This window comes from Acomys russatus, chromosome 10 (assembly GCF_903995435.1).
Source record: "Acomys russatus chromosome 10, mAcoRus1.1, whole genome shotgun sequence".
NCBI classification, from domain to species: Eukaryota; Metazoa; Chordata; class Mammalia; order Rodentia; family Muridae; genus Acomys; species Acomys russatus.
The window spans coordinates 23739449-23883627 of record NC_067146.1 but is presented as its reverse complement, the minus strand read 5'-3'; the positions used below and the strand labels follow the sequence as shown (position 1 = coordinate 23883627).

General features: G+C 41.9%; 1 protein-coding gene across 1 annotated transcript; it reads left to right on the top strand.

Annotated features, from left to right (window-relative positions):
* The first annotated feature begins 35205 nt into the window (after positions 1–35205).
* Met (MET proto-oncogene, receptor tyrosine kinase) lies at positions 35206–143671 on the top strand. Its single transcript, XM_051151900.1, has 22 exons — positions 35206–35659; positions 59062–59110; positions 62518–63734; positions 84024–84215; positions 98365–98502; positions 99375–99548; positions 104022–104182; positions 105641–105743; positions 105851–105987; positions 106686–106847; positions 107848–107947; positions 112390–112608; positions 119233–119379; positions 120958–121111; positions 121267–121407; positions 125329–125559; positions 127322–127402; positions 130523–130704; positions 133740–133849; positions 135031–135196; positions 142867–143003; positions 143108–143671. The coding sequence occupies exons 3-22, from the start codon at positions 62532–62534 to the stop codon at positions 143316–143318; spliced, it is 4149 nt and encodes a 1382-aa protein (XP_051007857.1). The 5' UTR covers positions 35206–35659; positions 59062–59110; positions 62518–62531; the 3' UTR covers positions 143319–143671.
* The last annotated feature ends 508 nt before the right edge of the window (positions 143672–144179 follow it).

Sequence of the window (144179 nt, the reverse complement as noted above, 5' to 3'; positions counted from 1 at the left end):
CTACATGTGTTATTTAGCTCTAATCTTACCACCACCTCAGATGTTATTTTTGTAAACTTATACCTCCTGGTTCATTCTATAGGATGCAATTAAATGGATGGCTGCAAATGGGTGTGGAGCAGTCATGTATTTCAACACGGTCATTTGATTTAAAGCCATTGACTGTTGATTCAAAAGCCTTAAGACTGGGCACTACATGAGGCAGTTAAAAAGCATGAGGGTGCCATAGATGGGATTATAAAAAGTACAGTGCTGACTACCTGTACCAAAGCTCGGCCTTACTAGCACTTTGTAGGGCTAAAATAACATACTGAAGCCTCGTATTTATTTTCCCACAAAGTAAAAACAACTGTACCTCTGGTTAGCATTGAAAGCACAGTACTGGAGAAGAAACACTAGGATGAGTATTTAATTTTAAAAATATACCCAAAACTCATAGAAATAGAATATTTCAAAGGCCTTGGGGAAAATATGCAGTGAATAAATGAACAAATTCCGTAAGACATTTCAGCTGCTTCATTGGTGTTATTCCGTTTCCCCCTAAATTCATGTGAGTATCAAATAATTTAGAAAGATGCAAATCTTCCTTACAGTTTTTCCCCTTATAAATCACCTTAGTAGTCTTCGTATGTTAATTGCCTGTGAATCTCCGAGAATGGAATATGGCACGTAGCATTTCCTAACATGCTTGATATAAAATCAATTGTTCATAGACTATCTTGGAAGATTCGAGTTCCACCGAAATCATTTGGAGACTTTTGAATCAGAAACAAGGGATTCTTTCCATAAATACATGTGTTGGCTTCTATGCTGAGATGGCTCCAAGTTCTTCAGACACTCTTTTCTCACCAATTTTCACTTGGTGCTCAAGTGGAAATTTAAAGATAGGGACAGTGTCCCTCACTTGACTCCTCAGTCTAGCACACTGCTTAATATGTATGAAGCAATTTGCTTCCAAACAACTGTTTGATGCATAATGAAGGCTAAATAAATATTTGTTACATTTCTCTGAGATCTTCATACTAAGTTCCCATCTTTTCCCTTCCTTTCCCCCGTGCATCTCCTTTATACTAAATTTACTAATTGATCTTTTTAGTCTAGACCATTCTATTTTCTGATTCAACATTTCCAGAGCCAAACTATGATTGGAAGAACAAATATAACTGCTTGTTACTCGTAATCTTCTTTAACCAGACCATGATTTTAGCAGCCAGATGAGAACATTAGTTCTGACATTTCAATTTCTTTCCACATTGGCCCAGCCCAGAAATATGGTCCTCTTCCTTGTATTTTCCTTCTTTCTGTTGTGTAGCTCTTTCATCAAAATTGGAGCATGTCCTTCCCTAGAGGACACGCCTTAGGACTCAGGAAGTAAAGAAAATTTACAGGTTTCAATAAGAAACAAAATTAACAAGTCCCAAAATGTTCCTGATACTTAGAAGATTCACCAGGACCCTGACAAGGCTTCTATAAGAAGTAACAATGGCCATCTACAAGCAGTACAAAGGCTTCCGGAATGCAGTTTCCTGAGTCATTGCCCGTGCTCATATGACAATTTTGGTGATGTCGTGCCTTTGAGTCATCCATACTCCTGAAAGTGACCCTAATAAACTCATTTGTTAACCAAGTTGGTCTTTGATAAAAATTATTACTGTGTTCTGTTTCAATCAAACAAACCTTCTTTTACATAAGGAATTCAAATATTTAAGAAAACGTTAGGAATGATTTTTAAAAATTAGACTAAATTTACTAAAAACATTTTAGTAAAGTGAATGAAATTAAGAGATAACACCCAAATCTTTATTTGTATACTTCCTGATTCTCTTCCCATTCATCAGTTCTAAAAGTAACCACGCTCCCAAGGAAGTCAGTATGAACCTGCATTTTAACGTCTTACTTGCATACTATGCAACCCGTATAAGGTACGTCTTCTTTCGCTGTGTTTCTAATATGCCCAAGTGAAAGCACGAGTACTTACCTTTCTTCAGGTTGCTTTCACTCAAAATTATACTTTGAATTTATATCAATTCAAGACGTGTAGGTCTAGTTCATATTAACTATGGAGAATCTCATTGTGCCTGTGTGCATCCATTTTCAACCCTGCCTTCTATTAATAAACATGGAGCGCTGTTTTTTATATACAGTACGGGAGTTAGAGAATCCCATTCCAATCTCTTTTACTCAGACAGCATTGTCTGCCAACATCCACGTTGAATGCTGGAATCCTAAACTTTGCACCTGCCTTACCCAGGTGGGTCCATCACCACCCCAAATGTATGCCCAGGTCACTTACTACTGGCTTTGAGTGATTGACATAATAAGACTCTTTGTGTTAAGGGAAGAACCGTTCCTATATGATTTATATTTAAACACCCCTCATAAACTAACTCCAAACTAGAGGGTTTTTAAAAAGATTTATTTATTTATTATGTATACAGTGTGCCAGAAGAGGGCACCAGATCTCATCACAGATGGTTGTGAGCCATCTTGTGACTGCTGGGAATTGAACTCATGACCTTTGGAAGAGCAGCCAGTGCTCTTAACCTCTGAGCCATCTCTCCAGCCCCAAACTAGTTTGCTTTTTTTTTTTTTTTTTTTTTTTTTTTTTTTTTACTTGATTCTATACCCACAGCTTTCCTCACAGGATACATCCAGGGCTTTACTGAAGAGCACTTCTTTTTTTTTTTTTTTTTTTAATTTTTAAATTTTTTATAACTTATTCACATTACATCCCGACTGTTACTAGCTCTCTCGTATCTTCCAGTTCCCACCTTCCCTCCCTCTTCTGCCTGACTACAGCCTATCAGGTCTCATCTGGATAGCCTGCTTCCCCTTCCTCTGTGTGTCCACAAGGCTGCCCTGCCAAGGGGAAGTGATGAAATCGAGGGCACTAGAGCTCATGTTAAAGTCAGTTCCCTCTCCCCACCCAGTACATGTGGAAAATGAACTGTCCATCAGCTACATCTGAGCAGGAGGTCTAGACTCTCTGATGCATTGTCCTTGGCTGGTGCGTCAGTTTGTGCAGGCCTACACCATACTCTTGGCTATGGGCTCTGCTCCTCAGGAAGCTAATCTGTGACACTGGCATTGTTCTATGACTTTTACCACATGTGGATTTCCCCTCCAGTTCTTTGGCGCCTTCTAGCGTACATGGAAAAGTAGGATTATCTTCAAGTAATAAAACATTTTCAAATTTCTATAGACGTCAATATCATTTGCACAACTCTCCCAACAGTATGTGAATTACCATTTCCCAACATTTGTCAGCATTTATCAGATATTTTAAATGTTACTGAGAAATTAAGAAGCCCATCTTTTATCTTAGATTTGTTCCTTTTATTTTATCATTTAAAGTAAGCATAAATATATTTAAAATATGACAAAAATATAAAGTTAATAGAATAAATATCATATAAATGTCCTAAAATAAAATAGACTTTATTGTTTATGACATAGCCCTAACTTGTGCCTTATTAATGTTGTAAGAATTTAGCTGACATTAACTCATTTCCTGCTCATGCGAAGTACATGTGGCATATGCAATTATGACTAAATCTATTTTACATATAAGGAAGCAGGTCACAAAAAGGTAAGTGACTTGATCGATGCCACATAGAAAGACCAGAATATATACTTAAAGCAAGTACATCAAGCTGAAAAAAAATCTATGTGCTTAATTACTCACTAATGCCATACATTAACTATATCATTTCATATCCTTTGCAATATTGATCATTGATCTGTGCCCAGTAAGTCTCCTAGGATTTTATTTGCTACATTTTTTCTTAAATAAATAAAACCTTATCTAATAATCATGATAAGCTAAATCATGCCCCCTTCCAAGAATAGCCTCATTCAACCCTCTAGTCTGCCCTCTGCCCTCTACCCTCTACCCTCTGCCCTCTGCCCTCTGCCCTCTGCCCTCTACCCTCTACCCTCTACCCTCTATCCTCTATCCTCTACCCTCTACCCTCTACCCTCTACCCTCTACCCTCTACCCTCTACCCTCTACAGTGCATGTTTCTTTCACATGGAAGAGGAGTTCTGAAAATACAATTAAGCTAGAAGCCTCGGGTTGTAAAGAGTACTCTGGAGTATCCAGGTAGGTCCTAAATCTATTCACAAGTCTCCGCTGAAGAGGGAAGTAGACAGATGTGACCATAGCCAAACTTTGAAAGTGAAACCAAAATATAGGAGTGAAACAAGGACGAACTCTCCAATCAGAGAATGTAGCTTGTCCCCAGAGTCAGCAATACCAGTGGAAGGATTCCTCTCCTGTTGCTCCAGAAACAAACACCCTGCTGATGCCTCTGTCTGATTTCCAACTTCTGGTCTGCAAGACTGTAAGAGAGTGTGCTAGTGTTTAAATCACTGAATTTGTGATGATTTACTCCACTAGTAATAGAAAACAAGTATCATAATCCATCCCCAAACTCAAGGACTTGAAAATAAAAATATAACATGGCAGAATTAATAATGATTGTCACCAGCCTTCTGGGACCAGTGAAATGGCCTGGTGTTCTAGTTTCCTTCCTGTTCAAGTGACCAAAAGCAACATGGAAAAGGAAATTATCTACTTGGCTTATACTCTAAGGCCATAATACATCATTAAGGAACTCAAGCAAGAATTTAAACCAGGAACCACAGAAGGATGCTTGCTTTCTCCTTGTTTATGCTTAGCTAGCTTTCTTATATAGTATAGGACCACCTGCCTAGGAATGGTACCGCCCACAGTGGGCTGGGCCCTTCTGCATCTATTAGCAGCCCTCGGTTATGGTGATTTGAAGTTAAAGCTAAGTAGTAAAGCCAGGCATTTGTCCCATGGTAGCAGCATCAATATGTTAAAGCAGGCAAAAACCTCCAGCTGATTTCTGGGTTTGAAACTAGCTCATTGTCGCATTGTTGCATTGTCGTTGCTGCTTCATTCAATGGACTAGAATTGATTGTCGCCAGGCAAAGACCTACACTCCTCTTTTGTGGAGCTGCTGCACCTGACTTTGCAATGCTCTCTCAACGAAGGTAGAGGTTTGGGGAGGTGGTGGAAACTTTTAAATGTAAGGCATACTTTACAGGAGAAGGCTACTGGAAGCTGGGTATACTAGCACAAGCCTTTAATCCCAGCAGAGGCAGGTAAATCTCTGAGTCAGAGACCAGCCTGCTCTACATAGTGAGTTCTAGGCCAACAGAGCTACATAGTGAGACCCCGCCTGGGGAGGGGGTGCGGGAGGGAGGAGAAGACCAGTGAAACATGCCTTCCGATGTTGTTGCTGCCAGCTCATCCATCTCTCATGCTTTGCTTCGCTCCTACCATCCACGGCTCCTGCCGGCCTCTGGTGCTCGACTCAACACACGGGGCCAAGAGACCATGGGTTGAATCCTCTGAAACCAAGAGCCAGCCCAACAGTGTTTCTTCCGCTAAGTTATTCGCACAGGTATTTGGTCACAGGGACACATAAGTACCTAAAACAGGGCACACTACGTTCTAATACATGTTTGCACTGTATAGTGACTTAGCTGGGATAATAAACAAGGCTAATGCTCTGCATACATAACATTTGTTGTTGTGAAAACATTTAAAACCCGCTCCTCTAACAGCGTCTCTTGAGCTGTAATTATTTGGCCATAGAAATTTAAATTGACTGATATTTACACTTGGATGTTTAAAAATACAGCCTATCATTTCCTGATATCCAGCTCTTCCGTGAGAAAATCTATCTGAGAAAATCTCAATCTATCTGTCATTCTTTCGTTAATCAATTTCACCCTGACAGATAATATAATGTTTGTTTTTGAGGAGCCTGCATTTGGAATTGTTTCTATTTGTCTTACCCACATCTTAGTATATGCTATCAAACTAAAGTTCTTTTGAAATTTCTTTTTACAATGTATTTTGCACACACGTGTGCATGCATGCATGTGTGCATACATGTGTGTCTGTGTTTCTGTGTGTGTGTGTGTGTGTTCTGTACATGACACAATGTGCATGGGAAAAATCAGAGGACAGTTTGAAGCCTTTACTGGCTGAGCCATGTCACCAGCCCACAAAAGACTCACGTCTTTCTTCAAGCATAGCAAGGTTATTATAGTGTGTATGTGAGTGTGTGCGTGAGTAGTGTGTGGTCGTCAGAGGACACAACTTGCAGTAATCAGTTCTTTCCTACCACTCTGTGGTTCCTGGAGGTGGCACTCGGGTTGTCAGGCTCGGTGGCAAGTGTCTTCACTTACCATGCTGCCTTGCCAGGCCTCTGTGTTTTGTGTTTTGATTACTCCTTTCCCAATAGGTCCCAACTCACTTACCTGCTCTCGCACTGAGCATGATCTGGTATTTAACATTGGTTGAATTTTTTACTTCACTTATTGTGTGCTGTATGATTATGCCTTTTCTCTTTTCATTGCACTCAATTTTTTATCATGCTTTTATTGTTTCTTGTTATCTCTTTGTAAGATTTTTAAATATGCCTATTATGTTTCAGATTACTCTATAATCTCCAAACCTCTGGATCTAATTTCTCCTGGTTGCTGCAGCTGCTTTCTCTCCCACGTGCAGTTTTGTTTTCTAAGTGTTTATTTACTTTTACTCTACTGTGATCTGTGTTGTGGGACAATCCTTTCAGAGCTGTTCTACTCCTGTTTCCTGCAGAAGCCTGAAGGGCAGGGCGTCCCAGTGCAGTGCTGGTGTGAATTTCTCGGCATGGGATTCCTGCACCCCAGGAGTGGTGTAAATTCAGAACCCACACCTGCTGTATGCCAACTCAGGTTTCCAATTCCTTACAGATTTCTTCATGGACCTACCTCGGGCCGGCTCTGGAGGGTAGAGTTTCTGTAGTACTATTTCACGCAGGACTCCTGTTAATGTGGCAAACTGTGTCCCAACATCTGCTTCACAGTGCTCCGCGGTTCCGCCTGTCGTCCTGCTCCCCAGGCTCTGTCTGATTGGGAGCCCCACTCAGACTCATGTCTTCCCTTCCACCAGTTTCATTCTCTTGACTTTAATGGCCAGGAGCTTTTACTTCCCCCCTCCCCCATGTGTAGTATGGATGTATTTCCCAGTCTTTATATATTGTAGAAGAGACATACTTTTGCAGTCATCTCTGTTTACCACGTTGGCAGACGTTCCTGCCTTGGTTATACCGGGTAGATTATGTCTTCCTTGGGGTTCTGTATAGCTCCCCTTCTCTACATTTTATCCAGCCAGTGGCCATGAGCCCCACTGTGTCTTGATAGCCTGTCTCCTTCAGGCTGGATGCTCCAATCAAATGAACCTTTGCTGTTTTTTGTTTGTTTGTTTGTTTGTTTTCCCCAAATCAAAGAAACCTCTGACCACCTAGTGGGTCCTTGATTCTCATAACCTTGTCATATTTCAACTCTCTTCTAATCTTATTTCTGTTACTGTGATTAAAATACTCCAACCAAAAATAGAGCAATTTTGGGGAGAAGGGGGGCTTATTTCAGCTTACCTTTCCAGATCACAGTGCATCATTATGGGAAAGCCAACACATTCACAGACAAGAGGAGAGAGAAGTGAATGCATCACTTGTCCACTTGACTACGCTTATGTGTTTTTACAGGTCTTTTTCTCCACTCTCACAGAATTCAGCAGCCACTGCGTAGGGAATAGGGCCACCTACAGTGGGCTGAGCCTTCCCACATCAATTAACCTGATTAATACTGTCACTCACAGACATGCTCATGGGCCAATTTAATGTTGCCAACCCTTGACTGAATTACTGGTAATTCTAGGTTGTCAGATTGACAATTAAAATTAACTATCATAGACACCTATTTCCAAAGCCAAGCTAGACTGTGACCATGTTGAGATGCTAAACATAAAAGGCCTGACTCCAGGCCATCCCTCCCTGCTGATGCCCTTCTATCCATCCTGGATCATGAGCAATGCCCTCTGAAACGAATCGCTCGGAGTTAACATTGGTCAGGCCTCAGAAGTCTATCACCTGAACTCACCAAATATCTCCTGAGAATAGAGCAGGATCACATCTTAAGTCTAACTCAGCGTTCTGAATATACATTTCTAATCCTAGGCCCTTCCTGGAACTCTATTTTGAGGAAATGAAAACAGAAGCACATCTTAAGAGAGGAATCTTCTGTCAGGATTTGCTCCGATAGTCAATCCCCTCGTTATGCGCTGAAGTCACATCCATCCGTCCCAAGCTCTGACTGCACAGTCATTATCGACATTCAGGAAGATTGATCTCGTGGGCACTGGCAATGTTCATTGGCCAAGGGAAGATTAATGCACTTTTTGTATTTACTGTGACAGGAAAGACTCTGAATATATTTTTAAAGGATTTTCAGTAAGAATTGGAATGAAATGTTTTAGGATTAAAAAAAAACAATAATAATTAAATCAAAATCTAGATTATTATCCAAGTATTTCTGTAAGCTGAAGCTTCTCCTGATAAGATCTCTATTAAGGACCAGAATCATTTGATAGAATTTTTCAGTTTTCTGAAACTGGTTTCAAGGGGTGTTTTAAAAGCCCACTGTAAATTGAATTTGCCTCATAAAAACTTGCAGTAAATATTATCTTTTGATGTGTTAAAAATCAATAATGCAATTTTTAATCTGACTTTTTAAGAATATTGTGACCTACATCAGAATAGGTACTCTTGGAAAATGAAGATTTTTATTTTGAGTTGTACAAAAGAAAGAAGAATATAAATAAGTTGCAGTGTGAATGTGATTTTCTTGGACAGAAAGAAAAAACACACAGTAGCACACTGAATAACCCACATTATTGATCTCCGTTAAATGTCTTGGAAGTCTTTACTTACTTGTGTGTTCTATTCCTCTCAGCTTTCTCATTTCTGGGATGTTTTAAGAAGAAATCCCCTAAGTAAATCCAGAACAAAGAAGCCCTTTTTAAAAAAAGTCTCCCCCTCCTCACAGAAATTTTAGCAATGTTTTCCTGGAACATTTCCTATTATTACAACTAAGCTAAACTATTGCTGATATGATATATAAATCCTCTTTTCCTTGTTATAGCTGATTTGTGTGATACCAAGTATTTCTACATAGAGTTTGATGTGGTAAAGACAGGATTTGATACAATTAAACTGCGGGGCAGACTCCATGCTAAAAATAGAGGCCTCTCTCACTTTTAAAGATATAGGAAGGAGAATGTTTTCTGCATATGAGTAATTAATGAGGCACCTGTTATGCCTAACCTCATTAAGATTCAGCAATCTAACTATTCTAATTCCCAGGATCTCTGAATTGGAAAGCATTATTATAATTCGCTCCTGCGGTGTAATAGACTAACTGTAATATATTTGCAGGCCATTGGCATTAATGGAGCAGAAAGAATGCTGCAAAAAAAAGTATTTAGATAGGCTTTGCCTACGCTGGGACACTCCTTATGCTAGAGTGGGATAGATCTGCTTAGGAGGATTGGGGGTTAACTTGGCCGCCACCTCTTCAAGGGCAGTTTGTCCTGGGACATTACAAACACAGTTTTCGTGGTAAGAGGGCCTGGCTGGGCCTAAATGAAGTTATTTGCAGTGATGGGATTTTTCAGGCCACTAGTTTGTTAAGATTTTATAGTTCTCCCCTTCAGTTTGACACATATTTTCCCATTCTTTATCCTATTCTAATGAGCATTCCCACTGTATAAAGAGACATTTCTTTAGCTAGCCTTTGCAGTTCTTAATGTGACTTTCTGTCAAAATCAAATTCATTTAAATAATGGGCTTTGTCTTTTTTTTTTTTTTTTTTTTTTTAAAGACAGGATTTCTCTGTGTAGCCCTGGCTGTCCTGGGACTCACTCTAGACCAGGCTGGCCTTGAACTCAGAGACCTACCTGACTCTGTCTCCCAAAATCTATGTGCCACTACTGCCCCCATTCCAGTTTTTTTGGTTTTTTTTTTTTTGTTTGTTTTTTGTTTTTTGTTTTTTTATAAGCAAACAGCATTCATGGTGTTGGTCCTAAACAACTGAAAACACTCACTAATGCAGACAACTTAGTTTTTCAGTGTTTGTGAATTTCTAAGTGAAGTATCTATTTATTTTAATAATGGTAATAATAAGAGTTTTCCAACCATGGAGGGTCTCTGGTCAACTATGAGTCAAAAGCCTACAAAAATAATCAAGAAATTTGATAATGTGGCCCAGCTCAGGTGTTAGGAACCATACAGGCCTGCCTTCAAATCCATACCTAACTCACTCTCTGACACATCTTTTCCATATCTGTCAGACGAGGCAATAATTATGAGCTCCTATAATTAAAGGAGACACGATATCAACATGGCCTTCTGTTCCTTTGTCACCTAAGATCCGAGGGTGCCCCATACCTTTCGGTCCTGACAAGAATTAAAAATGGACTTACTATATATGATCAGTCTATCTCCTAAAACAGTGGCTTGCCTCTTATTTATTCTGGCAAGTTACTTCCTAGCAACAGTAGTCAGGGACAGATGGAGGTGCTTCGTGATGTCAACCAAGAGGAAAAGCAGCTCTTTAACCTCACCTTAAATTAGTTTATGTCCATCAACAAAGCACTAAGCAGTTTCACAGGACCATGTGTGGTTCTTCAGAGAGGTATCAGCACATCAAAATATCAGAAATAAAATACAGATCCCAGAAAGCCCACTCTAAGAGAAGAAGACTCAGAAGAGCCATGCCTTCTCAAACTCCACATTATCGTCTCTTTCGCCAGGGCTGTATGAGAGACTTCCTGTATCTCAAATAAATCTAGTCACCTCAGTGGAGGAACACAGCACAGTCCAAAGTAATGGTTCTCTCGACGTCCAGCTGTGTGAACTAATAGGTTTTAATTGGGTTAACTGACAGAAGCAGGAGCTGAGACAACAAAGGCAGCTGCTTCCCTGGGAAGTTCACCCCAACACAGGTAGGGGCTTGCAGGAGCTGCATCCCTCCTGGAGCAATCTGGATAAAGTGCAGGCATCTGGGCAGCTCAGAATCTCCTCTTGGCTGTTCAGCCAGCCAGTCGCTGCCCTATAGTTCTTTGCTGCTTCTATAGCCTGAGAAAGGAGTCCTTATGAACCTTTAAGTTTCAGGTTTCCCAGACTTGTGAGGTTGGCTTAATTCCTGAGTCTCATGAGCACCTCCAAACCCTTAGTTCTGGAAGGAATATTTCAAATCAGAGGGAAGTACTAAACAACAGAAATCTACTCTGAATTGTTGAGATGTTTCCAGAATGTAATGAAACCCTTTACCTTTAGCACTCCTGGCTTTCCTAGAGGAAGGACCGTCTGTCCCTCTTATCTTTAAGCCTTACACTGCAGGTCACCAACTCCTTAGAAGTCTACAGAGATGCAGAAAGCATGCATAAAAGACTGGCCTATCCTAGATCGTCATGCCTCAGTTTCCAACTGTCCAGGATTAAGCCTTTACCCTTAGCCCATGTTTGACCAGCAGGATCAACAAAGCCTGTCCTGCTGTGTGCCCTGCTGGCTTCCCAGCCCTGCCTGCCTGCCTTCCAAATGCTCCCTGGCTCTGACAGCTGGGCTCACCTCAAAGCCTGTGTGTGCTATGCTCTCCCCAAAGTTTCATTTATTTCTTAATTCTGACCATTGCCTGAAGGCTCATTCTTAGTCCTGCCTTAACTAATCCTACTGTCATTCCAAATGCCAGGGTACACTCGCTCCCCAGGAACAATTGTCCAGGAACCATCTGCCTTGTGAGGATCTCCAGGAACATTAGACAACTTAGGCATCATGCTCAAACACTCATGGAGGTATTGCCTAGCAGCACAGCTCTAGCCCATCAAGAGCAAGGCCTTTATCTGAGCCACAGCAACAGGAGAAAAGGAAAAGATAAAATGAATAAATTACCCGGATTCCAGCCCTGGAGGTCCTCCATGATGCAAAGCGATCACAGCTGCTATGGTGGGGCAGTCAGCCTCCTACCACTCCCATTCTCAGGGAGAAGCCCCAGGGTAAACAGTAAACAACACAGCAAGAGGGAGGATGCTGTGACCTTGTGCTTCCTTGAAATCTGTTGGAGCCCTCATCAGTTTGGTCACCATAGTGACAGAGTGAAGCAAGTGACCAAAGATTCTTGGAGACATTGTACATGACTCAACAGGCAAGGGTTTGGGGCATTTTTTGTTTGTTTGTTTGTTTTTGCTTTTTAAGTTTTCAATCTTACCCAAGAAGTAACAGTTCAGGGTTAGAGGTATAGTTCAGTGGCAAAGAACTTGCCTAGCACTTTGACTCAATTTCCAGCATCAGAAAAAGAAATAAAATGTAAAATGCCAGTTTTCTGAGTTACCCTCCTCATCCCACCCCACCACCCCTACTGCAGGAAGTGGCCTTATTTAGAGTGAGTGCTCTAATATCTCTGGTGGGGTTCTAAAATGCTGCAGGGTGATTTATTTGCCTTTTATTTTTCTTTTTGAGTTAAGTCTGGCCTTGATTGCCTGACCTCAAGCAGTCACCCTGTGTAGCTGGGAATACAGGCACACACCATTGCAGGCAGCTACGTTGAATATTTTTTTTCCCAAAAGATTTGAAATAGCTTATAAGAAAAAAATTCAAGTCAGTATGATAGACATAAAAAAATGACCAAAGCAAATGGAGAAAATATTAACATGGTAAATGTGTGTTTAACATAACTGCAATGGCAGGGCTGCAAGACTGGCTTTGAGTTGCATGGTTCAAAAAGCATGTGGAATTGTAAAATTCTTGTTATCAGAAAGAGGAAGCATGCTGTAGGAGAAGCAAAGTTTTTCCTGGCACTGAAATCTGAAAGAACTTTCTGGTGTGGAGCTTTCTAGAAAGGAAATGGAGTGATGTAATGGGCAGTGTCCTCGACAACATTTTTACAACAAATGCAAGCGCTGATTTCATTTTCTAATGAGGTGAGGACATTTGTTATTTCAGCAGCTGGTCACAGAGCCCCTTCTAGGAAGTAAACCACTTAGGGTACAAGCAGAAATCTCTGTGGATCTGGTGGAGCTTCAAAAGCTTAAGAACAAGAGAGTGGCTTGGCTAAATGGAGGGAAAAACAAGCTTGAAGGGCAACGGGTAACTTGGTTGTGAGTGGGAGAAGAGCTAACAGGAGAATGGAAGTGCCAAGGAGCTGAAACCAGGGAGAAGGGGTCCTTTGTCACTCCCAACAACCCTGATCTTCAGTACAGTTTAACCATGCCCTTGCTCTGAGTGTCTCATTTGCATATCAAAAGTTAAGGACAATCATTCAAGAGGGCCATTGAGATGAGGAGCATGCAGGGATGACTCAGTTAGTAAAGCACTTGTTTTGCAAGCGGAAGGATCAGAGTTCAACCCCTAGAATTGCCATGAAAATGTCAGGCATGGTGGCAAGTGACTGGGGCCCAACTTTGGGGAGATAGAGACAAGTTGAATCCAAGGGTTCACTGGCCGGCTAGCCTCGCAGAGTTGGTTGCCCCCAGGTTGGTGAGGGACTTCGCCTCACCACACACACACACACACACACACACACACACACACACACACAGAGACACATACACACACATGCACACACACACACACATACACACACACATGCACACAGACACACGCACGCATGCACACAGGCACATATATACACACAGACACAGACACACACATGCACACAGACATGCACACATACACACATGCACACAAGCACATGCACACACACACATGCACACACACACATATGCACACACACACACACAGACACACACATGCACACACACATGCACACACGTGCACACACACGTGCACACACACTAGCAGGTATACAGATTCACTGAAATGAGCATGAGAGGATAACAGGACATGAGAAGCCGAGGAAAGCAGAAAGGAAGCCAAGAGATCAAATCCATCTGCAGTAAAGAAGAGCTGTGGAGCTAAAGCCCCTGCTGCCAGGAGCTGACCCATATGCTTGCAGTACCACAGGAACAAATGTCCACTCTGACATCCTTTTTTTAAATCTAAGAATCATATTATCATCAGCCTGAAATATGGTTTATCCTCTGCAGATAGACAAGATACTCATAAGAGAGGTAGCCATTTGTCACCCAGTACCCAGTTTCTTCTCCTTTTGAATGAGACAGGCTCCTATCACCTGATCCATCCAGGCTGTTTCTGACTGCCCGTTCAGCTGGTGTGGCTTATGGGCGCGACTGGTGAGTTCTGAGAAGAGGATATGAACAGCTTCAGGGCCACATTCTTTTCCTGTTTTCAAAGATTTATTTATTTATTATGTAACAGTGCTCTGCCTGCTTGTACCCCTGCAGGCCAGAAGAGGGCATCAGATCACATTACAAACGGCTGTGAACCACCATGTTGTTGCTGGGAATTGAACTCAGGACCTTTGGAAGAGCAGTCAGTGCTCTTAATCACTGAGCCAGTTCTCCAGCTCCCCTGGACTACATTCTTATAAGAGGCTATTAACCTTTGATTATTTTCACACTTCCAAATTCTAGACTAGAGACACTATGGAAGTAAGACATCTCTTGGCCACGAAGATTAAGACAACATTCTAGTCTGTGTAATGACCCAGCAATGACACAGAAATATGCTGAACTTCCTAGTAAACACAGCTGCATAGCTGTATCTAGCCACCTTACTCCATCCCCAAGCACTTCCCAACTGTGACTTTCACAAAAGAGAAAAACAAATCCCCCATCATGTGTAGTCCACTGTTATACAGCCAAGCCTATACCACCTATTAGAGTACATTCCTATGTATTGGGTTGACACGACTCTTTCAGTATGATCCTTGAAGTCATTTAGGTTATATGGTATAAAGTATTTTCCAAACTTAGTTCATATTATGACCCATAGGTTGCAGCAATGCCTGCGTCACTGATTTACTGTAAGTAGTTCATCAATGAACTGTCCTACTTCTGTTTTCCCAGTAGCCACGTAGGTAAGCACTGCATGTTAGATGAAAGGTTGAGCAGAGTAGATAGTGTTGACCATGACAAGGCAGGGTTCAGTAAGCTTCAAATAGGAAGCTTATTTGGTTCTTTTTGCTTTACTTTGCTTTGTTTTTCGGACACCGAGAACTTGTGAACATGACAAAAAGCTGCCTTACAAATATAAGAAAAGAAAGGGGCAGTCCAACTAATGCCAGCTCCATTTTTTTTTTTTTTTCAGAAATACCTTGAGCACAGGAGAAATCTGCTGATGGCTTTCTAAATGCTATGACAGATTCTTAATCCCCAGTGATTACAGCTACTGCTGACTTCTCTACTGTACTAATTCAGTTAGGAACTAAATTAGACTCTATGGGACAGAAACCCAATTTCTGTGGGTTTGCCACAGAGCATTATTTGTACCATGTTTTAGGTAGTTCATAGTGGGTGCGTGCTGGCACCTCATGATCATCAAGATGTCAGCCTTCCACTTCTTCTCCTTGACATAACGCCTTCTTCCATGTAATCACATCTGCAAAAGCCAGTCATCATAATCCACACAGGGAAGGAGGGAAGAAGGCCCTCCAAAAGCACCTTCCTAAAATTATAGATCCAGTGGGTTCTGTTAATAATGCATTGGGCAGAACTGTCACTCTGGACAAGGGAACCATGGGATGGTTAGCATTTTTACCTTGGTATATTACTAAATAAATTCATAGACCACTAAGCAAGGAATAGAGAGTATGGTGACTACTAAACAGAGAACCTTCAGTGTCTACCATATACTGTCAATAAAAATTCTATTACACTGTACTATGAACCCAAAAAAGCTTCACACTATTGCAATCCAAGCTACTAAACTGAAATAAAGGATTCCAAACATTTGATGTTTTATGTTTGTTGTTGCTGTTGTTGTTTGACACAGAACTTTGTGCAAACCACACTTGAACTCTCTATATAGCTAAGGATCACCTTGAATTTTTGATTGGCCTGCCTCCACTTCCAAGATCTGAGATTACAAGTGTGCCACAAAAGTGTAGGGACCCATGGCTGACCCACTCACTAAGACAATGTATTTCTTCCTCTGGAAAGACAACAATGTTCTGTAACTTTTTCTTATGAAAAGTAACTGTTGTAGTTTATTTTCTAAACTGCATTTCTTTCCATTATTGTGTTTTAATATGTGCTGAAGGGGCTAGAGAAGTGGCTTAATTAATTTTAAAACAACGCTTTCTGAACAAGCAGGAGGGCCTGAGTTCAGTTCCCCAGTACCCACATACAAGCCAGTTACAGTGAAATGCAGCATATAATGTGGGTGCTGGATGAGGTGGAAATAAATGGATTCCAGGAGCTTGCTGGCCTGCCAGTCTAGCAGTGAGTTCAGAGCTCAGAGGGACTATCTTAGTTAGGGTTTCTATTGACACGAAGAGACACCATGACCCGGCAACTCTTATAAAGGAAAACATTTAGGGCTGGCTTACTGTTTCAGAGGTTTAGTCCATTATCTTTATGGCAGAAAGCACAGCAGGCATCACGCTGGAGAATAAGCTGAGATTTCTACAGCAGTATCCTCAGGCTGCAGGAAAAGACAGTGAGCCACTAGGTCTGGCTTGAGCTTCTGAACAAAGCCAACCCCCTAATGACACACTTGCTCCAAGAAAGCCACACCTACTCCAACAAAGCCACACCTACTCCAACAAGGCCACACCTATTCCAACAAGGCCACACCTCCATAGTACCATGCCTATGGACCTATGGGGCCATTTTTATTCAAACCAACACAGAGACTTTGATTCAATAGAAAAATATATCCAACATAGACCTCTGGCTTCCAGATGTTCATCCACACACATGCACCCACACATCCTACACTCATGTGCACTGCATATACAACAATAACAATAACAAAAAATATTAGTTGGAAAGTGTTTAATATTGATGTAAAGATGTTTTACACTGATACAAACAAGAGGTGAAGTTCATCTTCTTTTTTCTTTTGTCTTGATGACTTTTTGACTACTTAACTAATAGGATGTTCTAGAAATGATGGTCTGTCAGTTGTTTGAGCCAGGTCAAAAAACTGACAGCGTTCTCTTCCTGTGTCTTCAAATGCTTACTCTTGGAAATGAACTACCATGTTGGAAATAAGTTCAACCAATATGTAAGGGGAATAAACAAGGGAACTATTAGAACTGTCCTTCTGCACAGCTATGGCCTAAATACCTGAAAGAACAACTCGCAGGGGGATGGATTTATCGGGGCTCCTGATTTGCGATGTCTCACTGCATCATGAGGGTAGGCAGTTGCCAGAACAGAGCCCTTGATGGCCTTCTTCCTCCAGTTAGAGCCTGCCTTCTATCATTTACAGAACAAGACAGTACTACCAGTTGAGATCAATACATATGCTTATGGTGTACACTTCATAGTCAAAACACAATGCAAAGTGACCAAAGCCCCAGCTTATTGCATTTTCCTACCTCTCAGAAAGGAGCTGGGGCAGAACACCACACGTTGTTAAGGGCTGCTTTAGAAGCAGAGTTTCAAGCCTTGGTGGAATAGTCACAGTTGCCTTACAAAATAGAACAAAGCCCCTTATGGTTGCTCCCTCTGAATAATGATCAAACTTCAGACTTGTGAGTAAAATAAATAATTGCTGTAGCTGTAAACCATTAAGAGCTGAGGTAGTTTGCGCCACAGCAATAGATAATAAAAACAATTGCTTTCAAGAGAAAAAATTAATTACACCAATGCAGTGTGAATCCAGATGAGTTTATCACAATCAAAAATTGTTAACAATGACTGGGAATGTCGTTCAGCTAGTAGAATGCTTGCCTGTCATGCAAGAAGGCCCAGATTTGATAACCAGTGCTTCGTTGCAGCACTCTTAATGGGGGATGCAGAAAGCTCAGGAGGTCTTCCTTAGCTGCATAGTGAATGTGAGGCCAATCTGAGTTACCTGAGATAGTATCTACAAAATGTAATGAATATAAGCATCATCATGAATGTGTCACATCCTTATTTAATATAATAATCCCAAGCCACCCATATTTGTAGTATTCCTAGCTTTATTCAAAGACTTATAAGCCCACATATTTGAACAAAATTATAGTCTATTCCCCTATTAACATGTAAGAAAAGTATTTCAGAAGCAAATAACAACTATACATGGAAAGTAGCTATTACAATATTAGCACCTTTCTGAGCTCTGAATATGTATGCTTAAAGAATATAGAACAGAGATAAGCTTTAAAATCTGAATCAAAATAAAGTTAGCTCTGTAGAGAAATGAGATACTGTCACTAGACAATATAAACAGCATAAAAATGAGTTAAAGCAGGCTACGAAACAATGGCCACTTATGATTATGTCCAATATATTAGAATTTAATCATTTTAATCTTTAGAGTTTATTTTAAGTTTTAATATTTTCAAACTTTTGAGGCTTTTCAGAGGGCAAGTTCATGTGAAACAGAGGTCTACGAGCTGCTTAAAGGCGTAGCTACAGAAAACTGTCGGTATCCATTTGGGGGAGATTAATCACATGCTCAGATGAAAAGGTTTTAACATGCCTAGAAGATAAATAAAAGTTACAGTGGGTTTTCAATGTATCCCTGATCCAGGAGTGGCTAATTTATGTAAGATCTGGACATCAAATCACTGCCTATTTCCTGTAGAAACAGGTGTAAGTTCATATATAGAGGGTTGTTTATAACCAAGACTCAATAACATTTGAAACACATTTATAGTGAGGCCATGTAAGGCTGGCATGATGGCTTGTGGCTGTGAGTTTTAGGATCCTTGTCTTGTCACTTCTTTATCTCTAGGTTGTTTTTGTCACTCACATATATAATACAGCTTGTTACATCTACAATCCAAACAGTGAAAGAAGGGGGAAATGGGTATACCGTCCCTTAAAGAATATGACATATATACTCCACAAATGAATTGTGTACACATGCATCCTATTGGCCAGAACTGTAGGCACACCCAGCTATAAGAAAGGCAAGCAAGGTAGAACTTCATTCAGGATTACCCTGTGCTCAGAAAAATAAATAAATAAATAAAGCACTCTATTGCTGAAAGAGAAAAATGGATAGATGGATAGTGTGCCTGCCACAAAGTATACGCACTCAGGAGCAAGAATAAATCTTCCATCTAATATTTTACCTTTTATGAGATCTGTAATTTGAATGTTGTGCCTGGATGAACACCAGACAAATGCTCTATGTAAACCTCTCCGACCACAATTTTATAAAGACTTCTGCACTATGAAAAGAGAGGGTGCACCTTTAAGTCAGCCTTATTCACCAGCCATAAAATACCTTAGTAAATTAAAGAAGGCGGAAGCCATTGATTTGGAGATGGCTAATAGGGCAGTTTATCTCTCCTAAGCAACAATTTTTAGAGTGCCCTACATGTTTGCTTTTTATACAAATTTAACTCATGCAATATCTTTCAGTAGACAATCTCAAGAAGCTTTTATAAGCATTAATTAACTAAACTTCACAACACACTTGAAAAGTGTATATTAATACATCCATTTACATGGCAGGAAGCCAGATGAAGATTACAACCAGGCAATATGAGCTGACTGGGCTTCTGCCATGTAAGGACATCAGACAGCAACACTCAAGGTTCAGTGGCACTCTGATAATTGCCTTTATAGTTACCCCTAAGCTAGTGTTGTTCGGTGTCCAACACAAGCAAACCATGTCACTAAAACAAAGAGAAAAAGGAAGCCTTTATTTTGAAATGCAACTTCAGCTGAAAAGAAAGTGGCATGTAATCTGTGTATAAATCAAAGGATAATAATAAAATTGGAAAGATTTTCATCAAAGAGATATTTAGCTTGCAGTTTGTCTCTAGATTAAATGTGAAAAGGTGACTGTTAAATATTAGTTATTCAATTCATGAGTCAGGAAGGGATAGCGGATATCTGATTTATTTAAATGAAATAATAAACTATGTATGAATATGCATTGCATGTTTTCTGAACCTTAGGGATTATGTTGAATAAATAATAAAAATGATAGTAAAATGCATGCATATTTATACATTCACTATCTTTGGTATGATATTTCTTGACAATATTTAAAATCCCAAAGTTTATAATCATTTCATGTGTTTAAAAGATTTATTTTTTTAAACACAAGAGTTATAATCATGGGCCCTTATGGGTCAGATAATGCCATTTCAGACACTAAGGGAACATTTAAACATTTTGCTTATTTCTAGAAGTCTGGTCTATGTCTAAAAGACTGATATCTGTGCCTCCTTTTAACATTCAAACACAGTAGGAAAATCAAGTTACTTTCATAGGAATATACAAGTGTCTAGTCCAGGACATCCAGCAGTAACTACCATGAGTAGATTGAATGGGAACTTATCACACAGTCTCATTAGAAACCTTTTACAAAGCCTCTTTCCGTAGACCTTTTTCATGACCCTCAAAAAAGAGTGAAGTCCCAAGGTTCCCTCAGCAGTGCTGGTTTCTCAAATCACAGGAACATGATAGATATTGGACATTTCTCCTAGCATACTTACCCCAGCTAGGCTAGCAAGCAGAGCACTGGGCTACAGTTCCTTTCTACTTGGTTCCCACTTTCTTATGGGTTGACATGGTCAAAATAGTAGCAAGTCTTTAAAACAAGTTCAAAGCCACTTCAAAGCCAAATGTCTAAAGGTATAGATTACTGTTGTTTGGCTCCAGTAGGTAGAGGGGTACTTTTTGAAAGGAAACTGTACCTTGAATGACTTAACCCTAAAAAAAATTCTAGTCATCAAAACCTAAAAGCTGTGGGAAGTCTCTTTGACAAGAAGAGAGAGGAACAGAAAAGTTGACGGTCACTATGGCAGCGTAGGAGATCGCTTTGTCTCTTATGAACTGAACCCTTTCATTCAGGAGTTTCATCTTTCAGGGATGAAATTCTTGTTAAGAAGGACTCACACATGCTTTCCTAAATACAGGAAACAACCTTGTTAAATAAAGTGATGAGCCTTTGCATACAGGTTTGTTATGTAAAATTTAACAAATCGTTGACAATAGACAGGATTCTGATGTGTAATAAGTAGACACAAAGAAAATAGATAGTTCTTGACTTCAAGGAGCTCATAACCTAAAAGGAAGATCAAATGTTGCTTTTCCAAGCAGGATAAAGTGAATATAGGGGTGGGGCCAGAAAGCCCGTGAGCATAGGCATAGGAAAATGCCTTTCTGGCTTCCGTGACACTAGCTATATGGTTCCAATATGCCGTCCGGCATACAAAGGCTTGATGCTCTGAAATTGTAAGCCAAAATTACTTTTTGAGTCACAGACAAAGCTAACACAATAATTTACTAAGTCAAAAACACCCTACTGGAGAGATGGCTCAGCGATTAAGAGCACAAAGTCCAGAGGCAGGCAGATCAATGTGAGTTCGAGGCCAGCCTGGTCTACAAAGTGAGTCCAGGACAGCCAATGCTACACAAAGAAACCATGTCTCAGAGAAAACAAAAACAAAACAAACAAACAAACAAACAAACAAAACAAAACCGAAAATGCCAATATCACAAAGTCCTTCTCAGAAGAAGAAATAGAAATGGATAAGAAATAGGAGTGTTCACTATCTTAAATTGTCAAGGAAATACAGATTAAAACTACTTTAAGATTTCATCTTACCCAAGTCATAATGGCTAAGATTAAGAAAATAAAAGCAACAAATACTGATAAGGGTATGGGCCTTGGAACCCCTCATACTCTGTTGGTGGGAGTGAAAACTGGTATAGCCACTATGTAAATCATCACGGCAGTTCCTCAAAAAGCTGGAAATAGATCCACCATATGACCCTGCTATCCCACTCCTGGCCTTATACCCAAAGGACTATTTTGTGCTACGGAGACACATGCTCATCCATGTTCATTGCTGCTCTGTTCTCAACAGACAGGACATGGAAACAGTTTCGATGACCATCAACTGATAAATGGATAACAAAGATGAAATATTGATACACAATGGAATTTTACTCAGCTGTGAAGAAATGAAAATTGTGAGTTTCCAAGTCAGTGAGTAAAAAGGAAAAATATTGTACTACGTGAGGTAACCCAGACCCAGAAAGATAAAAATCACATGTTCTCACTCATATGTAGATTTAATAATCAAATATTTATATTTGTGTGTTTGAGTTAGAGTACCTATTGAATCCAGAAAACCAGAAAGGAGCCATTGGAGTGGAGGAGGAAGAGAAATCTTTTTTTTTTCTTTTTCATTTTTTTAATTAATTTATTCATATTACATCTAAATTGTTAGCCCTTCCCTTGTATCCTCCTATTCCTCCCTCCCTCCCACTTCCCCCCTTCTCCCCTCCCCTATGTCTGTGATTGAGGGAGACTTCCTCCCCCTATATATGCTTTTAGAGTATCGAGTCTCTTCTTGGTAACTTGCTATCCTTCCTCTGAGTGCCGCCAGGCCTCCCCATCCAGGGGACGTGGTCAGAAAAGGGGCACCAGAGTTCATGTGAGAGTCAGATCTCACTCTCCACTCAACGGTGGAGAATATCCTGTTCATCTGCTAGGACTGGGTAGGGGTTCGAAGTTTACTGCCTATGGGAGATAGCCAAACACAGGTAATATGAAGGAAAAAAGAGAAAATAACAGAGAAGGTGGCACTGATTTAGAAGAGAGATGAGAGGGTAGGGTGAAAGAAAGGGCTGGGTGGAAGGGATAACTAATGCTGAGGATGCTTGAAGAATCCATAGGAAAACCTACTGTTTTATGACGTGTGTGTGTGTGTGTGTGTGTGTGTGTGTGTGTGTGTGTGTGTGTGGGTGTGCGTGCTCACGCACAGGTATGTACCTGTGTGTGCATGCGCATGCGTTTATATATGTGGATGCTGCTCTTCCATGAAGCCATAGGTTGCCAAATAAAACTCCTGGTGCCAGGATTCGGATGCTTCACCTATAGTTGCTGGTTGGTTACATCACAGAGATGCCCCCCCCCCCCGACCTGACACACACACATACAATACAGCTTCCCCCACACTGACTAGTTTTCGTATTACTGGAGGGTGCTGTGAAGGCTGCGAGGAGAGAAAAATCCACAACGATCTTATGGAGCTGGTAACCCTGAGATATATAATAATGACAAGCATAGCAAGATATGCCTGTGTGCAATAGTGGCATGGATGTAAGGGAGTAATCAAATAGTCGTTATTGGATTTAAGACTCACTTCACTGGAAAAAAAAAATATATATATACATGGTGCTATTAATTTGCCCAAGAACTTATATTTAAAGAGCTCGCAGGTCCCAGTGATGAAATCTACTACTATTAATCTGCTAAATATGCACAATATTAAACCGTTCTCTGAATTCTGAATTCTCTGAATTCTGTTCTCACAGTTTTGAACCTCTCTCAGACTCCATCAGAGAAGCTTCCTCGTGCAGTAAACTGTGGTGAATTAGAACTCAGTGCTTACGCGCAAACGAGACATGTGTCAGATGTAAAGGGCATCAAAGAACTGCCACCTTATATCCTCTTTTAAAAGACAAGTAATTAATTGGCTAATTAATAAAGCTTTACTTTATCCCACAAAACAGAATAAACGAAAGAAAAAGCCTCAGGTCCCCGGAAACACATAGAAATGCCAATCACCTTATTTATTTTGTTAAAGACATGTATCTTTACTTATTTATTTGTCCATTTATTTTATGTGTATGTGTGCATACATTGTCAACCATGTACATGCAGGTAGCCACAGAGGCCAGAAGAGGGCAATGGATCCTCTGGAACAGAAGGTATAGGTGGTTGGAAACTATCTGATGTAGATACAGGGAACCGAATCCTGGTTCATCGCAAGATCAACAAGTGTGTTAACTGAGTCATCTCTCCAGCTCCAATCGTCTCACAACAATGGAGACCTTGCTATAAATTTTAGAATTTTGACAAAATTGGGCATCCTCGTAGTTCAGGTTTTATTTCACTATTGTTGATTGTCACATGCAAGGAATTACAGACTCCTAAAAGACAAATAGGCACGTGTGAAGTCCCATCTGCTGAGCAGCCAAGAGCCCTAACAGTGGCGAGTTGATCTCAGAATAGCCAGAGTTCTTCCCACACCTCAGCAATAGGCCATGGGAATCACCCACAAATGTTTCCAAGGGGAGCAGCATGTGAGGACTGGGGTAACATCAGGCACAACCCTTTTGCTTAAAACCCATGAAATGTGTTTTTGTCAAACCATCCCATACCTCACTTTGACATGTTTAATGGGGCCATCCAATCTCAGTTTCTTACCTCATATAGAGCACTAAGCATGAACTACTACTACTCTTTGCCTAGCCAACAAACCATATCTAGCATTCATGTTATCTTAACAAAGACAAATTTATCACAAGAATTCTGCACACATTGTATGTCTCTCCCTTTGTGTAATGTGTACATGTCCTTTGGAAAGGAGATACCAATCTCAGTGTGACTTCCTTAAGAATAATAGACACTGTCACAGTTTGTTAATCTCATTTGTCTCTCAGGAGAAGGAAAAGATTATTAATTACCCACTGTAGGTCAGGGGGTCATTAGGCCCATAAAGGCCATTTACCCAAGACTCCCTCTGGACACGAACTAGTTGGAAGCTGGACAGGCCTATATACCCTGCATATGCTAGTTTTGTTCTCAGAATAGGATATCAAACTTTTATTATGTCTACAGAGTGTGTGTAGGGGATACAACCCAATTTCCAGAATTGTTAGTGAGTTTCAAATTTTGTACATACATAGAGATGATGGATTTTTAAGAAATCTTATGGACAGTGTTATTTCTGGCTCCTTCCTAACAAAGCATATATAGAGCTTGGTCAGCCTGAATTTGCAGTAAGGCATATACACTAGATATACAATACTCTTAAAAGATACAGGTTCTATTTCCCCTTAACCCTGCTGGCAGATTGTCTTATTTTCTTTGCCTTAGCACTGTCTGATCCATAAAGTAGAAGTTATAGACCATCACACAAATTAATATATCATTGGGTTATGCTGTCACACACAAAAAAACAGCTAATTGTAATACAGTGTGAGATATGCTAAATTAGGAGCATGAAATGCCAATGGAAAAATAGACAAAGCCACCTGGCAGCCTGCCCAGAGATAGGACCAGTCAAAGAAGCCTTCCAATATTAGGTTCAGACTTTGAAGGATAAGTCAGAAACTGCCATGTAAAAGAGACAGATGCCATTGTAGTATGGTTGGGACATCCTCCCTTCTTGAGGGAAGAAATCCCACGCTCTCCTTTGAAGACTTTGCAAGGAAGGCAAAAAGCAAAGGCAAGTACAACATTCAAGGACAACCTTTACTTTCCAATTCTCACAAGGCTGATGGTGTTTCTGTTACCAGCCTTGGACTTAAAATTCACCCTCTCCCCAGGGAAGATGCAGAACAAATGGAATGTGTTGGCTTTTCATTGTCACAACAAATGACTAGGGAAAGTCAACTTATAAAAAGAAAGGTTTCTTTTGGTTTGCAGTTTTAGGTGTTTCCATCAAGATCCATTGGCCTCACTGCTTGGGTATAGCACATTGCAGTGAGGACTGTAGCAGACCGAAGTTTCTCAGCTCATCGCGTAGTTTAGATACTGTCTTAGTTAGGGTTTCTACTACTATGAAGAGACATCATACCATGGCAACTCTTATATAGGAAACCATTTCATTGGGGCTGCCTTATATAGTCTGTTGTTGTCTTGGCAGAAAACATGGCGGCATGCAGACAGACATGGTGCTGGAGAAGGAACCGAGAGGTCTACATCCTGATCTCCAGGCAGCAAGAGCAGAGAATGGCATTGGGCCTGGCTTGAGCATCTAAAACCTCAAAGTCCACCCTCAGTGATGTACTTCCTTCACCAAAGCTACATCTACTCCAACAAGGCCACATCTCCTGCAAGTGCCACTCCCTTTGGACCTATGGGGGCCACTTTCATTCACATGACCAATGATATTAAGAGGAAAAAAAAACATAGGTTCTCATCTGTCTCAAGAACAAACCCAAAGTGACCTATGACTTCAACTAGATTCCATTGCTGAAGGTTTCTATCACCTGCTGATAGCATCACAACTTGAGAACCAAATCTTTCCCATGTGGGCCTTTGTGGTACTTAGACAAGCTATTCTAATAAGCAACCTTTCTACTTATTCTAGAATCTGGGCAGTATATCCTGTTCATTCTGTGCTGATCTGTGCATGAGGGACACCATCAGGATTCTGATCCTAGCTCCCACATTTGATGGTTCCATGCTGCCACAGGAGAAAATTTTCTAGTCCTATGTCACTCAGTTCCGTCATTTCCCACAGCCCATCTCTAAAATATCAAAGATGTTTTTATGACTTGTTCTCTATGATCTTGAAAGTTCTGGAACACCATATTATATTAAAATGTTCACATAAACACGCACTATAAAATCATTTTTTTTCAACAACATAAGAACTTAATGTTGAATTCCCTTGACATTCCTCAACTAGCCTAACAATGTCTCCCATATGAACACATTAAGACCATCATGTTGCTGCCATTCACTGTCAGAGACACAGGGCTCTGACTCAAATCCAAGCAGTTTCAAGTAGTAGGATTTGTGAATGTAAAATATGACAGTTTATGATGTTTTGGTTGAACCGCAGTTACAGCTTTTAAAACATTCGGTCAAGGAAGCAAACTGCCATGAGTGATAGAGAAGACAGAATGTATTGCGTGGGCACCAGCTCCGTGGATGAAAGCACTTGCCGTAAAGCCCTGATGATGTGAATTCACACCCTGGAACTCACAGGCTAGGAGTGAACCAACCCTCCCAGGTCATCTTCTGACTTTCACACATGTGCAGTGGCACACACATGGGTGTGTACATGCACACAAATTTATTCTAAATAGATAAGTAAAAATAAAACATTCATTGTAGTAATTGGATCTTACACAATTGTGGGCAAAGCATGGGGTGGTGGACCTTACACATGGAGAAGAAACAAAGAGAATCCCAAAGGACTCAGACCCAGCAGAGGTTCTGAGTGCCTTCTCTCCCTGCTGTGTGATGGAATCTCAGAGCCCCTGGAAAGAGAGGGACTCTCGTCTTGTTCTCTGTGAGTTCTCAACAGCATCTGACAGAGCACAAGTGGCATTTTTTAGTGACAAAGCCACTGTGAGGACAGAGCAAAGATGAACTGGAATCTGTGGATGTCATACTCACCACATGTCCCTCATCACAAAGAGGTGACAAGGATCATCAGGGAATATGACAGTTGCTTATCTCCCGCCTCCTAGAATGATGTACCTTCCCCATTGATCAACTCCAATCTAGAACTTTGTGAAAATAGGCAGTCTGGAAGCTGTAAGTCTGAACATAACCAAGCACATAGTAGCTGCACTGGTTGGTGTAATGCTGAGACTTCCAGTAGTCCATTATGTCGGTGAAAGTAAGTGTTCCTCCTCAAACTGAGGAAGTCCCAAATGAATGCAAGCTTGCATACCACTTAAAGAAAAAAAAATGATAAAACAATGAACATTCCACCCTCAAAATTTAAAAATATAATTAATTTATAAAATTATATCTATTTACAGTTTACAATACGATGTTTAGGTAAGAGAGGAAAGGGGCCTTTCTGTTCAATGTCTGTGGTTTTGTGCATTCTACACCCTAAGCATCCAGCCAACTTTCCTCCTGTCCCAGTATCCCAGCAAGCTTTCATCATTGCTCCTTTAAATAATAATAATAATAATAATAATAATAATAATAATAATAATAATAATAATAATAATAATCCTTGTCTCTAGGAAATTGCCTCAGTCTTTCATGTTCCAAATGTCCCATTGAAATAGAATGTCCCACTGAAAGACAGCACTCCAACACCAAAGCACTGGATATCACGGAGAACTGGGCCCTACACCTTCCCTGTCATCCAGAATCAAAGGTGCTCAAGTCCCTTCTTTGTTACAAAGCAGCGTAGTAGTTGCATGTAACCTAGCTAAGTTCTCGATATGTAAGCTCATGTCATGGAGCTTGTAATACCTAACATGGTGTAAATGTCCTACAAACAGTTGACACGCAGACTACATAACCAGCAAGTCTGTGTGCCTACCCCCTCTTCTAAGATTTAATTCCTTCACCCATTTTCCTTGTAAATGCAGTCACCTGGCAAAATATGCCTCATTCAACACAATGGGGACATGCGTGGTCTTCCTTACAGTGTCTTCTAGAGCACATGGCCACAAAGTTCTCCTAAAGGTGAGGAGTGCTTGCCAAGTTGTGTCACATATACTAACTTACATGTCTGTCTTCATGCCAGACATCCTTAGTGTTAAGAGCACAACCGATTCATCTTCATAGCCCCAGGCACTAACAAATATCTCTGGCACATAGACAGGCTCAATAAAGCTTTAGATAAAAACCTACTTGATGTATTTCAAGACTTGGTATGTCTAAATGTTTTATTCCATATTCACGGTTGCTTCAATACAAGCTAGGATTCCTATATAATGCATGTTTATGTTATAAAAATTGATTTGGGGGCAATTCAATAAAAGCAAATGAACAAATATTGAAAGTCAATATAAATCACATGATTTCATTGATCAGATTAATAAAAGTACTTCTAAATTTCAATCTCACTGGTGCTATGTAAACTTTTGGTCTGTCATCATGATGTAGGAGAGTATGGCTCTCAAGATGGCTCTGTAGGTAAAAATATCCCTTCTGTCATGATGACCCGAGTGCAACCTCCAGGACCCACATAATGGAAGGAGAGGGCTCCTGCAAGTTGTATTCTGACCCTTACACAAACTGTGGCACACACTCACAAATAAGTGTTTACAAAAAGTGTTTAGAATGTGTGGCAACAGAAAAAAATGTGGTTTTCTTAACTTTAGATTGACAAATCCATTTGTTGCCAGTAGCAGTGAAAGAGCTGACAGGCCTTGATAACAGCTCTCGCGTGGGGAGCTCAGACCACAGCAGATGGACCCGACACTTGGGGAAAGCTTTAACAAGATGTCTTTGCTAATTCAGGTTATACACTCCTTGAAAGTTCCTGCAGCATAAACTTAAAAGTTTGCGGATGATTTCGATCAGATCTGACAGTTTTGTCTAGAGATTGGTTTGCGATTGCCTCTCATGTGCAGTTTGGTTGGGATTTGCTGACTTTCCTTGGAAAGGCAAGGATGTTTACAATAGGCCAGTGAGTGAAATGTACTGTGTCATTGCCAACTTTCTGCTCCTGACCCTTGCTTGTGTGCTTATTTCTTTAATTTATCATTGGCAACCCAAGGTTAATCCAGAGGTACCACCATTTCTCTTGTGTGTTTGAGTGTATATTAACAGTAATTATGTTTAGACTCTACAGCTGTTAAACAAAAGGCCAAACTTGCCAATGTAAAAGTGTTGGAAAGGCTTTTTAATACAACCATGTTTATTATAGTTCAGAACATATCAATCATGTATATTAGCTTCAGTAATCTTAACCAAACCCTTCAAACATTCTATCATTTTTCAATTCCATAAGACTTACATAATTCTCCTTAAACTGTCCAATTTTGTAGCCATTTTCAAATTGCCTAATTTATTTTTGGACTCATCAAATATATTCTCCCCAAATCCATTATTTAATTATTTGCATTGGAAGGAGAAAGGAACTTTATCATATTTGGACTGGGGAGCAGTTAACAAGAACCATACATTGAAGTGTTTTCTTTCTCAAAAGAGCCTCGTTTTACTCAATAGAATGTGTATATGAATTTGTCTATTTGCTCCACATGAAGTGATTTCTATAAAATTTTGGTTGAAGCTTAGTGTTTTAAAAAATCATTCTCATCAGGTTTTCAGATCATGTTTATAGCTGAAGAAACTAATCCTTGGGGATTTAACTGCCCAAACGCTCATTGCTTTAGCAATAACATCTAGAACTGTTCTAATTATGCAAAGACACACATAGACACATTTTTAAGAGACTAGCCATAAATCAATGCTAATCTAAAAATTAAGTATGTGTATTTGTGTGTGCATGTGTGTGTGTGTGTGTGTGTGTGTGTGTGTGTGTGTGTGTGTACAGTGTGTGTAGAGGGCAGAGGTTAATTCCAGACTTCTTTTTCAATTGTTTTTCACTTTATTTTTTAAGACACAGAGCCCCATTAGCTTTCAAGCTCATTTATTCAGTTAGACTGAGTGGCCAGCACGCCAAGTATCTGCCTTTCTCCACCTTCTCAGGAGGAGGATTATAAGCGTATGCTGCCACCATCCAGCTTTTTACATGGATCTAACCTCAGTTCCTCAAAGTCACACAGGAAGCGCTTTACTATCTCTCCAGCCTTCATAATGGTATCTACTTTTATTAATACTTTATTCCCTGAGATTGACTAAGTCCTTTATATAAGTACTGAGATTTTTAAGAGATCGTTTCTTTTTGAAAATATCTGAGAATTTCGTGCATACAATGTATGTTAATATCTAACTCCTACTCTCTACCTCCAACTCCTCCCAATCTGCCCGCGTGGATGTTGCAGTCCCAATTCAATGTTCTTTTCATAAAAATAAAATAAAATAGCCCACCGAGTCCAAGTAACGCTGCTTATATGTGTATTGTGTAAGGCCACAATCTAGAGCATTGGCCACCAGAAGCTACATTCCTGAAGAAAGCTGACTCTCCACCCTTACTCCCAACCCCACTTCCAATAGCTTCTTAGCTTGGAACGGGACTTCATTAGTCTCTCCATATTGGCACTGGAATAATGACTTATGGAACACATAGACTGATTAGGAAATGACCATTCTAGCATACTGCATTAGATTAAGACACGGTCTTTTCCAAAAATACTTTCACCAATTCACCACAATGCTTCACCACAATGCCAATGAAAAAAAGAAAAAGGAGTGTCTGTGACTGTGAGATGGGAATTACTGACAGGAGGAAAGATTGTGGGAGCCTCTCTGCAGAGCTCATTCCAAGTCTTGGTATTCATTTCTAGTCTTCTGAGGGCCAGATCTCCAAAGACTTCCATAAGGCTCCCTACTCTGCCACTGGTGCTTCCTTTCCTGTCCCAAATTTCTTGTGTTTGGTCTGGGGCTTAGTGGTTGTAGTCTATCACTCAGAGAGTCCTGAACTGGAAACTTGGTGTCAGTGTTGTTGTGTTAACTGTGGAGCCTCTGCAAAGCACAGCTTCATGCAGGCACTTAGTTACTGGGCCACTAGTTCCAGAAAGGATGGATGCTGGTGCTACGGAGTCACTCCATCCTCCCGAGAGTAGGTTGTTATAAACCAGGCCATGCCATGCATGCGAGGCACCTTTGGCATGATGTCTGATCCTGTGAATTTCTCTGGCATGCTGTGTGGTAAATAGTCTATGGGTTCTGTTTTTTTCAAGAAGTCAAACAGTGGAGACCACCCAGTCTTGAAGTTTTAGGTTCCTAAACTTTGATAAGAGAGCTGTTGTTGTCTTTATAAAGTAGAAAGCCTCGGATATTTACACAGCAACAGAAAATATACTAATACAGCCCCCAGAGGAGAACTCAGAGGTTGTGGGGGAAAGGGCATGGGAGACAAACACTCACCATTTTTTTCACATTCAAAGAGTCCCTGGCCCCTGCCCGTGTGCCCGGGACCTTTGCTCCAGCCCGTGAAGGGTTGTTCAGATGGACAGCACAGAGGAAGCCAAATTTTTATTCCTCACTGCAACTTCAGTCCGGTTGGACCAGGCAGGGGGAAGAGAAACTGTCTTGTCCTGAATTGCAGCTGACTCCGTGGCCAGAGAAGAAAGGAAGTTAACTAGCAGCAGGAGGCTCTGCTGCTGCTAGTTAAAAGACTGATTGCCTTATCCACCATATTCATTACAGTGGGAGACACAGTCATGCAAAGAGCAGCCTTAGGCCAATTGCGTAACCTTGGATAAGCTACAGGATCTCTCTGAGGCTTGATTTCCTAAGAGTAAGGCCAGGATGATACTTGGTCTGGAGTTTAGCATGAGGACAGAAGAAAAAAAATTCAAGTATGTGACAGATGTGTTGAGGACAATTAGGAAAGTAAGCCTCTGCCTGAGAAAAGCAGACATTTTATGTGAAAATGAAGAAATCAAACTACTAACAAAAGGTGAGCAACGTGTTGGAAGTTCCCACTCTGAATTTTTCTACCTATAATTTGCTCAGCCCTGGGTTACTTACTGTCACACCTCCTCCTTTTGCCCTCCATATTGAACAGGCTCTGTCACATCTTTAGTGACTTAATAAAGAATGCATCGAGAGATGCAGACATCAGTGAATGGCCAACGCAAAACCACTCCAAAGCATTTCATCGTGAAAGGGCCCAGTTCTCACCATCGCCCACAACTGAAGGCATAGCCTTCCTCTGCTTACCTGAAATGACCTTTTCTTTAAAGTTGGGCTCCCCAAAACATGTTATCCAGTGAATTAATTTTATGGGAAATTGCCACTACGGATATTAAGAGCACAGGAAGCATTCTGCGGGGAACTAGGCCTGGAACTGGAGGGGGAAGTGAAGCTAGGAAGGATCTTCTCTTTGTGCTGTTCTCTTATCTCCCATGTGGATCTTCAGAACACCAATGTTCTAATATGTACAGGGTGTGTCCCAAAAGGTAATAGAAACCCCACGTCCCCAAATTTCATTTACTCTCAGTAATAGCACAAGGAGCCATCATCTGAACCTTCTATTGGTTTTGGTGTCAATGGTTTGTTTTTTGTTTTGTTATTTAGACACACACAGTGACAGAAATGATGTGGCAGGGGAGGCATAGAACACCAGAAGCAGGAATGCTCGAGTAAACACACGGAGGCCAGCGCCATGGATTCTACTGCGGCACTAGAGCATGGCGCCCAGAGCCGAAATCTGCATGCAAAACAGGAGATGATTATAGTTTGGTGAAAAACTGAGGAACCCATAGTTTTTCTACCATGATTTTGAGTTCTCTAAAGACTATAGGTGACAAAACAACAACAACAACAACAAAAACCCTGGCTAGTAGTGCTGGTTGAAGTGCTTTCCCCACAAACATGAAATCTGAGAGCAAACATTGATGAATCACTGTCAGCATCGACTTAATCTATGGTAACAGAACGGCTAGTTCTCCTTAAAAACACTTCTGAACTCAGGAGAACAAGGAAAAGAGGTGGCATTAGCTTGTTTTTTCCATTTGATCTAGAAACTGAACTCTTTTCCAAAGACACCATCAGATTTTACCTTGCAGGAGTGACAAACATCATGTGATCAGGCTGCAAAGGATTCTGGGAGGGTTTTTTGTTTTTTTGTTTTTTTTTAACAAGCCTGAGAAGGGAAGGCAGTAAAAGGAAATCTGCTTGGGAACAGGTGCTGGCTTAGCCAGCCAACTGTATTGGCTACAGTGGTTTGCTCTGGTTAGGAAAATACCAGTAGAACTTCATCATACAGTGTGTCACCCATGTCACAGACCATAAGAGAGTCAAAGCACAACTGAAGTTGGCTGGGGGGGAAAAAGAATTGGAGAAGTGCTGCCATCTTTACCAACGATCTGCTTCTATCATTCCAAAGATCTGAAATATTTTTTCTCACAGACCAGTCAAGGTAGCATTAAAAGTTACACAATGCTCGCAGAGATTCTCTTAGTTATGTTATTCTGAGCTAGCTTTATAAACTATTATCTCCTGGTTTACATACACTAATATATCAAAATAATAATTTTGAGTCCATTTTTAAAATGAAACTGAAATTTGTCCTTGAGCAGAAACCAGGAAAGTCCAATTCTAAAAACATGTAATAGATTATTTGCACATATAATCTACTTTTCAATTTGTTTGTACTGTACTGCCTTTTCTGAGTCTTTATACAACTTCAATTGTTTATGTTGTTGTTGTCCTGTTTTTCTATTTTTACCGTAGCACTCAAACTTAGAAAACCTGTTAAGAAGACTACATGTGATGTAAAAAATCCAGTTAACATATTGCTATGGAAACCAGGAAATAGAAACAGCACTCTGATCATTCATTTAGACAGCTATGGCTTGTGTGTGTGTGTGTGTGTGTGTGTGTGTGTGTGTGTGTGTAAAATTTACCTATTTACCTTCTATTAAAAGATGTTATAAACTTTAAAGTTAATCAAGATTTTTTTTTCAAGGCCCAGTAGCCTAAAACCAGAGTTTTAGAATGAGCTTCAGCCTTCATTAATGACACGCTATTTGGAAGGGCTGTGTTGGATCAAGCTTGCCTGGCTGGGAGCCACTAACATAGTGTAGACCCTTGAATGGGGATTTAAGAACTGAGTTCTAACTCTGGCTGTCTTACTCCCAGCTATGTGGCCTTCTTAGGAATTTGTAGGGACTGTTTTATTCATCTGCAAAATGATTCCATGCAGGACTCCAAAAATGTAATAGGAACTTCCCCCTCTCCCGCCCCCCCCCCCCATCAAACTGAAGAGCTGTGAGGTAAACAGCTCTGGGGACTGAAATAGCTCTGTCTAGTGTCTGGTAGTGTACTGAGCACATAGTGCAGTAATGGGAAAAGTATGAGGCCCGTATGTGATACTTTCTCAGTCTCTATTCTGTATAGTACGTGACACCTGTATAGTGGCTCTCAGTAACTCACAGATCCATACCTATGTTTCCATTATCAAACCAGCTTTTATCACAGTTGCAAAGAACTCGAGTTCTAAAAGGCAGTGGGCTCCTTAGAGTCTTTCACCTCTTTGTATCCTTGTAGGTAAGTGTGAAATTTTAGAAACGATTCTAGCAAATAAATCTTCCTAAGTTAACTATTGTGCCAGAGTCTTTTCAAAAATCTCAGTTTTTTAATATTCGAGACTTGAACTTCCATGGTTTTGTTAATTGCTATTTGTCTTTTTATTTAATTAGCTTGTGTCCATTTGTTTATTTAATCACCCTGCATCTGGCTATGAGAAAAAGTGAAAGTTAAACAAGGGAAGCCTCTGGTGGGTTAAACTCCTGGGGGTACTTGCAGAAATCTGAGTTCTTATAATAGGGGATAATGGTTGCAAAATGAAATCCCTGGGACCATCCGTCCATGCACTCCCACCGGCGTCTGTGACAATAAGCCCCTTGTTTTCGGCGGTGACCAGATCTCTGTCCACGCGGGTGAGTGCGGGGCCGCCACCGCAGGCGTGGGAGAGGCTGAAGCGCCCTGGTGCGCCAGGGGTGCGTGCGCGCGGGTGACATTCGCCGCGGGAGCACCAGGAGGGGGAGACTCGGGGCCGCTGATCTCTCTCTCTCTTTCTCTCTCTCTCTCTCCTCTCTGCGCCTGCTTCAGACTCCAGAGCTGGGAAGGAGGAGAAAGCGCGTAGCCCAAGAGAGGGAAACTTCGCCACCTAGAAAGTTTCACCTTGTCTTGGGCGGGAGGGTAGGCGGGGCTTGAGAAAGTGCGACCCCCCCGCCAGGGCTAAGCCTACGGGTTGCTGGAAAGGCGGGGACTCCGCTCTCTTCATCAACCTTCCAAGGGTGGTGAGAGTCCCCACCTCGGCCCCTGGAGGGACCGGTAGGACAGACCTAGAGCGACAGGAACCAGCAGGCACGTGCTGGGGCGGGTGCCTAGGTCTCTTCGCCTCCAGCCGGGACGCGCCCCGGCGCCGCCGATGCCCAGCTGAGTCACAGGCCGGGCAGGGCGCGTGTGGGAAGGGGCGGAGCAGTCCGAGGGCGCTCGGCAGGGGTTCGGCCCGCGGGCCGCAGGTGACCCGGACGGCCTCGCCGCCGGCAGCTCCGGAGCCCTGGGTGACCTGGTGCAGAGCCAGAAGCGGGGCGGCCGCTGACTCGTCGGAGAAGGGCGGAGCGCGCGGGTGGTCCCGGCCCTCTGACTTCGCCGTCGCGCGCTCCGGGCACCTCAAGGTACTAACTCCAGCCGCGTCAATCCCGCACCCACCCTCTCCCGGCACCTCTGCTTTCTTTGTTCCACTGAGGGAACTGGCTGCGGCTCCGGAGGGTAAGACCACCGAGGTGGGTGCGAGCTCCGGGGCTTTGGAAACTGTGAAGGGATGGGGTCGGGGGTGGTGCAAATTAGGATTGAGCTCGTCGCTTTAGGAGAGCGTTGTTGATGGCCACCTGTGTGACTCGGGCGCTGGGAGCATTGGGTGTTTCTAGGGCTGTTGTGGCTCTGCAAGTTTTACCTCTGTGATCTGACTCAGCCCTTACAAAAGGGATTGGTCACCCTGTCCAGGGTGATGCAGCCGGCAAGGTTTGAGCCCGGCTATTTCCTTGTTCTCAGCCCTGCTTTTTCTGCTGGGGGAGGGGGGTTCCCAAGGGCAGGTGTTTCTGGGATCTGAATTTTTTATTCCTGGCAAACACGCAGAGCGTGTGATCCATCAATTTCGATCCTACTTTATCTTTTTGCTGGGACTCAGTGGAGGTGAAACACATTATAACCAGAGGTCAGGCGGTCTGGCTAGTACCAATATAATTATTAAAACACCAATGAAAGTACAATGCAGAATTTACTCCAAACTGCGGTTTCCCATTTCCTACCTTTTATGTTTAGAAGAGCCATTTGCTAATTTGGCAGTTGGCAAGGGTTTCAGGGGCTCACGCATGAATGCATGTCCAGTGGCTTTTTCCTTATCACAGTCTTGTGTTCAAAGCAGCTCTGGGGCAGAATGAAATATTGTCAACTTTCTTAGGCAAAATAATCAGGAGGCTCTAATTGCCGAGCTAAAACAGTCCGTGACTATGAGAAGATTGAGAGAATATAGACAGAATTTTAAGAAGACTTCGCATTTTGTAGCACTGGGTGGAGGTTTATTCTGTCGCTTCCAACAGCCAGACACACACACATTGCCATGCAAATGGATTTGGAAGAGCATTATTTTCCTTTACAGCTTAACTATTATAGCTGACTAATGAATTTCTTCTGCATGAAGATGATTTGGAAATGATGTGCATGGTATTTCCCTTTGCTACTGGGACATAAATTGTGCTTTTATGGGGACAGTGTTGCTGTCGCCTGGGTTATTTACAGGTATATAGCTTTCCTCTCCAGCTGGAAGCTCATTTGGTTTTGTTCTCAAGTGTAAACTTCCATTGTGGGGCAGAAATGAGGTGCTGTGGACTCAGCCGTTGCAAGTTGTGATATAGCCAATGTTTGTTTCATCTGAAGAGATGAATAACACGTGGGATATGTACATCTCCACTAGGAAAATTTTATGGTACCCAAAATGTGTTCCTACAAAGTGTAGTAGGCGCTTTAAATTTTGTGGTCAGTTCTCAAACTCAGCCACGCATCAGTCAATAGTTATTAACTTAGCCATGTTCTGCTGTAAATAAGATGGATTTATAGCATGTCGAGGACCATCAGGCAGCTACTGCCTTTTGTTCTTGATTGTTTGCAACAGGAGATGCTCTGCGTTGGCTCACCAGCAGCACTATGGGCTTTGAGAATCTGAGGGCAAGCTCCATCTGCAAAATAGAAAAGTAAAAATACCCCACATGCAGTAAATATGAAAATTTTAATTTGTGTTACTTTTAAGTCTAGAATGGGAGGAAAACACCAATTTTCTCAAGAACGTAAATTCCTACAATGTTTGATTTCGGAGACCACGTAAACAGTGCCCCATGTTTGTCTTGAACTTTTTTTTTAATATTTTAATTAGGACTGCACTTGGACATACATGTTTAAAAGTCAATTTACAGAGAGCTATTGATAGAAATAAGTAGTTCAAAATGGGATTAATCTGATTTTCCCTTACAAGTTTATGTAATAACTCCAGGTACAGGTGTTTTTCTCAGAACAGAGAGATTAATTCAGAAAGGCTTTACACTTTATGTGGCTGTCCAAGTGCTACTACCTGCTGTCACACCCATGGTCAGGCATGGCGAGTCATGCGTCCAGATCCCCTGATTTCTGTACCCCTTTGCTCCTCGTTCCCGTAACTCCGTTTCATACAGTTTTCTGGTTTCTTCTCCACCGGCCTTAGGCTTAGTGTCGTCACCAGGGCCAGCCACATGCCCCCTCCCTATCGCTTGGGGTAGAAATGTGTACAGGTGTTTCAACTGTATGCGTGTGTGGGCCTGGTGCCTGGGGAGGGCCAGAAGACAGCATCAGATGTCCGGGAATTGGAGTTACAGATAGTGGTGAGCGGCCAGGTGGGTGCAGTAGTAGAGCAATTGGTGCTTTGCTCGTAAATGCTGAGCCTTTTTTCTAGCCTCCCCGTGATAGCCTTTGGCTTACTGCGTTTGCGCCCGGAGCACCTAAAGACCTTATCGTTCTCCCTGCAGGGACAGAGTGAGCGCAGAAACTCAAGTGCAGTGCAGGCAGTTTCCTTTTCCCAGCTGGTATATGTTGCAACTCCTTTCAGATACTGAGGCCTCAGGACAGAGTTTCATGGTTTTTCTTCCATGCAAAACAACATGCAAGTCTCAGTAATATGTGATAGGTACAGGCCAATGTCAGTTTGGAATCATTTTTATTATGAGTTTTTTTTTTGTATAAAATTTTTATTATTAATTTATTCATATTACATCTCAATTGTTAGCCCTTCCCCTGTTTCCTCCCATTCTTCCCTCCCTCCCATTTCTCCCCTTCTCCCCTCCCCTATATCTGTGATTCAGGACTATATTCGCATTTTTTTTTCTCATCAAAAATGACCAAGAAGTTTACTGTGGGGCAGTGTCTGGGCTGGTTCTAGAAGAATCTCTAAAAGTGGGGGAGGAAAATAAAATGAACCCGTCCTTGAGAAATGTACATTCTAATTGTGTGGACAGATATCACACATATAAAATAGAGCTAGAATTCGTAATTATTAAGGGAACATTGCAGTAAAGAGATAATCATCTCACTTGCTAAAGACTGAAACATAAAGACCTTAGCGTGTCTAAGCTGCTTCTACTTACTTAATTCCTCCTATCCTCCAAGCTGAGCACAGCTCATCTGTAAGGTCTTCACAGCTGCACAGACTAAGGAGCTGGCTTGAGCCTTACCCTGTGCTCCTCAGCCATCCCATACTCAGCCATCAACAGAAGTTAGCTCCTGCAAAATTTCTACTGAGGCACTGGTTAGACACCAAGATGAGTGTAGTATTTCTAAGCCCCTGGTAGCACACATGCTCCCTCCCTCTCTCTCCCTCTCCTCCTCCCCCTCCTCCTCTCTCCTCCTCTCTCCCTCCCTCCCTCTCTCCTCTCCCCCTCTCAATTTCCTTTTACTTTCTCTTTTTGTAGAAAGACTAAAAAAAAAAAAAAAAGATTTTATTCATATGTGTGGGGTCTTCTGACCATTATCAGATTAAGAGCTGAGCTGTGAGTGACTTTGTAATCTGCCCTTCCATCAAAAAACCCATTTTCAGATATTTCTTCAGCTGTGTTAAATTGTTTAACGTTTATATCCCCCTTGGGTTTTGTTTTAATAAAAACATCCAGTAAAATCTGACTACTTTGCTTTTCAACGGACGAAATGAAGAAAAGTGTTTTTATAAGCTATAAAACATAATTGAGAGAAAAATCACACGTGTGGCATTTGTAACAGGAGGTTGCGAGCGCTGTGAAATGAACAATCAACTTTGGAAATCACAGACCCAGGCATGTGTGTTTCTCTCTGTGGTTGTGTGCAAGTGTGTTAATACAGATTATTCTCCGTTTTAATTTGCATCAAGTTGTATAGCAACAGAGCCGTATAGTAATTCTGTAAAGACCTATGGGTCATATCAGTTATATCAGGAGGGTGAAAACCTGTCTGTACTTCGGGGACATCAAGACAAAGCAGTTGTGAGATGTGGCTGGGGAACCATGGGTGCTCATGAAAGCCAAGCTGCTATTCTCTTAAGAATGTGGCCAAGTATCTACTACATCTGAGCAGAGGGTCTAAGTCCTCACCAGGCAGGGTCCTTGGTTGGTACTTCAGTCTCTGCAGCACTCCCTTCCTCTACCTGAATTTGTTGGCTCCATTGATCTCTTTGTGGAGCTCCTGAACTCCTCCAGGTCCCTCTATTCCCCAGCTCTTCCATAAGACTCCCTATGCTCCACCCCAGGGTTTGGCTGTGAGTCTCAGCATCTGCTTGTATACCCTGCAGGGTGGAGTCTTTCAGAGGACCTCTCTGTAGGCTCCCTTCCCGTTCCTTCTCTTCAACTGCTTCCAGTGTCTATTCCATTTGTCCTTCTGAGTGAGAATTAAGCATCCTCCCTAGGGTCCTCCTTGTTACTTAGTTTCTTTAGGCCTGTGTATTGTAGTATGGTTATCCTGTATTATCTGCTAATATCCACTTATAAGTGAGTATATACCATGCATGTCTTTCTAGGATGGGGTTACCTCACTCAGGATGATCATTTCTAGTTCTATCCATTTGCAAATAAGTAGCTTAAATGAATGAAACTATCCATTTTATTAGCTGCTGATAAAAATTCCACCCAAGAGGGTACAGGCAACCACTGGAGATCTGTTTTGGAGTTGTCATGTGGCCTCTCTGTGTGTTATGGACCAACATGGTGGTGCTGATCTTCCAAAATGTCAAGAGAACCTACACAGCCCCCTGTTTAAAAATGCTGACTCAGTATCTTTAAAGCATTACATATGTAAGAGGGACAGAGAGTCTGCACACTAGATTTGTTCCCATGTGGCCTTTGGCTGTTTGTGCCCTGTCCCATAAGGGTGGCTCTTCAGGTACTGTCCAATTGAGCAGCACACACAGCCAGTGGAACGTAGAGTGCTTCGTAAACACAGCAGTTGGTTTTTTCTAAAATTCTTAAAAAAAAAAAAAAAAAAAAAAAAATGGCCGGGCAAGGATGGCGCACACCTTTAATCCCAGCACTTGGCAGGCAGAGGTAGGCGGATCTCCCTGAGTTCGAAGCCAGCCTGAACTACAGAGTGAGTTCCAGGACAGCCGGAGCTATTACACAGAGAGACGCTGTCTCAAAAAGCAAAAGAATCTCACTGTGGAAAGTTAAGTCAAAAGAAGAAAGAAAGAAAGAAAGGGATGTCTTATCATTCATCACTTATTAGCACACACTTCTCTAAACTGACCAGTCCACATGCTTTGCGTCAGGCTATGGACATTTCTAAGCGACCGGATAATCTAGTTATTTTGTTCTTGCACTGAGGCCCTTGTTCTCTGAAACCTGAATCCATCATAACTTTGGATGTGAACTTCATTTCCAACTTCTCTCCTTCAGACTAGACTCTCCTCTTGGAATACTGGCTCTTTATTTTGGATCTGACTGAACTTCCCCCTTTGTTTTCTCTCCCTCCTATTGAAACTCAAAATGTGCACTGCCTTGCTGGCTTTGAGTGGCCTTTCAAAGCAACCAGTGTTGCAACCCACTTTGCCAAAGGAATAAAAGCTCACAGGTTATGTTTCCTTTAACCCTAAAAACCAGGTCAAGTACCAGCTAGAAAGCCATTGTGGAGGAAAGGCAGATTGTGTACTGTCTTCCTACAGTTTTAAACACAAGCATAATAACACACCGTAAAGCACTGCACATGTTAAGACCATAGCCCCTTTCCTGTTTTGAGATGATCCTGCGCTGCCTGCTAGTTGGAAATCTGAGATAGCATCCACCATCTCAGGTCCAGTTTTGAAGTTGTAGGTTACCACAGAATGGCTTGTGGGTCCAAAAAATTACTCCAACTACTGACCTTTGACCTAAGGTCGTCATCCAAACTCTGTTGTGTGACAGAGTTAGGAGGGCTAGGTCACCCCTTTTGAGGCCTGCCCACGTGGGAAAGAAAAGACCAGACAAGTTTTGGGTCCTTAAGACAACTCAAACTGACGAAAACATAACTTTTGGCTTAGCTGGAGACCAGAGCATTTTCTCTCTTTGAGTTTCAAACCTAGGGGTCTTTTAGGGGAAATTTAATCCATGTGTTTTTGATTCACTAAGCCTTAAACCATTACCCATAAACTGAACGTTCCTCCCAGCTCTTTGATGTCTATGAAATCTTTGAAACCATGGAAGTACCCGCTCGTTTTCCCCGAAAAATATGAAGTAGCTTTTTGCTAAGAGTCAGTAAGTGGCATCTCTTAAAAATTCGGGGTAGGTGTAAACTATCAGCACAGCTTATTGAAGGGGAACTAACACAGTGTGAAAAATGTAGTACCATATTTTTCGGATGGTAAGATATACCTGGCCATAAGACGCACCCAGTTTTTAGAACAGTAAAACAAGAAAAACAGTAAAAAACAGCAATCGGACCATAAGGTACACCCTAATTTCCCCCACCCCTACTTTTGGGGGAAAAGTGCATCTTACAGTCCGAAAAATATGGTAGGTTCAGAGACCTACTTCTTGTGGAACTCAACTAAAGCCCTCACCAATGCCTTGGACATATTTTTGACACACCCCATCCTTCTAACATATGTATCCCAAATACTCATCTTTTTTTCTTTTGTCCCTTAGTAAGTACTCAGTAAATATTACTTGAGTGTTAACTGAATGCCTTTTTCTTCATCCCAGCACCTTCTACCCAACGCCGATCTTTGTATTCAGTGTCAATATCCATCTGTCATGTCTTAGAACAAGATCTATTCTGAGTGAGTTGACCTGTTTTGGCAAATTTCAAAAATAAGCCATCTAACTAAATATATGACATTTATTGAAATTCATTTTGTACCGTGAAACAACTGCCTTGCAAAGAGTGCTGAAAATAGGAAGGAATTTCGAGGCTAATTTGATTAAATATTCTGTTGTTACCATATGCTTTCTGAAAATTGATTTTCCCCTCTTTTACTATTCCTGTCATCCTTCCTCCCACCTTGACACGTTTACTGATTGAAAACTATTCACAGAAAAGGAAAGATATAGGATGCATAAGAAGAGCAGCAAATTCGAACGGGCTAGGAAAACACACACTAGTTATAAATTGCTGTCATGTACAAGGAGGGAGGCCTGCTCAGTGCTGATGGTGCGATTGCATTTTGCTCCAAATAACACGGATGACACATCTTTGAACTCCATTGTGTGGAGAAAAACACCTTCTTGCTGAAGCTAGATTTCCTGTTTGTGTGTTTTCTGGTAACTGTACTTCCCATATGGACTGAACACAAACGTAGCTTTAAATGCACATGGGTACAAAGCATGAGCGCTTTGGAAAGAGATGGGAGATGCGGGACTCGAAATGCCAGTGTTTTGATACCAGACTTAGCTTTCTAATTGCCCATCGTATATTATCCCCAGAAGCCCTTCTGCAACCAGAGCGTGCAACATATGAGGTAGCAAAATTTGGTCTTTTTTTTTTTTATATTTTGTAAGGATGGGAGAGAAAGGGGAAATTATGTTATTAAAGTTATAGATTTTTTAAGTTGGCTCTGAACATTTATTGCATCCACATATCCTCAGTAAACCTAGATTTGACATTTTAGTACCGATAACTGTATACAAGGAGTAACTTATTTATACAGCTCAGACGTGTCTGAGTTTGTTCTTGTCCTTAGCTAAATCGTTAATAACAATGATGCATGGGGATTTTTTTCTTATTTTTACACAACTGTGTTACAAGTCCTTTAAAACTCCAGTTAGAAGGTCTTATACCTTGAAAAATGAATACCCCTTTATATGGTTGAGAGACTATATAAAATTGTTCCGTTTAAGACATTTTGTGATAAATGTTATGCCACAGATACAAAAATCAATAATACCTGGAATTTGTGATGGGTATCAGATCAGTGAGAAAACAGAGAGGAATGATAGGAAAACATTGGAAGGGTCAAGGTGCGCTGTAAGTCACAGTGTCCCAGGAGGGCCAACCTGCCTACTTTCTTCTCTTTCCTTTCCTCTTGTTTCTTCTTTCTTTCTTTCTCTCCTTCTTTCCTACTTCCTTCCCTCCCTCCCCTCTTTCTCTTTCTTTCTTTTTTAAAAAGTAGTTTATTCTTGATTATCTCAATGTATTTTAATCATTTTTACTCCCAATTCTTTTCCTTAACTCCTTTCAGATCCACTCCCTCCTTCCTATACCATAGTTCATGTTTTGTTTTGTTTTGTTTAATATCTAATAGTCCATCAATCTGATTTTTGGTGACAACCTACTTGGAGCCTCTTCCTTAAAGAAAACAGATCCTTGCTCTCCCAGAACCTGTCAAATGTCCATAGCACTTCAGCTAAGAATGGGGCTCATATAGCCCTCCTTCTCCACCCAAAATAATGACCGACTTGATCTTGTTCAGCTTTTGTGCAGGTAACCACAGATGCTCTGAGCTCCTGAGTCTAGTGGTCCTGTCATGTCCAGAGGAGACTGTTTTGATCTAGGGCTCCCTAATCTCTGACTCTTAGAGTATCTACACTTCCTTTTTCCACTAAGGTCCCTAAGCCGTAGGGTAAAGATGTGATATAGATGTGTGGTTGTACACTCCACAGGCACTTTGTCTTGTCGTTATGTTATTAGCCACCATCCACTGCACACAGACCTTCTCTGATGAGGTCGGAGAGCTGCACCAATCCATAGGTAGAGAGATGCAAATTAAAAGGGTAATTTGATACTATGACCATTTAGCAAAATTGATAGCAGTAGGCTCACCATGTGAGGCTTCATAGGGTGAAGGCTCACTACCATGTGTTCTTAGCTGGATTTGCAGTTAAGAGGAATGTGTTTCATCTTACGGAGTGGGCCTTAAATGGGACCAGAAAACAGTTGTTTACCCTGTAATATTCGTTGTGCTCATGGGCCTATCTTGTGGTCACTTTTGTAGCTCACAGGACTCACAGAGGGGGAACACTGATGACTTTTTCTCCCTCAACCAAATGTAAGAGCAGTAATTTAAGTTAGTTTGGACTCTTTAGGACATCTCTGACCAGCAGCTCAAGGGGAAGGGGGGCGTAGTATCTCACGCCTGGCACTGGAGCATTTTATTTGGTAACATGTCTTCTGGCATGAGCACTGTCCCCTGTGTAGCACAGAGCCACCTGAACCCTGGGATATGAATACATATATGTATGTATGTATGAAACTTATAAGATAGATTTCTCCATGGCGCTCCAAAACATCTTTAGTCTTAATTGTTCCGCTCCAACCCTCCCTCTGCCCTACCCTCCCATTCCCCTCTCCACTTAACCCTCCCTCTCCATTACTTCCCCCTTTCCCTCTTTCTGTCACTTCTGTCCTTCCTTGGGGTCCTTCTTCACCCTTCCCAACAATGGTCTCTTTCTAGTTTCCCGATTCGATAGGAACTTCAAATTAAACTCAAAAGTCTAAACATTTGACACTAGAATCCAGGCATTAGTGAGAACATGCGCACTTGTCTTTCTGGGTTACCTCACTTAGTATACTGTTTTCTAGATCTATACATTTACCCACAAATTTTATAGGTTTGTTTTATTTTTTTATAGCTAAATAAGATTTCATTTTAATACAGGCATCACATTTTCACTGTTTACTCACCAGTTGGTGGACATTTAGGCTGTTTTCTTGTTCTGGCTGTTGTGACTAGAGCAGTCATAGACTTGGAGAGGCAAGCATCTCTGCAGTAGGAACTTGAGTCCTTAGATATAAGCCCAGAAGCAGTAGAGTTGGGTTAAATGGCAGTTTTCTGAGATGCTGTTGCACTGATGTCCACAGTTGTGGCATCAGTTTTCACTCCCACCAACAGTGCATGAGGGTTCCCTTTTCCCACACTTTGTCAGCATTTCTTGTTTTTTGTCTTCTTAATTTTAGCCATTCTGACTGGGGTGAGATAAAATCTCAAAATAGTACTAATGTGCATTTCTCTGATGGCTAAAGATGATGAACACCTAATCAAAATATTTCTTAGCCATTTGCATTTTTTCTTCTGAAAACTTTGTAAGGTTCCACAGCCCAGTTTTTCATTGTTGCCTTCGTTCTAAGTGGTAAAGAGGCAGAGAGAGGCAAATCAAAGTGGGAAGTCAAAAACAGAATCATACACACACACACACACACACACACACACACACACACACACACGCACACACACACATACATACACACACAAACACAAAGAGAGAGAGACACACACATACACACAAGTCAGGTTGTGGGTAGCATATAAGCTTCCTTTCTTTTCTGTCACACGTGTTTTAATTCCCACAGAAAGTGGACTATTATCTGCATTTTGTTTGAACACAGTATGTGGCCCAGAAAGTCCATGAACGAAGAACCTGTTCCTTAAGGTGTAATTAGGTGGAGGTGGGGTAGATCTTTACAAAATGAGTAGAGTAGGAAACATGAAGTTCACTGGAGCCTTGTGGGGCACCACAGTCCCTCTGACCTCTGGCTTCAGATGTGAGTACCCAGTTTTATATACTCTAGCCATTGTCATCTGATGTTCACCATGAAATCGTCACCAAAACTGTTCCATGCTCATGAGCCTCTAAAACTATGCCACGTAAACCTTTTCTCCATGAAGTCAGCTGCCTCCCATATTTCATTACAGAGCTTACTGATGTGATTACCCAGCTATAAACTGGCCTCGAAGTCTAGCCTGTCTTTGTCTACTAGAAAGAGTAGGAGGAACGTGAAGCAGAAGCACAGCTGTTACCGTCCGTGTCAAGTTCTAGGCGCTCTGGAGGCAACTCTCATGCACTGGGCCAAGTTCATCTTTTCAGAGAAAGTTGTCGACACTGAAGCAGACAAGATTATGCAATTTTATATCGCGTTCACAGGATCATTTTCTATCCTATCCTATACAATCACTATAGTGTACTGTGAACAAAAGCTATGGATGGTCTTAAGAGCTGTATCCATGATCATTTCCTGCTGTCACGTCATCTGTTGTGGGTGTGAATTAACTTCCTCTGAGGGTGTGTCTTGAAGCCTTTCTTTGGATGGTCACTATAACAGAGTCCGTGCTATGTCAGGAAAGAAAAGTTGCACATTTCAAATACATTCAGATAGGGATCCAAAGATTTGAGGAAAGCTCATGTTACTTCCTGCATTCTTGTTCTTGCTTCCAGTATTTTCTGGTTCTCTAGGAGTGTGAAATGGGCAGCTATCATCTGAACCTGACTTTACATTTGGGCATAAACCACTTTCTCCCACCCTCCAGGTGGAGGCCAACACTGTTCAAAGAGACTATGGTTTGCATACTATCTGGTTAACACAAAGACAGCAAACATATATATCATTTAAGGACTAGAAGGATCTTTAGGCTTAAACATTGCATTAGCTGCTGTTGGTTGACTGAAGAAGAACCTCAGGCAGAAATGAATAAACACTTTGGGTCTCTCAAAAATGCTTTTCTGTCTAGTCAAAATTAAAAGACTTCTAAATTTTGTTTCAGTCTGACTAGCACATATTTAGATTGTCCCTTGAAATCCGTGTGTCAGGGCCCAATAATTTTTAAGCAGTATTTTGGTCTACAAGGAGCCTTTTAAAGGCTGTTTAAATCACCAGAAAAGTACAGATAAAATCCCAGGCACTTTCCCTAACGGCAATGAGAGATGACAGCCCTTGAATCTGAATCTGTGTCATAAGTTGATTAATTACTTTCCGACTGCTGTTAAACATTCTAAATGAATAACTAGACTGGAATTCAAGATCAAGGCTCCCTCACAATTCCTAAAAGGGTTTTAGTTTTTAGATATAATGATTATTATATCTGATTTGTTTCTTCAACATCTTTGGGTTTCTTGAAGTAAGACGAGTCTCAGTTTTGGTGTCTCTTTTCCTCAGAAGTTATTTCTTCCAGATTTCAACAAATCTGATTCTGAAATAATAATCATTGTAGGATGGCATTTCCTCCTAATAAAGGCCCATGGATGTGATGAGCTACATAAACATGAGGAATTTGCTTCAGGGTCATAATCATGAAGCCATCTGCTCCTCAACTCAGCCTGCTCATTCAATGGGAGTAAGCACTAAGGGCTTGAAGATGAGAGCACCCTGAAACAGAATTTTGTTCTTGATCTTCCCACCTTTGGCCAATCCATAACAAATTCTTCTCCTACAAGTCTCTGTCCCGTCTTCCTCCAGGCCCATTGCAATGACTGCAAACTCTCACCATCCTCTCAAGTTTTCAGTTGCCCTTGGCTTTCTATATTCTACAATGTGAGACCACATCTGATATTTGGAGAGTGACAGAAGGCCATCTGGTCTCCATGCCACTCATTGTGACCTCCTTGAACATGTCTCAGAGTGAAGTGGTCTTCTCAACCTATGATCTCGATCCCACTCTCCCCTACATCGTTGATTACCTTCCCCTGCGTGCCCTGTACTCCTTTTGCCCCCTACCCTCCCATCTTTAAAGTCTCTTTAACCATTTTTCATCCAGGCCTCAATGCAGCCAGCCACTGCTTCAAGAAAGAAAAATAAAACACAGATGTAAGGCATGCCGGTAGGATCTTGAATACACAGTTGCTGAAGTAGTCGCTCTGATTTTTGCCTTATCTTTTAAGTTAAGAGTTCTTGAAAAAATAGATGCCAAACCTGTTTCCTCTACTTTATTTCTATTTGAATAAACTGACTCAAGTAGTCTTCTCCATATGGCTAAGAAAGTATCCTTGTTGTCAAAGCTAATGGGCTCCTGTGGAATACACCACACTCTGAGATATATCTCTAGTATCTTCCCAGAACTTCTGGAAAGTTCTGCCTTAGCTTTGAAAAGTCATCCAAACTCAGCCTGTCTCTCTGCTTCCTCTGTTTACAGCTTTTCTTTGTACCTTTGGAATAAAGACAATGCTGCCCCTACTCTGAAATGCTTGGGAATCAGAAATGTTTCCAATCTTAGAGTTTTTCTTTCAGATTCTAGAATGTCTGCATAGATTCTGCTAGCTGAGTGTCCCTAACAGATATAAAAAAAAATGCTCCATAATTCAAAACTTTTCAAGTGCGTGGGTACTCAGAGGATGGCAGATTTGGAGCATTTGCATCCCCGATTTCAAGATTATGGATATTTAGCCTGCATAAAGGATAAATACATCACTCTCTGACAGTGAAGACCAGAGCATCTAAAGTTCAGGCGGACCAGTGAATGGACCACAGATTTCTGTCATTGACTCCTTTTTTTCCTTAGACTGCCATGCTTGGGTTATTCAGGTGAGGCCAGGTAAAAGGGCTCCATAAGAAAACCCACAGGTGCCAACAACCAAAGTGAGAGAGCATGTGGCTTGCCTTTAGAACTGGAGAATGGGATGGTTGGTCCACTGAATGTAAGAGTAAGTCCGGAGAGAACATGTCTGCTTTCAAGATTTCCTATAGTGGTAAGTTTTTGCTCAATATAGAAACAGCATAATCAGATTTTCTGTTCAGAAAATGTCTCTTGTACTTTGGGGAACAGATTATCAAGACAAGAGTGGAGAGGGCAAACCAGCTAGGAAACTGTAGCAATCCAGGTAAGAAGTGACACCTCAGTGAATGACAAGACAGGCACATCTACAATAGCCATAGGTGGGAGTCCAGTATGATGACCTGAAAGAGTGGGAGATGGGAGACACTGAAGTACGATACAGGCTGGGAGAGCAGGTGTTATGAGGGAGAGTACAGATTCCCTGAGGATCCAACTTCCCTCTTGGCTTGACCTATCCATCCTGTTTTTCCGGCCTGTTAGCTAGGTTGGCTCCAGCCTGTAGGACTCCACTTCTTATCATCTGTCTTTTGCTCCTTGTGGATTGCATTAACTCTTTCTTTGCTGTCGTAACAAAAGTCATGGCAAGAAGCAACTTGAGGGAGAAGGGGTTGGTTTTGGTTGGGGGTTGGTGGTTTGCAGCACTACAGCCCGCCATGGCAGGGAAAGCATGGGGACAGAGCTTGAGGCTGTCGGTCATTGTATCCACAGCCAAGAAGCAGAAAGTAATGAATGCTAGGGCTAAACGTGCCTTCTCATTTCCCCCTCTCTACTTAATCTATACCACATTTAGGATGGCTCTTTCCTCCCCAGCTATACTTTCTAGAGAAAGGAAACACAGTCACGGACATATGCAGAGGTGTATCTTCTGAGCGATTCCAAACCCTGTCAAGTTGACCCTGAAGATTAACCATCATGGTGGTCTCACTCAATTTCCTATCTTTTCACTCCATCTACACACTCACAGCATCATACTTTAAGTCTTTATCCTAGACCTTCTTTCTTCAGTCTAAGACTCAAATATTCCCCCACATGCCCATCAGACCTCTGGATGTCTTAAATCCCACTGGTTGTTCTAAGCCCTTCTGCCAGTAATTGGGAAACCCAATCTCTTTACTACAAACTATATTTTTACCTCCTTTTTTACTCATGTACCTGCTATTTTAATTGCATTCTCTCCATCCTCAAAATATAACCACAATTAAGCCACTTCAGCTAGAAGGAAACTTACTAAGTCTGTCACCGATGAACTGCGTGAGGAGTCTGCCATGGGCCCCATTGTCTCTTCCTTATGCCCTCAGCTAGCAGCAGTCTTCCCTCACACTCCTGCTGATTCCATTCAGATAGAAGGCCTCCCTCAGTCCACAGCTTGCATTGGTTTCTCCTGTCATTCCAACAAAAGCCAGAAACTCACAGTGGCCTAGAGGGCCCTACCATTCTGATTCTTTATCTTTCCAGAGTCCTCACTGCTCCAAGTGTCTGTGCCCTTAGCTGTTCTGAGCATGTCATTTACCTTTAAGATCAGCGTTAAGCCATCTCTGCTCTCTGAACTGCCTTTAGCTTTTCTTTTCTTTGTGCCCCTTCTGTGACAGCACTGCGAGGGGTGAAATGGGACTTCCAGTGTTTTGGCAGTGTCTCTTTAGGTGAGAAAATCTGGGGCTGGAGAGATGGTTCAGTGGTTAAGAACACTGTCTTCTCTTCCAAAGGACCTGAGTTCAATTCCCAGGCCCCACACCAGGCAGCTCACAATTGCCTTCAACTCAAGCTCCTGGTGATCTGTTATCTCTCTACCCCATCCTTCCCTGCCACACACAAAAGTAACAATTAAAAACAAAAAAGACCATTCCCTTTTCTTTTTCTTCTGTGCACACACATATCTTACACACACACACACACACACACACACACACACACACACACACACAATTCAATTGATCAGTTACATAAATGCAATGCTGACACAGTTGTTTTTAAGTTGTCCTAACCTTTAGGTTTATTGATTTTTTTTTTTTTCAAGCATCCAGAGTGTTTACCAAATCTTAGAAATAGGATTTCATCCTTACTTTTCTGCCCTGTCCTATTTTCATAGGGATCGACTAGCTTGGCATTCTCTGTTCATTTAAAGGTGTTTAATTTTTACTTCTTAGAAAATGTGCTTAGTTCTTTATTTTCTGATGATATATTGATCTGAGCATGTTGGTCTGCTTCTGATTTTTGTTCCAACATGATGGCATTATTTTCTCCCACGGAAATCCACACCTGCAGAAAAATACAGCCAAGTTTCCTAACTCTGTTCTTTCACAGTAGTACCACAATTTCTACTTTGCTTAAAAAAAAAAAAAAAGAAACTATGTGTCCTTCAGCTTCAGACCTAATTCATTAAGTTTTAGAGTCAGCTTGCTAATGCTCACTGCCCAGGAATGTTAGGGTTTCAGACGTGAGCAAAATAGAGTTCAGATCAGCGCTAAGTGGAAAGAGTGTTAGGAAGAGAGGTCCCCCTGACATAGCCCCTTGTGTCTCTACCCTTGTCCCTTTACCTACGAGAAGGCTCTTTCTTTCCTTATGGCACAGCCACCATGACAAGAATGGATCTGCTCACACCCTGTTTCCCTGTGCCACCGTTTCATGTTTGCCTTGTGCAAACCCAGAGGAATTAGACCCACCAGGAGTGCCGTATGCCTATCATCCTAGCGCTATGAAGAAAAAGACGAAAAGAGGGACAGTTTGAGACCAGTCTGAAGAAAGTAACAAGAAGACTTTGCTTACTCTAAAGATAATGAAGGGGGTGGGGGGGGGGAGGGAGGGAGAGAGGGAGGGAGGGAGGGAGGGAGGGAGGGAGGGAGGGAGGGAGGAAAGAAAGCACACATCCCCCATTTGGACATGCCTTATGCCCAGGACTTTTTCTGCCACCCCTCCAACCCCCACACAGAGGAGGGAAGGTCTGATTCACTGGTGAGCAATGTATCGGCTTCCTCTGGTTCTGTCTCCCTCTCGGTTCACGTTCCGACTGCCCAGTCAGGTCCCTCCTTTCCAAACTCTGATTTGCACATAGCAGGCACGGGTTGCTAGGCTTAGTTTATTTTAGCTTACGTATGCAGAAAGATGTGATCTGTGGGCTTATTTTATTCAGTGTTCCTGGCTTAATTGAACAAAACCTGGTAGAGCGTCTACACAATCTGATTCACAAACTTCCATTCATCGATTGGACTGAAAAGGGCGGGAGCTGCTTTTGAGTTCAAGCCCTTTAGCATATTCCTAACAATGAGAAATTTCAACCTCCACATTTGCAAAGATAATAAACTGTTCTTGTTTGAGCTACCCTTTGTTAATGATGCCTGTCTATCAATCGGGACTTGGACAGTTCAGTATGCACAATAGTTAAACAAATGTCCGTTTATTCTTTTTCCCCAGAAGTTGGATGTTTTCAGCCATTCTTAAAAGAACAAATATGTTTGCTAACAGATTATGAATTTATGAGACAAAATCTTGAGGACAGAATGACATTCTATTATTTTTATCTTTACTCTTGCCATAGCAAGCTTGGACAATGATCCTAATCATATATTGAAAGGAGAAATGCACAATTGGCTTCTTTTCTTAGGCTAAAAGTCTGTCATTTTCAATTTCTAAAATGATGATCAGGAGAAGGACTGAGATAAAAACATAAGAATCAGAACAAAAGCACTAGCTCTCTTTACAGAAACATTTGTGTTATACCCAAGAAAGTGTTTAGAACCGCCCTGAGCCCTACATTATAACACATGTATATTATTCTAGTGTCAAGTTTAACTCATTTTCTCCTATAACTATCTATAACTCAATCTCTAATAAATCTGCAGATCTACATCTTTTATGAAATTTCTTATTATGTGCAAGTTGCTATCTTCATTACAACTTTTCTCTTTAAAATTAAAGGTTTATGCCGTTTGGCAGTTATACCTGCCTATGATTATCTTAAAGCACTTCATGAGCTCAATTACCCTGTTGATCATATTTAAAACAACATGTTATAGATACAGAACAGCAGCAAAACCAAAATAAAAATAAGAAATTGTGCAGTTTGCAGATATGTACATGTTAGAGAAACAAACTCTTAAAACTGAGTCAGGCCTAGTGGCACATGTCTTACTCCGAGCTACTGAGGACACTGAGATAGAAAGATCTCGTTTAAGGTCTGCCTGCACCACATAGCAAGTTCAACGGCAGCATGGACAATATAGCAAGAGTGCCTGGAAGCCAATAAAGGGCTGAGCTGCAGCTACATGGTAGAGCACTTGTCTCACATATGCAAGGTGTGTGGCTCAAATTCCAGTAAAAATAAATAAACAAACAAATAAGGAAGGAAGAAAAACAAGAAACGAGGCAAGCAAAAGAGAGAAAATCCCTCCTCCTCTCAAGATACATTCCATCCAAGTCTTTTCGTTCTAAATTATGTTGGTTTCAAAAGCTGGCCACTCCCTTATTTTTCTCTATGCTTTTACAACTAGGGATTACCATTTAAATACATTCATGGGACATATTTACACTAAAAAAGAATCCAGTGTTTGAGATTCAAATTTAACTGGGACTCGGTACACCTTCACTTCCTAAATCTCTATGGGGGTATGGGCTTACTCTTTAAACTAATGGTTCCTGTTTGGCTCTTACTGTAGCCTCTGTCTTGGAAGAACTTTAAGGGCTTCAAGAACTTGAAAGTGAGTTAGAGGAAAACCACAAGATGACCAAGGGTGGGGAAATAACAAATAGCTCTATTTAAATTGTAGAGAGAAGTAAAGTAGTGAAACGCTGGCAGGTTTTTAGAATGATCTCTCCTGGAGCACTGGCCAACTTCCTCATTTCTATTGAGAGCTAGCAGAACTGGCTAAGGCGCAGCTCAGGATAAGAAGCAGAGGAGTTACGTTTACTAGGTGTCAGTGTGTGCTGCATAAATGAGTGCCGGTGTATCCCATAATTTATTTAAGGCCCTCCTGGCTAATCCACAAGACGGAAACAAAGGACTCTGGCCCTCAGGCCAGGCTATATGGAGGGGTAAAGCACATTCATATATCACCTAAACTTCCTTCCACTCTCCCACCACATCCTAGCTCTTTTCCAGAAAGTTCTATGCAGTATCCGAGTGTCATAAAGCTACTTTAGGACAAGCTAATCTGTAGAACATTTAAAAAAATAAGACTATCTTGAGGGAATTTTAGATTATTTAAATATGGGTCATACAAAAGGGCAGTAGGATGGGCTGAAGAGTCTGCAAGTTTCCTCTGTCTCTTTAACTCGCCATTGGAAATCACTGTTACGGGAGGGTCTTGGGCTTGGGATGGAGGTGTCTGTTAGATCAACTGGTTAGTATACTTATGTCTCGTGGGGGAAGGGACGATGGGAAAAGTAAAAGAAAGAGGGAGGAGAAGGGAGGAAAGGAAAGGGTAGGCAGGGAGGGAAGGAAGGGAGGCTCTGACTACACTGGAAAGTATTTTGATACCGTGCATGGAGCATTGTCTTTATTATTAAACACACAGTAGTTAATGCCGAGGCCCGGGGGGGGGGGGGCGGAGGGGAAATCCAGAAAAAGAAAAAAACAAGTTGTAAAATTTGCTTTCTCAACAGTCCTGTGGTTTCATTTACATTTTGATTTAGGCTACAGACTTAAGGTATAGATTTTATCCCGCTGTCTTCAAATCAACAGAAGTTCTCAGCATCTAGACAACAGCATGTCATATAATGGACGCTCAGAAATGTCTGTTCAATATTATGTAACACCACGTACTGTGACTGTTTACAAATCCAGCATTTGAAACGTCAACAGAGGTTTCTTATTAGAATGTTGTTGCTATAACTTTATTATAATAACCTGCTTCTTCTTCTTATCTGGTAGAGAGGGCACATGCATGGTACTTGTACGGAGCTTGGGCATCAACCCTGGAGTTGGTCTGAATCATCTCTCTCCTTTGAGCTGGGTCTCTTGTTGTTGATGACTGTGTATTCCCCCTTCTAAATATTCCCCCGTCTCCACCTCCAATCCTGCAGCCGGGGCTGTGGTAGTTACAGGCAGGCATGTTACCTCATCGCCTATGTAAGCTCTAGGATCCCTGAAGGTCCTCACACATGCATGTTAAGCACTTTACCTACTGAACGTTCTCAGCTCTTACAGTCCTACTTTTTTTTTTTTTTTTATTAATTTATACTTGTTACATCTCAATGTTTATCCCATCCCTTGTATCCTCCCATTCCCCCCCCCATTTTCCCATTATTCCCCTCCCCTATGACTGTTCCTGAGGGGGATTATGTCCCCCTATATATTCTCATAGGGTATCAAGTCTCTTCTTGGCTACTTGCTGTCCTTCCTCTGAGTGCCACCAGGTCTCCCCATCCAGGGGACATGGTCAACTGTGAGGCACCAGAGTACGTGAGTTCGCGGAAAGAACATAAACTGAGAGAGGGCTAAGGATGTCATTCCCGCAAAGCCCTCTTAGATGTAGCAGTGACAGTTTTTATGGCTTATCTGCCTCGATATGGCCTCTCAGCCATTTCCCAGAATTACAGATTCCCTTTATATACTTAGATGTATCAAAACCTTTCATAGTTTTATATGTTAATTGATACATTATGTTCATCTTGAGCTCATGCTACTTATTCCACTTCAGAAATACATAGCAGGAGAAAAAATAAAACAGCACACCACCTCAGAAATCTCAGCTGACGGGTGTGTTCCCCAGTGCCACGCGAGATATTTGCAAGTAATTGTTCAAAAGCACAAAGAAAGCATTTTGTCTCACTTTTTAAACTATTTTTATGTAGTACAGCCATACCACCCTGAACATGCCACCGATCTTCTCTGAGTTTGTTGTTGTTGTTGTTGTCGTTGTTTGTTTGTTTGTTTGTTTCTGTATGCAAAGTTGCTTTTATGCATTTGACCTTGTGTATGAACTCCCAAGTTCATCAGCACTTTTTCCCCCTGGATGTTGTTTACTTAAGATTTGTAAGAAGTAAAGGAATCATTATGAAACTGCTGACCAACAAGGAAGAGGAAAAGAAAAGAAACAATTTTACTGGCTCCTGAACAGTTAAAACATGGTGGCACACTGAGAGCCGGATGTGAGTGAGAAGGCTCCATGTCTGAGCTCTTCTGCCCACAGCATCCGCTTCACACACACGCTGGCTCTCCCCGCACAATAGCAAAGATGGCTCCTCAGAAGCTCTGAGGCAGTGTCATCTGCATGTTTGGAATCTCTGAACAGGAGTGGTGCTCTGCCAGCATCCATACGGTTGTCCTTGCTTTGGTCATATGTTCACCCTGGCTGAGCACTGGCTCAGAAGACTAGAGCTCATTGAAACGCCAGTCTGGTGAGCATCCTCTCCCTGCAGTGAGATTTGGGCAGCATGATTGATAGGCAGGAGATGAGGTAGAGAGGGTTTTCAAAAGAGCTGCCAGAGGAGGAAACAATAGGTGTTGAGCAGGTACAAATAAGTGTCTTCACTCAAGTACTGTCCCTTTTGAATAAAACTTTTTTTCCCTAGAAATGCAGCTAATTAGAAATAGTTCAAACAAGCATATTTTAAAATAATTTAATATAAATTTCAGCATATATTTAAAAATTAGAAATACTGAGGAGACCTTGATTCCATCTGTACATTGAGCTAACACTTTGTTCTCTTGGAAAAAAATGAGTAATGCTTACCTTATGGCCATCATTAGAAAATAATTGATATAACTTAGTGTATCTTGTAAACTAGGAGGTCTTTTCAACACATATATCATTGTGACTTCTGAGGAAAACCAGGCCCTAAAGCAAAGTTAAGTGTGTCAAAGTTTGCAAAATCTTCCTCCTTAAAGAAAAATGTCCCATTACACCTGCTGCAAATTTTCCCAAGGAACCAGACCTTGGCTACAACACTGCTTTTGCTGCTGATGGGAGTGTTGGCGATCACAGACAATATTTGAGAGGAATGATGTAACCAGTATAAGGCATTTTAATGAGAAAACTAGGCACAGTTAGGTAGCAGAGAAGAGTTGAGTGGCAGGTGGGAAGGTCAGGTAGTGCCTGGGTTCATAGTTAACAGGCTGTCTCTAATGAAAAGACTCCTAAATGCCACAAGCTTAATAATGACCAAGATGGAACAGAGGTGCTAATTCCTGGGAAATGTTTGTTCAGTGAGAGTATTCTTGCTACCAACTACAGAGAAATAAGGAAATGTTTTGTAGGTGATTCAATTGCATCTGCTATGTGCACAGTTCAAGAGAATAAATTAGTCAGTCTGTTTGAATCATCTTTTTATGTTTCAGTTAGTTGAGAAAAAAAAATCAGTTAAAAAGCTAGCACTCGTTCAAAATGAAAAAAAAAGGAGCAGAACTAGTGAAAAAGACATTCTGTATTGAAAGTCTGATTCAGACATATCACAGGAATCAGTGTATCAGGACACAAATATATGGAAGTGAATTTATTTCTGAAGCTTTATAGACTTTAAACTTTCTGGCATAGCCAGAACTGTCAAGCAAGAGTATTATAGTCACGTTGATGGCCCTAGAGTGACAGGTAACTGTAGAAAAGCAGTCCCAGAGACCAGAGTTATTACAGGGGAGCATACTTTGGAGCTCATGGGTTCTTTCAGGAATGCAAGTAAAGATTCAGTAACCGTCCCATGTGGGAGGACAAAGCTCTGATTTGCAGTGTTTGCCAATGCCTAGGATGTAACACTCCCATCATGCTGATTTTTGGTTGTCAGGATAAGGTCACTGCAATATAAGTTAGAAAGAGATGTACAGAATAGGTGTCCTAAGCCGGCACTAGAGGACATAGGCATGCTACTGGTCCACAAATCATGTTACAGCCTAAAAAGCAGCTGAGACCCAAGAAGTTAGGTCATACAGCTTAGCTTCATTGCCACAGCTGAAGTTACATTCTGCATCTCAGGTTTATGAATGCACAATAAGGGAAGGACTGGAAGTGATTGCCAAGTCCACTTAACTCTATAGCCTGGCTCCATTTCCCGTCTTTGAACTTCTCACCCTGAGTTTAAATGGCGCCGTGATTGTCTTGCTCTCTACTAGTCTGTGTTCTCGCTAACAGCTGGAAAGTTTTTTAATCATCCTTGACTCTTCTGTCCTCTTCTTGGTGTCTGGAACATTATAGATGCCCGTCTATGTGTTCTGAGACTATGAACAACCAGTGATAATAGAGAATATCCATTGACCTACTACGGGCACTGGGCCTAGTAGCTAACATGCTCTCACCATTGAGTTCATAGAGCCATGCTCAGAAATGAGGTAGGACCCACAATGCACCTGGCCAGAATATGTGTTTGTGTACTTGGCACCAGAGTCTGGACTTGGCATTCTGCCCTCGCCAATGCACACCTTTGTAAACAGGGACTGGTCTTAATTAACTGGAGTAGTCAGGAAAACGGCATGTATCAAGTGATTAAATGCATCCTTTCTGCTGTTGGTTTATGTTTGATTTGCTGTCCCGTCCAATGAGATAACAAAAAGCCCATTTGTACATTTGCTGAATTCTAACTAGTTAAGCATTGGTACAGTGAGTGACATATGCATAAGCCATAGAACATGGTTCTTATTTTTAAAACATTATGCAATCCCTCAGATTGTAAAAGTAAAATAAAGATAATTTTGGAAGTTTCGTTCACAAGCGAAAAACAAAAAACCATGCACACACAGGACTGCTTTAATGGACATCAGCTTGGGTGTAGTTGAGTTATAATATTGTTTGGCCTTCGTTTTAGAAGTAAGCATTCTTATATTTCCTTCATATCATATTTTTGGAGAAAATATAGAAATAATTTTCCCATTCTTGGAAGATATACTGACATATATCATGTTAAGAAGAACATTTAACTTTTCATATAATATACTCTGCAGTGATAAGACAATTTGTCCCCAATCCTTTCTTTTCATTCCTTCTTGTTTCTCTCATTGGCACCAAAAACATTCTAGTATACTTCAAAACACTGAGAAGTGTACGTAAAAATAGCAAGTTCAATTCCCAGTCTTTACATATACTCTAAAATGGTAGTATATCTTTTAAATATCCTCTCTTTTTTATATTTAAGAACAATCATAAGAGAGTATTTAATTGTGGGCACAGAGGCGAGTAAACGGCCTTAAGTCAGATAGCTACACAGGGAAGGGCTGGGATCAGGGCGCTGATGGAGAAACCCATGCCCAGGCTGGGATCTCTCTAAGCATTAATGAAGTATCTGAGTGTGGGCTATAGCTTGCTGGGCATGGCTCACACTGGGTGGCTTCTGTCAAGCATGCTCATGCAGAAGAGGATGCTAATCATACTTCCTTCTTCACAGGATGTTTATGGAGAGAAACCAGACCATTTAGCAGAGCGCCTGGCATGTGGTAAGCACACAACGCACATTACTGTTGTGTTTATTAGTTTATGGTTTATACCGCTTCCAACAACTTATCTTATTGGCGCTTTCCTCTGCTCTGGGGTATAACTGTGGATTTTCTGGCTTTGTCGCACACCACCTCAAAGCCTATATCCTCAACCAGATACTTCCACATGGAGCCTGAAGACCACTGTGTCTTCAACTGACTATACTAGGCCTCTTCTCTTTCTTGAATGTGAAGAAGTAGTCACAGCATATTGATTGAATCTTACCCTAAAGGAACCCTTAGAGCTGTTCCTTCACCAATTTCCTGCTGACCTCAGTTCGCAGGCTCTGCTTTGCCTATGTTGAGCCTCTTCATCCAGCCGACACCCCTCATCCCTCTTATACAACCATTACTTTTAGAACATGGATGTTTCATCTTCTGAACGCCTCACTGTTCCTGTACTGTCATGTGACTTCTCCTCTCTCGCTGTATCAGAGATCATGACCTCTCTTCTGTTTGGAATGTTGCATCATCAGCTTTATCGCTCACTTGTGCCTGTCACCCCACTTCTCAGACACTACATCTTGCCACTGCCCTGTCCCTGCCGTGTGCTCGCCACATTTCTCTGCTTTGCACAAAACTACCATGTCTTTGAGGAATCCTCACTCACTGTCCTCCTTGAAGACATTTACAGTCAGGCTTCCTTTCTCCTCACCCAGCTTTTTGGGTTCTACCAATGGACTATGAGCTCTACAGGGAAGGGCGGCGTGGTTTTGTAGGTACTAAATCAGTACTAGTAAAAGAAGGGAAAGCCTAGCAAATTAAAATACATCCTTTCTATAGTTTAGCAACGAGCTCCAAGCAACTGCTGTTGCCTTCGGCTTGTTCTTCCTTTGTTTGTTTTGTTTTGTTTTGGATTAGGTATTCTTAAGACCCTTGCTTGACTTCTATAACATGGAAACAATGCTGGCTCTTGTCTCAATGACCTTAGCCTTCTTAACTCCTCGCTTAGTTCTTTTAATGTAGGATTTCACCCGGATTTAATTCACTGCCCATTTCCTTTTTTATCTAGTACCACCGTGGCGAGCACACCAGCCTAGGCTTTAGTTATCACCTCTACGCATATACCTGCAGTTTATTACTATTGTTCTAAGTGAAGTGCCAAGTACACCAAGTTTTGAGTTTGCATTCCTTCCTGATTCCACTTGCCACTGTGTCACCCAAAGCAGATGTGTCTCACCTGGACCAGTCATGTCTCTCATCCATAATGGCAGCTTTCCAGCAGAAGCCTTTCATTATTTACCTCTGTTCCTTGGCACAAGTGTTCCATCTGCTCAGAAATTTCATTCACCACGTATTCCAAGCCCCTGACTCCTGACAATTAATGTGAACCTTTCTGGGGTTTTGTTTTGTGTTTTCTCTCTCTCTCTCTCTCTCTTTCTCTCTCTCTCTCTCTCTCTCTCTCTCTCTCTCTCTCTCTCTCTCTCTCTCTCGACTGGGTTTTCTGTGTAGCCTTGGTGGTCCTTCTATAGACCAGGCTGGTCTCGAACTCACAGCGGTCCACCAGTCTCTGCCTCCCGAGTGCTGGGATTAACAGCATGTGCCACCACGCATGGCTAATGTGACCCCTTCTAGTCATGCCTTTCTTTACTCAGTTCTCACTAGAACTCACAGCTTGTAGCCAACTTCCTCCTGCTGCCTGCTGGGCTGTGGTAACTCATTCTCCTGCCCAGATGACGCCCGATCATCTTTCCCTTCCCTTTATTTTGTCAGATCCTACATACTGAACTGTGCCTCTCACTGCCTTTTTCTGTTCTTGGGGCTACCATATTGCTTCTGGTCCTCTTTCACTTTATTCTAGACTATTATAGTTGCTGACCCACCACTCATTTAGGACTCCCAATTTTTAGAGATTTAATAGAACCAAAGTCAGAAAGTATAGACTCAAGTTCTTATTTCTGAACCTGCTGCCCATCTTTTGTTTGCTCAGAGAGTCAGTGTATATTAGCTTACTTCTGGCTGTGTTCCAGGCTCCTTTGTACCCAATTGCTGGAATACGGTGATGAGTCAGACTGGGGTTGTCCTCTTTCTGGACCTCACAACATGACGAATGTACCTATTTCTCATATCATAATCCCATCCATGGACCATCTCTCCCTCTCTTGATGCTTCTTGTCTGGAGTTTGTGCCATATTCAGTGATCTAATGCCAGGTAGTATAGTCATCGGTCTATGTGTGTTACTTATTAACCATTTTTTTAGGTTCATTAAAAGGTAGTAACCATGTCCCGCTTTCCATAGTGTAAGCACAGAGCCATAAACATATTAGTTGCTTGGTGACTTTGGGTGTGGTTTCATAGATACAAGGTTAGTTCTTACCGTAGCTGGAATGCCAAATAAGGTTTTAAGCATCCTTCAACCCTGTCAGAAAACACGTGTGTTAGATATTTAGTCCCTTTCATTCTAAGGTCTCTCTTTTGCAAAGCAGTGCCCATCCCTTGCTCATAGCTATTATCAGTAGAATTTACTTGTGCCCCTTAGATTTTAGAAACTGAAGAACAAATCAGTCATGCTTCCTGGAAGAGACACTAGTCCGATTGCACACCACAGAATGCTGAAATAATGTTCTTTTTACCAACAAGCTTTTTGACTTGATAATGAACAATATGCTGTTTCTTTCCCCTGAGAAATAGTTCTAAAATTTTACTTTACACATCTCAGCCTGCTGTTTGTTTTGAAGTCCTAGTGATCTTGCACTAAGCATTTGCCTGTCTGAAACAATAGGTTCACTATAGCCAAATTATAACCATACCTTTTCCCTGAACACAAAACTCTATAAGCAGCATGTGATCTCTTGTTTCTAGGATTTATGATTGTTTTCTTCCAAAAGGAAGCTAAATTTAGCCCAGTAATTCTACATGCTCCCAAGGAAACAATGCCTGCTGTGATTTCTAGAATAAATGAATCTGAACCACAAGTTCCTTTACTTGACTAACCAAGAAAGTTTAAGTATCAACCTAGTCATTAGCCACAGATATGAAGCCACATTAAGCGAGCGGCAAGGGGTTAAGAACGAATGTGCTGGGCTTCTTGTGGGGCTGCTGAATGCCTCTCAGTTGTTGCATGGCCTCGACACAGAACATTGTTTGCATCACATAATGGCCCTTGAAAATTACTTGTTCATGGCTTGACTTCTAAAATTAAACTCTGCGGAGTCATGTCCAGCCCTACAATGCATCTTTATGTGAAGTTAGCTTGCGGGTTTTTTTTTGTTTTGTGTGTGTGTGTGTGTGTGTGTGTGTTTTCATTCTATGTAAAAATCCCAGTTAGGAAATGTTATTTCTCATCACGAAGCTGGAGCGAGCCTTCCATTTTTCGTCTTTGTTCTAACGATGACTAAACTACTCTTGCTTGAATGTGTCTTGGCAGATCAACTTCTCACCATGAAGGCTCCCACCGTGCTGGCATGTGGCGTTCTGGTGCTGCTGTTGACCTTGGTGCAGAGGAGCCACGGCGAGTGCAAGGAGGCCCTAGCGAAGTCCGAGATGAACCTAAACATTAAGTATCAGCTTCCCAACTTCACCGCAGAGACCCCCATCCAGCATGCCGTTCTATACGGCCATCATATTTACCTCGGAGCCACAAACCACATTTATGTTTTAGATGATGAAGACCTCCAGAAGGTGTCCGAGTACAAGACTGGGCCCGTGCTGGAACACCCAGACTGCTCTCCCTGTCAGGACTGCAGCAGCAAGGCCAATTCATCAGGGGGTGTCTGGAAGGACAACATCAACATGGCGCTGCTTGTTGACACCTACTATGACGATCAGCTCATCAGCTGTGGCAGCGTCAGCCGAGGGACCTGCCAGCGGCACGTCCTTCCGCCCGACGATGCTGCTGACATCCAGGCCGAGGTTCACTGCATGTTCTCCCCACAGGTAGATGAAGAGTCGAGCCGGTGTCCTGACTGTGTAGTGAGTGCTCTGGGAGCCAAAGTCCTCCTGTCTGTAAAGGACCGTTTCATCAATTTCTTTGTGGGGAACACAATCAATTCTTCCTACCTGCCTGATGGATCGTTGCATTCGATATCAGTAAGACGGCTGAAGGAAACGCAAGATGGTTTCAAGTTTCTGACAGACCAGTCTTATATTGATGTCTTACCTGAATTTCGAGATTCCTACCCCATAAAGTACATACATGCCTTTGAAAGCGACCATTTTATTTACTTCTTGACTGTTCAAAAGGAAACCCTAGATGCTCAGACGTTTCATACGAGAATAATCAGGTTCTGTTCTGCAGACTCTGGGCTGCACTCCTACATGGAAATGCCTCTGGAGTGTATTCTGACAGAAAAAAGAAGGAAGAGATCCACGAGGAATGAAGTGTTTAATATCCTCCAAGCTGCGTATGTCAGTAAGCCCGGGCCCACCCTCGCTAAGCAAATAGGAGCCAGCCCAAATGATGACATTCTCTATGGGGTGTTCGCACAAAGCAAGCCCGATTCCACTGAACCCGTGAATCGATCGGCAGTCTGTGCATTCCCCATCAAATATGTCAATGAGTTCTTCAACAAGATTGTCAACAAAAACAACGTGAGGTGTCTTCAGCATTTTTATGGACCCAACCATGAGCACTGTTTCAATAGGGTAAGTGATATGGGCTTCTCATTTAAAATTAGGTATAAAGCAGAGTACATGCCAGTCTTTAAAAAAAAAGGGGGGGGGTGGATAGCGAGTCTATGTTGTGGTTGGTGAAATATTTGTATTCAAAATATTTACAAATTCCTTGCAAGAAAATTAAGAAGGTGATCTTTATTAATGATTAAAATGATATCTTATGAAATTAATGTAGGGCTGGGGAGGTAGCTCAGTCTGTAAAATGTTTATTATATAAGCTTAAGGGATAGGGTGGGGTGAGTTGCATTCCAAGGACCCATGTGAGAAAAATAGATGTGGTGGTGTACGCTTGTGATCGAAGCACTCATAAGAGAAATACTTTGGGCTCACGCACTGGTCAGCTGGCTTAGCCTAATTTGCACTCACCAGGCCAGTGAGAAAAATCTTGGTTCATATAGATAAATAAAATGAAACAGGTCCTGAGGGGTGATACTCAAGGCTCACCTGTGCCTCCATGTACCCCCCACCACACAAAAAATGCACTTAATTCACATGTGTGTGTGCATGCGTGCGCGCGCACGCATACACACACACACACACACACACACACACACACACACACACACACGAACACACCGGGGAGGGGAGATAAATTAATATAAATGAAGGAAAAAATAATTTTAAAACTTAGATTTGCATTCCTGCACAATACTTTTTGTTTGGGATTGATGATCATTTAAAATGGTATTTTCACAGGAAAGAATAGAAAAATTACTGGTGTTTTTACTTAAATAAAGTAGAATTTGCTTTCTATCAGTACAGAATTGTATTCCTGCTACTCCTTTGATCACTTGGTGACAAAGGAAGAACAGCAAATTATGGAGTCCATTGTGGCCTTGGAAATTGTTGTGTTAAGCCTAGATTTGCATGTTAGGAGCATGGCTGTGCTCCTAGCACAGTGACCCTCAGCGACCGTAACTGAACAAATAGTGCCTCTTTGCTTTGGCAGCTCCAGGGATTAGACCCAGGGCCTCGTGCATGATAGGCAAATATTCTACCATTGAGCCACTTTGAATCCTATCTGAAGACATTTGGGGCTTGGGAGAAACATGTGCCTTTCCTTAGCAGTTTTCAGTCTAAGAATTAAAGGTTATAACTGCAACCAGGAAGGACAGTCAGTGTGTACTTGATAAGAGAAAGCGTGTAGTTCTGCTGAGGGGTACCCAGGGCGTATGAACTCAGGAACATAAGCTGGCCTTCACAAGCCTAGGAAACTCCCCTATGTGGAAAATCGCCGAACTGCTTTATGGATCTCAGAAAATACATCCTTTGGTGAAACAAAGACAAAACTTTCCTCCTTTCCCCTCCAAAGTCTAATAGTTCACATAGCATGTACATGCCAGTCCCAGCTAAGATGTACCACCCCCTTAGATGTTTGACATACACAGTACACTCTGTAAGACACAGTGGGATTCTTCGTCAGGCTACCATTTTCTTCAGCGGGAAATACAACAAAAGGATGGAAGAAAACTGAAGAGCTTGCGCAGAGCTGGGATTCAGAAATACAAGGGCGAAATTCATAGCATCTTCGAGAAAACACTTTCCCCCATAGCCAGCAAGCTAGTTGAGCGCCACAAGTTTAAAGAGCCTATTGGGAGGTCCCCAGGCCTTCTAGGGACCTTGATGCTTGGATTTTGTCCTGCTAAAAGTTAAAAAGACCCTTGACTCTGCAAGGGCACACTGGTATCTTATCTCACCTTATTTTGGCCATTTCAGCCTCCCAGCTGCAAACATTCTTACTCATTATAGAAAATCTGAAAACCTTCTGAACTTTAATCTTACCCGCTCTGACATTTTTTCAGTGTTCCAGAGTGAACAAAGAGGCTGGATTATCCAGTTCTTATGCAGGCCAGTTTTATCACGCAGGAAAAATGCCCCAAACACCACACCTGAAAGCATTATCACTCCCATCTCAAAAAATTCTTGTGGGAAACAAGACGTGACTTGCCAGCAGTCTTCTTGCAAGAGAAGCCAAGTTTCGAGCTGGCCAAATTCCATAAACATAAATACCTGCAAACCTCCTCTCTTTATTTGCCTGTTTATCTTCTCCGCTTACTAATGGCTGGACTTCTTCTGAAACCGAGACTGCACACATTTGTTTTCAGATACCTGGCCCACAGACAGTGTTCCAATATTCAGCATATAGTCATTTCCTAGCTTTGTCCTAAAGCAATGGCAGCAAAAACAAAATGATTTACAGGACTGAGGCAGTTAGGAAGGCGCTAAGCAATAAGATGGCTCCATTTTGTCTTGGCTGACTAACTTGGCCAGATATCAGGTGGCTGTCTAATAATATCTTGGAATCGAGTCTTTATTTTATGCGTGAAATTTCACAACTAGATATACATTGAGTAGTTTTGCTAGTAATATCTCGAATATATGTGCTGGTCAGACTTGGGTGTTCTTTGGGCAAGTTGAAGGATGCTATGGTTGTACCTTTCTACTTAAGCTCCTGCCAAGTGGAGGAAAATGTGTTTCTACTGCAGGATCAAGCACAAGGATGCTGGGAAAGACTGTCTTCTATTCAGGCATCCAGCAGATGTGTCAGGCCTGACTTACTTATCGATGGTCAGGTCTTGTTGCTTCCTCATTTCCTGAGTCTATACAGGCGTCTTCTCACGATTACAGCAGCAGGAAAGCCCCCTACGAGTCATCTGATAATTCCGAGAGCACATCATTTTTACCCATGTCTTAGCTGGGCTTCAAAGCTTGTCTCTACATACAATGCAGTCTCTGGGGGCTTATCCCAAGCCACAGGTGGCCATCCATGGGATCCCTGGGCTGTTGGTAATAAGAATATAGTTTGGATTCTCACAATGACACATGTTTGTACGTAACTCCTAAGGGACTTATTTACAATGATGTCTAACTTGGAATTCTGTTAGTTTTTTTAACCCATTCATTGGTGAACCTTTATAAGAAGCATCTCAAATTAGTAACAATCCATGTTGTTCCAGGCTAATACATATTCTGTTAGGAACATATAAATGTGGAAAGTAAAATAATTGAGAAAACAACCCTTTAATATGGAAACTTTGTAATAACTCAACTTTAGAGGGAAAAGCCCTCTTCCTTCTATTTGGAGAGCAATAGCATTATAAATCCATTAATTCACTTCCAATTACTAGATTCTCTACTGATCATATATAAGAAATTTATTAACTTGAAAGTCCAGAAAAGAGATACTAAAGAACATGAGACAATTCCTGCAAATGCGAATTCGAACCAGTATTGAATAGGAGAATTTTTTAAACTCTCGAAGTCAGCAGAAATCTCATTCTGTATGTCTGTTATGTCCTGTATTTGGAGACTTGAAATGCTACATTTTAGAAAAGATTTTTTAGAGGATGTTGAGATAGAGAAGGTTCTTTATTGTAAAATTGCATTATTTTCCTTAGAGTCTCATTACTAAAGTTTTATTCTATTGTGTAAACATTTGAGAAAGTAAGTTTGTAGTAAATATTTCCCCAACATCCTGGTCATCTTTTAGGTTTTTTTAAAAATTAAAAATTGTTTTCATAGATACAGTATGTTTTAGCATAGTTTTCCCCTCCCCCAACCCCCGAACTCTCCCAACCCCCCCTAACCCCTTAACCCCCTACCCACTGAACTGCATGTTCTCTGGCCCCACTTCTCTCTTCCTCAAGAAAAAACAGTAAGACAAAACATATCAGAACCAAGCAAAAATCTCTCACACACACACATGAGAAAACCCACAGAGTCCGTTTTGTATGGCCAGCTTCATTTGGGTATGGGGGCCTGTCCTGTAGTATGGTTAACAGGTTCAGTGACGTCTTGGTTGTCTTGATGAGTAGTGAGTGAATTAGGTGAGGAAGAAACAATGACACCTGGTACCAGATGCTCCTGAGGGAAAGGTCTGGTTTACAGCACATTTGTTGTGTGGCCTCAACCTGCTGCTCATCTTCCTGCAAGCTGGGTTTCCGCTGTAATGTGTGGGTAGCACGACCTACGTCACGGGCTTTCCTCAACTGTGTGAGAATACCATAATGCACGTGGCACAATAAGATGACTATAAAACTAGCTACCTTGGGGATCTGTATAGCCTCATGGGAGGGCCCTGAAGCCCAGGATCTGGGTTCAGGCCTGCACCCCACTGTATTCTACCTAGTGACCCTGAGAACTTTACTTATATTCTCCAACAGGTCTGGCCTCACACAGAACTATCACATGAACAAAGCAACAATACCCAGAACAGTTTTGACTTGGTCCTGTGCTAATATTAAATGACAGCTATGTATGCTTGTATAAAGAAAGGCAGCTTCAAATGATCAGTTTGTCTCAAAACAAATAAACAAACAAAAAACCATACTGTGGTTCTATTTCTCATGAGTCTTTCACTTCCCTCTATATGTTATGAGTGATCAAATGCCATACAAGCTTAATTAGTTAATGTCTAAGTGGGCTAACACTGAGAGGAATAACAACCAAGTCAAGTTGCATTACACTCAAGGAAAAAAATAAGCTTCGTTCTCTGACTTAAATTTTAACTTAGCCATGACACAGCAAGATGTTCTGCTTCTGTACTTAAAGCAAAACTTTGCTTTGAGAATTAGTGAAAAAGGCTCCAGAAAAAGCCAGTAGGTTGTTTTTACTGAGCTTTCTTGTTTCTCAAATACACTTGCACTCCAGTTCAAAGAGTAGCCAACTGCTTCCCAAAATAAAGGAAACTAAAGGTAGTAATTTTCCATCTCTGTCCTGGAGTGCCAAAGTTAAAGGGTCACCTCGCCAAGCGGTCACAGGGAGAAAGGAAAGAAATTAGAACAGTTTTCAGTAAGAGCAAAAATAAAAACAAGATGCAAACAAGGGGTGTTAGACATAGGCAACGTTTCTTATCACTACCATAAAGATGATAGATGGATAAAATTGAGTTACATTTATGTTGTAATGAAAGAAAATAATTGCAGCGCTCCATCAGGAAACCACAAGGCCCATTATTGATCTGTCTTCCTCAGGGCATGTCTTGTAATATTTAATAAAATAAACAGAGATTTATAACTCTCTGTAGGCTGTATATCTATAGTCTCCCACACTATTCACTGTGGATGTGGAGTCAGCATTAGAAATAACGTCCATGTCGTTTGATGGATCTGGCATGGCTAATTTAGACTGCGGTGTTCTCAGGAGAATGCATTTTGTATTAGGAGTGATGACTGTGAAGTCAGATCATAAAGTTGTCCTTTTTTTTTTTTAATTTCTTGTGCTCAGGAATGAGAGACTGTTGCCCTATATGTACCCTAAGGATTCTTTATTCTTGATATTAGGCAGGTCTCCAAATGTAAACATTAAAAATCTTGTCTGTGCTGCAAATGTAATCGCTACCAAAGCAAAATCTCGAGGTACAAGGATTTTGATATACTTTACTTTTTTAAAAATCTAACTGAAACTATATTAATTTTTCACTTGATCCTTTTCCATAGCTGTTGGCTCTGTTCTCTTCCAGACTCAGCAAGTTGCTGCTTCCTGAATTATTAGAATTCAACCTGAATACAAGATGGCATAGTGCATTTTGCTCTATTTAAGAGAAACTTAAAATTAATTAATTTCCAGAATTTCATAATGCTCTCTGAGTTCATTGGGCACACCCTGGGGGTGATTTTTAAAAAGTAGCGAATGAGCAATTAGTCTCTCTTGCCTTCCTGCTAACCCCTGTCTATTCCCAAGCCCACTTCAGACAAGATTTTATAATGCTATAGGATAAAGCTGTTGTAAACCAGAAGCAGAAAGAGACAGTTAAAGTTAAAAGACACGCAGGTAGCCTTTACCTGGGGATGGTACTGACTCAGGATGTGAGTAACAGGATCTCCCTCCTGTGGGGTAGCTGAGGTTAACCACACCACTTGCATGGGAGGAGGACTTCCTGTCCTTACTGTCTTTTAAAGCAGGGCATGGCTGTGTTAGGTTGCTGATCGCTAAGGGATAATTCATTTGGGGAAATGGCCGTGTCAGACAGTAAGTCCATAGGAAAAGGAATGAATTCTAACGTGGACGTTTGAAAAAGGCAAAGTTGTGAAGCCAGAGCACCGATGTGTGCTGTTTGCATCCCCACGATCCGCACTTGGAGGTTTCTGGAAGCGTGTGGAGCCCCACATGTTGATAAGGCTAATAACCGTCTTAAGTAATAGCAGGTTTTCTTTAAACTTACTATAATATTTCAAAATTTGGGTTTTGCACTCTTCCTGCAGATGCCGGTCTTGTCGTCAGCAGCCATCCCTCCCTGTGTTCCTATCTCCTCACTCAGACAAGAAAAACAGGGATCTGTCAGAGAGGACCTAGGAGTGTTTGCTGTTACTTATTCATGGTTTAGCACAAATACTAACACAGTGGGCACAAAAGGACCAAGTGCCCAGGTGTGTGTTGTAAGTCCAGTGCCCATGGAGGGCTGGAAAGTATCAGGGAAATGAAATCAAAGGCTTGGATACTCTCGAAGTCACTGAGACTCCCTTGACTTTTTTTTTTTTTTTTTTTTAATACATGGATGTGGTAAGTGATTCTGGGATCCTGGATACATTCCAGTCTGCTAATTATATATATGTTTTCAAACTAAAATGGTCCAGGAGGGTTCATTTGCATATGAATCACTGGCTGAGCACTATTGACTTCCTATTCTAAAAGCCAGGCTCTACCTTAGGGAAGCAATTTACTGCACTTCACCTGGGAGCTAAGCTAATGTGAGAGCAGATGGAGTGTGTGGACACAGACTTTTCAGGAAGATTTGTCTTCTAGGAGGAAAGGGAGAGGGAGATGTCTAGCTAGTGCGTGCTAAACATAGAGGAAAAGTTTGTTTTAACCATCCTCCATGTTCACACATAGCTACAGATGGTTTATAAATGATGTTATTATCAAACAAAGAGATGCAACGTTAACTCAGACTGAGGTCTGACCTCCCTTATTTGGGTATATCATGAAGGACTCATCAATCAGAGGACATTAAATGGCAGATGACACTTCGGATTGTGCTCTAGGTAAAAGGGGTGAGTTAAGGTCAGCTTGAGTTTGGAGCGCATTCTTTTGTGGAGCTGACTTTATAAATGCCCGGTTTGTTGTGCTGCCAGCACAAGACGCATCGATGATTCACAGTGGCCTAGACCGTAGGTCTGCGTGCCAGGAAAAATGCAAATTTGAATGGTAAATTTTCTGTTGATAGTTTACATTTAAAATATTTACTTGACACTTCACTTCTCTCAAGCAGCCTGCTAACACCAAGAGTGAAGAGGCACATAGGACTTGGGGACAAAGCAGGAGTGAACTGGCCCTCCAGCTCTGAGTGAATCAATAGTGTTTAGTGCTAATGCACTAAACAGGTTACAAGTCCTAATGTGGTGGCAGCCAGTAGCAAAAATGGATGACTCTAGAAATTATCTTGACAATAAAGTGTGCAATGTTTTCCACGTTTTTTTTTTTTCAACTAATTAGATTGCAAGCTTGGTCTTGCATTTTATTAGTTTACGCTAAGTGCCGGAAGCCTAACTGTGTTATGTAGGACATAAATGAGCAGATACTTGTAAATACCATTTTCAGCAAGAATCAGAGGAAAAAAATTATCATGCCAGTAGGGATTCAATAGGCAGCACAATAGTTACTTCCTGGTGCCAACTCGGCTAGTAGGACAGTGGTGAATCCACTGTATGTGACACTTTTCTTCGTGCAGCAGTGAGTGGAGATGGCAGTAAATTGCCAAGTACACAAGATGTCCTGATAACTCATGAAATATGATGTGATTTGTGGATACAAATGAAAGGCAAAATATAAATGTTATGGTTTAGTCTTAAAAGACTACTCTGAAGTGATAGAAGCTAACTTTTACATAAAGCTTAAAGCCATAGAAACAGATATTATAAATTTAATATATTTAGTTTGGGGGCAAACATATGCCAAGTATCTCGTACACTAATAGTCATGATCTGTTTCATGGCTTTGTGTCTTAAGCATAAACTGCTGACTTTAACTTTTTAAAGTGGGTTGGGAGCATTAGAACCCATTATTTTATACTCAGCAGGTGTAGTGCCTGTTGAGAGTTTAAAGTTGTAAAATATCATCTGCTGTGCAAAATGGTCAGTGTGTTCTGATCAAGCTTAGTGTGTGAAGTAGGTATGCAGGGCTAGAGGTTACAGGCATGGGTTCAGCCTCTCTCACTCACAGCCTCTCATGGCCTAGCGCACCATCAGCTTCTTCAGAAGTAGGTAGGTTTTCTCCTTGTATGGGTTATTTCTTCCTTGCTTCTCTTTTGTGTCAACACTCAGTATTTGTGAAGACTTTTTCTTTTTTCTGCATATGAAAAGGGTTCTCCCATTACTCATGAGTCCTATGACAAAGAATCATGCAACTCTGAGAACACACAAGTGAGTCCTTCAGCGTTATGAACATTAATAGAATTTGAGGCAATGTGATGCTGAGGCGGCCCAAATCACATTGTCCTTCTACGTCTGCGGAGTCTACCCTTGACAATTATATCCCTTCTTAGTGCGTTTCCTGCTCATGAGGATCATGTGGCTGAGAGGCCAAGTGGGAGCCAAGTGCTCCCCAGCCTCATGCTCATCTTATGAGCACCTCCAGAATGTCCCCTCAGGACCCATGAGCACCCCATGAATGTCCCAGTGTGTGCTCTCCAACCAGGGCCACCTTTGTGTTGCCAATTCTTTCATCTTTGCCGCACATACAGCAAAGCTTTCTGTCTTCTGTGTTAATCATCTTCATCTGCTTATATGGTTAGTCGTGCAGATATCTAAACGAGGTAAGCTCTCAGAAGGAGGCGTTTGCTGTGCTTTGCTCCCAAGCGTCTGCACTGTAGACGATAGTGTTGATTTGATCTTAGAAATCTCTGAAAATAAACCTATGTATATAAACAGTAAAGACGCTTTGCTACCAAGCGTCTGCATCGTAGATCATAGACAACAAATAGTGTTGATTTGATCTCAGAAGTCTCCAAAAATAAATCTACACATTTAAACAGTAAAGAAAGACCATATGAATCACAGGCGTATCCAGTCTTGGTAAAGTTTGCCCAGGTATTTTTAGGAATAAATCGTAGTGTTGTTCTCATCATCTGCACAGGCCGTGAAGATATGAAGTGCAGGTGTTAAAATAGTATGGGGGAGCCAAAGAAATGTTCACCTTTTTCTGTGCTTGTTTGTTCGCCTTTGTTCGGCCAACAAAGAAGTGGTGCTTGCCAAGGGACGAGGAGGCATTTAATCTTCAGAGCTTGTTCCTGTGCCTACAAGTCAGGGAGGTCACTGGCTTGCCCCTTCCTGCAGCCTGTAATTACAGGCAGAGGACTATTTATTTTCCAGTAAAGTGACCAGACTCTTGAACGTAATAGACTGTTTATACGAGTAAGTGGACGTAAGAAATAATGTACAATTTGGGAAAAGATAATAGGAAAATGAAACTAGTATCTTCATATTTTCAATAATATGAGACAGTCAGAGTCTCTAGAAGTGTCTTAAAGTGCAGTAATAGAGGTGAACCTCAGGTCACATTAGGTAATCTCGAGACTTAGCATCTTGAAGTATTATGGGAAGTTTACAAAGGAATAAAATATGTCTGATAATTAATTAAATAGAAACTAATTTGTGGCTCCACCATCATGGTAAACAAGAAGCAGTAACTATATTAGAGTGATTTAGAAATATTTTCACTTTTAAAAAGACCAATTACATTGGGTTTATATGGAGACACTGTGGGGGGAAATAGCATTATTTTTTGCTCTCAACTAAGCTCAAACAATTTTTAAGAATAATTATTAGAAAAATAGTGACTCCAGGTAAAGTTGGGCATGTAATGTACCATTTCAGTTCTACCATCGTCCCCATGCTAAGAATATCCTTAGGGGTTTGAAAAACGTGGTATGTAGGTGGCAGTTTAACGATAGTGGGTGAACCTTGTGGTTGATGTCGCAGGGCCAAAAGTTTAGATTTTAAGTTGTTGACATATACGGATAGAACTTAAACATATGCCAGCCTTAAAGGTGGTGTCACGTTATGGTAATTTGTGACAATTGTGCCACCTGCTAAAAAGAAAATTTCTAATTGAAAGTGAAAAAGAAAACAAAAGCAAACCTGCAGGTTTTCATTAGACGTGGGGTAAAGAACGTGAAGGGCACTGGTGAAAAGGCAGCAGTCTGAGTGCTCACGGAGAGAAGGGTTAAGAACCACATGGAAGGCGAACCCCTACATCATCGTAAATAAATACGGCTTTTGTGTGAAAGCTTTTCCTGTACTGTGGTCCTCAGAACTCTCATAGCCGCATTTAATGCCCTGTGTGTTAGAAGTTCAAGCAATGGTTAGGAAACAGTCAAACTTTCTATTTTTATCTGAGGATATATAATAAACTCTCTGTTCCAGTGAATGAGTGGATAATTGCTTTAATAATGGTGATAATATAGCTTCATTTTACTTTTCTTGCTATAGTGAGGATTTATTTTATACTCTGAGCTATGGGCAAATCACAAAATAAATTGAACTATTGTTTGCTTAGTCCTCTGTTTCCTTCTACCTGTGTTCTTGTCTCTCAACCTCAACCCAGGTCCCCAGTGGCTCAGGAAAACCTTCCCTCGGATTAAGTAATCTTTTACACAACCTCTCTCATTCATTAACTCATGTTGACATTCTTCCCCCGGAGCCCTGCTAGTGTGGGTGCAAACAACACCTACTGAAACAAGACATTTAATATTTCCAGGGAACCTTTTGGCCTGCCTCAGCCTTCTTCCTGAACACAATCTCCTTGTATGTCATCTTCAAAATAAAAGCTGGATTCTTTCCTAGTAAATGTGTAGTTTTAAAAAAATCATTAATTTCGCTCTTTCTACGTATTCATAAAGCAGAAATAGAAAATGTTATTGCTTCTAAAAGGTTTTTTTTTTTTAATGTGCTAAACGTGATGCCAATAAGATAAAATTAAATCACCCTGGATCTGTCCTCATCTCCACCCATCTATTTGTCCCCCTTGTGCCAATGATGTGGTGATCTTTCTTGAAAGCAGCATGTTTTTAATAGCTGCAACCCTAGAAGTATTCTAGGGACTCCCCTGTGGCTTCAGAGTAAAGTCCACATTCCTTAGTATGACACTCAGAGAGTCCCTGACTTGGGCCCTGGTTTCCTTCACATGTAGTGGCACGCCAGTCAAGAACTCATTCCTGGCAGAGAGGGTAGCGTAGACCCCTGGCGTCTGCTGCTGGCCACCCTCTGGCATTTCAGTGCCCCACCGTGACTATGCCAAGTTACCACTGAAACAAGTTTGTCACTGAATAAAACTGGGGGGGAAACTTGCACAACCGGCTGCGGTGCATCTTTGAGTTCTGCCCTACACCCGCCCTACCGCTGCTGTAGCTGATAACGTCTGCCAGTCTCCCTCACAGCCTTGCCTCATAATGCCTGTTCTGCAGTCAGCCTCAGATTTCCTTCGACACTCGTTTTGTCAAGCTCACATCTCTTCTCCCTTCTTTTTTTAATTCTCATCTTGGATGTTTTCTTTCCAGGAATTATTCTCCTACCCTTCCTCTCATCCCCTCTCCCCTCTATAATCTGTTTTTCTGAGTGACATTTGTTATCCCTGTCAGCCACATCTCTTACCACATGCAGAGTGGTGGTATGTTTTCCACTCACATTGTTACTCTCTCGGTATGGACTACGGATTCCTGCACAATATATCTGATACTTAATAGACTAGCTTGGACAAAATACATACTTATAAAAGAAATAAGTATAACACAGATCCATGTTTCAAGTAGGCTATTAAAATGTTTGTTGGTAAAAACAAAAAAAAAAAAAATGTTTATTGGGTAAAAACAACATTTTCCCCAAAGTTATCTTTCATTTGTTCCCTTCGAATGTCTAAAAACTAATTTATAGAGTAATGGGTTTTGAAGATTTAAGTTAACACGGAGAAACTAAAAATTTGCATTTCTTCTGGCCGAGGGCCCCTCCCTGCACTCATGTGCGTTGCATGTGCACGTGTGCAGCCTGTCCAGTTTAGAAAAATGATGAATCAGTGGAGGAGAAAAAGGAAAGGAAAGGAAAAGATGAAGGTATATGGCAGGTGGGCAGACAGAAATTACAGAACTTGGCAGTGAACTGAAATTGGGAAAAGATAATTAAAGCCATTAAGAGGATTTTGAGGGAGGACATCTCTGCTCCTTCAGGCCTTCTGGAACATTCCCAGAGCGGAATGATACTGTCAGCGACAGAAACTTTGGAGAACGTCTAGCAGATATTGCTCGAGTCATGCCGTGGTAGCCTCCCTTGACATGTGCATTTGAAACCCACTGGTTTTCATGGCTAGATACCAATCATGACTACACATTTAAAATGAAGCATGGATTAACAGAAAGAAAAATAAATTTATCAGTGCCACCCTTATGGCCACAAGGTTCCCTCACTTGGCACTACTTCATAGGCATAAAGTCCATGCTAGGCAGAGAAACCCTCTCCTGAGCTAGATAGGCTTAATGAGAGATTTGGTTGGATCTCAGGATACCTTGGATGTTGGAGGGCCCTGCTGCTGCAGGTTGAAGTTTCCATGACTGGACAGCTCTCTGAGTTCGGTACAAAATGGAGGACTCCCTTCCCCGAGTGGGACTTCCTGTTCCCTGCCTGTCCTCATTTGGAAGATTCCCCTGAGCTACATGCCTGGCTTATCATAGATGTAGCCTCTCACACAGCTTTTTGCAGAATGCTCTACCCAGCCCCCCACTTTGTCCATATGATAACTAGGTAGTGAGGTACACTGTGAGCACATATCAGACTATCTCCTGGCTGCTCCCCTTTTCCTGTATATTCCCCTCTCCCCTGGAATAAAGCTGACCTGCCTCCCTGCAGCTGGTCCTGGATGTCATTTCATTGTGCTCATGGCCTTTGGAGCCCTGCACCCCACCTCTCTTCCTCCTGCCACTTAAAAAGTTTCTTATAAGTAGATCAAGTCTGAAACCAAATGAGAAAACATGAAATGAGCCTCACTCTATAATGCTAAGATGGAGAAGAGGGATAAGAGCTAATGACAGTTGGATTGATGAGTCCAGAATATAGTCGTGAGCTTCAAGAACATCCTGGGGCATGATTGAACACTTTTGTTTCATCCATTTTTCCCGTCTTCTGGGCTTTTCCTAGGACAGTCATTAGTTACTCTGTAGTGAGAGGGAGCTTCCTGGGCCCACAAAGAAGCTGTGACTCTTGACTTCCCTTTGATTGGTTAATGTAGGGTGGGTTGGTTTTGTCTCTTCTGGCTTTCTGATATTTCTACTGCGAGGTAAGTGCATTATGATTTGGTTTCTATTAACTAAATAGAGAAAGACAGAAAACCTCCTCACAGCATCAAAATCTGCCACACTTGGAACAGTTCTATGAATCACTGTCACTCCTTGCTGAGGCTGAGCTCAGTGTGAAGGCTGCTAACCAAAACCACATGGGCTCAGCCTGTGTTATATCTGATTCACCTTCAGAAATGATAAAGATGCAAATGCTTTAACATGTCCAATTCCAAAGACCGTATCCTTGTAGAATTTTGAGTGTTCTAATCCCGAGGGTGGATATATATTTATGTATGAATGCATTTGTACACATGCATATAAAAAGCCATACGTACATGTACATAAAATATATTCTGTTCCAAGAACCTTTCCTCCTATAGTCCAGCTTCTGTCAAGACCTAGCTCGGCATCCGTCTCTGCTCCGAGGTTCTGCAGCTGTTGAAGGCCACGCTGACCTCATCCCTCGCTAGTCCGATAGTACGTGCTGTCCACTGAGTTTTTTGTTTTTGTTTTGTTTTTTTTTTTTTTTTTTTTGTCTGACATAATAAGTTACGTGTTGGTCTCTTGTGCCCCTGTGTGCTCTGTGCCTTCAGAAAATGGGCTGGAAAAATATTTTGGCACACGTATCAAGCTAGGAATGATTTTGGCATTTTTAAAGGGTCACATATATGCAAGAAAAGTAAAATATGCCACAGGGATATTATGACCCTCAAAGTCTAACACATTTGTGATCTTTTTAATTTATTGAAAACTTCATAAATACATGTAGTGTATCCTGTTGTACTCAACCCCTACCCCCACCTTTTGACTCACCCCACCCCCAGTATATCTTTCTTCCAGTTTCATATCCTTTTTTTAAAATAGCCTATTGAGTCCATTTGGGGCTGCTTTATGTGCACACGAGTGTGGGCTCTCCATGAGGGCATGAACACACTCTCCTTCTAGACCATCTTCAGAAGGGCAGGGCTCTGTGAGCACCTCCCCCTCACCTTGCTGTAAGTTTTAATTGCCTCGGTCTTGAGCAGGTTTCTATAGTAAAAACACAAGACTTTCGTGATAAAATAATGGAACATATGTCTGGGAGTGTAGCTTGGTAAGACATGTGCTTAGCATTTACAGACTTTGGGTTCAATACTCAGCGGCAGAGATGGCAGGGGTGGGGGAGGGTGTTGGAGGAGAGGATTAAATGACTTCTAGAAACCCTGCACTGAAAGAGAGAAAATCTCCCTCCCCAAATTGGGAGGGAAAATGATAGGTTTGAGTCAGGCCTATTGAAATGTCGCCTGCAGGCAGATGTGGAGATGCGCTGGCCCTGAGGGGACAAGGGGTGTGGAGAGTTAGGCCATCACCACTAGGCAAGCTGCAGCATTGACACCTGGTGACTCACCAGCTCTGAGCCAGCAGCAGGCCAAACAGAGGCCTGTGGTTTGTGCTGTGTTGGTGACTGGCAGAGCTGTAAGGATGTCATTTTGCTTACCTTTAACTCTGCACCCAGCTTTGCTCTTCTGCTAGACCTGCAGTTAGACACCTGCTAGACCAGGCATCAGGGCATCATGGCCCCAGGGCAGGTAAAGACGGGGCACAGAATTGCTTCATCTCGGGGAGTCAATGGAAGCAGAAGCAGTGAGAAAGCCTCTTGCTTTCAGGCTGTGCCCTGAAAACATCAAACTTGAGTTCCCTTCCTAGCAAGGTCGAGACAACTCCACCTTTTGACATTAAAGACTATCCTGCTCTGCCCAAGGACTGATTCTTCTGCATCCTAGGGGAGTCCTGTCTTTAGTGTTGTTCTAGTGACTTCCTCTGCAAGAAGCATAGGCAGGGGTTGCCGTCCAGAGGGCTGTGCCATGCATTCAGAATGTCCAGTGCACCCCAGTGGGAATGGTATTTAGGGAATAAAGCCAAGCAGAGTTCGAACATTACCACAGTTGAGTGTTTAGCCAGCTGGTGAACAACGTCTAAGAAAGGGAGCGTTCCATTTTGAGTGTTGAGTCTCCCACAAAGCCACAGTGCAAAATAGCACTATGAATAAAGTTTATATTTTTTAAAAAATCTATTAATTTGGCCATGCTCCAGGACGTAAGAACTGGTACGAGTAAGCTGGAATGATTTTTACAAAACTACATTTTAAAAGTTATCTGCATAGCTGATTTAAGTTATCTATAGATGAGCTAAATCTGTCGTATAGATCAATTAAAAGGATCTCTATTTTAAATATATCACATCCTTAATTACACCGAAGTAAATGTAATTGCATAGTTGCTGCATACATCACAGTGTTAATTGGGGAAAACATCTTGAGTTAAACCTATTGAGGTTTCTAGCACTTCAATTTTCTTTTTTATTAAAAAAAAATTCATATGGCTGACTCAGTTTTTTTTTAATACCTGGCAAGTACTCATGATAATAAAAAATAAAATAAAATAAAACCACTGAATTAATTAAGGTATTACTTCAAAGTCAATCTCTAGGGTGAGATGTAAGATCGAAGCTAGGGAAGGGAGTTTGGAACAAGTTTAAAGGGTGTGTGTTTGTGTGTGTGTGTGTGTGTGTGTGTGTGTGTGTGTGTGTGTGTGTGTTGCCCAATCCTTTGAGCGCATATGTTGAGGTCAGAGACAGCCTCATAGGACATAGTGAGTGAGTGAGACTCAGAGTTAGCCCTGTTTGCTGTTGCTTTGCAGTGTGGAGACTCCCGTTGCTAAGGCTCAGATAGCATGCAGGTCTGTAGGCCACTCTGCCCTCGCCTCCCCCCAACCCCCACCCCCCACTCCTGCCTCCGGGTTGCCCAACATTCTCAGCAGGGAGAGAGATAAACAGAGTCCCTTCTCCTGCAGGGAATGTTGGGACATTACTTCTTCCTGGAAGCCAGTGTGCTTACTCCTCCTCCTCCTCCTCCACCTCCTCCTCCTGCAACTCTCTGCTCTGGGAAGAGATGAAAAAGGAGTAGATAGGGATCCATGCATTATGAAACCAGGCTGTCCTTGACGCTGTTTGTTTCTTAGCTCCAATTGCACAATCCTTCAAACCAAGGAGACCTGTGGACCCAGTCCTAGCATTGTGCAATGTCTCCACATAGGAGTTTTGCTGGGGACAGATGGAGACGTAGCTCCGCGCTCCTAATCCTTAAAGAGATGTGATTCCGAGACCAATTTCCTGAAGGAAGGGCCTCAAAGTTCACACTATAACTCTTGCATCCATGCTGGCACAGATTTATGCTTCACCTTTCCCTCTGTGACAACAGGCCCATGGGGGTGGAATGCCTGCTCACAGCACTCTCTTTCCATTGGGGAAAAAGTTGGCAGCAAGCTCCTCTAAGTTTGCAGGCACTCTGAGAAACTCCCAGAGACCACCGCACCCTGTTCACCTCCCTCAGCAAGGTGGGCCTTAAAACAAGCCGGTTAGGAGAAGGGCTTTGTCTCTGCTGGCTTTGCAGAATCACAACTTCTGCAGTAATGACTATCACCTGCTGTTATCACCTAGGCCTGAAGGAGGGCTCAGGGGACAAAAGATAAGGAGAAAGTTCCTGTGTCTTGATGGTAGAGAGCTGGCAATCTTGTATGGTCCAGGATGGCTCCTGCACACTATGCACTGTATTTATGTCCCAGAAAAACCCATTAATTAACTCTGTGCCCTAGGTCAAGCTTGAGGCTTTAAAGCTCCCCAGGTCTAGAAAGGGGGAATACAGGGCCTAGTAAGAGAAGGAACAAACAGCCACAGAAGCCTGGCCCTGAAACAGCCCCTCTTCTGATGAAGCACTTCAGATGCCCTAAGATTTAAAATTGCCCGTCACCTGTGTAAGCGGCTTCCCTCGGCTTTGGCTGTCTCCACAAAATGAATCAGTGATCCCCAGTAGAAACTCAATTGTCAATTAATCGATCTCTATTGAGTTGCTAGGACATCCCAGTTAACTGCTACTCCTCAGAATAATCTATAGTACTTTAGTGAAGAAAAGCTTCTAATTAAGTAGTGAACTAGGACTGATTAATACATCAAAATAAGTGTCCAGAACTGAAACATTTTCTTAATTACAAGATACAACAGGTTTAGTATCTATAAGACCCTCTGAGGTTGTTAATTGATTGCCATTTAAAATGAAGAAATTGTTGGGACACAAAATAGAATATTTTAAGTGGCTTTTAACTAGAGGCAAAAGATACAAGAACTTCACAATTCCCTGTTAATGTGTGGTCAGCCTTGAAGAATGGTGTCGCCATACAGTAGTATAATTGAATGTTTTGCTATTCTTAAACAGTAAATTGGAGGGCAGCGCATGTGCATGAGACTAGGCAACAGCATGCTTGCCCAGCAGGTGTAAAGCGCTAGGTTCAATTATGAGCACCACAAAAATTTTAGTTTCCGATTATTAAAATACAGGATAATAACAGAAGATTTCTAAGTTTTTAATAAGTTTCCCGGACTTGTTACAATACATAAAGGTGCCCAGGGATGACCTTGCATTTCTTTTCTTCTAAGATTGACTTCATTTTCCTCAATATATCCTCCTACCCGCTTCCTCTGGCCCAGATTTACCAATTCCCGGCCGTCGTCAGGAGCAATGAGGACCCTGGCGTTCTTTGTTCCTCATGAACTCCTAACTGTTCTATTTCCTGAAAACAGTGGTTTAAAAACTACTAGCTCACAGCTCCACACTTATGCCCCCTCCACCTTACTTACTCAGTCATTCTATTATTACTTATTAGCTCTCTTATTTTGCGTGATGTTCAGTCTGTCACCGGCATTATAGTATTGAAAGAGCAGGGAGTCATGACTGGAGCCCGACATTAATTACACGGGGAAATGTTGGGTTGCAGCAGACATCGTTACTGCTGTGCTTGCGGGGAATGGGCAAAAGCTATCATGAGCATCTATAATAGGAGCATTGGGCCTTGATATGAGCATCAGAGCACGTCTCATGAGAGACTGGTGCTAAGCTCATGAATAAAGGATGTGTAAGAGCTAACCAGGTGAGTGAAGGTGGAAGGAGCACCCGGGAAGAGGAAACCGCATATGTCAGGCTCCTTAATGGGAAGATGCCTGGAACACTCAGACAGCTCAAAGCGGGCCTAACATAGAGACACAGAGAACACAGACCTGCAGCGCTGGGTAAAAGTCACATAATAGGAGACCCAGCGGGCCATGTTACAAGTGCTTATTCCGAGAGCAAGGAGACTCTTGTTCTAAATGGAATGGAAGAGGCAGTGAATCATTAAAAAAAAAAAAAAAAAAAAAAAAAAAAAAAGACCGACTACAATATAAGCAAGTAACCTGACAAAAGTGAGAGTGGACACAGTGGGGCTGCTTGAGAAGCTATTGCACAGCAAAAGGGTGGGCGGCTGGGATGGATAGTACCGTGCTGAAGACAGAAAAACCAGGGGTAGATCTGGGAGATAGTCTGTTGACAAAAACTAAGACGAGCTGAGTCGCTCAGGAGCAGGGAAACGTGACATGAGGAAATGCCTCCATCAGAACAGCCTGTAGGCAGTTCTTGATTGTTGCCTGATGTGGGAAGGCCCAGCCCACTGAGGGTAGCATCATCCCTGTGCAGCTGGCCCTGGGAGGAGTAAGCAAGAGAGCTGACCCGTGGCCCAGGAAGCAAACCAGTAAGCGGCTTTCCTCTTTGAATCCTGCCCTTGCTTGGGTTCCTGCCTTGACTCCCATCGATGATGGACTGTGGGTTGGACATGTAAACCAAACAAACTTGTCCTCCCCGAGTCACCTTTGGACCGGGCTTTATCACAGCGATGGAAAGTGACTGGGACAGTCAGAAAATGAAGAGCCATTCTATGAGGGATAAATAAGATAAGATCAGGAATGGAGGCAAAGGGTCATGCCAAGCCTGAGAGCTCGCAGACACATGGATGAAGATACAAATGTAGAGTCAATAAAAATAGATGTCACAGGAGAAATGGATTGCTAGGGAGAGTACGGCGAGTGTGTGGTCCAGGCGTGACCCTAGAAGGCTTGGGAAGACTGACATGGAAACCCAGGCTTGAGGGGTCCTGCACAGGAGGCACAAATGCTTAGGTCTGGGAAGCAAGGGAAACACCAGAGAACTGAGTCTTCCCCGGGGGGGGGGGGGGGCCAGTGCTTCTTTTTCTCCTGCCTTATAGAACAGTCTCCCCCGCCCCCAGCCCTTCCACTTGAAGGGTTACCAATTTGGTGCTTGTCTTTCACGAAGCTGATTACTGCAATACTTGCTGTGTGCTTTTTACCCTTCCCCCAGCGATGGCAGAGTCTCGGGTGAAGTCCTCCTGCATGCTGCTGCTGTTGCCAGAGATGCTTATGAGCTGGTTATTTTAACCTTCATAACAATTCTTTGTGTGTGGAGGGGCCGCGGTGGGGGGTATTTTCCTGTAGCAATCTCTTATTTCACAGATGGAGAGAATAAAGCAGAGATCGCCTCGATTTCTGAACACAGAAAGGTTATAGAAACTGCATAAAATGCACACGCATCCAGGACCAAGGCTTGATAAAGGCAGTTACTGTATGCTCAGTTACCTTCTCAGGAACTCTCTGTAACCACTATTTCCCCCCATTTCACTGCCCCCCCAAATGCACATATGCAGGGCTTTACAATATGTCACATATGACTTTTAACATCATCATTATTATTCATTATTATTAATGAACTTGAAATTCATTTCATAGGACTTTCTGCTAGGAACTGTACACTTATTTCAGGAAATGAGACACTTAAGGTTTTGTATTTCTTCTCACAGCATCCAGGATCCATCGTCATGAGTGCACATTTGAACCCCAGTGTAAGACTGAGATAATAAGTTTTGCCTTCCAGTTTTGAGAGTCTGTCCATGCAACAGTGCCTGGTAAAACTGGAGCCTTTTCAGTCAGGGCAGTGGTTCCTGCGTGGTTAGGGCTGGTCAGCCGTTTGTGCAGTTATCCTTGCTATGCTGAGGAAGCTCTTTCGTGGCAAACAGCAAAGTTTCTTACCAGCCTGTTTGCCTCTGGACTCACCTTAACTTGGGGACCACATTTTATTCCAGACCCTGCTGAGAAATTCATCAGGCTGTGAAGTGCGCAGCAATGAGTACCGGACGGAGTTTACCACGGCTTTGCAGCGTGTTGACTTATTTGCCGGCCGGTTCAACCGAGTGCTCTTAACATCCATATCCACCTTCATCAAAGATGACCTCACCATAGCCAATCTAGGGACAGCAGAAGGTCGCTTCATCCAGGTAAGCGCATTCTTAGAGTCCCGGGGTCGATGCCATTAATTTGTTTTTATTCTCACTGTAAGAGATTTACAAACAGGCTACGATGTGCAAATCACAATGTTAGCTGGAAATAATACCTAAAAGGCCAACAGTGAAGCATGGCCTACTTTTTATAAAGTGGGTCGCTTGTTTCTGTAAAGTTTTGAACCTTTCAAATCAAATGTGCTTGCTTTAATCTTCTTGTCTGGAATGGTCTTTTTTTTTTTTTCCCCCATTCATAATTTCTATCACATGATTGGAAAGTAAAAAAAAAAAAGAAAGAAAGACAATTAAGCGTTTCCAGGCCATGTTTTCCTATTTCAGAGGAAGCTGTGGATCAAAGGAGAGTTATTGTGTGACCCCTGTGTGTCCATGAGAGGAGGCATTCACGTCCCTGAGAGACATTGGCAGCAATCAGAAAGGGAAGTTGTCAGAATCCCACCGTACCTCAGGCCCTCCTCATTCTGCAAAATGGTGGAGTCTCACACAAAGGAGCTCAAATACTTTTTTTTTTTTTTAAAGCAGGCTTCATTGAGAAATGCTTCTAATAGCTAGTGACTGTATTTCCATACAATAAAAGTCCACATTTCAGACTTGATGGAATTAGTGTTTCCTAGCTACAAGAATCATAGCACTTTGCAGAAATTAACAACCCCTTATGGTGGATATATTTTATTGGTTTAATAGTTACTGTGCTTTCACCATGAGTTCGTGAGCAGATTCTCAATTAATGCAGAAGGACAATGGCATCTATGCAACTTTTATGAATATTAGGATTTTCTTATAAAGGGGGATGCTTATTTCCTAATTGTCTGATGAAGCTAATATCCTGATTGGATAACGGCGTAAACCAATTGAGGGAGGTGAGATTTTCCTCTAATTTATCCATCAAGGCATACTGTATATTATTTTACAAAGCAAAGTTTTGAAAACCCTCGTTGTCTTTAGAATAATCTGGATGTTTATCATTGCCATATTTATCATATGTGTGGTGGAAGTTTTTCAAAGTCATGAAACATGGAATTCAACCTTCCTATGTCTAAAATGTTGGCAAAGATCCTGTGATTGTGACTGATCGCACACTGTTTCCTCAACTACTATGCACCCCCACACACAGCTGACCACTCCTCTTCTCCCCCTCACACAGTCTAGTATGCTGGCTACCTGACTCGCCAGTCCTGGTCATTTAATTCTATTCTTAACTGTGAAGGTGGGACCCACAAACATAGGCATGTAGACATTTCAATATGTCTATTACCTGTTATCTCTGAAATGGAATCCCGTTACTTGTGTTCATATGCATTCTTCATGCGCACTGATAACTGCTTTCAATGCCCAAAGAATCTGAAGGAGAAGTGGGCATCCAGTGAGTCCCTGATACACGTGTGGCAATGGCCGGCTTCCCCACATCTTTATTACTGCTTCCCTATTTTCTACGTTGTCCATTATCTCTCCAACCCAGGTCTTCACTGACACACTTTTACAGTCACTTTGGATTTGAGAAGTAATTTTTTTCTTCTTGAGATTACAATATTCCTCCCTTCCCGGTTTCCCTGCAAACCCTCCCACATGCCCTTGACCAGTCTCCTTCAAATTCATGGCTCTCTTTTCCCCCCACTGTTATTGCATGCATATATGTATATACATATATTCCTAAATATAACCTGTTTCATCAATAGAGTAGTTTGTCCTTAAGCATCAAAAGGATCAGAGTCCATTTCCACATGTTAAAAATTATAATAAAATCCCATTTTAAGTGAGTTACTTTAATAGAAGAGTTCAGACCACCCAAGGGATATATCACTTATATATAACCATATACTTATTTTAACTAAAATTCTGCCATTGATTGTTTATTCTTGTCTTAGTGTGTATATAGAGAGGGGAGCTATCGTATGCCACTAGTGGCACAAAGAAAAATGGTGAAAATGAAAAATTATTCCATAATAGGTCCTGGTGTCACCATCTGATATTTTTGTTAGCAAGGTAATTTTTAAGTCATCAAGAGTATATTAAGATCCCACTGCCTTTTCTTTACTGGGCAAGTGAGTGAAGCAAAGGAAACACGGAAACTGCTTTTGGGGAAATAAAATTTTGATAGAGGAGATTAAAATGCTCTCCTGGCAGCAATATTGCATACAGATAAGGGGCTGCATGGGCCACAAAGAATTTATTTATATGGTAGTTGCGTTCCATCAAGTTTTATATAAATAAGCCTAAAGCATTTGACAGTCACCATAAGCATCCAACCATACTGAAATGCAGTTTGTTTACATCAAATACAGTGGAGGGAGGAGGAGGTGAAAAGCATAGAGAAGGCAGGAGACCTTCAGGGAGCCTTGCCAGTGTGACTTACTACCAGGTTCTGTCAGTGTTTTGACTGGACTGAAACTCTAAATCCGTAGCCAAGCTGAGTTTCTACAATGCATGTTTGAATAAATACTATAGCGTTTCTGTTACAAAATAGAATCAACATATTTTTCCCTCCCAAGGCAGCTGCCACACATGAAAAAAAAAAAAAAAAAACCAGAGAAATGATTTTACTTCCTTCCTACCCTCAAGCCTAATGGCAAAGTTGCTTAGCAAATTTTTTTTATCCCAAGAGTTTGCAGCTGTTTCTGCCCTTCCTATTGTGTTGGTGTTCGGCTCCGGCTGGGAACACAAGCTACAGCCCCAGCTGTTGGGTGCAAAGTGAATCAGGTATTTCACAGTGGTTATTTGATTAGAAAGAATTATATTGTTTAGCTAACAATAGTCTGTGCGTGGCAGAGAAGACATTTTTGACATGTCGCTAACTTTTAAACAAGTGTAACTTATCTCATGCAGGTGCAACTAAGTCTAAATATACTGACGCGTTCGTATATCTGAGGTTAGATCAGTGGAAGTGTGTCGATAATAGAATTCAAAAAAACGGTTTTGGTTTGTGTGATCGCTCTCTTGGGATGCTTTGAAGTAAAACACTAAGCAGAATTTGAGATAGCAGAAGTAAACAGTGAGACTATGTGTCCTTATGGGGAAACCTAGCGCCCTGTGCAAGGCCATGTGGGAGAAGGGTGGGTTCTCCCAAAGATGACCACAGGGCTAATCTCAGGGCTTGCCCACGTCTCCCCTTCTGAGCTCCTCGTCTAATCTACATCTAAACAATGCTTGCTTGATTTTTTTTTTTTAAACAGCACTTGGATAAGGCCTTTAATCTCTAAATGCAAAGCATTGCTATTAAAATAGTTGTGCATGACTGTCAGGCCAAGGAGAGTTAGTGGATCAGGACGGGGGAAGGGAAGGGGCCAGAGGCCTTTCCAGGGCTTGTTTCCAACTCAGCTCTACAGATGTTTACTGGGCAGCCCCACACTGTGCCTGCTAACAGTGCCTACTGCCTGGGCACAATCACAGGTGCCACCCTGGTCTCTCTTCTTCACCCTTCCCCCGCCCCCTGCCTTTCCTATCCTGTTACCTTTATTGCTGTTTTTTTTCGGGTCTTATCTGGACTAGTTGGGTCTCGCAAAGATGTCTTTTGGTCATGGTCATTCTTTATGGCCTTAACTTAAAGTATCATGTCGGCAATCAGTGAAGTTGAGAATAATTACTCTCTTTCAGTAAGACCAGTTCATCTACTAGCCTCCTGTCATCGGATTGCTTGGGCCGATATGTACCACATCAGTCCTTGCCATTGTAAGGCAATGGCATGCATCCTGTTTAGAATACTATTATTTTCTAATATGCAGACACATATAGATTCCGCAAGGGAGCATTAGAGACGCATCTGAATGAAGATTAAACTCAAACATTGTTTCTCTTTAGGGATTGTTAATTCACTCATCTCTTATAAAATGTTCACACAGAGGCATCATTAAAAATATCATTTAAAATGAAGTATACAGCACTGACCTAGATATAGCCCTAAAGAATGTTAGCATTAGTATGTTTCTTTTGAGGAAAACATGTACAGTGAGTTCAGAAGCGTCTTCGTGTGAAATAAAAACTTATTGTAAATAAGAATTTGAAGATCATGCCCATAACTAAAATTTAAGCTAGGTTCATGTATGGTCTTAAAGCATTGATGTATGCATGCTTTTGAAGGATATACACTTTGTTCACTATCAAATTACAGAAATTTAAAGCATCATAAATATTTGAAACCATGGGAGAATGTGATACTTTGTTTTTGTTGTAGATAACAGAGAAACTAAAATTTATTTCACGCATGCTTCTGAGAAAACAACAACAAAAACAACAAAAAACAGAGGGATGTGTAAAATATGAAACATACATAGCATTAGTTTATGAATCTTTATTAATTTTAAATATCAATAACAGGTAAATTCTGTACATAGACTAATTGTCCTGTAGTCGATGTATTTATAATACTAAATTAGAGTTGCATTGGTTATCACCACTGTAACGAAACACTGACAGAAACGCCTTAAGGGAGAAAAGGTCTTGAGGGTGCCGCCCATCACAGCAGTGAAGGTACGGCGGCGGCGGTGGCGGCAGCGGTGGTTCACGACCGCGGCAAAGGCTGCGTGTTCACATCTGGGTAGATCAGGAAGCAGAGATAGACAGGAAGCAATGTCTGGGTACAAACAGCAAGGCCCCCTCTCCAGTAGTGGACCTCCTTCAGCTGGACTGCACTTCCCAAAAGTTCCTCAACCTTCCAGAAGAAAGCCACCAGCTGAGGACCAGGTGTTCAAACTCATGAACCAGCAGGGAAAATTTTCACATCCAAACCCAAGAAATGTATTATGTATTGGTTCTTTGTGTATTTCTACAAATTCACTTGATTATTTGGGTTTTAGATGTTTGGTTTTTGTTTGTTTGTTTGTTTTACTTATATCAAACAGTTATATGGAACTTACATGAAGCACAGACATATGAGCACTTACTGTTTGGATATGTCTGTGCTTGCGATATCTGCTTGGTGGAAAAGCGCTCATGCCTGTTAAGCGAAAGTAGCTAAGCAAAGTACAGAGGACAGTTCTTCCAGCCCTGGCTTTTAAATGAACTTCATGGCTTTATCCTGCAACACAGAGGGCCACACCTTTCCTCTCCTACTCTCTTTAATTCAAGTTTTGTACTTGGTATGTTGTCTCCCACCTCTGAGTTCTAAGCTTCCAATACCAATCAGCAATTTCTGCTATTTTTTTTTTTTTCTGTTTCATAAAGCTAGTTTCCTTGAGTGAAACAGCAGCTCATATACTGGCTTCTTTCCAATAAACATCATTTTGTGCATGGTAGCTGGCTACCCTGAAAACACATATTAAACTCGGAGGCTCGGGACATTTTAAAACAGTCAGGCTTCCATCAAGGCGTAAGTAGGCCTCCCATTTCAATCTTCAGTTCTACTGAAGCAGTAGACATCTCTTGGAGAGCTACTGTGGACCAGAATATGATCTATACTGGAACAACAGGAAAGCAAATTAAACTCTACATCTACAGCACTGTAGCTAGATATAACTTGGTCTGTCTATTAAGAATATCATCTTTACTCACATTTTTCTTCTTGGGACCCAAAATTCCAATGATTTGACTCTTTCATGAAGAATTGGTTTGTCCTTACTCCTTAACAAGAAGCCTGGGTTTCTTTTTTTTTTTTTTACCTTTTTGTTGTTTTTTTTTTTTATTATTATTAATTTCTTCAAATTACATCTCAGTTGTTAGCCCATCCCTTGTATTCTCCCATTCCTCCCTTGCTCCTGCTTCCCCTCCATTTCCCTCCCCTATGTCTGTGACTGAGGGAGACCTCCTCCCCCTGTATATGCTCATAGGGTATCGAGTCTCTTCTTGATGACCTATTATCCTTCCTCTAAGTGCCACCAGGCATCTCCATCCAAGGGACATGGTCAAATATGGGGCACCAGAGTTTGTGTGAAAGTCAGATCTTTTTCTCCACTTAACGGTGGAGAATGTCCTGTCCATCAGCTAGTCTGGGTAGGGGTTCGAAGTTTACTGCCTATATTTTCCTTGACTGGTGTCATAGTTTGAGGAGGACCCTAGGGCCCAGACCCGCCTGTAGTTTTCCAGGACCCTCTGGATCCTTCTATTTCCTCATTCTCCCAGGCTTCTCACACCTAAAGTCTCAATAGGATGTCCTCCCCTCTGACCCACTTTCCTGATAGGTAAAGTTTTCCATGGGGACGTACCCCTTGGGCTAGTGTCTCGATATAAGTGAGTATATACCATTTACCTCTTTTTGCTTCTGGGTGAACTCACTCATTATGATAATTTCTAGTTCAATCCATTTGTCCACAAATTTCGGGAATTCCTTGTTTTTAATAGCTGAGTAGTATTCCATAGTGTAAATGTACCACAGTTTCTTTATCCATTCTTCTACTGAGGGGCACTTAGGCTGTTTCCATGTTCTGGCTATTATGAATAAGGCAGCTATGAACATGGTTGAGCATATGTCCCTGTTGTGTGGTAGTGCATCTTCTGGGTATATTCCAAGGAGTGGGATAGCTGGGTCTTGAGGAAGCCCTATTCCCATTTTTCTGAGAGAGCGCCAGATAGCTTTCCAAAGTGGTTGTACTAGTTTGCATTCCCACCAGCAATGAAGGAGTGCTCCTCTCTCTCCACATCCTCGCCAACAGGTGGTGTCATTTGAGTTTTTGATCTTAGCCATTCTGATGGGTGTAAGATGGAATCTCAGTGTCGTTTTGATTTGCATTTCTCTGATGACTAACGAGGACGAGCATTTCTTTAAGTGTTTCTCAGCCATTTGATATTCCTCTGTTGAGAATTCTCTGTTAAGTTCCAAGCCCCATTTCGCAATTGGGTTGTTTGGTTTTGTGGTGTTTAATTTCTTGAGTTCTTTATATATTTTGGATATTAGACCTTTGTCAGATGTAGGGTTGGTGAAGATTTTTTCCCATTCTGTAGGCTGTCGCTTTGTTCTCTTGACAGTGTCACCTGCCTTACAGAAGCTTCTCAGCCTCATGAGGTCCCATTTATTAATTGTTGACATTAAGGCCTGGGCTGTTGGTGTACTGTTCAGGAAGTTGTTAAGCCTGGGTTTCTTAACACTTATAATGCATCAGTATTGTAGACAGTGTCTAAGCCCTTCCTCACTTTTGTTTACTTTCCAACAGGGCTGTAGATTTTCTATTCAAGAAAACTTGACTTTTGTCTTCAAACAATTTTATGCATGTCTCTTAGATGCCATTTGGTCTGCATTTCTGTAGGACTGGATCATTTACCACAGGTCTACTGCCATCACCGATCTAATAACCTTGTGAAGAACTGTGCTGCATGTTTCTAGAAATCTGCCATCCAGTTCTGCTAGACTGAGGGCCACTAGGAGTGTCACACCTATGATTTGTACCCTATAAATGAACCTCATCAAAACCAGCATCTTGTTTGTGCAATATAATGCTGCTTGACATGGCGGGGCATACCTGTCATCCCAGTACTTAGGCCATCAATGCAAGAAGATCTCATGTTGGAGGCCAGCCTGGGCTACATAGGGAGACCTGAAGAACAGGTCGGGGGAATTGAGAAAGGAAAAGAAGAAGATGAGGAAGAGGAAGAAAATAAGGAGAAGGGGAGGAGAAAGAGGTGAAGAAGAGGATAGGAGGTAGGGGGATGGTAGCGATAAAGAGCTGATAGGACTGTTAGTGGTCACTCGTCTCTACCAGAATAATAAAGGGTAGGAAATATCCTACGTCTACAGCAATCCTGATTAAACTTCATGTTAGACTGTCCTGTGATGACCTCCGGGGGCCCTCATTCTTCTTCATGTTCACGTGTCCTTCACTGTCACCCACACTGTTCTCTTCTAACTACATGGCCACTCTGCCCCATGCCCTCCCCTCTGACCTGCCACCCAGCTATCTGGGGCATGTGCTTCATCTCTCACTCTGTTTCTCCAGTGAGAATCTACTCTGCCAGCTACCAGCCACTCTGGGAGCCTGCATTATAGAGGCCCGTGCTGACCGTGAAGAAATATTCTTCAAAGCCTTGACTATGGCTGCTAAGCAGGGATGGCCAAGCAAGGGTCTCCAAAGGATCTCTTGAAGTAAACTTTCATTCTACAGAAACACACACACACACAGTAAGAAGTACAATCTCAAATCATAGTGAAGTACCACTTCACACCCACTAAAATGGCCATAATTAAGAAAATGGAAAATGGGCACTTTCCTTTATTCTTATCACTCCAGCACGTAAGAAGCAGGGAGTTCAGTGTCAGCCTGGGCTATGTAGTGAGTTCCAGGATAGACATGACTATGTAGAGAGCTCGGTTTTTAAAACAAAAATTTTTAAGCCAGGTGTGTTGGTGCACGCCTTTGATCCCAGCACTCAGGGAGGCAGAGGCAGGTGGATACTGTGAGTTCAAGGCCAGCCTGGTCTACAGAGTGAGTCCAGGACAGCCAAGTCTACACAGAGAGACCCTGTCTCAAAAAAGCAAAAAAAAAAAAAAAAAAAAATTTAAGAAAGAAGAAAAGAAACTGAAAGTCAAAAGCCTAAGTTGTGGGAAGGTAGAGTAGTACGGACACTAGGAAATAACTTAGCAGTCCCTTAAAAAGCTAAAGACCGGGTTACCGCAAGGTTAAAGACAGTCCTTATCCTAGATGCCACACACAGGAGAAATGACAGTGCATGTTCACACGACAAGTTTCACATCGATATCCACAGGAGCATTATTCAGAGGCAAAACGCAGAAGCAACCAAAATGTCCACCAAGTGATGTGTAAGTGGTCCTGTGTACAGAGAACAATACTGCTCGGCAAACAACAGGAGCATGGATGAGTCTTAAACACATATGAAGCAGAACATGCCAAACACAAGGCCAGATAGTATCAGGTTCCGTTTATACATAATGTTCAGAATAGGAAAATATAGAGCGATAGAAAGTAAATGAGTAGTTATCAGAGGATAAGGAGATTGGACAGCAGGTTAAGGGATGCTGGGGAGGCTGGGTGTTTGTTTTCTTGCTTGTTTGAGAAACTAAAAGTATTTCATTCTCTTGGCTGCTGTTTTGTCCTATTGACAGTGTCCCTTTATAGAAGCTTTTCAGTTTCATGCGGTTCACTTATTAATTGTTGATCTTAGTGCATGAGCTGTTGATGTTCTGTTCAGGAAGTTGTCTCCTATGCCAATAAGCTCAAGGCCCTTCCCCACTTTCTCTTCTATTAGACTTAGTGCGTCTGGTTTTATCTCAAGGTTTTTGATCCACTTGGACTTGAGTTTTGTGCAGCATGGTAAATATTGATCTATTTGCATTCTTCTGCATGCAAACCAGCACCATTTGTTAAAGATGCTATCTTTTTTCCATTGTATGGTTTTGGCTTCTTTATCAAAAATCACGTGTCTGTAGTTGTATGGGTTTATTTCTGGGTCTTTGATTAGATTCAGTTGATCCACCAGTCTGTTTATGCCAATACCATACAGTTGTTAATTACTGTTGCTCTATAGTACAGCTTGACATCAGGGATGGTGATACTTCAAGAAGTTTTTTAATTGTACAGGATTGTTTTAGCTCTCCTGGGATTTTTGTTTTTCTATATGAAGTTGAGAAGTATTTCAAAGCAGACTGAAGTAATGATTGCACACATCTGCATATACTCTAGAAACTGGCCTCTATGGTACAGGCTGGAAACTGTCGGGATGGAAGGAATAGCAGTGGATTCTCACTGGAGAAACGAAGTGGAAGATGAAACACACTCCCCAGAGCGTGTAGCCCATCACACGGGGAAGTGTGAGGAGGAGGTGGAGTGGTAGTGTGGTTCGATCAGCCCAGCATGAGTGACGGTGGGTTCCTGAAAGGACAGAGAGAAGTACCCTGGAAGTCATCAGAGGACAGCCAAGCAAGGAGTTTAGTCAGGGTTGCTGTAGACTAAGGACATGTCTTACCCTTTAATTTTCTTGGAGAGACTTGAGAGACCACTGAAATTCCTACTGACCCTACAACCACCATCACTACTCCCCTCTCCTCCTCCTCCTTCTCTTCCCTCTCCTCTTCCTCCTCATTCCTTTTTTATGTGAAACTATTGAATTGTCTACTTTTAAAAAAGAGAAACAGAAAACTTAAGGAAGCAGATAGCAATATAAATTTATTCTGCGTTAAATTATGTTCATACCTTTTAAACAAAGTTAAATTGTAAATCTGTCTAATTAAAAATAAAAACAGTATATGATAGGGAAATTTGGTCTTTATGAATTATAGAATATCACAGAAAATTATTTTTTCACATTTACTAATTTTCCAGGTGAAAACCACACTGTTGTAATTATATGCTCATGTATTTTTTCCCACATCTTTTCTTAGATACCTTATTGAGAGAGTTTATGTGGTCTAATAGCACCAATGAACAAGTAAATTCTGATGCTTGCTTCTCCTCCCAGCCCGCTAGACAATGCATTAGGCCTTTATTTTCAGGATCATTGAAGAAAAAGGGTCTGTGGCCTAAATACTAAAGATTAGTCATGGACACAGTAGAAACTCAAAAGATAATTGCCGGTCTTCTATTTCATACTAATTGTTCTCAGATTGCCAAGTGATTTATCATCAGAATTAAACTTACGTGCCCAATTCTGTTCTGTCCCTAGAAATATCTCCATGACAACAAAAAGCAACTCCTAATTCTTGCTAGCATTGCTTCAGGGGTGTTTTGAGGATTTTAGTGGTTACTCAATTATTTAGGATTCTGGCAATGAGAGAGAGGGAGGGATTCATGATAGAAAAAGCATTCTTGGCATTTCCATACAGTGGATATTCCTGCAGAGAAAAAGGCTAATGACCAACTGGAAAGGTATTTGCATCCGTGATAAGGTCTCTGATCATCAGCGCAAAGGCAAAGATGCATCCATCTCTTCTCTTGGTCTTCCTGCTTCCTCCTGATGCCCTTGCTCCACAGCAGCCAGAGATAGCTGGGCCACTACAATGCCATCTTAGCCACCAGTGCTCATTTAAACAGAGAGGCCTTCTCTCCTTAGGGACCCTTCACTCATGCAGCCAACATTACCGAAACAAGGAGTAACTAGCAAGCAGATGCGTTGTGAAAGCTGTTCTAGCGTCAACTCTCCAGTACTCTTTGGGACTTCTGACTTGGAGCTTCACATTGGCACTTACTCCAGGACTTCAAGAGCCAAGCAGCTGGGTGTTTAACAAGGGGTCAAGCACACAGATTCTGGCATCGATAAAGTCTATGGGAAACCCGACTCTTGCACACTCTAGCTAAATTCTTCCTTGAACTTTATTGAAAGCAAAAACAGTATCTATCATCCAGAATAACTGTGAAGAGCCATGCTGATCTCTTCCTAAAGCCCTTAGAATTGCATCAGACTCGGTTACCTATGATGAAAGTGCCATGTGTGTGGTGTCCCCAGCTGAAAAATGATGGGAAGGCAACAACAAATCAATCAAGCCAAGCCCAGAGATGCAAAGAGCTTCTTTATGAAAGCAAAGGGAAAGGTTAATCGTTCCTGGGAAGCACATATAATCAGATATGTGATAAAGTCAGAGATAACAGTCTAGTAATTAAGAAGGGATTGCTTATTATAGACATGAGAAATTCTAAACCGAGCAAGAAAGTTATATATAGAATTGCCATAAGGCTCAGCAACTCCAGTCTTGACATATCACATGACAGCAGTGGAAAGAAAATGAAACATATCATTTCAAAGGATTCTGGGAGATAATCATTGTCATGCAACAGGTCTGAGGAGCATTGAACAAACCAGAAAAGACAGGTGCAAAAGGCAAATATCCAAGAGTTGATCCATAATCATCAAAGAGGTGAAGATTAAAAAAAAAAAAACTTGAGTATTGAGACAAACTGATGTGTCTTAGTTTAGATTTTATTGCCGCAACCGAAAAGCACGTTGGGAAGGAAAGGGTTTATTTGGCTTACACTTCCATTCTGCTGTTCATTGGCTAAGGAAGTCAAGGCAGGAACTGAAATAGGGCAGGAACCTGGAGGCAGGAGCTGATGCAGAGGCCATGGAGAAATGCTTACTGGCTTGCGTCCCATGGCTTGCTCAACCTGCTTTCTCACAGAACTCAAGACCAGCAGCCCAGATATAGAACCACCCACCATGGGCTGGGCCCTCCCTCATCAAAAGTCATTAAGAAAATGCCTTTCAACTTGATCTTTTTTGTTTTGTTTTGTTTTTCAAGACAGGGTTTCTCTGTGTAACCTTGGCTGTTCTGGGATCACTTTGAACACCAGGCTGGCCTTCATCTCACAGAGATCTGCTTGCCCCTGCCTCCCCGAGTGCTGGCATGACAGGGTGAGCCACCACGCCCTGCTCAGCTGGGTCTTATGGAGGCATTTTTCTCAATTAAGGTTCCTACCTTTCAGATACCTCTAATTTGTGTGTCAAGTTGACCTAAGACTAGCCAGCATACTAATATTTGTGTTGGTTTTGACTTGTGCGTGAGAAAAGGAGGGGTTTGTTTGTTTGTTTGCTTGCTTGTTTCTAAATCTTTGTATTTAAAATGAAGTCATGGGTTGGAGAAGTACAGAAAATGGGAGGAGCTAAGCAGGAAAAGGGTTTTATGTTCGCAACACCGAATAGCTGAATTCCCGGTAACACACAGCTATAGAGGTTTAGGATCTTCAGTGACTGATGGGTGAGAGCCCAGGGGGAGGGGAGGGCAGGGCTAGAAACTAAACTCTTCTTCACTTTGCCCACAGAGGTCACAAATCCCTATTGGGCCCAAACTGTAGGAAATGACAGTAATTTCCATCCTGACCATGTGACCCTTGAGCCATCATTTAACGTCTGTGCAAATATAACCACCCGATTAATGGAGGTGTTTTGAAAGTGTTGAGTGTTTGGAGTAGAACAAACATGTCATGATGTTAAATTTTTATGGCTCAATGTGCATTTGGTTGGTTTTTCTATTAACGCTTCACCCCATGAGAACAAATTAAGCACTTGGAAATCTTCCTAAATTGTTTTAGGCTACTTGGTTTCTTTATGGTGTTGAAGAAAAAGAAGAAAATGACTACTTTTCCCCAGAATATGTTTATTTTTTACTTACTCAAGTACGAAGCACTTAATCACTACCTTAATATGCACTGTTTTGCGAATGAAAAAATGATGATGGAAGAAGTGGTTTGGTTTGGTTTAATTTGATTGTGTTGTTTTTATTCTAACTTCTTGGTACCCATGGTTGTCCTGGGGCTTCATATGACAAACCAGTGTACTTTGAAAATTCAGCTTATAAAGGTTTCTTAGAAATACCAGGCAGTTTCACAGTAGATACGAAGCCTAGTGCAGAACCAGCTTCTTACCCCCAGAGTTCCTGTGTGCAAACTGATGGCCTACTTAAGATACTCCCTGAGCATGCCCAACCCCCTGCCCCCCGAAGTCTCTCGTCAGCTAAAATAACCATCCTGATCCTGTCATCCTCATTGGTCTGTCTCTGACTGACCATTGTCACTGGATTGTAGAAACAGGAAGGAGGGAAAGTGTACGGCTGGGGAATATCCCTAATGAAAAATAACCTGAACACAAGGATAATACCATTTCTCCTTTTCTCCAAATACATTGTTCAGGTGTTGTTAAAGCCACCAGGCCTTATTTTTAAAGCCAGGATGAAATGTGGAACTTTATTTGCAATATAAGTAATCATGTACCATGAGACAGTTATAAAAAAAAAAAAAAAATATATATATATATATATATATATATATATATATATATATATATATAGTCAATTCAAAGATCCAGAATCTATTCTGACCTCAGAAGATCCATAAATACAGCTTAAAGGTAGTGCAGCTGGAATCAACCATGGTTTGCCAGAGTCCTAGTCCTCTACTCTTAACATTACATCATGGGAAACTGCCCCATGGGAGGGTTTAAAGGGCAGAATACACAGAATAACACAGGAACTATGAAACCTATGAGGTGTCTTCCTTCTGGGGAGATTTTTGGCTCCTCCAGTTTCCCTTTCACTTGTAAGGATTGGTGTGACTGTGCTGGCTGATTAATTGGACTCTCTCTTTCCCAGGAAATGACTTGAGACCATAGATAGAATATGAGGGTTCAGTTAAGCTGGCTTCGAGGCAGGAGGCTGGTTTCGAACAGTGTGAACTGTGCATGAGCCTTTAGCTGAAACACTGATGCACACTCCTGCGTGTAAAGCAAGTCTGCTGGAATGAGAGTGTTTCCTTTTGTTACGCAGGCCGTGCTCTCTCGAACCATCGTCTCTTTCACTCCTCATGTGAACTTCCTCCTGGATTCCCATCCGGTGTCTCCACAAGTTATTGTGGAGCATCCATCAAACCAAGATGGCTACACGTTGGTTATCACAGGGAAGAAGGTAAGGCCTGTTTCCATGGATACGGTTCTCCTTGAATGGATATGTTGTTGTTGTTGTTGTTGTAATAATCCTGTTCTGTGTCTTAGATTCATGCCTCTCCCATTTAGCTCTTTCTTGAGTGGTCCAGAAAGCTCCTGAAATAAGAGTTATTTATTATTCAAGGAATATTAGGCCTGAGGGGTCTGCTTTAGAATGTGCCCTTCTCCTTGAATCCTGTTTCTCCATGAAAAACAAAAGGAAAGGAAACCACACATAATGCAAATTATTATCCTAACAACAGAACCCCAGAACAGGCAGATAAACCCTGGAGACACACAATGGAATTTGACTCCAGCCAGTAATCTTTTTCTCTAAGAGAAAGATGTACCTCTTGATACCAGAGTGGTGTGTTACCTTGCCTAGAACTTTCCAGGGTTTCAAGTGTTTCACCGGCAGATTAAATTAGTCTCTTATTAGTCTGTTATTTTGAAATCATCTCAGAGAGAGCCTCGTGTTTCTATTATGTAGAATTTCTGGCATTACAGGACAGTGATTCTGGACCAGGGTAGTAGTGTTGTTTTCTTAAAGCTGTGGTTTGGAGTGGGGGTGGGAAGTTAGTTAGTTAATCCTGGTTTTGCTGTCCAAGATTTCCTGGAGCTCACAGCTCTGTCTCAGCCTTCGAAGCAGCAAACATCTCTGGTGTACACTATATCCAGCAAGCAGTGTTAACTTTTATCATGTATGGGCCAACAGTAAAAGAAGGAGTTTAACTTTTTCTAAGATCATTTCAAGCCATTCTTATGGGATTTTTTGACTTGTATGCTGTCAACTGATGTTTATATATAACCTTTACGTGGCCACTTTTTGATGCTTTCTGTCCCTTTTCTTCACAGATCACCAAGATTCCACTGAATGGCTTGGGCTGTGGACATTTCCAGTCCTGCAGTCAGTGTCTTTCAGCCCCTTCCTTTGTCCAGTGTGGGTGGTGCCACGATCAATGTGTGAATTCCGATGAATGTCCCAACGGCACATGGACCCAAGAGATCTGCCTGCCAACAATTTATAAGGTAAGACTCTCTGCCAGCCATCATGCAAATTACAATGATGAGGAATGCAATGTGAAAATGTATTCATTTATGTGGGGGACACCAGCCAAAGTCCCCTCTTGGTCGATAAGGTAGATTGGGACACCCCCTCACGCTGCATCCTAAGCGCTGCCTTCATGCCCCTGGGTCCTTTCTAGGGGGAGCAACTCTCTATTAGGTCCATGCACATAGCAACACAGTGAAGTCGGAGATGAGACACACCGCTCTGCAGTCCAGATCTGATCCATCCTCAGTCACCTGTACTCCTATCCCTCATTGTCTGCTCTAGGCCAGGTACCCAACAGAAGCACAGAGAGATAGGTCTCATGTCCATGGCATACATGGAGCCCCTAAGTTGAACCATGCAGACTGATGAGCCTTATACATAAAGATCAGTTCCCAGGTTCCGCTGTGGGTACCTTTAAAGCTTGTTTTAGTGTACCTGGACAAGAAATAATGACTCAGAGAACAGCTACATTGGCATCTACACTTCTATAAGGTGGATCATACTTCAGTTGACTCAGAAAATGTTTACTGATTGTACGGCAAGACAGACATAGGAAAAGAGACAAGTGCACCCCACTGTTGAAGAACCCAGTTCCTGGCAAGGATGGCAGCCTTGCCATTGTAGCTTTATATAAGGATTGGTTTGACACTGTGAAAATATGTGGTAGTCTTTTAAAAACCTCTTGCTCACATAGATTTTGCTTGAGAAATATTTCCCAAGCGAGGACCCAGTGTTACCTTTTCTGCCTGCGTGTGGAACAAAGTTGGCCTTTAGTAAATAGTTCTTGTGAAAGACTCAAGTCAAAGGGCTGGGTCACCTGCTTCACTCCAAGTAAACAAAGTGGCCCCAGGTGGAAACCAGGCTGGAGTGCAGGGCTGTTCCCATTTAGTTACGGTTTAGAGCGAGATTTGCAGTGGGCAACTGAGTCTTCAGAAAAAAACATTTTCTGTGAGATGTGCTACAATTTTCAGGCCTTGGCCTGGTCACCCAGAGAATGAACTGAAAGTAGTAAGACAGCAGCTAGGAGCCGGGGCTGTGCTGTTCAGTCTTTTAAACCTGCATGCAACTGTGTGCTTTAATAAACAAACAGCCTTGGCAATTTGCAGATGCTAGAAACTTGAACTCTTTACAGTCTGTGAGAACAACATTGGGGCGGGGGGGGAGAGCGCACTTACACAGTCACACACAATTACATCACAATAGTTTCCTTTCGAAATCATCCACAAGAGTATTTAAGAAAGCAGGCTGACCAGAAAAAAAAATTTCATCTTGACCAGTGTGCTTCTCTTTATTAATCATCAAAGTCTTGTTAAAATAGTTGAAAACAAGCCGAGTGTGGTGGCTCATGCCTTTAACGCCAGCACTCGGGGAAGCAGAGGTAGGCAGATATCTATGAGTTCAAGTCCTGCCTGGTCTACAAAGTGAGTCCTGGACAGCAAGGGTTACAGGGAAACTCTGTCTCGAAAAAAAAAAAAAAAACAAGTTGAAAACTGAGTGATGAGCTTAGAGTTTCCCAGAACCACATAGTCTTCCTCTTCCCTCCTCTTTGCCAAGTACAGCATCCACAGTTGCTTTAACAGGTTGCCGTGTTCCATGCACAGGTTGATGAAGCGTGGGTTATAGAGTAGAAGGAAAGTAGCAGCACAGCTGAGTCTATACATCCCCCACCCCCCACCCCACCCCTGCCCCCACTCCCACCCCCACTCCATCCCCACCCCCACCCCTGCCCCCACTCCTACTCCCACCCCCACTCCATCCCCACTCCCACCCCCACCCCCACCCCTGTCCCCACTCCCACCCCCACCCTCCACCCCCACCCCTGCTCCCACTCCCACTCCTACCCCTACTCTATCCCCACTCCCACCCCCACCCCCCACACACCCACCCCTGCCCCCATTCCTACTCCCACTCCATCCCCACTCCCACCCCCCACCCCCATCCCTGCTCCCACTCCCACTCCCACCCCCACTCCACCCCCACCCCTGCCCCCACTCCCACCCCCACCCCCCACATACCCACCCCTGCCCCCATTCCTACTCCCACCCCCACTCATCCCCACTCCCACCCCCACCCCCCACCCCCACCCCTGCCCCCACTCCCACCCCCACCCCACCCCCTCTGTCCATAGCTGTTAGGAAGATTTCATGCTGTACTAGACCGTGACATTGGGCATTCTTACTGCAAGAAAATAAGATAAATTGTCCCCCTTTCTTTTCTGCCCTAAATTCTACATGCATAAATCCAGCTGATGTATAGAATTTCACTTTGTGATACATACGCACTAACCTGCTTCTCAAAATACGTGGCGCTCAGTGGCTGAGGTACTTAGCAGTTCCAGATATGAGTGATTTCAGGATTTTAAGCCCAATCCATTGTCTCAAATGTGTCATCTGACTTCATACTTCAAGAGCAGTGAGAAATGTTCAGAAAAGGGGGGGCACTTTTGCAATATATTCCATTGTATCTGGGCAGGGGAATCTTCCTATCTTACAGGACTGAGGAAGATCTCAGAGACACAGTAGAACTTTATCTTTGATTAGAATCCCAGATAAGGAGCAACAGCAGACCAGGCAGCAGTACACTGCCATCAATATATTTGTGACTTTATTTTTCCTGCTAAATCAGAAAGTGGCTTTGGTAGTAAACTTAAGTTTCAATTTTTTTTAATGCTTTCTCCTATTTTATCTGAATGGGGTACACTAACATAAGCCGAAAGTCTTGATAGGATGAGTCCAGCAGTGATGTGATCTTTCACCTGTGAAAGGATGCAAGCTACTTCGGTGTGGTATCTCCCCAGCCAGACAGGTGGGAGAGCCAGCTTCTGTGGCTTTCTGCAGGATGCTCATTTCCTGCCTGGAGAGTTTCTCTGCACTTCAGGATAACTCAGTTTGCCAGCCCATTGTTGAGGCTATGCAAGGGTGTGTGGTCTACGACCGCTTCCTTCCTTTTCCACTGGAAGAGGCATGGGTTCCTCCACAAGCTACTGGGAAAGTGTTCAGTCCAGCGACTGCTTTGTAGAGCCACCCTTTCAAATCCTGGGGCTGGCACAGGGTTTCGTAGTCACTCTGCCTCTTGCCAGTGCAGCTGCTGAACAGCGCAGAGGTGGCTTTTCTCAGTGGTTCCCAAGTCTCTTCGGCATTTCATAAGAAAGAGCAGCATGCAGCATGTGCTGAGTGACAGGCTTCAGTTTTGACGTGGAGCAGAGGACGAGCTGGAGACCTGGGCAGCTAGTTAGGCTGGGGAAACCTTCCTGTTAGAAGGAGCGGCAGCTGGGTGTCAGTCAGCCTTGGCCTGAGGAGTCCTGGGACCAAATGCTTCTTTTCTTCTGCTCGAGTTCTACTATCATAATAAATAGATTTTTTTTCCCCCTAGCAGCTCTCATTTGGTTAGACATAGACGAGGTGAATTTACATGAAAGGCACAACTGAGTAATGGATTTGTATGGGTAAAATGGCTATTATAAAAACGTTAAGCTAAAACTTTAGAGGGGTTTGGTAACAAGGGTGAGTTAAGACATTGGTTTGTGATTATTTACTTGGGAAGGCTGGGGATGTTTGCACATTGAAGTTCCTCTGAAAGTTCTTAGCCTTAAGACTTGCTCAGGCCAGGCTTTAGCAAATGCCTTGGCTTGTTCTGAGTTGCCCTGATCTTCACACTTCATTTTCCCACCATTGTACTTAACAGTACAATTTACAATATGTCCCCCCAAAAGAGCATTTCCTTTTTCAATTGTCACACAGCTCCCCAGGAGAAGCTTATTTTTAACTTGGAAATGTGTTTTGCCTAAGTAGTTTTAGCCTAGGAACGTCTTACAGACGTCATAAATGCCTCATGTTATGGTATAACATGGGTGCCACCGTCTTATTAGTAACTCCATGGTTCACTTTTTAGCACATGAAAAATGAGCCTACTATTCACTGAACTTTGCACATGAGGGAAAAGGTCTTTAGTATGATACAAAATAATGTCAAAAATAGAATTAGAAAAATTACTACAATAATGATTTGAGGATCTCTCAGTTTTGATTTTTCCAATAGAAATAATGTGTTGTTTATATTAACTAGTACATAACTTCATGTATGTTGCATATCAAATAGTCACCATATTTAAAAAGCAACTAAAAAGCTTATGGAAGAAATACAAATTGGTAGACATATAGTAAACTCAGAGCATTGTAGGGATGCCCAGCAGAGCGCCTGAGCTTAGCTCCCAGTACCCATATTAGATGACTCCCAGCCAGCTGTAATTCTAGGACCAAAGCAAAGAATTCCCATCTCTGGCTTCCGTAGTCAATGTGCTCACATGCAGAAAAAAAAAAAACACACACACACACAGAAACGTACACGTGGATTTTCAAAATAAAAATAAATATACTTTGCGTAGTTTCTACAATATGAAAAAAATCACATATGCTGGCTTTTTTTCTAAGCCCTGTTTTATTCTTGTAGGTGTTCCCGACTAGTGCGCCCCTTGAAGGAGGAACAATGCTGACCATATGTGGCTGGGACTTTGGATTCAAGAAGAATAGTAAATTTGATTTAAGGAAAACCAAAGTTCTGCTTGGCAATGAGAGCTGTACCTTGACCTTAAGTGAGAGCACGGCAAATACGTAAGGATCATGGTGATTTTGCTGAGCTGGGCTGAGAAGATAGGCTTGGTTCTTTAATTGGTTCTTTAATTAGGGTTTCTAAAAAGAAAAAAAAAATTGTCCTGGGTAACCTTGGTGAACCAGGAATTACTTGTTATACTGTAGCTGCAACAACCAAAGTTTTAACAGTTGAATCTTTATATTTGAATCTGTTCTATAGGGTAAGGATATCTACTATAGATTTTATTCCAGGGTCATAAAAGACCTTAATATATCTATTTTAATGAAGCCAAAATCAATTAATATCAAGCTTGCCGGGTCAAAGACAAACACAAAATCATTCTTAAAGCATCCCTTGTTTGACTGGAGAGATGGCTCAGAGGTTAAGGGCACTACCTGCTCTTTGAAAGGTCCTGAGTTCAGTTCCCAGCGACCACATGGTGTCTCACAACCATCTACAATGAGATCTTATGCCCCTTTCTGGCCTGTAGGCGGTACATGCAGGCAGAACACTATAAAACATCCCTTGTTCTCCAAAACTCTTAATTACTGCAATGTGAATTAAGATGTATATAGAAAAAAAACACAGTTCATTCTCTCTTTTTAGAAGTTACTTAGTAAAACAAATTATATTAAACTATATATTATATTTATTATATTATATATGAAACTATGTAAGATTAGTGATAAAAATTCACATTGTTGGGGCCTAATGAGATGGCTCAGTTGCTCATGTGCTTACCGAGCAAGTATGAGAACCCGAGTTCAATATCTGGCACCCCAGTAAAAAGTGCCATGGTGTTCACAGGCATTCCAGCACTAGGGAGGCAGAGACAGGAAGATGCCTGGTGCTTATAGCCAGCCTCGCCTAATCAGGAATCTCCAGGTCCCAGTGAGAGAGTGCATCTGAAAACTAGGCAGATGGCCACTGAAGACTAACACCCACTGTTGACCTCTGGAGTTTTCATGCATACTTTTGCCCCCAACATGACACAGTCTATGAGGAGACTGTCACTGTTTCATTATCCTTTAAGAGATTTAAATAAATGTGTGACAACTATAGTCATAGAAATACAGTTGTTGGCATAAGTTGATGAAAAGAGCTGGCTCATTCAGAGCTGGCACGTTGCTTCCTATGCTACTGAGACAGCAGTCACTTTCTTACATGTGCCAAGCAAGCACATAATTTTACAGGCTTAGGTTATCATGCGCTTGTTAGCTGGTGAAGTCTGTAATGCTGAGGTCTGATGTTCCCAACAATGGTCAATATAAAGTTTGGCATAGCCGTTCAAAAAAAATAGATGATGTGATTTTCAGCCTTGATGCTTCCATGACACTGAGCTTACAGTGTGGAGTCAGGAGCTCACAACCTAGGGTTAATGTCCCATTGCCACAAAGCAAGCAAACCAGAAAATTAGAAAATGCGTGTGGATTTGAAACGTATTAAGCTCTGCTCTTTTGTTTTGCTTTGTTTTGCAGGTTGAAGTGCACAGTTGGCCCTGCGATGAGTGAGCACTTCAATGTGTCTGTAATCATCTCAAACAGCCGAGAGACAACACAGTACAGGGCCTTTTCCTATGTAGTAAGTCCAAGTATTACTCTTTTCATGACCTAGGATGCTTGGTTTTTATTTCCTCGGTTTAAATGACGGAATTAACCGGTTGCTTTTTGGTTTTGCCACCCACTCAGGATCCCGTAATAACAAGTATTTCTCCAAGTTATGGCCCTCAGGCTGGAGGCACTTTACTCACCTTAACTGGAAAATACCTAAACAGTGGGAATTCTAGACACATTTCAATTGGTGGGAAAACATGTACTTTAAAAAGGTATGGTAATTTTTTTTTTGTTTTATTAGCATCCATACTTATTACATCAAGCCAAGTCCTTCTGCCATGCACAGAGCACAGCCAAGATGTTTATGTGTGATTCTCTGACGCTGATTTTCTCCATCTCAAATCCATCTTCTCCCTTTGATGATGATTCTACTCTTTCTTTTTATTGCTTAATTCCCCCTACAGAGTTCTTTTCTCGCTATCCGCCCCTTTATTGTGGTGAGTCTTATCCGAGCTATACAGTGAACCTGAGGCTCTGGCCATTGGCAGTACATGAAAATAAGCTTTTTCTATCAAGAGTGCAAGCTAAAGAAGATATGTGGAGGGAAGAAATGGGTGAGGTTAGATTTGCGAAGTAGATATGTTTCTCCTTCTTGGAGTTGAAGGAGCTAAGTTTACTCAGGTACCGAATGTACTTTGAAGGTTGCTTTGACCACCAAGTGTTTTTGAAGTCACAGACGGCCTTTCAACAAGGCTAAGAGTGGGATCTAGTTGGATGTAAACAGCCCACACTAGCAAGAGCTTTTCTCCTAGATCACCCAGGAAATTCTACCGAGTTATGTTTTCTGACTTACAGATACAATTTGGGATTAGGCATATCACAAGTGAGTAATGACTGCTTTTTATTCTTTCCTTTCCTTCTGTTTGTTCGTTTGTTGGGTTGTTGTTGTTGTTGTTGTTTTGTTGTTCAGTGTATCAGATGATATTCTTGAATGCTATACCCCCGCCCAATCCATCTCTGCTGAGTTCCCCGTGAAGTTGAAAATTGACCTAGCTAACCGAGAGACAAGCAGCTTCCATTACCGAGAAGACCCTATTGTCTATGAGATCCACCCGACCAGATCTTTTATTAGGTAAGTAAAAGCTTCTGAAAGGTAGATGAAAAGCCAGAACAGAAGAATGGTTTGGCTAAGGAACACCCAGGAAGCGTTGCATTTTTATCCCTTGCTTAAATGCTGTTGTGTTTTCTTTTGACAGCACCTTTCCAAGTCAGTGGGGAAATGCATTTAGGTTCTGGGGACAGTTTGACTTTATCGATGTCACTTCATGCCAAGAACCATTCTTGCTATTGCTCCTATCCTATTATGCTTTAAACAGCTTAGGAAAAAAAAAAAAAAAAACAGTTCATCCTGGTACCGAGGTATATATGCACCTATGTCACATATAATGTGTTTGCATCTGGGTCAGTTCTCGGCTGAGCCGCAGTTCATGACAGCCGCGTCACCTTTTCCCTCCCGTGATGTTTTAGGATTCCCTTACACACATTTTCTGCCCGCACCTAACTCTGCTTTAGTCAGTATCTTGTTGGACTCCGTCCAGCCTCTCCTGTTCCTGCGCCTTCCATCAGTCTAGCAATAATAGTCATGTACGCTTTTCTTTCTATTTTCCAGAGAAAGAAAAAAATTTCTTTCTCACATTTAGTCACTAAAGTTGCAGAGATTGCTACAGCTTATGAGATACAGTTTTCTTTAAAATATCCTCCTGGTGGCACTCAAAGAAAGAATAAGCGGGCTACCAGGATGAGCCTTGATAGCCTATGACCATATAGTGGGGGAGGAGGTCCCCTTCGGTCTTAGACCTAGGGAAGGGGAATAGGGTGAAAGTGCGAGGGAGGGAGGAATGGGAGGATACAAGTGATGGAATAACAATTGAGTTGTAATCTGAATAAATTAATTAAATAATTTAAAAAGGAAAAGAAAAAAGAAAAAAAAATTCCTCAAGTTTCCAGAGAAGTGTTACCCCTGAACTTGCACTCAGCTCTGGCCCTCTCACATTATCATTGAGTATGAAGCTAAGCCTTTAAATACTTGGTGTAAAACCTCTGAAAACTCTGTTTTCTATTTTTCTTGCCAGTGGCGGGAGCACAATAACGGGCATTGGAAAAAACCTGAATTCAGTTAGCATCCCAAAGCTGGCAATAAGTGTGCATGACGTGGGAATGAACTACACGGTGGTAAGTCCTTAGAGGGGCCAGTCCTATAAGATCCTCTCCCCTGCAGCCAGGCTTTCAGGGAGGGCGCAGGGACATTTTGGCTTTGTTTATAATATTCACTAGTAACCTGCAGCAGAGGTCAAATAGTACTTTTATTCAACAGTACAATCTTGAGCTGACATTGTAAACACACACACACACACACACACACACACACTTATAGACCAATGAAGACCTTCAACTTGAGACAGCAGTTTTCAAATTTGTTGGCACAAACACAAACTTGTCACAAGCGAGGGTCATCCAGGAAGATGGAATCACAACTGAGAAAATGCCTCCATCAGCTTGGCCTGCAGGCAAGTCTGTGCAAGCATTTTCCTGATTACTGATGTTGGAGGACCAGGCCCACTATGAGTGGTACCATCCGTAAGGTGGCTGTTCCTGGGAGGGACAGGACAGGTAGCTTAACCCGAGCCTGGAGAATAAGCCAGTATGTAGAATTCCTCAATGACCTTCCCTGCAGTTCCTGCGTCCATACTCCTTCTTTGGGTTCCTGTCCCAACTTTCTTTCCTCAGTGATGGAATGTGAGCTGAGAGTTGTAAGATGAAGAGAACCATCTTCTCCCCAAATTGGCTTTGGCCATGGAGCTTTGTCATACACAGCAATGGAAACCTAAGTAACATCTTGTGATGATTCTCTCAAGTGAAAGAGAGATGACACTTTTTATGAATGAGAAGCACAAATGCTATATTTTATATATGTATTTTTCTTTTTAAAATGTGTTTATTTGTAAAATCACTTTATAGCCTGATCTCATCCTCTCCTCCCAGTCCCACCTCACACTCCCCTACACCCGTCCCCCTCCTTCTTCTAAGAGAAGGTGGAGCCCCCCAGAGGGATACCAGCCCACACTGGCACCTTAGGCTACAGCAGGACTGGGCACATCCTCTCCCACTGAGGCCTGACAAGGAAGCCCAGCTAAGGGAAGGGGAGCCAAAGGCAGGTAACAGGGTCAGAGAGACAGCCCCTACTCCCATCGTTAGGGGACCCATAGGTTAACTAAGCTGCACATCTGCTACATATGTGTAGGCACTCTAGATCCAGCCCATACACGCTCTTTGGTTGGTGGCTCAGTCTATGTGAGCCCACATAGGCCCAAGTTAGTAGATCTTCTTGTGTTGTGTATTTTTCTTTTCTTTACATTCATACTATATGATGTCAATAAGCCAAATAATAGGCTTATAATATACATAATAACATTATATTGTAGGTATATATATTACACATAGATATATTTCTTGTAATACATATATAATCAAAGGTGATTTTGACTAATGAAGTTAAGAAATTTTAAACTGTTACACATCTCTGTGCACCATAGACTATGGGTCTAAAGCCTGTTTCCTTGCACCTCCTTACCAATATTCTTGTCTCTTTATTATCACACATAGGATGCTAATACAGTGCTTTTATTAAGTAACAAGAGAACACTGGACTATATTGTATCCTAGATATCAATGCTATTTTTCATTTCTCTACATTTCCTTTTATATTTGAAAACTCACCCAGAATTTAACCTTAAAGGTGATGAATCCATCTGTTGCTCATTGGGCTTGGCATGGGGGTGCATGCCTGTAATCACAGCATCTGGAAGATAGAGGCAGGAGGATCAGGAGTCTAGCGTTGGCCTCAGCTGTATAACAAGTTCAAGACCAGACTGAGGCTAAATAAAACCTGTCTCAAAAACAAAACAAAACAAACACCATTCACTTTAATTTAAACCTCAGAAACGTATATATTTTCTTCTATGAAATACCACACTCTAGTTGGACACATACATTCCACTTTGGAGTTAAGGCTCTAAGTGCCCTCTCTCACATACACTCTCAACTGGGCAAGTGGTATATTGAATTATAGCACTTTCTTTGAAATTCTCCCATCCAATGTTTCTTAAGGACTAAAGCCACTCTGTTCCTTAATTACAAAAAGCAATTTAGGACTAAAATGTCAAGCTAAATCACCAAACAATAAGGTCATCTCAAATGAGATTTCTCTTGACCCTCTCAACCAGCCACATCGCATCACCTCTCACGAGTGTTATTAGATTCTTATCATATTTCCAAGGGATGATTCTCCAGAGACTTACAGCATGAAGTTAAGGACCTTGAAACCAATCCCCATACATGGCCACAAACAAAGTTAGAATACCACTGCTATTAATTTAGGACACATCAGTTCTCCACAACCAAGATACAATTTTACTTTAACTAGCTAAAAATAACAGTGGCCCTCTCTGATGTTGGCATGTGATGTTTCAGAGTTGGGTCTGAGAAATGATTCCTTCACTGAAGACCACACCTCCATTATTAAGACACTGGCTGAGCTTGCTTTCATCTCCCTTATCCAAAGATGACAAACAGAATGACTCTTCGCTTCAGCCATTTATTTACAGTTGACTGTTTGCTTGAAGCCCTGCAGGTATCAGATAAAACAGATACCCTAAGGAAGACTCAGAAAGTGGTAGATGATAAAAAGTCTTACCTGTGTACACATCTGGAAATGCAAACTTCTATTGCATGAGCCAGACACAGCATACAGTAACTCTGCGAGATGGTTCTGGACAGGAGTGGAAATCTTAAGGGATACTCTACTATTTACTCTTTCATTATTCCTTACTTTACTGTCATTTTCAAACACTGCTTTGTGCAGAGAGGTGTGTGCTCCCTCCATATTCCATGGGGCTTATAGAGTTTAAAGTTGACTGTAATGAATTGAACCCATTTAATATTTTAAAATTTTAAACTCATGGTCAGGTCTGATGCAGATATATATCTAGCCACAATAAATTTGTTAATTTCAATAAATTCCAAAGTATTAAAATATAAAAATAATTAACTTAGTGAAATGGAGATTTATTTGTTAATGCATCCTGTGTCTCAGATTTTTTTTTTCTAGGTTCTTGTTACTATAGAGAATTGTTATGGTAGCAGTGAAATCTTTCATTTCGGTTTTACAAGATGATAGGAATAAATGGTGCTTAGCACTATGACATATTTGAAATAAAACTAAATATTACAATATATTTTCTTGATGTTGTATCTCTCTATTTTGTCTGATTCCAACATATATTTTTTTAAATACAGACTAAGTTTTAAAATGATTAAGAACAAAATATCACACTGCAAATTCTGTGCTTTTTATGTATATCCTGAAGCCTTTTGCTATTGTGGGCATAAGTAATTGTTTTATCTCCAACTTTACTTCTCAAAGAAAAGGAAATCTAAGGGATGTTGTTGCCTGTTTGTCTTTTCCTTGGGGGGAGAAACACAGCCCTTTGACTTTAAATATACCACTTTGTGTGGCTGGTTTTAGTCTAAGTACAATTAAGAGGAAACTGCATTTTCCAAAATTCCATAAATCAGAATTTCAAAGAGGAAGATTTGAAGTGAGAGATGAAAGGATATAAAATAATAGCAGCAGAGCCTTTGTAACATGGACAGCATTATTTGAAGACACTGTAGAGTGAAAAAGAAGCAAGTCTAGGGGCGATGAGAGTGAACACTGATGGTAATGCCTTGGTCGTTAGCACCCTGCTCTATCCCTCAGATGTGTGACCAGACTAAACAAAGCGTGTTTTCCAAGCTCAGTGTCCTTATCTAAAAATAGAGCTAGGCAGTGGTGGTGCACTCCTTGAATCTCAGCTCTCGAGAGGCAGAGGCAGGCGGATCTCTAAGTTTGAGGCCTGCCTGGTGTACAGAGTGAATTCCAAGATGGCCAGGCCTATACAGAGAAACTCAGTCTCAAGAAAAAAGGGGGAGAGGGGGAAACAGCATGGCCCCTCCCTGCAGGAATAGCAGAATCAGGACATGAGACTACTTTACTCTGTAAAGTATTTGGGAACTCAACACTTAGGAGTAAACGCACTAATAAGATTCTGTGGGTGTTGCCAGCTATGGTGGTAACCATGAGAAACTTTGCAAGTTACACAGCCCTTTACCATGAGGCGGCCCGTGGGGAAGAACACTTAAGTCTTAAATACTAAGTGGGGAAACTGAGTTTCTGAGTGATGCTTCACCTTCATATAACTTAAACATGGCATCTGAACCAAAGGATTTCTAAGTGCTCGACGTCCAGTCCCTGTTCACCCATAGCTGCTTTACAAAACAAGAAGGCGGTCTGCCCAGGAAACCGCCATGTTGTTCTAAAGAAAAGGATGTGATGGAGGGAAGGGCCCAGCGCAACTCCATCAGGGTAGCTGATTCACAGCATGCGATGCTCAGTTGTTTGGGAAATTTCACATCCATGGTGTTTCCCGAAATGTGCTTTCAAGTGTTAGGAAGTTAAATGCAGACCATTTTTGACAATCAATGTGTTTTGGTTTGATTCTAAAGTTGTGAAATAGCCGAGTCACATAGATGCTGTCTGTGTCCTGCTGACAGTGGGAAACTCTGTCTTCCTGTAGGCTTGTGAGCATCGCTCTAATTCAGAGATCATCTGCTGCACCACTCCTTCACTGGAACAGCTGGGCCTGCAACTCCCCCTGAAGACCAAAGCCTCCTTCCTGTTAGACGGGGTCTTTTCCAAACACTTTGATCTCACTTATGTGCATAATCCTATGTTTAAGCCTTTTGAAAAGCCAGTGGTGATCTCAATGGGCAATGAAAATGTACTAGAAATTAAGGTAAGAGTTGCTTCAAACACTCTCTTAAAGGAACTTGAACTTGAACTGCTCTGTTGGCTTCATAGCTATGTGAATAGAGTCATTGTTTTCCTCGGTATATCTTATTCTGCATCAGTAAATATCAAAGCTCTGAAAATAAATCTCTATGGCATAAGACTACAAGATAAGTGTGATTAAACATTTCTTTTTAATGAAGCATTCAAGACCCTTTCCTTGTGTATATTATTAAAGAGGAACAAATGCTGAGCATAAATCTATCAAGCAGGCTCCCTGTGATGCTATCCTGATGGTGAGCTGGTATCCTCGGCCTTGTGTGCTGCACCTAAACGTGCTTATTAGAAGACAAGCAGTAAGGGCTGTGGTGGTCGATGCATTAGCTGCAGCTTTGTATTTACTTGTAGTATATAAAGTTGTATATCTGTGTGTAGCCAATTGTGGGGGGGCGGGAATGCCACGGCAAATATTTGAAGACCAGAGGTCAACTTTTCAGAGTTGGTTTTTCTTCTTGCACCTTGTTTCTGTGGTTCTCTCCCTACACTCTCTCTCTCTCTCTCTCTCTCTCTCTCTCTCTCTCTCTCTCTCTGTCTCTCTCCCTCCTTCTTCCTCCACCTCTCTCTATGTATATTTTTAACTCTTTGAGAATCTCATAAACACATGGTGTATTTTGATCAGATTCACTCCCCCCCTTCCCTCTAACTCTTCCCAGATTCCCACGCACCCCCTCTCAACCTCATGTCCTGTTTTAAATAATAAAATAATAATAATAATATAAATAATAATCCGCCAACTCCAATTTGTCTCTCCCATATATTCCTAGACCCAGGGCCAACCACTGGAATGTACTGTGGTCCCTATCAGGGACCATACTCTAAAAAAAAAGTCCACTGTCCTCCAAAATGCCAAGCCAAGAGTAATAACACACGCCTTTAATCCCAGCACTCGGGAGGCAGAGGCAGGCAGATCGTTGTGAGTTTGAGGCCAACCTGGTCTGGTCTACAAAGCGAGTCCAGGACAGCCAAGGCTACACAGAGAAACCCTGTCTCAAAAAACAAAACAAAACAAAACAAAACAAAATGCCAGCAAGTTATCTATGCCTCGTTAGTTAGGGTGCGGGCTCATATACAGGTTCTGGGCAAGCAACTGTGAGTTCATAAATGAACAGCCCTGACAAGTCCAGAAGACACTGCTTTGTACTGCCCCTCCCCAACCTTCAGCTCTTACAAACAATCTTTCTACCCCCTCTTCCAAAATATGGTCCCTAAGACTTGAGGAGAAAAGGCTGACATCAGTGCACCTTTCGTGTCTTAGCACTCTACTGACACTGACCTTCTGTACTCTGACCAGTTCTGCATTAAGTACCACGCAGTGCACAAAGTTTCCTGACAAAGCCCGGTGGCTACGCTATTCTGTGAGTATAGAGATAGGAATTTAGAGGACAGTTTGATGTTATGCCTGTTTAGCAAAATACAGGTAATAGTAATAAGTTCAAACCCCGCCCCCCGCACCCCCATAGAACCTGTCAGCTCCCCAGTCATGGGTTCTTGGCCACATTTTACAGTACCTTCAGTGGAACAGTCAACACAGTCTGTCTTACTGCTTCTGTCACTCCAGGCTAGCTAGCCCATAAGCTCTGAGCTATTCTCTTGTCTCTGCCTCCCCTGCTCATAGGAATAACTAAGATTATACATGCATGGCAGAGCACTCAGCTTTTCACTTGGGCTTTGGGGACTTAACTCAACTTTACCCACTGGGCCATTTCATGGGTGTGGTCAAGTCTAAGCAGATTTATAAACTGAGCTGGGTTCCCACCACCTTGGTGTTCTATCAATCAAATGCTACCTACTTGATTTATAGGAGAATAGCACCTTCCTGCTGCAGGTAAAGGTCACTAAGAACCAGGCAGGCTGAGGCTGGGGTTTGAGAAGCAGTGGAACAGGCAGAACAAAAAGATGCCACGACGAGGACTCTGGTCAGCTCTCTGGTGTTATCTCCATCATCTCTACTTCAGATAATAAGAAAGCTAGCAAAACGGTCCACACTTTTAACTTTTCATAGTCCAGCCAGATAGCAAACTATTCATCCCTCACGCCGTGCTGTTTGAGGCATTGAAAATGTTTTCTCCAGGAAGAAATCTGAGTGCAAGCATGAGCACACACAAACAGCAGAGTAGCTCATACTCAGGTGTGATGTGGGTGGCATGGATCATCTCCGTCAGAGTGACATTTCCACTGAAATAGTTCCGCTTTTGGGGGGCTATTTTTATCTCTGAACATACCAGTGCACACCCTCACACTCACACAATCAGTAACCTCATGCTAGAATTTTGTCCAATAATTAAGTAAACCCAGCATGAAATTTCATGCAAGACTGTCTCACTGAGCAGCATGTTTGCCACACCAAAGTTCCTTCACCTGCTTCCTTAATTGGTTTTATAAAGGGCTTATATCACTTCTCCTCCCCCCCCCCCAATACAATTAATGTAGTGTGGCCTTTTGCTTCCAACAATTCCTGTTTTCTGTTTGTAAGATTCCATTTGGTTTTTCTTGATGGAAACAAAGGTTTGTGTGCAAATAGTTTTATGCCCCCCCAAAACTATTTTTTTCTGTTCTTGTGCCTATGCTAGACAGATTAGAGATAAGTGGTTCTTTGTGTACCCTCTGAACCCCAGGGTTTGATGCAAGGGAAACTCCTTTCTCTGTAAATTAAAGAGCCATTATTCAATGCCCTACAAAGTTGTTGGACCAAGGAAAACATGACTTGACATCATACTAAGCCTATTAATGGTGTTTCCAAGATGGCCTGAGGTCCCTGGAGATGAGCACAAAGCAGTCTTTTTTCTTCACTTTATAAAGTTCACTCATCTTCCCTAACAAGTCTATAGCACTTGGTGTCACAAAACTGTACTCCAGTGGGGACAGTACAGTTTATGGTGATTGGTTTTGTGTCATGATTCACTCTTTCCCCATTCTTCATTCTATGTAAGTCTAGAAGGAAATAAAAGAGTAGGTATGATCCTGTTTGCTGTGGCAGCAACTTAATCCTTTATCGGTTTCTAAAGTTGATGACCTTGAACCCTCACCTCTCTTGGACACCCAATAGAGTGTTTTTGTTCAAAGAGTTTCTTGTGTGCTGCCCAAACATGAGTGCAAAGGGTGTGTGTGCCCCCCCTCCCCATTAGTGAAAGTGCTATGGTGCTGGAGTGTGACTGGGCTGTAGAGACCCTAGGCTCAATCACTAATACTACAAAAAGAAAACATTAACAAAAAAACAAAAGTGGGAGCTAAAAAGGTGGGTCAGTGGTTAAGGCTGTACACTGTTATTACAGAAGACTGGGCTAGGCTTGGTTCCCAGCACCCATTCTGGAGGCCTCACTCGAGCTCCAGGGGATCCCATGGCCTCCTGGGGACCCTGCTGGCACAGAGCGCAAAATATCTGCACCAGGAAACTCACACATGCACATAACAAAGAAAGAACAAAAGGGGGAGGAGGAGGAGGAGAAAGAAGAAGAGGAGACTTAAAGTCAGGGGCTGTGGCACCTGCCTGTACCATTATGCGCAGCTGAGAGAGGCATATAAAGGATTCTAGGCAAGTATGGGCGATACAGCCAGGGAGAAAGAGAAAGCAAGAGCTGTGGAGGAAATTGCACAATAAAATGTGTTGTTTACTGCCAAGAGGAGTTTGCCTTCTTCAACCAGATAAATCCTTAGTTTAAAAGGGATCATGATAGTTTTCTGCCCCCCAGTATGGGATCTGCCTTAGCAACTTGTTGGGCTGGTGACTATGTAAAGGAGCCAGCCACAATAGGACCAAATAAATACTGGTCACTCCGGGAATCCCATAGATGTCGGAGGTAGTTCAAGTCTGCCACGATGACTCCTGCACAGTGTCATGGAGTCCGTGTCCCTTTGGAAGTACACAGTAGGGTTCCCATCAACAATAGCACTAATGTCCATGAAGGATTTTACAGTCAGAACAAGAGTTCTGGTTTGCTATTCGACTTGAATCTTATGTGGACCTTTGAGGTCAGGGGGTCAGCAAGTATTGTCCCCATTAACAAATGTTCAGAAAGCATAACTTAATTGTCTTGTGGTCTCCCAGGGAGCAAACAGCAGTACTAAAACTCACGTCCAACTTTCCTGAGCCCAGATTATATGAAATGCACTGAACTGTAGTGTTGCTCAATATTCACCTTCATTTAGTAAATATAAAAAATACTTTTTTATAACAGAAGTTTTCTATCACGTGACATAAAGATTCTACATGCTTATTTGAGTGAAATAGCTTTAAACATTTTTAAAGTTTTATTTTACTTCAGTTACATGCTTGCACACATGTGTACATGTGTACATGTGTGTGTATGTGTACATATATCTGTAAGTATTCATATGTGTGTGAGTATCTGTGGCATGCAGAAGGGGACGGATCCTCTGGGGCTGGAGTTATAGGCCATGTTGTAAGCCATGTGAGTGATGGAAACTGAACTCAAGTTCTCTGGAAGGGTAGTAAGTGCCTAACTACTGAGCCTTCGCTCCAGCCCTGCTCAAGACTTTCTTCAAATATCTAAAATTTTGATTAGAGAATCCTTATGCTTTCCCCTAGTTGTCACTCACTGAGTGATAAGCAGATTTTGCATGATAGAATTTGTTTAGCTGTGTGACTTGGTCCCTTCCTGAAGCTGAGCCTCTTCATGTAAATCAGCAATGACAAAATTCCAAGAGTCTGTGTAGGAGAAAATGACATCATTGCAAGTCTAAGCTGCTCTGTGTGTATAAAGGATTGACGCCCCTGCTTATGCCATTTCGTTTTATAAACCTGCATTTTGTCACTTCAGTGCCTGCAGAACCGAGCTGATTCTGAGAATGAATTCTTCTACTTAATAAATAGTTGATAATCAATAATGAAAGTTTTACAATTGCTTCCACAACTCAATAAAACTGCATTTACTTTAAAAACAAAAATTAAACTACATCTATTTTTATTCTGCCTGCTTTGATACTAGCTCCTCTTATATATTGATGGCTGCAAGGGCCGCTCTTGCCCTATCTGTTCTCTTCTGTCTAATTTCAGCTTTAAAAAGAGTTTCATACACAATGTTGTTGGTAATATATATTCTCTAAATCACTGCTCATTGTGTGTTCCTTTATGCTTAAGATCAGAAATAATTCAGTCTTTCAGCTGTTTATTCTTCTGTTTTAAGATCCAAGAAGACTGTAGGGCTGAATGAGTGAGTCCTGGAGAGGGACATGCACTGTGGTCCTCCCTTACCCCCTCCCCCTTAGCCATTATCCAAGCACACGAGGCACATGTTAGGGCTTCTCTCATAAATCAAGCTCGTTGGTTCTTTAATCTCTTTTCTCTGTCATTCGCTGAATTCCCTCCAATATGTGAGTAAGGGCCTGTGCCCTCTCTAGACTTAACCAACAAGTTGTCATTTCAAGCCCCAAAGTGACCCGTGAGATTTATGTGTTTCTCTGTTGAATTGCCCTGGGTGGCTGACCTAGATCAATGGCTTACTTCTGCTGCCTCTGGAAGTACAGTAAGGGTAGGGCTAGTCTGCGTTCATCTCTTCCATAGATTCTTAGAATATTAAAAAAGTACCTTCTTTCAGGTATTCCTGTTTCTAGAATGGTGTCTGCCCTGCCGGTCTTGAAGTCCATGAGACACTGCAAAGAAAAACCGTTTGCAGGCAGACTCAAGACTATGAAAACAAAGTTTCTTTTTTAGGAGCTGTTCTTTGTCCAGAAGAAAAATAGTAACAGGCTTTGAAAGCCCTCTCTTCCAAGTAACAGCCTGTTTAATAAATAACTACTCATTAAGTCTTGATATGAAATTTTGTATTCATGTTTGTACTTCTTTCCCAAGACTAATGATTGGTTCCTTGAGCAAAATGTTGATGTTTTAACAGTTAACATTCTTGATACTAGCTCAAGTTAACTATGTCAAAATGACTAATGTTTGAAAGTCTTCAAGTAACTGTATAATTATTCAAAATCATGCAATTATGTTCTCAAATCCTAATGAAGCTCATACGGAATTTTCTGGGGATTTCACTGAAATGAATTCACATATGAACAGGGTTCAACTAGGCAAGAAGAATAAAAAGAAGTTGCCCAGCTGAAAGAATGTGTTGACGAAGCAGTTCACTAGATTGCTGGAAATGGGACCTTGCCATTGGTACTTTTCAAAGTGTTCAGTGTGATTCTAAAAGTGAATCATTACACAAAGCAGGGTTAAGCAACTCAGCAGGTTCAGCTGCTAAACTCAGAATTGCTTTCTTTTTGTCAAACACCCATACCCTGCCCAAAGACAGCAATAAGTTGATAATGCAAAACAGTTTTCAAAACAAGGACATAAACAAGAGTCCCTTTCCTTTTCTCTAAAAGTCAGTCTGATGGAGAAGCTCATCTTATCCTTCCTGCCTGGGTACTGTCCTGAAATGCTCATCATGCTCCCTTTCAGCCAGCCCAGCTCTCCTGAAAATGAGCACCATAAAAAAAAAAATCAGATTTCTTGGAAAACATCAATTGCATTTGCTGTACTCTTGGGCTCCTTCTAACCTACCAGCATGCCTACTGACCTGGGAAGTGTTAATGACGTCTCATTTTTTTTCTCTTTCTCTTCCAGGGAAATTATATTGACCCTGAAGCAGTTCAAGGTGAAGTGTTAAAAGTTGGCAATAAGAGCTGTGAGAACATACACTGGCATTCTGAAGCTGTTTTATGTACAGTCCCAAATGACCTGTTGAAACTGAACAGTGAGCTAAATATAGAGGTGAGGTTCCTGCACGCCTCTCATGATGTAAATAAGAGTGCCAGTGTAATTCTGTCACCAGCAGGCTTAAAATAAGTCGTTAGAGCTCATTTGTGTTTGGCTCTGGCTCATCAGCCGAGCCTCCGTTCCTAGCCGTGATTTGAGAAATGTTGAGTTTTGTTTTTGTTTTTGTTTTGTTTTTTTATTTTTGTTTTTTAATCATGCTATCTCTTTCCCCTGGGTTAGAAGTGCAATTCTCAAAAGTCCTCTTACCAACGCTACTTCTCCATCATGCCACACTCTTGCCAAAATGTGCTCTAATTCTCAGAAGGAACAAGGGCACATGCAAGAATGTCCTTTCTCCTCCTTTTCACCAGGCCAAGAGGCCTTCCTCTTTCAGTGGTCACAATGCCTACAACCATAAATAAAAGGAGAGTGGAAATAGAATAGAAACTCAATTGTACACTACCTTCTTTCATGTGTACAACTAAAGCAGATAACCCAGAACAAGGATATTTCTTTATTATTTTTGATAGTTTATTTTGATATAGCTTACAAACCATACAGTGTACCACTTGAAATATGCAGTTCAATAGCCTTGGTGTGTTGGAATTGCAAATTTCTTTAAATCGCAATAAAACACATATATCGTAAAAATTTGTCCTTTCTCATAATATTAATGTACAGTTCAGGGGCACGAATTATATTCATAATGTGTGTAACCATCACTGCTGTGTAACTTGAAACACCTTCCCAAGCAGATGCTATGTAACCAGCTAAGCAATAGTCCCACACCCAACAGCCCCTGAAACCTCTATTCAGTTTGCTTTCTCTAGGAATTTGCTTACCTAGGTATTCCTTGTAAGTCAAATCACACAGTATTGGTCTTTTGGCATCTTGCTCATTTTACTTGGCAGATTTTTGTGTAGTTCATTCCAGCTCGTGGCTAACTGGTATCTGATTTCACGTATACCATACATTGCTTACCCAAGAAAACGTAGCTCTGAGGGATTCTTGAAGTCTTCTGGAGACATTAGGAAATGGAAATATGCAAATGAATTACAAAATCTGAGGCTGAACGTAGAAACTACAGTTGAAGTTTCACAATGACCATCAGTCTTAAAAGTCCCAAAGCTAACTGAGCTGGAAGAAACCACAGCTTTCTTCTATGTACCAAAACTGAAGTAAAGAAGCCCTGAGACTTCATTACCATATAATAATGCCATCTTGCCTCTTACGAGAAGTCTTTTTTGCCATGTACTCCCAAATGGGACATAATTAATTTTTATTTATTCATATTTCTATGGTATCATTATAATAATTGATCTATCCATTTCTCTCCATATATACTTTAGTTCCTCAAGATCAAAGGGTCTTTGGTTTATCTAAGTTGTGCATTAGGTAATCAGCATTTCCTAGTTCTCCGACCACTGAGACGGAATTAAGGGATTTCCTACTTACTCTGAAGGCTGTAATGCAACTTCTAGAATGGTGGCCACCAGGTACTAACTGGGGCCCAGAAAAACTTCAGTTTCATATAGATAGTGTATTTTATATCAACCTTGGCTGAAATCTGACTTTCTTTCTTATTATTTCTAGTGGAAGCAAGCAGTCTCTTCAACTGTCCTTGGAAAAGTGATTGTTCAACCAGATCAGAATTTCACAGGATTAATCATTGGTGTGGTCTCAGTATCAGTAATAGTTTTGTTATTATCTGGGCTCTTCCTGTGGCTGATAAAAAGAAAAAATAAAGGTGCATATTTTATTTATTGTCTAAAAAGCTCCCATAGTAATACGGGGACTATAGTCACATAGTCATGGAGACATAGGGGTGAGTTCTGGGCGCTGGGTCAAAGTCCCCTGGGACATCCAGTCTTTAACAAGCTCTCTCTTTCTCTCTGTTTTAAGATCTGGGCAGTGAATTAGTTCGCTATGACGCAAGAGTACACACTCCTCATTTGGATAGGCTTGTAAGTGCCCGAAGTGTAAGTCCAACTACAGAGATGGTTTCAAATGAGTCCGTAGACTACAGAGCTACTTTTCCAGAAGGTATAATTCAGTTTACTATCCTGAGAAATTTCTATACATAGACCTCTGTGAGATGTGGCATTGTTCTTGCTTTTGGCTTTTTCCCCCATATATATATATATATATAGGGGGGGTTCGAGACATGGTTTCTCTGTGTAGCTTTGGCTGTCCTAGACTCGCTTTTGTAGACCAGGCTGGCCTCGAACTCATATTTAACTTGATGCAGAATTACACGGCCTTCACTTTAAAATCAAACTCATGCAGGTATCATATTGGAATTTTAGCATCTACAAGCTCTCTGCTCACATACAGAAAAGCTCATTTTAGAATCGTTTGAGCAAAGTTTCTTATCTCAATGCTAAGAAAAACTTTTGAGAAGTTCTTTTTAACCATTCAGGAAGAGTGTAGTTATAAAATATTTTTATCTAAATATAAATTAAAATCCTTTATTTTGGGAAAACTTTTGAATTATACCATTAGTTACCCTTTGAAGCATTCTCAATTAGGATAGCTTTCACCTACAACCATCTATGACTTGAATATATTTTGAGACTTATCCAAGAAAAAGGTTCCGTTGCACTTTTCACCAACATCATCTGCTCTGCCAAACAGCAGATTGACAAACAGTCACGCTGGCCAGGGCATTGCGCATTGTTTTACTTAAACATGTCTTGCACAAAGCAAAATGTCCATGTTGTACCAGGGCCATTATCTTTAGAAGTTACAGGACATGAGTCAAGTGCAAGCATTTCCCTGTTGAATATTTACCATTGGACAAATAAAGTGAGTCACAGACAGTTGCGGATACTGAGAAGCTAGGAGCTGCTCATCCGAGCAAGTTCACCAGCAGTGAGACACTTAGCATTTTGAGTTTCTCACCACTTGTTGCCCTTCCTGAGACTTAGGTTGGTTCTCCAGAGATTACTGGATGATTGCCCACACAATTTAAAGATGAAGAGAGAGTGTGTGTGTGTGTGTGTGTGTGTGATGAAGAATGGGTTAGGTGAGCAGTCCAGTGGCACCAACAGATAATATTGTTTGCTTGCAAACAAACAAGAGAATCAGAACTTTAGAAAGCTGATGATGTCATGACTGTTTGTAGCCCAATTTAAGCATGTTTAGTATTTTCCACAGTAAATCTTTTAGTTAAGAAGGCTTACTTGGCCAGACAGTAAATCTCAAAAGTGTCTCTAAAAAACTTTTTGAGGGGCTTTTATAGTCATAATAATCAGTAGCTCAAAACAAACAAATGAAACCTCAAAAGAAGGCTCTAGAACACTGAAGAGGCCCCTCAAATGCTACTCTCTGGCTCCCCCTTTAAAAGCAAGGAGGAGGAAGTGTCACCAAACATTCCCCATAGGTTTTTAACCCAATTCCTTCACCCTACCTTTCCTTTTTACCTGGACTTCAGACCTGTAAATTCTCAGGGGCTGATGGAAAACCTTTTTTTAAGATACAGGACAAAGGTCCTCCTGAATAAAAATTCTACTGAGCCTTTGTTTAGTTCAAATACACAGAGAAGCCAGTTTAGATCATCCACATGAAATCCTGCTGAAGTGTCATAGAGAATTCTGGGTCCCCAGTTGAGGGGGTGGGCCACTGTCCTCACCAACTATAGAACGTTCCGCAGTTGCTATTGGTTAGGTTCTTCCCTTTGGATGGCCCTTTTTGTCCATTTAACTTTTCCTGCCCCCAGGGAGCAGGTGGAAAGCAAGCCAGGAGGGAGAAGCTTGTTTTTCTAGCCATGATGACACATTGGGCAAGTGAGGAACGTGAAACAGTAAAAAGTCTCACACGCACGCACACACACACACACACACACACACACACGCACGCACTCTCTCTCTCTCTCTCTCTCACACACACACATACCAACAATAATAACAATAATAAATTGTATAATGAAAAGGCCAGATGTCTCAGGCAATAAATGTAATTGTTTACAAGCCTGGAACCCATGTGAAGGAAGGAGAGATCCAATCCCCCAGAACTTGCCTCTGGCCATACACATATGGTTGCATGCATGTGCATGTGCACACAGACTTCCATAGATGCCAGTCAGTTGCTGTGATTCTAATATCCAATATTTGATATGGTTGGTGTCTCAGAGGGAAGTACAAAGCAGCTAGTGGCTTCTTTGCCACACTTGGCATTAAAAGCACTCAGTGCCACAGGCCCTTAACTTTGGCATAAAAGTGCCATCTCTTTGTAAAAGAAGCCTTCTTATAGCACTCCAGTTGTAAAGATGAGCTAATGGGAAACTGAGCCTTGCGCAAATGCTCAATTTACCAGGGATAGGGCACACTAGCACAGATCCAAACTGCTCTACATGGCCATAACACTCTGTAACCACTATCACAAGGGGAAGCACTAACTACCACTGATGTGCAAGGCTCTCAATCCTGAGAGCGGAACATTACTGACTTCTAAAGATACATAGTTAAATGGACAGGCTGAACAACCATAACCAAAAATTTTGAAATTAAAAATAGTTTAAAATTCTATGATGTGTGTGTGTGTGTATGTGCATGTGTGCATGCATGTATGTGTGCGTGAGTGTGTGTGCGTGGATGTGCATGTGTGCGTGCGTGTGTGTGCGCGCGCGTGTGTGCGTGTGTGTGTGTGGGTGTGGGTGTGTGTGTCCATGTGCCTATGTGTAGAGCCCAGAGCAAGATGTCAGGAACTCTTGCTATCACTCTTGGCCTTGTACCTTAAGACAGGCTCCGTCACTGAGCCTGAAGCTCACCTTTTTTGCTAGGTTGGCTGGAAGCTCTTGGTATCCACCTGTCTTGGCTCCTTGATGCTTGTTTGTTTGTTTGTTTGTTTATGTGGGAAATGGGGATTTGAACTCAAGTCCTTATGCCTTTAGAGCAAGTTCTGTTACCCAGTGAGCCATCCCCCCAGCTCTTTCGATTTATGATACTTTGAAGTATCAGGCTTAAATTTTTATATTTTTTATTTTAAATTTCAGATTGTCTGGTCAGGGATGATCAGCCTATAAAGCCCATGCCAGTTTTTCAAAATCTGAGAAAATTCAAAGTCTGAACAATTTCTGGTCCCAAGTATTTTTGAAAGGGATATTTAACTTACATTTGATTGTATGTATTTTGATATACATATTTTCTTGTGCAGGAGTTCATGTAGCTTTCCATAATACTAATCATTTCCATTAATAAGTGGCCATCTCACAAGGTATCTTTTTCATTTTCTTCTGTCTGAACTGGGGTTTCGCATGACTGGACAGTTGCTTAACCACTTCCACTGCTTCAGATTCTTTTCCTTTTTAATACAATATTTTCATTAATTCTTTAAGAATTTCATACAACTGATTATATCTTGATCATTTTCACCCCCATTCTTCCCCAACTCCCCAACCCCCCAACTTACACGCACTTGATGTCCTCTTTCTTCTTTTTAATAATTTATCTAAACCAACGTGTGCTGCCCGTGTGCTCCTGGGTATGGGGCCATGTACACAAACATGGTCCTCACTGGTGTTCTCACCCTTGAGGAAAACTGACTCTTTGCCCTAGAAGCCATCACCTGTCCATGCTGCTTCCAATTCTTAAATGTAGAATATATTCTAAAATGAACTTCATGCATGGCTTTTTTTTGTTATTAATCAAAAGAGAAATACCCAAGGAAACCGGTAGGACAAACAAGCTTTCATAGTTAACACTGCCCACTTAAAAGAGAATTTCTAAACACTTCATAAAATGTTTCTCTCTATAAACATCTGTGTATATGTGTCTTTTCCCAATTCCTTAACACTTTTCTCAGGCCGTTCTTTTATAAAGGGTGTTCTGAGCCTCGCTGAATGCAGTAACTAGCTTTTCTTTAATGCTAACACCCAGGCTTCACGTTTAATCCCCCTCTGCTGCCCCTGACGCACACCCCAGTGAGTGAGGCTTCACTGTTGTGCCTGTTTGCTTTATCTTGCAGACCAGTTTCCCAACTCCTCCCAGAATGGAACGTGTAGACAAGTGCAATATCCTCTGTCAGATCTGTCCCCCATCCTAACTAGTGGAGACTCTGATATATCCAGCCCATTACTACAAAATAGTGTTCACATTGACCTCAGCGCTCTAAATCCAGAGCTGGTCCAAGCAGTTCAGCATGTCGTGATTGGACCCAGTAGCCTGATTGTGCATTTCAATGAAGTCATAGGAAGAGGTAAGTGTTTCCACTCAGCTCTCAGTTAAATACAATTTTCCAGTAGGCCTTTTATCTCCTGTTTTGCAGATTAGGGACTTAGACAATGCGGAGGGCCCCTGACAGAGCACTGATAATGAGGCATTTGAGTTCTGTCCTGCAGAAACGCAGCCCTGAAAGGCATATCCATGGAGACGCCCTGTGCCTGGAAGCCATTGGTTAGCATCCCCAATATAGGAGAAAAGATCTTATTTCTCACGCGTAGTTCTCACACTAACTACAGTTTTCTTGGAAAGTGTCACTTACTTTCCCGTAAAAATCATGCCAGTTTTTTTCATTCCTTTATCCCTTCGATCTTTCTTAACATGAGAGCAGTAATATCAGCTTGTGTGCTGCATCAGAATACAGGAAATTTATAGCCCTCCCCTGATCTGAAGGAACATAGATCATCTCCCCAATGCACTCCAGTTTCTGCACACAAAGAATGACTGTCTGTAGTAAGCTAGCCAGAGCAGCATCAGCCGCTGCAAACAAACACTATTGGAGGAAATAATCGCCAGGGAAAGACACCAACAAGAAGCCACAAGGTAAACTCTACTGTAAGACCCTTTTAACTTTGTACTGAATGGCTTCTGGCTGCTTTATTCAAAATGCTCTACAAGACGTTGTATAGGCATCTGCCAGGATGTTGCAGGAGAAACTGATAGGATTCCTGGCTGTGTGTGAACACGGGTTCTTCTCAGCATCCTCCATTAGACCCTAGAGCTGAGTTTGAGCAAGTTGTTTCTTCCTGAAAAGTGACCTCTGTGCACAAGTGTGTGTCTGCATTATATTACTGGTCTTGTAAATCCAGTAAGTGTGCCAGTGTTGGAGTGTATAGGCTCACTAATTACACGTTGTAAAATCAGGACATTTTTTATCATGAAGGTATCAACATGGTGAATATTTCTCTGAAGTCATAGTCATTAAGAAGCTATCAATATTAACTTGATATTTTTTTTCCCGTGGGAAAAATGTGAGCGCTCATGAGCTTGGGTTTTACTGTATTCATCTTTGTGTCACAAGAGGGTAGCCCCATACCTGATACTCACATACAGTGCACTAGGAACAGCTTGCCTGACTCCATGAATCAACTGAATGACTTACATAGCTATCAGACATTTGACACCTCTGGGGAAAATTACTGCCACTGTTGAAAGGGCACCATTGGGAAGTGAGTGGGTAAAGTCAGAGGGAAATGCATGAGGTGAGTCAGAGTGAGTCGGCTTCATTTGGGCAACTGTCTTTTGATTCCTGCCAACCTGGCTTATATATTAGCCAGTGACTAACAGGGAAAATCCTTCCTCTATAATACCTTATTTATAGTCATCTACTAGTATATAGAGGGCTCATTTTATACTTATTCATGTGGATAAATTTATTTACATTTTCTCAAATATTATTGGATCTTTAAAAATAATAAATTTCCTTCATTTAGAAGCTATTATTGTGCTCCGTGGTACCGCAAAGACTTGATATTTTAGTATATTAGCCTTTAAAAGAAGCCACGTTACCTATAATTTTCACCATATATTAAATAATCATATTGCTTACATGGAGAGAAATTATTACAGCTATATTTATATCCAAACACATGTACCATAAAGAGTGGTATTATTAACTAAAATGTCAAGAGCCATGTACTTTTGTTTGTCTTACAGAAAAAGGGAGATGAAGGGCTTAATAAGTAGTTGTTGCGTAAGCCAATATCATATCACACTAATCAAGTTTTCTTTTTCAACAGGGCATTTTGGCTGTGTCTATCACGGGACTTTGTTGGACAGTGACGGCAAGAAAACTCACTGTGCCGTGAAGTCCTTGAACCGTAAGTTGCGTTTAACAGGGAAGGGTGCATTTGTGGTTTGCAAACGGACAGCATATAACAGAGTGTCGATCTGCACTCTCCCTTGTGGGAAAAATCGTCTGCTGCTGAGACTGTGGAATTACTCCTGGAAACTTGTTTAGTCTAAACACTTACTGAGATCGGCCCTCTAAAATGGCCCCATGGAGAACTAATAAGTACAGGGGAAGGAGTGATGAGTCTCTGAGATGAACCGAGTATCATTCAGCCACGTTAGACTTAAAATATTTGTTTTGCAAATGACATTTACGGAAACTATTGGAAGCGCCTTGGCACATACCATAGTAATGACTCATTTTACCCAGAGACTCTACTCTAATTATTTTTTAACCACAGCTTCCATTAAAAAAAAAAGAGAGAGAGATTAAAAACTGAAATAATACAAACAGGAGAGAAACATGCTGGCAGAAATTTGAAAGATGGTTAAGTATGGTAATTCCTCGTTTATCCTTGGGTTACAGGAATGAGGTATCCACAGAAATACCTTTCCTAAGGAAATGCAACTTGTCCCTTTTAATGAGACAATGTCTCTTAAAATTTTAGCTGTTACCTAGAAAACTCTTAAGATGAAATACACACACTCTTTAAAACCAAGCATGCTTGTAAACGTAAACTTAGTCTTTATTGATGCAGAGACATAATTATGGACACAAAATGCCACACTGTGCAAGCCAGTGTACTCTACCCGTGACAGGCTTCCTGGCTCCACCCTTGACGACAGATTTCATATTTGCTTTCCTGCTTTGTAATTTTCTACTCCACAATTTGGAACAACCTGAGAAAACGTTAGCCAACTATATTACAGATTTGTACTAGAACTGCTAAGCTTTAACTGTATATGTGGTAGGTTTCCCTGCACGGTACTCTAATACCAGAACTACTTCAGCTCTTTTACATATAAATCTAATCTCCACGGTGAGCATCATTCTGTAAGGTTAATTTTGTTGGATGTTTGACCACAAAATAACTAAAGGGACAGTCAGCATAGAACCTAAAAGCAAACTGGTAGATAAGTACGCTGATCAATCAATTGGCCTCAGAGGAATTTTCACTCAGAACAGTACTGACCCAAAAACAGTTTTCTCTCCTTGTTATGTGGTTACTGTTGTCAGCCCATGTTGACTTCCATCATCTTTCCCAGGTCTTAGAAAGCATTGTGTGTCTAAAAGGTTCATTGTCATGAACACCAAAGAGATACTAGTGAAACTGATGTCGATGCTGTTAATTCTTCATTGGTGTGCTCTCGTGCCCCCAGTATGTCTTTATAGAGATAAGTAGAAAGATTAGAAAGTACTATACTAAAAACTACTTAGAGGCTGGAGAGATGGCTTGATGAGTAACAGCCATTGCTGCGTAAGCCTAAGGACTACCATTCAGATCCCTGAACTCGACTAAAAAGCCTAGCATGGCCACAAGTGTGTGTAACTCCAGTACTGTGGGGATCGGGGACAAGAGGTTCAATGGGGCTTGCTGGCCACCAGCCTAGATCCAAATTCAGTGAGAGACCCTGTCTCAAAGGAGCGGTACAGAGAACAGCAGGACACTGGATGCCATTCTTGGGCCTCTGTATACACACGCGCGCGCGCGCGCGTGCGCACACGCACACATACACACACACACAAATGTACTGCATGAACACAAACACACATAACCCACTTAGTTGGTGGAGCACATACACATACAGGGCTCAATTCAATTGACAGGGAGCTACTTATGTTATGGCACGTGCTGATTGGTCCTCAAATTCTCCTAGATCTGTAATCATGGCCCACTAGCTATCTTCATGGGTAAAGTTTACTGAGAACCAGGCATTTGTTGTGTATACTTTCATGGGTCAACAGTAGAGTTAAGTGTTTGCGACAGACACCACATGGCCTGTGAAGCCAGACATGAGCTAGCCGACCAGAATGGCACTTGATGGCCTAGGCCCTGGACACTACCCAGATGGAATAGTGTGCTTTGTTTTTTATCTGTATAAGAGAATCTATGCTCCGGCGTGAGACCAGTTCTTTCGTGGACTCTATTTCACAAAGAGGCAGTCAGTAGTAACTTGAAGACACTGTGCAGTGTTGACACCATTGAGGCTCAGGAAACAATACCCTACAATGTGGGGCTTTGGTTTGTTGGGTTCTTTGAACTACAGGGCATTTGGAGGGCCTCTTCCCAACCACGCCCCGCCTCTTTGACCCCAGGTCTCCTTCATTCCTCAAAGTGGTGAGGAGCACCTCGCAACCAAGGCAGATCATAGAAACTACAGCCTCTCTCCCCAAAAGCCAGTAATAATACCTTAAAATACTGTTCCGAGAATCCTCTTCCTTCCTGTTTTTGAAGGACTCATTGTCTGATGGCTACTCATCAGACGCTCATTCTAGAAGGGGTCCCACTAACACCCAAGAAGAAGAGATAGGTCACAGCTAGACGGGGAGAAATCAAACAGACAGCTTTGCTGGACCCCCTTTTGGTCGGTCACCATTCATCAGGCTTTTGATCCAGTCATGTTTTTCACAACTGTCCATTTTCATCAAATCCAAGCATAAAAGAAATAATTTCCATGAGTGCTTAGATCTCTCGTTTCTGAAGGACCTCCCCTTCACCATCACCACCCGCCCCCCCCCCATGCTTTATAAAGTTCATTTAAAAGATGCTATATGGAGCTAGAGAGATGGCTTAGCAGTTAAGAGAGCTTCCTGCTCTTCCAAGGGACTCAGGTTTTGTTCCCAGCAGCTCCTACTGGTTCCTCGCACCCACATACAGACACAGAAACATGCACACTAATAGTAATGATAACTGAAACAAAATGTTTAAAAGACCTTATGCGTTTCTGTTGTCAGTCAGTCCAGATGCAACCCACATGATAGGTAAGGAAAGTAAAAAAAGAAAAGAAAAGAAAAGAAAAAAAACCTTTCTGCTAGGACACCATTCCCTTGTTGTAGATGTGTCACAGAAAGAACACGCTAAGGCTGAAGCATCCAGGCAAGCCGATCGCCTGCTGGTTTTTGCATTTCATTGCTCTTGTTTTCTAAATGTCAAGGAAGTGTTCCTTCTCCCCTGCTGAAGCTAACGTCCTAACACGGGGTGTTTCAGGAATCACGGATATAGAAGAAGTCTCCCAGTTTCTGACTGAGGGGATCATCATGAAGGATTTCAGTCACCCCAATGTTCTCTCACTCTTGGGGATCTGCCTGCGGAGTGAAGGGTCCCCTCTGGTGGTTCTGCCTTATATGAAACATGGAGATCTTCGCAACTTCATTCGAAATGAGACGCATGTAAGTACTTTATTGAGCTTATTGACTCGCAGATTAGCCGTGAGCCCACCGTTCCTTAAACATGGCTGTCTGTTTGATTATTTCCATTTTTGGCAGATGAGATGGGGTCTTGCTGTACTTCAGGCTGACCTAGTACTTACTCTGTAGCCCTGGCTAGCCTCAAATTCCCTGCACTCTGCCTCCCTCAGCCTCCTGAATACTGATTGACATCACAGGCCATGTGACACCACCACTTGGCTTGCCTTCCTTTTATTCATAACGATTTTATTTTATTTTATTTTATTTTAATGTATGTGTTAACCTACATGTATATGTGTGCACGATGTGTATGCCTGCTATCTGATACTATTTAAGTGGACATCATATCTCCTGGACCTATAGTTGCAGTTATGAGCCACCATATATGGGCAGAGAAGCAAATTCAGGTCCTCTGAAAGAGCCACAAATACAATTTTCCAGCTGTTTGCTCACTTGCTTCTTTGTTTGTTTGGTGTATTGGGGTGGGTGTACACGCATCTATGGGGGTGCTTCTGCAGGCCAGAGACTCACATTGGGTGTCTTCTTCAATTTTTTTCTACACTTTAGGGTTTTTGTTGTATTCTTTTTTTTTTCTTTTTCTTTTTATGTAAAGCACTTTTTTATTGTGACATTGACTTCAAAATTTTTTTATTAATTAAACATTTTTATTTTTTATATATACATTTATATTACTACTCTACCTTGCTTTTTGAGAAAAGGTCTCTCACCAAACCTGGAGTTCACCACTCTGCCTAAATTAGCTAGTGAACGAGCTGCTAGGATCTGCCTGTCTCTGCCCCCTGCTCTGGAGTGAGTGAGTGAGTGAGTGAGTGAGTGAGTGAGTGAGTGAGTGAGTGAGCAAGCGAGCGAGAGTGAGTGAGCAAGCGAGAGTGAGTGTATACCATAACATCTGGCTTTTACATGGGTGCTAGGGGGCTGAGATCAGGTTCTTGTGTTTGCAAAGCACTCACTTTACCCCCTGAGCCATCTTCCCACTCCAATACAAGCATTTGAGTCTTATAAAAAGCTACTTATAAAAGGCTACATAACTAGGTGCTGTTTTAGAAGAAGGAGGAATGTTTAATTAATAAGTCCTTATATTAACCATGTATTGAGATAATATTTTAGAAAACTTGAGTTAAAAATATATTGTGATATATTTCATTTATCTTTATTTAAGGTAAATATGTATCTTACTTTATATTATACCAAATCGCTTTGTACTAGACAATAAACAAACAGATAATCACCACAGAGATGTATCTCACATCCACAGTAGCTCACGGGGTAGGAATTTTGTGGATTTTATTCACTCCTATGGCGCCAGTGCTCAGCATATCAGCTCTTAATAAATATTAGCTGAATAAATGAACTCAAAGTTACAAAAGAGGGTCATAGCTTGTGTGGGTGTGAGTTTTCTTCATGACACCTGTATCACGACAGGACAGTTGAGCGAGCTTTGGCAAGGCCAGAGCTAAGGAGAGGGCAACAAGGAGCTCCCACAACTAAACTGACAGGTTGGCCTCAGGCTTGGCTAAAGCTGCACAGGTCCCTGTGGGAGTCAACCAGGTAGCTTTGCTCTCCGTCAAAACTGGCTATGTAAACATGAAGCTACATAAGCTCTAGGACGTTAAAGTAATAGTTTCTGTTCAGCCAAAAGAATAGAACACCCTCAGGATGTGAACTGGGTTTTTTTGTTTGTTTGTTTTGTTTTGTTTTGTTCTTCAGATAAAATGAACTGACATTGCAAAGCCCTCGCTTTAACTCTGGTCATCTTTCTGATGAGTCAGTCAGCTTAGAAATGCAGCATTGTTCTCTCAGGAGTAAAGAGTGGGAGAGATGACCTAGTGTCCATTACAGAATCAGAGCTGAACTCTTAAAGCCCAGAGAATGGTTACTGGCGCCTAACCTGTATGTCCGAAGGGGATGTCTAGGCTACAAGACGCGGCCTGACCATGGGCTGTGCACTAGCAGAGACTGCAGCCCTTCTGTCTGGCTGCCCACTGAATTACTATGCTCTCACAAGCTCCATGGTAGCTGCTGAAGGAGAGATCCTTCTGGATGTTAAGACCCTTCTCGGGCCTGTCAGGCACAGTGAGATCTACAAGCTCAGAGTCCAATCCTTCCATCTGCTCATGCAGTTTTGGGGGTGGCACTGGTAGAACGGCATGACCTGTCCTCTGCATCGCTCCAGGACAGCTGAGGGATGAGCTAGCAGCTGCATTGGTTCCCTTGAGCTTCTGACAGACGTCAGTGACTATCCTAACAGAGTGGTTTGATTTATTTCTCTGAGCCTTCTGCATTGACCAAATTCTGGATACTTTGACACCTAGAACTTTGCTGATCGCTTCCTTCAGGGCTAATTCCTTGAAGTAGTGCACCCCCTGCCTTCAGAGTCTGCTGTTCACGTGCAAATTAGCCGGTCATTCGGTCACCTCTTTTTCGTCTATCCTAATGACCCTAGGGCCAGGCATGAGACCACGAGACCAGCCCTATCACCAAGCCCCCTAGAACTGTTTAAAAGACTTCCCAGAAGGCACCCCACACCTTCCTGGGAAGCTACAATCCAGTCACTCGCCCATACCTTCCCCTCATGGCCTTCTAACCATCCCTGGTACTCTCCTACACAGCCTGCATGTGTGGTGTGCCATATTCTTTTGCTAACTGTGAGGTGTAAACTGTCTTTTCTACAAGCACCGTCTCCTGATGAGTTTGTCTCATTATACGCCTTGAATAATAAAGCCTACATTTTCAAATAATGTGCCTTTCCCCATCTGGAAAACAGCCCGCCACACCTCCCAAACAGAAGTTGGGTATGGAAATAAGTAAAATGCATAGAAAGCATCCAGCCTGGAGCTTTGTATACAGTACTACTGAACAAATAGTTTTGGCTCTCCACAGGGCATGAGTTATTATTTGAGACAAGATAACTCATATAAACATTGCAGTATTCTGAGATCACTGTTAGAACATTTGAGTGCTTAGTTTATGCTTTTCCCAACTCTTTTTGGTTGCAGAACCCAACTGTAAAAGATCTTATAGGATTTGGCCTTCAAGTAGCCAAAGGCATGAAATATCTTGCCAGCAAAAAGTTTGTCCACAGAGACTTAGCTGCAAGAAACTGCATGTGAGTATGCAAATAATCTCCTCCGTTAGGAAAGTACAAATGAAGTGTTTGTTTCTCACTACTCCAGGCTAGTAAGAATGGTTCCCCTTTTCTCTTGGAAGCAAGAAGTCGGGTTTCCTTGACTATTTTCAGCGGAAGTGTAAGCTCCTGGGGTGTAGGTGGGGCTTTTAGTTTTATCAAACAAAGCATTTAAAAGCTTGCTCCCCAGGGGATCTTGGACAGCTGCTGTGGACTCCCCGCTTTCCTTGGCCCTTCCCACCAGCACTCTCCAGGGTTGTGGTTTCACACTGTATTAGTGATTGGGAGAGAGAATTTGATCTTCAGCATTTGACAGTGGAACAGGAAAGCCAGGTCCAGCAATCCCGGTGCAGTGTAACTCCCGACAGCAGATTTGAAATCAGCCTGCAGAAGCGCTACCAAAAATGGTATTTGGAAATGAATATACAAAGAACTTTTATTTGGGTCTGGCTGCCTGGCTGTGTGTAACAACAACAGTCAACAGTTTATAATTGAATCCCTGCGTTTCCCTGGTAGAGCGCTGATTCATGGCTTGGGGCATGTGTGAATGAAAGAGCTATGCTATTAATTTTCTACCTAGGTTTTGCTCAGGATAACATCATAAAAGTCCATGAAATGAAGGATTTACAGGCTTAGCAGAAAATGTTTGTCTTGCTATTGTTGTTTTGTTTCTGTAACTTGAGGAGTTTCTTCGGTGCTTTGCCTTCTGTTGTTCTACCTCACTGAGGGCATATATATGAGTTTTATGTGCTGGCTAGCCTATTTTAAAACAAAAATGAGTAAAATGCAGTTCCATAGCCTGCTCGACCCATGGACCATAGTGCGAGTAAGACCGATGATGTAGGTGACTGTCTTGGGGAGGCCTGGTACCCTGTTTATTTTGCAACCAAGGACAAGAAGGTGGAATCCAGCTTTACCTTTTCTCCAAACCTACACTGCAGCAAAATGTCATGCCACTCATAATGGCTCCCTTCAGCCCGTGGAATTTGAAATGTAAATGTCAAGCATTTTTATTCAGGAATTCCACTGTAGTTTTAGCTTTAGTCAATAGGCCAGAGGAAATTATGGATCTCTAATACTGAAGCCACTTTTTAAAAATCTATAGACATTCAGCGCTGTTGTAAATTATTCTACTTCGGTCAGTAATGATTTTTCTCCTGTAGGTTGGATGAAAAATTCACTGTCAAGGTTGCTGACTTCGGTCTTGCCAGAGACATGTATGATAAAGAATACTATAGTGTCCACAACAAAACGGGCGCGAAGTTGCCGGTAAAGTGGATGGCTCTGGAGAGTCTGCAGACACAGAAGTTCACCACCAAGTCAGACGTGGTAACGTAGTCATCAGTCCTAAATTTCTCTTTCGTTACTTTCATTCCTATAGTTGTATGGTAACTTTTTTTTTTTTTTATAATTAAGAACCGCTAATTGTGGGATATTTTCATGTGTAAAACTGGAGTTGATTGTCCAGTAGGTACCAAACTATATTCAGAAATTCTCTTTGTTTATTCAAAAATATTTGTAGACTGAAACACCATACCAAGCTATATGCCCCAGGTCCCACTAACCTCTTAGAGGACCCCTCTCCAAACACCATTACACACAGAAATCCAGGCTAGTGATGTTTTTATGAGCATCCAAAAGAAGTTATTTGAAAGAATCTACACACTAAAGTGAAAGGGAAGTCGGAGAGCCTGAAGACACAGAAGGAGCTACTACCATGGAAGCCAGAGGAAGAAAAAAATGTCAAAGGGCATGGGGGTGGGAGGAGCAGCAAGTCCACTGCTTCTCACTGGTTCAACGAGCCTTGGCCTTGGCCTCTCACAACTTGAATGATTTGAGAGTCTGGAGCATGCTCAGAGCGTCAGTGCTGCCTGAAACCCCAAGTGCACTGTTCTACTCATGTGCAGCAAGTCAGGACAAGTGTGATGTTTAGGTAGAGAAACATTTGATGTTTTACCCTGAAGGATACAACCACAAATCTGTTCTGTCAGCACATAAGACATCCTGGAAATGCTTCTGGAGGATGTAGCCTTCAAAAGAGGATGCTGGCAGCTGCAGAAAGATGACGTGGGACAGGGACTGGGGGTCCTAGTGAGAAGCCACCTCACCCCCTTGCCAGTCAGAGGAGAGGGGTGGACTCTAGGAATAAGTGGGAGAAGTGGAACATGTCTAATTCCTGATCCGGTGAGGGAGAGGCATTGGCAGTAGTGGGAAGAGACTAACAGCTTGTTTTCACTAAGTTATGTCACAAGCCCTGGCAGTGAAAAGAGGCTTCTGGGTATGTGAGAGTCAACAAAATAGAAGGGAGGGAGGCAGGGAGGGGAGGAGGGAGGGAGGGAAAAGAGAAGAGAAAAGAAAAGAAGGATGTCATAGCAGATGGTAGACCTTAATGCCTGAGATTTGGACAAATGAAATACAAGAAACACATGTTAGGGAGGCTGAAACAAAGGCTGCAGGTGAATCCATAATGTGAGAGCTTACCTAACCTCAGAGCACAGACAGTTCATTCAGACCCGACCGCCAGTGTGCCTCCACGAGAGAGAACCAGTGTTGACAAGTCAATAGCAAGGAGACAAGATGAAAGACCCCCGTTTTAAAAAATAGACAAAACATATGAATGGGCATTGTATCAAATACATATGTGAATCATTAGCCAGTGAACAGGAGAAGGAAAAAAACATGCCCACACAAAGATTCGCATGTACGTGATTGCAGTGGTATTATTCATAATTGCTCCAAATCAGGAACATCCCTATATTCATCACCTGGAAAATGGAGACGTTGAATGTGATATACCTTGCGCTGTGGAGATACCTCGGCCAGGAAAGTGATTGCTGTGCAGGCATAGAACCAGAGTGTAGCCCCTCTCACTGACATAAAAGCCGGGCAAGGCAGTACACACCTGCAGTTCCACCCCTGGGGTGGCAGAGACAGAGACGATACTTGGGGCTTACTCTCCATCTCGCCTGCTCAAAGTGGGGTCCTCCTGGTTCAGTTAAAGTCCCTGTCTCCAAAAACTGCAGGTGACAGGGCTGGGAGAGACAGCTCAGCCAGCTAAGTGTGTTTTCTGCTCTTCCAGCGTTTATGTAGCTGCCAAGAATCTTCTATAAATCCAGTTTCAGGGGACCCAACACCCTCTCCTGGCCTCTGTGGGCATCAAGCACAGGGTACGCACATGTGCAGGCGAAATACCCATACATTCAAAATAAAAATAAGGTGGACAGTAATTAAGGAAGATACCCAACATGTACCTTGACTGCTGGCCTCTACACAAATGTGTGGGTGCATGCCCGCGCGCGCACACACACACACACACACACACACACACACACACACACACACACTAATAGAGAGTGATATGCCTGTGCGATGCAAAGCCATTTGGCAGTGTACAGGAAGGACTGATGTGTTCTGCAGTGCAAATAAAGCTCCCCAAATTATTCCAAGTGAAGGAAAGCAGACTCAAATGATATAATGTTCAGCGATTCCATTTGTAAGAAGTGTTTAGAAGGCGGTAGAACTGTAAACAAGCCATCAGCAGTTGCCTGTGGCTACGAATGGCAGAGGGGACTGATTACAGATGGGCGTGAGGGAACCTAACCCTGAACGACAATGGTACCTATAGCCTAGCTGAATTTTTCCAGTGGCCTTGATTATAGACAATCAGGTAATTCTATAATCTGTAAAGCAGACACCAGCAAGAAAAGGCCTATCCCAAGAACCACAAAAACTCAATCAAACTTTTAAAAGGAACTGCAGAGTGTCAGTGCAGTTTCTCTCCGTCTTACTGAAGGACGCTGTACTGTGATAGGTAAGCCACGTACAATGCTGCTTTAACAAACAGTCGCTAATTGCGTGGAATAATTTGTGTAAAGTTTCATTTCAAAGGCAGCATCTAGTCTTTTGAATGTTGACATGGAACATTTCCAAAAGCATATGGTAAACTGAAAATACATGGAGTCCTACAGGCAAAAACTTGCCTATGAATGTGTAGCTTCTCTTTTTAGCCCATGCCCAGGTGGAATGTGGCCATGCCAAATACTCTCAGGTGTATTCAGATCAGACAGAAATCACATCCCGTGAAATTCCCTCATGCCCAGACAGCACCCTACAGGGGCGCTCACCTCCCACAGACTTTTCACTCAAGTTTGCACTCCTACTTGTTTGGTCCAGCCGGCCTTACTCAGACTCCATTCTGCCTCGTTTCTCAGAAGCTATCATCCACAATAATGACTGAGCAGGAAAAAAAAAAAAAACTTTCCTTTTTGTTTTCCTCCAGATCCTGGCCACACTTCCACTTTTGGGTTTAAGGGTTCAACTATATTGATGCCTCATAGAAGTGAAATGATAAAAACATTTGTCCTTGTTTCACTTAAAATGACGTCCTCAAGGTTTAGCCATGCTGGCGCATATGATAAGGCTCCCTTCTTTTCTCTGAGTGACATGTGTATATAGTGTGTATATAAGCCTCGTTTGCCTCATTCATCTATTATTAGACATTTAGGTTTCTTGCCCCTCGTGGCTGTTGTGAATTGTGCTGCAATATGCAAATTGTTTAATCTTTTTAGTTGTGTAGGATATATGCCCAGAGGTGGGGATTTCTAGGCCATCTGGTAGTTCGATTTTCTTTTCTTGTCTTGTCTTTTCTTTCTTTTTTTTTTTTTTTTTAAGTACCATATTCCGTCTGTCCTTCTGAGTGGTGGGCCGTTGTATGCATACACTGTTTAACGTGTTCACTTACCAGCTGAAAGATCCTATTGTTAGGCAGTCGCTTACACGTAATTACAATTGCCAAGACATTTGCTTAAAAGGTTTTGTGTGAATATACTTTAGTTTGATTTTAGATATTTAGGAATAATGCTCCTACACTGTCAAGTTTTTAAGAAAATGCCAAATGGCTGTCTCATTTTTATCTGCCCACTGGTGATTGCTGTGGGATCTGGCCACGCGGCATCCTCACCTGCACTAGGCATTGTGAGATTTGGGGAGGTTGAGTCAATCTAATAAAGCTGTATTTTCTTTTTTAATCTACATTTCTCTAATGACTACTAATGTTGAGCCTATTGTGTGCCTGGAGCCATCTTGTATCCTTTTTTGTGGGATGTCTAATCAGATCTTAACCCCTTTTGTTTTGAGTTGAGTTCTGTATCCTGGATAGAGGTTTATCATCAGACAAGAGGTTTTGTTATAGTCTAGTACAGTGTTTGTCTGGAAGCTGTGTGGCTCTAGTTTTTGTCATATGAGTCCTCCAACTTCTGATGTCATTGCCTAAGGTGTGCGATGCTCAATGTCTGTAGTCTCCATTTTCCTCTGCATTACAGATGCTGCACCTGAGCAGCCTCTTATAACTCTGGCTTCCTTGTCCTTACAACATGTACAAAGTTATTTACACTTCAAGGTCATGATCGTTGTTAACCCATTCTAAGGATTAAATAAAATAACAGTATGGGAAGGAAGTGATGCCTACACATGCCACACTATATGGCAGACACTTTTTTGCCATCAGACTTGGAATATAGGAAAAGCTTACCACCCTTCTCTGTTCTTACCCAGAATTCTCCATTTGGGGATTTGTGAGGCTTTTTTTTTTTTTTTTTTTTTTTTTTCCTTTTTGGACAGGATCTTATTCATGTAGTCCTGGCTGGTCCCAAACTCACAATGTAGCTGAGGATGAGCTTGGACTTCTGACTCCTTGCTTCCACCTCCTGAAAGCTATAGGTACAGGCATGAGACACCATGCCTGGTTTTATGTATGCTGGGAGTGGGACCCGCTTCATGCATGCTAGGAAAGCACTCTATCGACTGAGCCACATTCCCAGCTGCCAGATTCTCTTTCTGTGGTCACAGCCTCCAGGCACACAGATCTGTCAGTTCTCCCCAATTTCAGCTTAGCTCATTTTCAACATTTGCAAACCCCCTTGCAGTTTTGTCTTAACCATGCTCCCCGTCACCTAATCCACCGGTTAGATGCGCGACTTTTCCAGTAGTATAAATTCAATAAGAACAAACACATGTTCTTTTTGGAGGGAGAGAAGGGCTTGAGACCGGGTTTCTAGTACTTCAAACTGGCTGCAGACGTGTTGCTCTTCCACCTGAGCGTCCCACGGCTACAACTGTAGATGTGTGCCACCGTCCCCAGCTTCCTGTGGACACTTTTGCTGCCGCATCCCTTCACCCAGAAGTCTGGTGCCGTGCACTCCTGAGACAGTCCTTGTCTGTTCCTTGAGATCCACTTTCCTCTCACTCTTGCCATAATCTCTCTGAGTGCCCTTTGATTTTTTTCACAGCAGCTGTACCTCTTTTCTGTCCTCAATCTATATAACAGCCATGCTCTTATTGCACAATACTGTTAACACTGTTTAATCAGCCCTGGGACCCAGCTAGTAACTTGGGCAGTAACCTGCTTGGACAGGATCAAAGGTCAATAGATACTTGTTTAGTGGACTTAAATTTTAACTCAGATTCCAGTGCTTAGCGTTTATGCCATAACTTGACAGAATAAGATTTACATGAAAACGTTGATAAGAGGCTGAGTTGACAGTGATGTTACCTAGTTCCCTCCTGGGAGGGGATTTGTGTTCTCTCTTTTGATCAAATTATTTAATGATCTTAATGCCTCTGGAATCAGACAGTGTGGCTCGTATTTGTCACCCAGCTCTCTAGAGGCAGAGGTGGGAAGGTTGCTGCCAACTTACAGCCAACCTTGACTACAGGGCGAGCAGTAACCGCCGCCCCTTCCTAAGTAAGAGGGCCAGAGAGTGCTTAAGGGCTAGCAAGGTGGTAGAGATGCTTACACACTGGGCTGATGACCTGTCTGTTCCCCATCCTGATCCCATAGGAGGAGAGCACTGGATCCTGGGAGTTATCCTCTGACCTCTATACACTCACCATAGCATGTGTGCATTTGCACACAAACACATAAAAGTAAATAAGTCACTTGAAAAAGGGGAGGGGAGGCACTTGTACTTGGGCACAGGAGAAAGCCGTTATTGTGATTGCTTCAGTTACCCCTACAACTGGAGGGCTGACCCTGGAGTTCACTAGTTCCCTTCTGTCTCTGGATTCAAAGACATGTATTATTCTCCTTGCTAAATATGTGGTTCTTGACAGCCCTTTCTATATTTGGTCCTAACTTCCTTCTTTTTGGTATAGAATTTTCTTACACACACACACACACACACACACACACACACACACACACACACACACACACACCAGGCTTCCCATAGGCTCTATTGTATGGAAATGGCCTGTAAGTGTTGCTTAGGAAGAACCAATGTTCTGAGTCCTCTGCACGGGGTGACATGCACATGCTGATTCACCTCCCTGTCACTGTTGTCACATGTCCGGGAGTGGGGGAGGTGGGGAGATATGCATGACCTGTGCTAATCTATGTAGGGAGCTTTACATCAAGAAAATGCATATCTGTGAAGTTCAGTAGGTGCAGTAAGACCTAAGAGTCAGGAAGTCTTTAAATGTCTGTGCCAGTGTGCACTCCGATATACTGGGAGATCTTAGCTATTTGCCCAACTCCTCCATGTCTCTGGTCTCCTGATAAAATACTGATACAGCTGTTTCACATTAAGCTGTCACTTTATCATTTTCAGATTTATTGAAATTAGTTTTCGATAGAACAGTGTTGCCTAGCAATTTGATTAGTTATGCTTTTAATACGGATTTTTACTTGCACTGATTTAGAACTTGCCTTTTAACATTAACATTTAGATATGGTTACATTTCTCCCTTTTTGCATGTGTATGTGTGTTTGATGTGTGTACATGTGAGGTGTGTGTGTGTGTGTGTGTGTGTGTGTGTGTGTGTGTAAGTGCACGTGCACGTGCAACTATGCTTGTGGAAGCCAAAACTTGATACTTGGTGTTTTTCTCAGTCTCTCTCCATCATGTTTACTTCGGCAGGGTCTCCTGCTGAGCCTCAGAGATCCCTGTCTCCACCTCCCAAAGGCTGGCATTGTAGACAACTGCCATTCCTGCCATTCCTGTGGGTCTAGAGAGAAGAACTCTCGTCCTTATGATTTCATAGCGAGCACACTGTTCATAGATACACAGTTCCTGCTTCTTTAAATGTGTGTACTTCGGTGCTTTGCCCACATGTGTGCCTGTGTACCACATGTGTGCCTGGTATCCACAGAGGTAGAAAACAACTTGGATCCCTAAAACTGGAGACAGCTCCGCAGCTAAGAGCACTGACTGCTCTTGCAGAGGACCTACATTCTTCTCCCAGCAGCGGTACCAGGAAGCTCACAGGCACCTATCACAGTTCAAGGGATCTGATGTCCTCTGGCCTCCATGCGCATCTGCACTCACATGGTGCTCATAAACTCACACAGGCCCACAAGCATATATAAACAGAATGTTTTAATCTATGTTTTTATTTCTGGGAGCTCACTTTTATCTAGAAAAATCACTGCCCTTTGGCAGGGTGGCACACAGAGGAAGGGAATGCAGGCTATGCTGATGGGCTATGGCCAGGTGGGGGGGGATGAGGGCCCCCCCTTTCAGAGGTCTGTGGGAGGGGAACAGGAGGAAGGGGGAAGGAGGGTGGGCATGGGAAAATAAGAGTGAGGGGGTAACAATCGGAATGTAATGAGAATAAATTATATAATTTTTTAATTAATTAAAAAAAAAAAAAAAGAACCTAATGTGATAAAAGTATTGAAGGTGAAGGTAGGAACATGTTGGTACTTTGACCCTACAAGAAGGAACACAGAAAATGTACTCCACTGAGCACAAATTCTGTCTTAATCATCGCATAGACTTCTCATATTCTTCTAGAAAACTATAATTACTTGTATTCTATACCTAATCTTATTCTGGTTTAAACAGGCCATGAAATCTATAGTTTACCAATTGTCTATAGTGAGATTTTTGCCCTAAGTAGCAATGGTGTTAAGTATTAATCACACGGACCTGCTGAGTTTCCCTGCATAGTTGGTGATTACACTCGCCTCACCTGGCTTCTCCTCTGTCTTGTTTCATCAGTGGTCTTTTGGTGTGCTTCTCTGGGAGCTCATGACGAGAGGAGCCCCTCCTTATCCTGATGTGAACACATTTGATATCACCATCTACTTGTTGCAAGGCAGAAGACTCTTGCAACCAGAATACTGCCCGGACGCCTTGTAAGTAGGATCTCAGAGTGGTCGTCAGTAAGTCTGAATGAAGTTCATGACCTTTGCAGAAGCCCTTACCGTTGTGCCTCTCACAGCATATCTTTCTGAAACAGGTATGAAGTGATGCTAAAATGCTGGCATCCCAAAGCTGAAATGCGCCCGTCCTTTTCCGAACTGGTCTCCAGGATATCTTCAATCTTCTCCACTTTCCTCGGGGAGCATTATGTCCACGTGAACGCTACTTATGTGAACGTAAAATCTGTTGCTCCGTATCCTTCTCTGTTGCCATCCCAAGACAACGTTGATGAGGATGTGAACACATGATGGACAGGAGGCCCACCAGCCCCCTTCCAAGAAACAGTATTGGCCCAAACAACAGTCTATATACCTTCTCCCAACAGTTCTCACTGCCTGGCCTTTGAAAGGTCACCCAACATTTCTGTTGTTATTGTTTTGTTTTTGGGTTTTGGTGTTTGCTTTTGCCAAAACTACACCACTATACCACACTAACTTGCTACTTTCATTCCTGGATTCTGAGGAATTTCTCATCTGACAATGCATCAGGAACAGCAGCATGATCCCCACAGGCTGGGGGCCAATGGCAGCCTGCAGCTATTACAACACTCCTGTCTCATTAGAGTCCACAATCTCAGTTCTGGGTTGAAGTTTTTTTTTTTTTTTTTAATGAGGAAGTGATACAATGAACTTTGACGATTTTCCATAGAAAACTCAGAAGAGGTAGCATCATGCAGGACAGATGTGGTAGCTCCAGCAGGCTGCTTGCTGGAATTCCAGTGTTTTAAAAATATTTTTCTTGTGTTATGGTCATGAACATTTTCCATTTCTGATGCTGTCTACCTGTCAGGAAAACATTCCTTTTTAAACTTTTATATGCACATTCCTTTGGTTGGAGGAATATCCACAGACAATGCACTTATTTCCAAAATAGCATGACATGAGGTGTGTTTATAAATTATCAGGGATTTTATGTACAGAAATAACAATAGGAAGACTTTTCAAGAAATAACTTTGTTACACTAAAATATTCATCAGTTAAAATGCAGCTGTTTAGCAAGGCGTGGTGGCTTGCGCCTATAATCCCAGCATTTGTGATGCTGAGGCAGGCAGACTGTCACAAGTTTGAAACCAACCTTGGCCACATAATGATTTACAGGCCAGAAGGAG

Bases quoted from the DNA above. Each gene is read 5' to 3' on its own strand.
- Met (XM_051151900.1), top strand. From the start codon at position 62,532: ATGAAGGCTCCCACCGTGCTGGCATGTGGCGTTCTGGTGCTGCTGTTG. The intron at 125,560-127,321 runs GTAAGTGTTTCC...CTTTTTCAACAG, and splicing joins CAATGAAGTCATAGGAAGAG to GGCATTTTGGCTGTGTCTAT. The intron at 135,197-142,866 runs GTAACGTAGTCA...TTGTTTCATCAG, and splicing joins TCACCACCAAGTCAGACGTG to TGGTCTTTTGGTGTGCTTCT.